Here is a 117,744-nt window from a genome sequence, read left to right as displayed (position 1 = left end):
GTGGTCGTTACTGAGTGTTAACAGGGTCAGTGCAAAAGGTCCCGTGGTGTTTAAATGCAAAACTATTAAAAAAAAAAAAAAAATGCAACCAAAACCCACAGACCAGAACAGGATGTACCCAATCTGCACAACACAGACAACCTTTGATCTCAACCAAAGTTGATTTATATCTTTGTTTTGCTTTATTTTGTTTTGAGGATCCAAAGACAGATTAGACATATCTTAGTCTATCCCTTTTTTTCTCACAATGAATATAATTGATTTTTTTTTGTATCATAACTGGAACTTTAATTCTACATTAAATCCTTCTCTGTTGTGACATGAAATTCAAAACACATCCTAAAATCTTTTCACTTCTGTAGATGACTCAAAAAGATACTCTCTGTGTGTGTATGTGTGTTTTCATTCTTGTATTTGCTACATAATGAGGACCAGCAAACATATTTTAACAACAGAGAGGACATGTTTGGAAAGTGAGGACCTTTTGGCCTATCCTCGCTTCTTCAAATGCTTGTTTGTGGGTTAAGATTTGATTTTAATGTTTTAGTTAAAAAAAGTTTAGGTTTAGGTTAGGGTTGAGATTACAGGCACTTGTTGTTATGGTTGTTATGGTTCAGGTTGGGGTAAGGGGTTACGTAATGCATTATGTGAATGAGGGTCCTCATAAAGGTAGTACAAGAATGTGTGTTGTGTGTGTGTGTATGGGTTGAGGTGACAGTGTGAAAGAAATAATGTTATAACATAATGTTATTCTATCCTCACCATGAGTGTAGGTGTTAAGCTATGATGTAAGTTTAACACAGTATATATACACAGTCAATAAAGGTTGATAAACCATGAATCTTTACTGAAAGCAATTGTGAATCTGTTACAATATACAAATGTAATGATGGTAATCACAATATAAGAAAACAAAGATATCGTTAAATAAAGTAGAACAGAAACAAAGAACCTATTTTTAAATTACAAAAGTATAGACTTTCTAACTATTGAATTAGGATAGTTGTCCCTCATACCTGGAAGACACAAAGTACCACTAGTTAAAGAAAAAAATAGAGTGCCCCATTAATAACTCCTAAAACCTGGAAATCGGCAAACCCAAAAGTTAGAATTTCAGCACCTCTGTCTCAAAGTCAGTTGTTCTTTGTTTTTGTTTTTAAATGGGTTTTTGGTTAGATTCCTGAAATAAGGTCTGTGGTTAACACAAGCTTAAGAGACTTTCATGTTTTGTTCTATGACATAAAACATGTCAGTAAATAATCCACATGTGATTTCTGAAGCTTTTGTATGTCTTAAAAAGGACGTTTTATAACAAGAAGCTAAATACAGAATGTCATCGGGCCGTGCAGCACTGCATCGAACGCAGCTTTACAGCCTCACTGTGGTGACAAAGGTAATTCATGTGACTTGTAATGCAGTTCATTCATAGCCTAACGTTAACTTTTTACTTACTTAGGTGATTGTATTCTGGTTTCAAAAATCCTAAAAGTGGTGTTCATGCATTGAGATTATCTTGCAGAACGAAACGTAAGTATCATAAAAATTTGTTTTTCACAAAATTTATTTAATTCTTAATCTCAGTGGGACCAGTGGGATTAAATAAAGGTTAAATAAATGAATAAAATATATAATGAATTATAATAAATAAATAATTTCTGTTATAATCCAAAATGCAATGGAAAAGTCCCATAGGCTTTTACATGAGGCAACCAGGATGAAAAACATCATCTCTGGGGCACTTTATTAAGCTCCCACAAAATAAACAGAGTCCACAGGGGTAAAAAGAGTAAAATAAATTCATCCGAACAGCTACTTAGAATGCTGTATAAACAACATATTACCTTCATACAACTAGCCTTGGCTAGCAACAAGTTGATCATAAACTAAATTCTACAAAATAAAAAATCAACAATCACAAAACAGCTGATAGATTTCCAACACAAGTATTTGTTCAGAAGCCTAGATAAAATTTAAAAAAAAAACTGAAAAAAAATGCTTGTCAATATTTAACCCGTTCACAGATTTGATAAAATGTAACATTGTCAGTTAAACTGTAATGGAACTCTGCAAGTATCGGTTGCTACTAGCAACCAATGTAAATAAATCTGCTATAGAACTTTGCCAGTAGTGGTTGCTACTAGCTACTAACAGAACACCCATCTGAAACCAACTGCTGTAGGGTCGCGGGGTGGAGCCAATCCCAGCTGTCATTGGGCGGAAGGCGGGGTACACCCTGGACAGTTCGCCAGACCATCGCAGGGCCAACTCACCGAACCCGGAGAGAACCCACGCAGACACGGGGAGAACATGCAAACAGGCAACAGTGCTAACCACAAACATGTAACATGTAACATTGTCAGTTAAACTGTAATGGAACTTTGCAAGTATCGGTTGCTACTAGCAACCAATGTCAATAAATCTGCTATAGAACTTTGCCAGTAGTGGTTGCTACTAGCAACAGAACACCCATCTGAAACCAACTGCTGTTGGCCGAACAAACATTAATCTATTCTCGTTTTATTGATTTCTATCCTGATACAACAAACAAATCTGGGGCAACAGTTCTTTTTTTCAATTTATAACTGTGGTGGAAAATGTGCATCAGTCAACAGTTTTCTATTTGTGTGACAAACTGGAGGAAAGTGTACACAACATGCAACAGGAAACAGTTCTGAAATTAGCTTGAATGCAGCCTTCTAGTGTCAATTCAATACACTTTTTAAAGTGTAGAACTATTTACATTATGTGTGATCATACTGGTGTCATAATACAACAGAGTATGAGCTGAGTGAAACAAATACAAATTGTATTACATTTCCAAATCTTACGTCACTCTAAAAGTGTGACCTGTGTCACATTGTATGTGCGTGTGTGGTTGCCTCATGCTTTCACATATGATTTTGTGTCATGTATGGTTTACATGGAGAAGAACTGTCTTTTCATTTCTCACGTGGGAACTTGAAGGCGACCCACAAATACCAACATGACGGTGACTGTTGAGAGAAGTTCCTCTTTTAACCTACAGACCTTCCAACACTTCCTAACCATCTTTTTCCCTTAAACTCCTATTTTCACAGTGAGAATGAGGTTCATCAGAGAGGATATTATTACACTTGTCAGGTAAGAACTGTTATTTACTGTTTATTTTAATTACTTGAGATAGAACCTTAATAGAATGGCCCAATGATTTCCTAAAGGACATTACAAATTGAAATTATCCATCAATAGATATATCAGTCTACCTGTCTATGTGTCTGTCTGTCTATTTATATAGTGTATAGACAGATAGATGAAGTTTTTAGGATCTACATGATTAACAATAGCATGTTCAAGTGTTCATGTAAATTACTCATAATTTCACAGTGTTATTGTTGTTTACAGTGATCAGGCGCATGTGGAAAATTGTCTCAATCCAAAGTAATCTCTCTGAGATTTTTATTTAGTGGAGTTAAATAAATTCATTCACACTTTTGGAAATAAGTTTGTTTGCTTTCTTGTCAAGTGACATGAGAAAAATGTCCATTGTTTATTTGGTTTAACATGGAAGCTGCTGCACAGAAGAGTTGGAAAGATTGATTAATTGTTGTTTGTAAGGAAATAGAACACCTGACTACTCTGAAATCTACAAATACATTTGTGGACAGATTAAACAAGCATACCATTTATAAATTACAAAAAATTTAGAGATGTTATATTTTGAACTTTGGAGAGACCAGTGCTGTTTCCACCTGTCTTCAGTCTGTATGCTATATAAGACAGTCACCTCCTTGATCTCATGTAGCTTCATACTTAAAGTAATGTGTCATATTTGGGGAATTTAGGTCATTTGATATTTCTTTTTTTTTTTTTGAAAAAGAATTAAATGAGAAGATCAATACGGCTCTCATACGTGTCTGTTCACCATGAAGCTGAAGCCAGCAGCCAGTTAGCCCTGCCTGCAAATTTCTTCTCGTCTCATGGACTTTAAGGTTTAAAAAAACTAAGAAAGTCACAACTGACCTTGAGTGCAGTTCAAGGTGTCTCGTTAACAGTTGTACAGACGTCTCTTTTATAATGTTGGCCTGCGGGGAGATTTGTTTTTGGGCTGCAGTGGATTTTTTCACTGCAGTGCTGGAGTGGCGACTGGGAAAAATTGAATGCCGGGCTGAGCACCTTTCCTGGAGATGAATTTGTGTTCTGAGCATTAAAAATGGTGCTTGTTCTGTTAATGTCCCATGCAGCAGTATTTCAGGGCTGCATTGATGTACCTACCCCGAGGCAGGGACTTGTTTTGCAATTGTAAAAGTTATTGAAAATTGTCCTACAGGGATGAACCCTACGGTGGAGACATGCACCAACGGGCGAGACCCTATAAAACCCCTGAGTTCCTGCACTGGAAACGGGATGTCCCCTGGAGCTTGACTCTTGGCAAGAAAGCAAATATTCCCTTGAAATGTCAAACTATTCCACAACTTTGTTCAGGTTAATGTTTTCTCTCCGCAGGGACAGATCGGGATCTTGCAGACAGGTTTTAAAATCTGTCCTGCTTTACCTCTGGGATGTTTACTCTGCACCAGCACCTGCCGGCAGAGACATCCTCACTCAGCTGTCTCTCTGCTTCATACTCGCCATCGTGACTGGCAGCCTGCTTCATCACTGGCTGTCAAAGACTCTCAGATATAACCATGAAGGGTCCGTTCAGACCGCCTGCATCTACAGTGTGGCCATGTTCCTGGTGTCGTTCCTTTGTCATCCTCTGCGCTGCGTGCTGACCATGACTCTGCCCACCGTCTGCACCAAACAGGGTCGCAAGCTTCTCATCACGGCGTCTGTCATGATTTTAGTCTTGAACGTCATCCCGAATATTACAGTGAACGTAGGGGCGGTAACTCGCATCCTAAAGTGCACCGCTGAGGGTTTCACCAAGACTTTATTAAACTCATCTGAACCTCTGAACAAAGCTAAGAGAGACCTTGTTGAGGAAGCCGTCAAAGTGAGGAGGGAAGACTTGAGCATTGTCACCAACTTGAGGAAGTTAAATCATTTCACACATGTCGATGTGTCAGAAGTCAGAAGCAGGTTTACTAAGATGATTGGGCAGATAGAGGTCAATTTCTCACATGCAAGGAATCTGCTGAAAGAATACAAACTGCTGTCAAACCGGATCCTTGCTGCCATTTTTGTGGCATTACTCATCTTTGAATCTGCACGCTACTTGAAATCTTATCTGGCATCAGTTCAGTTTGATAACAGCCACATATCAAAAGAGCTCCGGCAAGAAGTGACTCAAAATGCTAAAAATAAACCTTATGTCACAAGCTGCAAAATAACAAGTGAAGAATGTACGTCCTGTTTCATATCACTGATTGTGGTGACGTTATATTTCACTGCAATAACTTTAATAGTAGTTTTGGATCATGTTGTTTATCATATAGTTGAGGCGATTTTGCCGTGGATTCTGGATTTTCCACCAACGTCTGCCAGCATAAGTGTTGATTATAAGGTAAGATATTTTACTGCATCTACAGTATTTCCTTTCTCATTTTTACAGTTTTCATGCTTTTTTTTATTCTCCTGATAGGTTCAGTGGTTCGTTCCTGCCTTTTGCATCATCCCAAATTCCTGCGTCACCCGGGAGCTCACAAACTTCCACAGGGATTACAAATGGACTTTCGACCCCGAGCCATCGCTCTGTGACGTGACGACCTCTGCTCCGAACCTGGGAGTCACACTCCTGCTGGGATGCCTCTGGCTGATGAGCTACTGTCTGGTTTTCCTCGAGGTTTACGCAAGGCGGCTGCGCAGGAAAATCTCTGCATCCTTTTTCAGAGAGCAGGAGGAGAGGCGGATGGAATACTTGATGAAGAAAATGCGAGTGAAGCAGAATAAAAAGGAGCAAAAACAGACTGTTTATGTTAAGGTTGTGTGAACGTTTACTGGACAATGCAATGCTTAAAGGTCAGGGGAGCCACTGGGCACCTGAAAAATTTGTATTACTTAGTAAAGTCTCAACAATCCTACACACTGTGTCTAATGACTTTGTTGATCCCCTGATTTTATTTCTCATGAAAGGATATTCAACTTGTTTCGCCCATGGGAACCACTCTTGCAAAATGACAGGAAGCCAAACAAACAATAATATTTATCAGTATATATGATAAACCAGTTGCTTGTTTGCAACCATTCAGTATTTGCTGTCCTCAATCACCTTTGCAAAAATTATCACACTGTTTTTTGGCTTATAAACAAGCTCTGTTTTAGTGATTGTTAAAGAGCTCTGTGTTATCATGATCCCAGGTTTTGCTTATAGTTTGTTTCCTGTTTTATTCTGAAGGTCACTCTCCTCATGTGCTCCAGAGTTTTCCCTGCACACCTGTCCTGTATTAGCCTTGTTTGGTCCACCCCATTGTTCCCTACCATACCCTCATTGACTTCATTGTCAGTGAATCTCTGTGTTTCCTTCCTTTGTCTGTGTCTGCCAGCTGAATCTTATGGTTGTGAGTAGTTCTCTGTGTGTAAATACACTTGTGTCTTTTCCTCTGTATTTTATTTTGTCAGTTTGTCTGCTCATCAGCTCATTCCCTAGTTTGTTTTCCCTTTCCGTGTTGGTGTCTTGTGTTCCTAGATGGATTATTTCTCTGTGTTCATTGTGCCATCCTGGTTTTCTCTCAGTTTGGTTTTGGTGCTTCTCTCTCCTGTGCTCTGAGTTATGTCTGCCTCTGCATCTTCACTTTTGTTACCTGCCTATACTGAATGTATTTTAGCAGCTGTATTAAAGCTCGCTTTTTGTTTAATCCACCTGCCTGCTTGTTGTACAGCATTTGGATCAACTTTTGTACTGAAATTATAACACTTTATGACACTTTATGACACCTTATTTTCATTTGAAGTACAAAAAAAATCTCAGCATGACTCAATTTCTTTTTATTGTAAATTAAAAACAGGACTCTATCACGGGGTACATTTGACCTATGGGCTGTAAATTGAGAATCATTACTATAGTGCCAACATGAGGTTCACATTTGTGTTTTTTTAATTTGTGTGAAATGTCTGTTCAAATAATCAATTTGCCATTAGATTTTGTAATGATTTTGGTCATATCTTTTGATTTAGTGCCACCATCAGGTCAAAATTTCCTTTTCCAGTACTTGATTTTATGGTCAAATATCTGCAAAATTATTGACATTCCCATTAGATTCAGTTGTACTTTGTGCTTAGTGCTTATCAGCTTGCTAACACACAAAACGGAGATGGTGATCGTGAACAAAATTCTGAACATGTTTATCTGTTTGCTCATGTTTTCCTGCGAGCACCACTGAGCCAAAGTGCAGCCTCACAGAGCTGCTGGCTCTTGTTTCTTTCATGTCTGTTGCACATCATTCACTGCTCTTTTCTTATATATGTCTGTTTTTGCAAAACTGAAGATAGAGCATCCTGTGTAACAACACCTTTTCCTGTGCAGATGTATCACCACCCAACAGTGTCTTCTTGAAGGCGCTCACTTTCAGTCCTGGTGTGGTTTTCAAAGATGTAGCATCACGTCTGCTAAATTTGCATCCTTCTTGTTTTTTGTTTGCAAACCATTTTTTTCCCACACTAATTTCACAAAGCTCATTTTTTACTGTGTACTTTCTGTACATTGTGTGCAGTGTTTATTTCCCTCTCGTGTGGTTCAGTGTAAACCTGTGTGTAATTTTCCCCCTCAGCCCCACTAGATGCCACTACGGTGCTTTGGACGGAGCAGAATTCAGTATCTCCTGTCAGGAAATTATCAACAAAAGTCTGTTCAATTTTTCATTTATTTTATTGGCCTAGATGACTTTAATAAATTAAATAAATCTGTTTCATTTACATATCCAATAATTCACCAGTCTATTTTAGTCAGTGTGCCCTTACAAAAAAAAAAAAATCACTTCCTCTCTGAAAAAACCCTTTGCATCTTATCAGCTCATGCTTAGTAAAACTCCCATGAGCCTTTGGGAGTTTATTTTAAGACACCATCCCAGCATAATAATAGATTACCTCTTTATCATCTATTTTTAATTCTGACTTTTTGTCCACTTCATGGTTGACTCAGATTCCAGCAGCCTAAAGATGATACACAGAAGATATGAATTATTCATGAAGTTTCTGTTATCATGAATCCTCACATCAGTGTGTTGCTTATAATATGTGTTACAGCTCAGCGCTTACTGTTGTTGGAAATGCAGTCAACTGGAAAATGCTTTATTATTAAAATGTAAATAAAATGTACCTCTTAACATCTAATATGCCCATTTTTAACTCTTTTAGTGGCTTTATGATGGAACAAAAACGACTTCTCTGACCTAATGTAATAGTATCACACTGTATACTAATTCTGTATCAATGTAAAACAAAAAGAGCAAATAATTAGTAAAAAATCTCATAATAATTACTTGAAAAAAGTTGAAATAAAAACAAATAAAAAACAATAACAAATGACCCGAAAAAGTGATTTAAAAAAGTAAGCAATTTCGACTTCTGGACATTTTCCCCTATTTAAAAATTTTAAAAAATCCTCACAATTTGGGTACATTTCTTGCCAAGCTGGTCATTGCCTTTGGGTTTAAATGGAATAAATAGTGTGTGAATGGTGTCTGAACTCGTCACAAGAAAACAGATGTCGATCCAGGTTTCAAAGGGTCAAAACAAATTAAAAAACATTTAAAGATGTATGTCCCTTCTCTAAGACATTACATACATTAACCTCAAATTCTTTGGAAACTTCTGGATCTCTGCTGAGACTATAAATAAACATCTGAGGTTCTGAACAAATTGTGGATGCACAGCATGAAGATGAGCTGCTAATCATTATATTTGTTCAGATACAGTATAGGTAGGACTTCTTAGCATGGAGCAGATCAATCAAACAATTACCTGGACAGAAGCTGCGCTGCTGGATTTCTTCTTCTTCTACTACTTTGAAGCTGTTATCTATTCATTAGAGGAAGCCTGCAGGACTGGGCGCTCTGAAACTATTCGAAATGAGGAAAATGTATGCATCTGTCATGCATTAGCATTCACACTGTCAGTCCTGTCCACAGGAAAAGGTTTAAAGAGCTTTCCGAGCTCTGAGTGGTTTGTAAGAATCTATTTAAATCCATCATAGCTTTGAGAAAAGATTCTGTGGACGATCGGTTTTGATGTTACTTAATGTTTTCAGCTACTGGGAGCTGGTTTTAATGGTATCAGCATCCCACCATACAATCAGAGTGCCGGAGGCTGTGAAAGCTTTTCCAAATGTGCCTCAAAGGAACAGCATGAATCTTAAATCCTATGATGTTCCTATTAGTGCCTCAAGAGACATTTTGAATTCCTGAATTTTTGCAAAACCAGAGAATCTGAAGCTCAGGATGAAGTGTTAACTAAATTATGTCTTCTAGAGGCAAAAAAGGGGTCTACTTCGTAATTAGTGCCATTTCAATTAAATGGCCGAACACTTCAGGGATGATGTGTTGAATTGCAGGCTACCACCTCTGTTCTCTTGATAATTACAGGGTTTTTGGTCATGGCCTCAGTGGCTGACATGACGTTCTGAGCTCGGATGGGGAGGTGGAATAGATTTCTAAGTTGGTGGCTGTACGAGGCAGCGTGTTGCAGTGTGGATGTAATGGTGTGTGATGTGAAAGAGAGGGAGGGGTGCACTGGGAACATAGGGAGGGAGAGCAAGAGAGAGGGAGAGACATATGTGGACAACTGGCTCTGGAGGAAGAATAGCATTCATTCGTGCACCTGAGTGCTGCAGCCGTGCCAGAGTGAGAGCCGCCTTTTGCAAATGATGGTAAGCTTCCCATTTTCTTCTCTAAAAAATATTTGTTTCATGTTTATTTACTCTCCCACACTTATGCTCTTTCATCAAATCAGCTGTGAATGTTAAAGCAAATTATTTCTTCGTCATGGGGTTGTAAAGTGGGAGGATTATGATTATTTATTTATTTTATTATTTTACTGTAGGGAGACTTGTCTGGAAGAGCAGGGGATGGTCTTTTATTTATTATTACTTTTAAAGGATCAGTAAAGCCAAATCATGGTTTAAGTGTGCACAATGACTTATTGACGCACTTTATTATTTGCAGAGGAAAACAGGCGCTTAACTTTCCCCTCAGATTCACTTCAAATCAATTTAAAGCTCATTGTCATAAATCACAATTTTCCTCAGAGGGTTTTAAAACATATGACACCCTCTGCCCTTAAATCCTCACAGTGGATAAGGAACCCCCCCAAAAAATCCCTTAAGGAAGAAAAAAATGAAGAAATCTCAGGAGGAGCAACTGAGGGGGTTAAGTAACTGAACTAATATGTCAGTTGTGAAAAACAGAATACACACGGTCAGCAGCCCCCTTTACTTTCACCTGCATCATAACAAAAAGTTAAATATAACGTTGACCTATATTAACATTCAAGTTTAACCTTTCATTTTGTATCTCTTTATTCCAGAGAGTGGCTGAAATGTTCATAATTTTGTTGTTTGCCATGAAGTTGGAAATTGCTGATTCTGCTTTTAATGTGAGCATTTCTGGCTATTGTGTTATTTTATTAATATATATAAAACCTGCAATGACTGGTTTGAAGAATAAGTGATTTTTTTGCCACTTGAGGGCAGTAGAAACAGGTTATGAAGGCAACATTGATATATTAATATTTCGGAGTTGATGTAAAGCCTCCAGGGAATGTGCTGGACTTAGGGTTAGAAGACACTGGAAGTACAATGTCTGCATCCCACGTGTTTGCTATGTGGCCCAAAAAGACTTTTCACAACAGACATTGTGAAAGAGACAACTGTAAATCAGTAGATGCATTTATTTGAGCACCAAAACCCAAGCAAAATATCTAATTTCACTGTTAAATTTGGTCAGATTACATTTTCTTTTTTTTTCTTTGGGCTTAATTAGAGACAGGATGGTCTCAGTGTGAGAGGGGGAGAAAGAAAGAGGGGATGACATGCAGCAAAGGACCAAGGTTGGAATTTAATCCACGGCAGCTGCAACAAGGACATAGCCTTTGTACATGGGGCGCCCGCTCCACCAGGTTGAGATAGTGGGTGCCCCAGATAACATTTTCAAGTCTGAAAGAGCTGCGATATTAAATAATTTTACCATCATTCAAATTAGTTGCACATCTCACAAAGGTCTACAGTGCACTTGTTTTATGGGCCTAAGGAAGCAAAAGATCTGGGTAATTTAACAGCCGGGAAGTTGAACTGTTTCGGCTTCATGTGCCACTGAGTAACTTTCATAGGAATGAATGAGGCCCCGCCTCCAACGTTGTATCCAGTTCTTTCTATAGATCCATCCATATGTTAGCAAATATTTGCATGTTTACACATCCAGCAGTTACGCAGCAACATTATCATTCATTCGAAGTCGTGCTTATGTCCGCCTATTTAATGTAAGTCCAATATTTACATTACCTACGTTTCATCACATTCATTTAACTGAAGCTTTTATCCAAAACGATATGACAGATGCATTCAACCATATGGATACAACCCCAAACTTACAAAGATTATGCATCAACTTCAGCCATTACGATTCATTGCTATAAGTACAAGTACAACGATCAAAGATAGAGAAATTGATTTTTTTGGTTGTTTGGTATTTTATGGTTGAAGGTGCAGTCTGATCAGTTGATCAGTCTGATGAGTTTTCAGTCTGCAGTGGAAATTGTGCAGAGTTTCTGCTGTCCTGATGCCTATGGGCAGCTTTTGGAGCTCTGTTTTTGGTCCCCACCAGCTCCTGAGGGAAAAATCTGGCTCTTAATCTGCTAAATGCTCCATTATGTCCACCAGCTAGTCTCTCACTGTGTCTGCATGCTGTTTGGTAATGAGCAGGTAGTGCTTAGTTGGGCTTCAGGAGGATTTTTTTTTTGGCTGAAAACAGCTGCTTGATGAGCTAAAACTAATGCAGTGAGTGAGCAGTGAAGGCCAACCAAAATAGTGATGTTGCAGCTGTTCACAAACTCACTAAAAGCTCCATAAAGCCGAGGGGAGCTCCAAACTCAGGTGGTTCTTTTCTGTAGATTCATTACTACAAGCAACCTCTTCATATTCTTTTCACATTTTCATTTGATAAATTGTTACCGTAAAAATCCAGACAGAGAGATGAAGTGATGCAAGAGATGAGCTTGCTTTTTCAAAAAGTGAAATATAACATTTAAATCCCCATAGGTACAGATTTATGTGGGGACATGCCACCCTTAATATTTAAAGTATGTGCCTTTCCTAATAAAAACCTTAAAGTAGCAAAGGACTTTTATTTTGCCAAAACTTAAGTCATGTCCACCATAGACTGATGCAGAAGAAGCAAAAATTGATGCATGAAAAATTACTGAAATGCAGGAAATTAAGTGATCATTGCTCAAAATCAGATGTCAGGTGTTCTGCATATGTTGGAGTGGTCTTTTTGAGTTTTTCTCTAGAATTAGATTTTTAAACAATATTTTAAATATATCATCTTGCTTACAGTATTGCAATATATCCAGACATATTGAATAGTAACCTGTCTTGTGGTATGTATTGTATCTCCAGAGTCTCGCCAAAAGCAAAGAAGTGTAAACTCGACAGCAAAGTCTTTGACTGATAGATGAAACAGTTGTGTTTGTCTCATTTGTATAGGATTTTTTTTTTTAAATAAATCACATGTTGTGAGAAACAGCTGGCCCTGAGGTATTTTCACATTATCAAATCACCACTCAAAAAAGTTTCAACACCCCTGCCTTAAAATGTTGAAATGAAACCTACTTCCTCCCCAGTGCAATCATTTTCATACAGACTTTACCTGTCGTTTTTCTCTGTTTCTGTCTACAGAATTCTTGAATTGTGTCTCTGGAGATCAACTGAATTGTGGCTGCAGGACGTGAACACAATGGAGAACAACACAACCGTCTTTCAGGACACCACTCAAGTTTTAAATCGGACAGAAATACCTCTGAACCCTGTCGAAGAGCAGATCATAACAATATGTTTGACATTACTCATCTGTGTGGTCGGGATCGCTGGGAACATCATGGTAGTGCTAGTTGTGCTGCGCACCAAACACATGGTGACCCCGACTAACTGCTACCTCGTCAGTCTGGCCATTGCAGACCTCATTGTGCTCCTGGCTGCGGGGCTGCCAAACATCTCTGATGTTGTAGCCTTCTGGATTTACGGATACACCGGATGCTTGTGCATAACTTATCTTCAGTATCTGGGCATCAACGTGTCGTCCTGCTCCATCACAGCCTTCACCATCGAACGATACATCGCGATTTGTCACTCCATAAAGGCACAGTTCATATGCACCGTCTCCCGGGCCAAGAGGATCATAGCTGCCGTCTGGATCTTCACCTCACTTTACTGCATCATGTGGTTCTTCTTAGTGGACACGGATGAGACCGTCTACACCAATGGAGTGGTCGTCACTTGTGGCTATCGCGTCTCCAGGAGCTTCTATATGCCGATATATTTCCTGGACTTCACTCTGTTCTACGTGATCCCTCTCATTGTGGCTACGGTGCTGTACGGGCTCATCGCCAGGATTTTGTTCATGAGCCCGCTGCCCTCGCATCTGAACGACAGAGCCGGAGGAGGGTCGGTCCACCAAGGTCACTCCAACAGCGCTAACAAGGCCAACAAGGGGGCCGTCTCTGCAAGGAAACAGGTACTGAAAGACTGGCACATAGTTTATTATCCACCTTTATTAGAAAACATTAAAAACTTATGAATTATTTCAATCAAGAATCTCTCTTATAGTCAGACATCACTGCACAGGTGATAAATGTGAGAAAAAAAGTAGTCCACAATTTTCCAAATAGTTCACTTAAATTATTATTTTTCCATCATGATCAAAATTAAAATAATCCAATAACTTTTGCACAGTTTGTACCAATGTTCATGGTTCTCAGAAGATGAATGCTGCAGGCTTTAGTGATCCACTGACTTCTCCTCTAGCGCCACCATGAGGATGACATTTGCAGTTTTTAGTGAAATGTCTCGACAATCAAATTTGGTTGAAACATTCATGACCAGGGTAAACTGGTGATTCTCTGGCTTTTAATCCTTCACCACCATTGACCAAATACACGCAAAAATGATGATATTCCCTGACAGCCTCAGCCGTATTTTCTGTTTAATGCTAATAAGCGAGCGAACACTATACCACCTAAACTTTAAGATGCCGGTGTGTTTCATCAGAAATGCTGGTTAGATGGACAAAAAGCTCTGAGAGCCTGTGTTTCTTCAATTATCAAGGACAGTCAATTCAGCATTAATACACACTTCACACAGTGATTGGCCAGATGCATGGAAGTGAAATGGGGTTTCGATTTCTCTCTCAAGCTCCTCTTGTCGTTTTTACACATAATTTATGTCATTATGTACAAACGAGTGCAACACGATAAATGCCAGAAAAAACTGACAGAAACTGTGCTCTGCTTTCACCTTTTTCAAGGGCTGCCTTTTCATCCCACTTCTGCTGTGGCATGACCTGCACTGTCATTAATAGCATGTTAGTACACTGACATTGGCTTTCGCACAGCTGTGGGTGGGCTACAGGCTGACAGAGCTGACAGAGCTGATATCATGGGACTCCCTCACTTGGGTTGTCTTGTCACTTTTTGGATAAGATAGCAAAACCATCATCTGAAAAGTTGTTTATTTGCCTAATTTTTGCCTTAACCTCAAGATTAAACCTGCATTGATGATTTTGTGTGTGTGTGTGTGTGTGTGTGATTGATTTGTGAAGATGCACTTAGATTTTTGCTCTTTGTATTGATGGCTCTGTTGTTACCACTAGACTTCCCTGCAGGTTTTTAAATGAATAAATGTTACCTGACTGCTGATAAACTCATTTTGATCAAACCAAAACAATTCAGGATTTTTGGTTTGCATTCTCACAAAGGTGCACAAAAATTATGATATAAAGCATGAACCTGCACTCAGAATACTGGAAAACTGTTGTGTCCTGCAGAATCAAGCTTATCTAGGTGAAATTTACAGGGAGTCCTTCCACTAACAGAAGTAAACTGTTGCTTTTTCGACATCCAACATGATGTCAGACAATGTGCCAGTTAAGATAAGTATTCATGGGTACCCAAGACGTCACTTCTGAACTGCCCAGCGTCGTATTTTTTAACAAGCAGCAGACTTACTCTGGCCATCATGACTGCAAACACAGTGCATCAAAATGAATTAATTTACCACAATTATTTGTTAAAAATTAGTTATTGTTTTCTGTTTTTGTTTGTTTATTCTGCCGATCTAGTTGCTTTTGGATGCAATGAAATTGTAGTTCAGGGTTTCTCCGATGACTGTTCTGGGCATATTGTATAAACTTACATTTTACTTTCGATTTGTGCTTTTTTTTTAACTTGTGGTTGTAGTGTTCAGTTGTGACTGGTCATAAAACTGGCAGCACTAAGGCACTGTGACATCGCATGGACCCCATGAATAACTGTAGCCTAAAGTCACATAATCACGTCTCTCTTGTTGCGTATTTCATTGCTCCTCTGCCTCTGCATCAACAGATAACAAAGATGTTGGCTGTGGTGGTCGTCCTCTTCGCCCTGCTCTGGATGCCTTACCGAACACTGGTGGTGGTTAACTCCTTCATCGACCCTCCTTACACCAACACCTGGTTCCTGCTCTTCTGCCGCATGTGCATCTACACCAACAGTGCAATCAACCCCATCATTTACAACCTCATGTCTCAAAAGTTTCGTGTCGCGTTCAAGAAGCTCTGCAAGTGCAGCTGTCGACAAAAGGAGAAAGCAGCAGAATACAATGTGCCGATGTATTACAGCGTCATGAAGGATTCGTCCCATGAGAGCAACGAGCTGGCCACAGAGCAGGATGAAGTGGGCGGCCAAACCAAGAGGCTCAATGAAACAGATGATGACGCGAGCACCTTCAGCATTTCTTAATAAAGGCTAATGTTTGCGTCATCATAATTAGAAAATTATCTGTGAAAATCTTTAATTTGGATGTTTAAGATTGCTATTATTTCCTCCTGTTAGAGAAAAGTATTTACGGCCTCTGAGATCTGTAGATATTCTTCTCGTTTGTAGTGACTGTTTGTAATTGTGGTGTAGTGGTTGTGGTACTTTTGTATCAGTATTAGTAACTGTGTTGTACATAGAGTATGTGAGACCAGGTTTTAGTGTACTTAACACTACTTAGTGGGACATAATGTGCATCATCATGTGTATGTGGACATTTTTAAAAAATTATGATGCATATTTTGTATTCATGTCCAGATTTCATGTTGACTAGTTTTGTCCAACTGGTACTTGTTATGTGCAACACTGACAAAATATAACAAAACAAATGATTAGCATAATGTGTCTCTAGATAAGTGCACTTGTGGTTTTTATAGTTTCACTCTCAGGCTGGAGTGTACTCAGCTGTATCACGCTCCTCGACAGCACTGATGAACACCGTCCAATATTTTTCCTTTTTTTTCAAATATTTATTTGTACAATAACCAGTTTCAACGAGACAATATTAGCAGTCCAGACAACAATAAAGAGAGAGTTTTAACTGTGCTGGGAGTTTCTGACTGGCAATTCAGTGCATCACATCACGTACATGCAACTAACGACTTTTTTTGTTTTTTATTTAAAATGTTTCATTGGTGCACATGACACATGAGTGAAGCAAAACTTTTTTTCCAATGAATACTCAAAATATTAATTGGAATACTATTAGTAATGATTTTTTTAGCTAAGCACTGCAAAACTGTTGGTTGGATTGTCGTGACATTTAGGACTGATTCATGGTTTACAGATGATGAATCCAAATGATTTTGGTGATCTTGATGACCTGACGTGTCCTCTAGTGACACCATGAGGTTGAGATTTGTGAAAAATGTCTGTAAAACTTGCATATTGACTGGATTGCTATTAAATTTGGTCCAGACATTCATGCTCCCATCTAGATGAACTGGAGTCATTTTCTCATTTCTTTTTATGTAATGCTTAATTTGTCCAATACTTTGGTTTAGCATTTGACCAAATACCAGCAAAACTAACGACTTGCCTAAGCTCTACTTTGTGTTTATTGCTAATTAGCAATAGGGCCCTGACACACTGAAGTAAGGTGGTGAAATTATGTGGTGAACATGGTAAACCTTTATAACAAACCTGTGTGTACAGACTATCAACTATGTCTCTCTTTTTATAAGTACCCTATTTTTCATTATTTGGTCTTTTATTGGCTTTATTGGACAGCTGACGGTAGAGAGATGACAGCTGAAAATGAGGGAATGACAGACAAGGCTCCAAAAGGCTGCACATAAACTGAGAGCGTTGTGGTTCATAGTTCACACTGATGACTGTATATAAAGATGGAAGACACGTCTCCACTTCCTCCCACTGTAGAAAAATAAAGCCAAAAGGCTATGTCCTTGCTGCAGCAGCTGCAGGTTCCCCGACCCTTTACTGCATTTCATCCCTTCTCTCACCTTCTTTTACGCTTGTACTGTCCTCTCAAATAAAGGCAAAAAAGAGAAAAAACAAAAACAAAAGCAACAGAAGCCAAAATATCCTGTGCTATCTTGCACTTCATTCATTTGTCGTCATTTGGAGCCAGAGTCTGCACAGTATCGATCTCCAGCACATTCATCTGTCTAACCTATTGTGAGTAGTTCCATTGATCACAAGCAAACCAATGGGCAAACAGTGCTCTTAAGCATGACATCAAACCCCCTCTTTATGCATCAAATAACTAATTATAATCAAACTTTTGAAATAAGATAAGTCTTAATTGATCCCACTCTGGGAAAAATTTCATACATTACAGCAGCTCAAGAGTCAGAAGCAGGGCTTTACTGGTGAAAAACCATCCTTGACCTTAAAGATAGGGTGCACCACATTATGTAGTTTCTAATGTTAACTTAAAGGGGAGCATACAGTATGTTTGAATTTAGCATTTATGAAATTAACTTATTTGTCTAAATAAATCAGAGAATAGAATAAGGTAATCTAAGGTAATAAAACTTCACAAAAATGAATCTCATTTTACAATAAAGTTATATAATATATATATATATATGTATACAGTATATGTGCCTTAGACAATGAACAGCATGGTAAAAAGTATCTAAAAGCCAAAAAATGTAATTGATGTGTACTTTGAGTTTTTTGTTTTGGCCATTTCCCATTCGCTAACATGGAGGGGCGGGGTTTTCAGACTTATTACACTGCAGCCAGCCACCAGGGGGCGATGGAGATGTTTAGGCTTCACTTAAGGGAAGCTGTCACATCGTTCATCTTTATTATGCAATCTATGGTTGGCAGTTTGACCTCTTAAATCAATAAAGTTTGGTGACGTGAAATTCTTAGAATAGCTCCACCTAATTTCCCCAGAGGACTAATTAGCCAGAGTAAGTGAAAACACCTGTGTGTGTGTGTGTGTGTGTGTGTGTGTGTGTGTGTGTGTGCAGGGCCTTTAATATTGAATGTTTTAAATCTCAGTTTCTCTTCATGTTTCTCTTCACATTAACTAACTTCTTCTTTTGTTCCTTGACACTAGGAGGGTTTTTACATTAACTCTCAAACTGGGCAAATTGAAATGAAACACGTCAATTTCCGAAAAAAAACATTTATTGCAGAAAAAAAGGTTTTATGCTTCCATAAGGTAGCATTTAAGGTGATTAGAAAAAGACATATTTTGCAAAACTTCATTGGAAACACTTCGCTTTTATAGGTCACATGAATTTATCGCTATGAACTTGTCAGTAGGAACCAGCTCCCTCGGGCACGATGCAGCAGGCACTACAAGAGCTGTTATTGCATCGCATAACTCTTCAAAAGTTGAGCAGCTTGTCAGTTTTGAATCCACAATTCCTCTGTGAAATTGTGGACTATCACCTCCGAGAAATCCCTTGTGCATGGTCGCTTCCGCGTATGAGGGGCTTGCCTTTCCATAATTGCTCACATAATGTGCCTCCATTGCCTTTGATTGGAAATAATGCCAGCTAGTGTGGTGGCTGCAATAGAAATAAACCTGCTAATGTTTTGCATATCCATCATTATGCTTCTTGACATGTTACGTGAAAGGAGAAGTCGCATAACATCACTCAATGGAAACTCAGTCATCTCGCAATTATGTTTTACTGACATTTCGAAAATATCACTTAAGTTTTGCACAAATCTGTAGTGGAAACCCACCTATTGTCACTAGATTTACTCACCATAAAAAAACAAAAAACACAACAAAAAACCCCAAAAAAAACCACAACAACAATCTCAGTCCCAGTCCACCGAGATTATTTATGACACGGGGGAAACTCTACCTTGTAGGGAAAGTTTGTATCATTAGATTTCTAGTTTGCCAAACTGGGAGTCAGGAGGATATAACCATGAGAGCTATGATGGAAAACAAATCAGTTCCAATCCGAAACATCAGCCAAGTTTGAGCATGAAACTAAACTGTTGTCTTTTTGACATTTTAACAAATCTGACAGCAAGTGCATCATGGGAAAAAAATATTGTGATGTTAATCGTTGCCAACAAGTTAGCTGTCTGATTGCCGTCTTATTGCCTCATCGTCACTGCACGTCTCTGTGTCTCAACACACCCATCTCTCCAGACCCCTGTAAAAATCCCTCTCACCATCTGTTCAGTATATTTATCTATTCTGTATATTGTTTGACATTTTGTAAACAGGCTTTGTAGTGGATTCCTTTTACAACCCTAATAAATGCATAAATTCTCTTTATTCATGAGAGTTTTGTGTTGGATTCAAATAAATGCTGCTGACAGCATTCGTCCAGTGCGTCCTTTAGAAAACTGAGTTATAATACAGATTTACATAAACTGAATTGGAACTGTACTTCTAGCATGTTTGCATTCAGCATCAGTACAAACCATGAATATAGGACAACAAATGGATAATTTCAAGGACACACTTACAGTATGATTCTCTTTTTTTGGTTTGCATTAATAAGTCTATATTTTACTCTTTGTTTGAGCATATAATGTCTTTTTTTTTAAATTTATTTATTGGGCTTTTTTAACAAATAAAGTAAAATGATACATTTCAACTCCAACAAACATCTACACACATGCATGCACACATATGTACAGTATCTTAAGCAGTAGGATATAATAAGATAGTGAGAAAAAGAGGGAGAGAAAAGTCCAAGTATAAATTCATATATAGGATACACTGAGTCACAATAATATAACGTAATCTTTAATTTCCACTGTCTCTACTCGACCACTAGTATATTATTTGTTGATGTCCATTGGTTTTCACATGCCAAGGGCATTTTTAAAAAGATATTACATTGAAAAATTCGATAGTTCAGCATATAACATCTTTGTTGTCTCTTTTTGCAGCTCTAAACAGTGAAGACCATAAAATAAAATGTGAAAGAACGATTTTTATAAAACAGCTGAATCCAGCTTCACTAAGTGACATAACTGTCAATAATCACCTGTCAGTGTTGTCTTGTGCAGGAAACATGCTCTCTCTCACATCCAGATTATCGTCCAAAATGTCATATGGAGTTTTTATGATGAAAGAGATGTAACAAAGGTCTGCAGGAGAAAATCAGTGAAGGCAGAAATACACTCTCACACAGAGAGAGACCTGCAGCAAACAATGTTGCTGATGGCTTCAGCAGCTGATGATATTTTTTATTTTCAGCTCTTAGATGTGACAACATGGATCAATAATGTATTGTTTTTGAGGGAGGGGGTCTTGTTTTGCTTTGCTCTGCTGTATGTCAGATGTCAGAGGAATACACGTTGCTTCAACTTGTGCATGCTGAGAATTATTCTGCACTCATTCATATGCCAGTCCAGTCTTGTGTGCAAAATTTAATATCTTTTCAAAAGACTTTTGTTGGAAAATTAAAGACTTTCCTCCTCCCTAAAACCAACACCATAACTTATTATAACAACAGACTGTATAAAATAATGGACCTAATTACTGTGAGTTGTGGACTCCCATTTTTAAGCCTTGACCTGGCATGTTGGATGTTATAATCTTGGTTTTTTTAGCCAAAAGTGACTGGATTTGGGCAAGAGGTTGGAGCTGTGGAGGTGCGAGGGGTTAATCTGACTTATAGGGTGCGTTTGAAAATTCTCAATCCAGGAGCTTGAGCTCACTCTGGCAAACACTGGACTGTTTGTGAATTCAGAGCACTGCTGGAATGAATCATTCAGTTATTCAGAGCACCACAAGAGACTTTCACATTTTGTTCTAGGACATAAAATACGTCAGTGCATTTAAGCTTCAAAAATCTCAAAAATGGAATTAATTTATGAAGCTCATTTAGGTAAACAAAACGTGTATCATATCAAATATCAAGTATCATAAACATTGGTTTGCCACAGAGCAAATTTCTGTCCAATGGAAAACTCCCATAGGTTTTTTGACGAGGGAACTAGGGTCAAAAATATTATCCCTGGGGCACTCTGTTAGGTCCCTGCAGTATAAACAGAGTCCATAAAAAGAGTGACATACAGTTATCCAGGTCACTCTTACCTACCTAAAAGAGATTTTAAATCTCAATGAGTCTTTTACCTGGTAAAATAAAGGATATATATTAATGAGTACGACATTATTTTAGGTCCAGACAGCTAGCCTTGATTTTCCAATGGAAAAATCCCATAGGCTTTTTGACGAGGAAACCAGGATGACGTTAATGCTGCGTTCCATTTAAAGTCAGACGTTGAGATATTCTAACCTCCTACTAGAACAAGTAAAATGAAACACCACTCAAAGTCGAAGTTCCTACTTGTGAACTCGGGGCAAATCCATGTACTAACTTCAGCGGTCTGACGTCATACAGCAATGGCAGCATCCATGGAGGCCATGGAGGCACACAGGGCGAAATTGCAAATTGAAATAAATCAACTAAAAGGCAGCTAGTAGTATATTTGCATGTATTTAATTAAACTAATTCACCTACTATTATGTAGTAAAACCTGTTCTGCATGTAAATTGATGTCAAAATATTAGTATTTAGTATTATAATATTAGTAGTTATTAGTATACATTTAAAATATTAGTATTAAATATTAATGTACTATTTAAATACCACCAGTTCATCACTGTCGCTTAGAGGTCCTTAGTCGGAAATCTCATTTGGGAAATTTTGACCTCCGACTTTGCATGGACTGCAGCATAACTTCTTTCTTATTATATTCTTTCTTTTTATGTTTTTAATGTTCAAAATAAAGTATATAAAGTAAGACAACTTTGAAAACAAACAAACAAACAAAAAACACAGATTGTGCCTTAATTTCGGGCTTTTTATTTTGATTGGTTAATGAAGGCATCAGTCAAAACACCTGCGCTGATTGGCTGGAAAAGTAGGTCAGAGGGCGGGGACAAAACAGTGCGCTGCAGAGACGCGAAGGAGCCGAGAGAAGACACGAAAGTCGGTAAAAAAAAAAAAAGAAGACACGGAGCTGAAGAAACACCCAGAAACACCAGATAGTCTGGTGAAAGTTTGAGTAAACTGACGGAGACTAGCTGTGGACTAAACCGCGCGTTTGTTGCTTATTTTCAGCTGATAACGTCGGAGTTGCGTGCCGGTGTTAAGCTAAAGCTAGTTAAGCTAAAGTTTGTTTACTTCCGGAGGAGGAATCACCGCCGATGCTGCTTTCTGGTTTCATCTTTGACTGTTTCTGACGGACTGACACCAAACTGTGAGTTGAACTTTCTGTGTTTTTCTTGCTAAGATGAAAATGAAGATCTTATCTGCCGCACCAGATCAACTTCAGACCTGCAACTTTTGTGTGTTAATGTGTGTGGCACCACAGTGGCGTCTGGACTCTGTTTAAGGGACGTTTAGGTGCATTTTACATGCTTTTCATCATGCATTTTTGATCATTTTGGCTGTGTGCATGCATATGGCATTCATTTGGCAAGATTTTGTGTTTTTTTCTTTGATCTTCGAATTTTCAGCTCAGCTTCAACAATAAGTCTAAAATACAGTGTGTAAACAAAACAGTTATATTCATACTATTGTGTAAAAGGTCAAAAAGGGACAATTTAAACCCATTCAAACTGCAATTTTTGATCCCACAGTCATCAAAGGATAAAACATACATTATATTATTTCTGGGTGTCAATCGGGCCTTTTGCCTTGGAATTTGTACTTTTTGCTGTTTTCCACCTGATAACATTTATTTATTCATTTTATGTTACCTTAAAAAAAACTTTTGCATTTAGTATATTGAAAATAATAAAAAATAAAATATTTTTTGTTAGGAGTAGGGTGTTATAAGTTTCACCCAAAATAGGTAAACGTTAGCTACCTTGAAAAACCAAACCCACTCCATCATTTTAGTCTAAAACCATATACAGCATTTTAGGCATCGTAAAGAGTTTTTTGGTGCTGCATAAGTCATTCAATCTATACTTCTGATAACCCACAATTTGTTGTTTTCCAGCATATTTTTTGGCATTACAGGTCTCTAGTGTGCGTACAGAACCTGGATCATCAGCGCAATTTTATACCTGGCAGTTGAAACGTTTTGACTTGACTGAGCAACTCTCATAGGAATTAACGAGGCTCTGTGTTCAATGCTGTATCCAGTTCTATTAATGCATCCATGCATATTTTGGCTTCATATTTGTACAGTGGAGATAAGAGGAGATGCAACATACATCTTTATATACAGTCTATGGATGGTCCCTTTTTGACATTTACTCATTTTTATTGTGTGGTATTACTACTTTTACCTCAAAAATCTCACTATTTCTACACTGAACAGTAGGTTATTACATCCCTGTCAGTGAGAAAAATGTCCCTACAACTTTACAACTTTTCTATGTTTTGATACTTATTTTAGTTTTCATCTTTGGTTACATCTTCATCTGTAATATCTCATAACACCTGTGAACACAGTCTGAGGCAGAACAGTACCTGGAGATCATTAAGATATCTGTGTTTTAGAAAAGAGCTAAATACTGCTGATTGTGTATCACAGAAGAATTTCAGACAGCAGCAACGCTACACAGTTTTATTTAAAGATCATGAATAAATCATATGATGAGTAACAGCAAGTATAATATATTTTAATCCTGTTTTCATAATAGAGAACAAAACAAAAAGAGATGTTCTGAGAATGAATTATTTATCCACTGCAGCTGTGAAGAGCTCTTGTGTTTTTACACAAATAATCAAAGGGCAGCCACAGTGTTGAGAGTTGTTTCGGGAAGCTCATTATGATGCTTGAAGAGACTGTTTATTATTTCTTGGTCATTAATCATCACATTTTTGAATGACTATGTCTCATTTAAAAGCTCCTCCAGCGAAAATACATAATGCAGAAACACAAAGCAATGAGGCAGGAGATGAGTTTAAGTACATCTCATATTATTCCAGTACTCTTTAAGCAAAAGTTAACATATCTGTTGAATATGCTTTATATATGCAACGCATCTTTTTCTTTTACTGAATATTTTCTTTGTCTGATATGTACAAAAAGGGGGATTCAACCGTGAACAAAACTTCACTACCTTAAATTATTAGGTGACTGATCAGGAGGGATTTGCAACATGACTGTATAAAATAATAGACGTAGTGACCATGACATCACCCACTGGTTTGCAGACTCCCATTCCAGACCTTTGTTTTCGCATTTTGGGAGTTGCCATCTAAATTGACCATATGTTGACGAGAGGTTGAAGCTGTTTTCCTTGATGGAAAACGGCACAAGGTCAAGGGAAGAAGTGAAGGAGAATTCATGTGAAAGGACAACTGCGGCGCTAAATGCACCTGACTGCTCTCACAATGGGCTACATAATGATGTTATTGACGCAGGTCACTTTAAATTTTGCTGCCACAAGAAATTGTGAAATGGCATTATGCCTTTTCCTTTTGTAAAGGACTGCACGGAGTATCCTGTTCAAAATGAGACATGAAAGGAAGCATTGAAGCTCCTTTTCTTAGCAATTAGAGAACTCAGCCAGCTCCCGTAATGCCACGTGGATTTCACCTTGAATTTACCTAAACAAAAATAACTATTCGACTGCAACCCAAGCATGATTATATCAAGATTATATTCTGGGCTTTTTATGTCTTTATTTGATAGGACAGATGTAGCTTGGAAGGGGGAAGAGAGGGGGAATGACATGCAGCAAAGGGCCGGGGTTGGAATTAAACCTGCGGCCGCTGCAGCAGCGACGCAGCCTTTGTACATGGAGCGCCCGCTGTACCAAGTGAGCTAATCGGCGCCCCATGTGCATCATTTTTAATTTCCCTTGGAAAACATTTTCCATTGTGTTGTGAGCTTTTTTCAACACTTTCCTCTATGTGCCGCGTTTTTCAAAACCTTTCGAATTTGTCGTGAAATTAGTGGAGACGTTCCTTCATTTGCTTGTGTTGTGTTTATTTGTGTTTTTTTTGTGCATTTAGAATGTAGAATTATGTTTTGCCAACAATCCCACGATACAATGCTTCATGTCTTATAGCCCAGATATAAAATCACCATTATGCATCCAAGAAGGATGACAAAAAATTGTGATGATTGTGAATGAAGTGTACAGAAACATAACTTACAATAGTAAACTTAAGGCTTAGTGACTGAGTGACCCTTTTCCCGCCATCAGAAGCTCTAACCATTATTATTGCAGGTTGAATTGTGAGGTGTTGCCCATCAGCACTAAACTACAATTTAGTACGAACGATAGCATTTTAAAAAAGGCTTTATTTTCAAAATCTTTTTGTCAGTATGAACACAACTGCAGATAAGTGTGACACATTCAGTGTGTCTGTGTGAGTTTCTTCACAAACGAGTGTTGAGATAACAAATCCTCCATTTATTACTCTGAATGTATTGATGGTAAGCATCATAAAAACCCTCAACAGGCTGTATTTATGACTCATGAGCTAATACTCTCCATCAAACTGCTGGTCCAGAATTAAATCCTAAAGAGAGTCTTTTCATCTCTATATCACAAACACTATAACTGTCAGGATAGAGGGATATTTAGATTTGTGATATAAAATAAGTAAAATGAGTAAAATTGAATTGAATTGAAGTTATGAAAATACACACTAAAACAGTATATCACTTGTATTTCCTGATGTATTGAGCTTTTTCTGCCCTGCTGAACCTTTTCTATAGAATCAAGGGGTTATTAGCATCAGAGACCTCCTTCAGTGTGGAGGTTGAGGAGAGGTTGCTATGAGACGGCTGAGCTTTCGTCCTGTGCTATAGATTAAAGCGATGGTTGAGAAGATGTGTGCAGCCACACATGAACATGAAAGTATGTCCAGGAGTTTAATGCATAGCTTCTTAGAGACTGCTCAGTGACATTTACAGAATATTTGAGCCATTTAATGTAACAGATGGTTTACCGTAAGAGATTAGATGTGCTCTTTTATTGTATTCTGGGCAAAAAGCTCCTCAGAATGAATTTCTTAAGTTCATAGAAATCATGATACATGTCATCACTGCAATAATAGTTTTAACTGGAGCATCAAAACTACTTCTGTCAAAACATGTTGCAACAGATTTATAGTAAACCTCAGAACAGATTTTAAAAAGTCAGTTAAAAAACAGGATAAAAATCAGTGGAGCAGAACCTAAGATATATTTTTTGATTTCCTACTATTTTGTCTTCCTTGTCAAAATCTAATGCCTACATTACCCACAATGCAACTCTAACTGCCGACAGTTTAGTTGGAGATTCGGGGGTGTAAGGGCCTGACAAACCAAGCTGAAGGTCGTCCTTTGGTCATTGCTGGGTCATTGGTTAGCGTTGGTTACCCTGGTGTTTGCAGTGTGTCCTGCATCGTTGGCAGTAATTGGCTCTTGTTGGCCATCGTCCGTTTTATTTTGGCTGATTCAGGATGTCGAATTAGCATCTGAGCTGCGAAGTATCGGTGAATTAAATCACTCTAATTGGCAGTTCAGCTCAACGCACGAGAAGAGGAACCAAAGTAACAAAAGTCAAGGAGGAGTGGGATCAAAACAGACTTGTTTTACTATGTAAAATCATGTTTTAGCCATTGAACTCTTTAGCAGAAATGGTTCGTAATTGTTAATGTTGCTGTTCACTGGTGCATGATGAATATAATTTTTTTCTTTCAACATGAGGTTGTGTTGTTAATGTGCTAATTGGCTAACTAGTGTCTGGAATCAGTCCTGTTTGTCCATTTTTAATGATGAATACAGACTGCTGCAGCCTGCTTTTATGGAGGGTTATTTCCTCTGTCACGGGTGCAGAACATATGTGCTAGTTGGCTGTTGGCTGTATTCTTTGCAGTGTGTTTATGTGCAACTTTTTGGATGAGACACAGGCGATGTGAGGCAACGCAACAGGCAACCTTTGTCGCCACTGGTTCGTTGATGTTGGTTCGGTGTGTCCGGGCCTTAAGGCCATTAGCGGCTCACACAGCCTCAAGCTAAAAGCCTAAAACAGTGTTATGGAGCAAGCTACAGAGGTCCAAACTCTGTCCAACTATCTGTTGAGCCAATTTATTGGACTTAACGCGGCTCCCTCTAGTGCCGTAAAAGGCTCTACAACTGTTTTGAAAATCAAATATTAAAGTACTTCTTCCACTGCTGCTGTGAACCAAATCATTGTCACCACTTCATATATAAAATGCAACATGTCTTAATCAAGAATAGTGTAATCCAGATATTTAATATTTTCAAAAAATGCTGTATTAATCCATAAATGTAGATGTGGCATCCTGATTAAACACACATGAATGAAAGCTTCAGTAGACATGCAAAGCTTTCATCACAGCAAACATTTTGATATCGATTAGTGGCTATCTGTGTACTTTGAACTTTCCTGAGGCCTCGCTGCTTTGTTTGGTTTCCAGTCAATATTATTGTCTGAATGTACATTAAGAGTCATTAAAAAAAATCAAGTGTGCAGAAAACCCAAACTGTTTGAGTTATAAAATAAACCAGTGTAAGAACTTTATTGATTAAGACGTGCTGAAATGGTCAGAAAAATGAGGTGTATGCTCTGCATATGTTTCCTCAAATCTTTCTTATTACATGTGTTTTATATATATGAGTGTCCTACATGTTCCTGATGCACAATGTGAGGCAGAGGAATACGCGAGTGCTCCTTGACTAATCACTTCTGCAGCCCAGAGATTGATAATCTTGTCACAGAGTGTTCATGCATACTTCCTCTGTGTTAGACGCCCGACTCTCCATATCTCTAACCGATAATGTCACCGTTGCGTAAAAGCTGTGTGTTTAATTATGAGGTGTGGATATCTTTTAAGTTTAATCTATATGTCAAAGGAATCATGCCTTGTAATTCTTTACATTTGTATTGCGTTTTCTATTAAAAGTTTGATCATTTGGGAAAAGCTCTTATTCATTTAAAGTAAACGTGACATGGAAAAAAGGAACATTTAGAGTGCTGCATTAAATTAAGTACATTTTTCCATAAAATTTGAATTCCTTCCCCTTCTCAGGACATATAAAAGCCCAAGGCAACAGCAACACAGAACCATAATTGATTTATTTCATGCAAAGTCAAAAATGGGCCAGAAATGTTGCGTCTGGTCAGCACCCTGCAGTGCTGCTGTTGCCTGAAGAATGCAAAAGATTATTTAGTATTTTGAACAGGAAATGATGTTGTTCATTTGATGGGTTTGAGGCCTTGTCAGAATTATGTTATAAATAGGCAGATGATCTATTTCTTTTCTACAAGGCGTAACACAGCAGTGTATGTTTGTCATCTGAGCTGTTAGATGCCAGAAATCCTCTCGGAGCGGAGCAATATACCTTCCCGTTTAATGGTTCTTTGAGGCATTCAGGTGGAAAACATTTAATGTACAGACGTGAAATGGGTCGGCCGTGATCAATACTCTCTGCTCTGATATCAAAAATGTCATAAAGAAACGCACACAGGGATGTTTCATCAGTCGATCAGCTGTATGTTTTCATATTTCAGGGAGCATCAGTACTGTGGTGTAATTTTATAGCTATATCCTGGAGGGAGTATCTTTCTCTCACCACTTAAATGTTTATTATTTGTTGTCATTTCTGATAAATGCAGAGATTTTAAAAGGGAGAAGTAGCCTTTAGTTTACCTTTGCCTTCACTTTGCCAATAATTTCCTTTTATAAAAGTGAATCATTGCTTCCTCTGAAACTAATTCCAGCTCAATAGAGAAACCACACCATGAGATAACAATCATTTTGTGACAGAAATTAAAATAATTGTTTCAACTTGTGATATGAGAACATGAATCTATACAGCCATGCTGTGCTTTGGCAACCTAATTTCCAGAAAAAAATGGTGGCATTGTGAGTTTATGAAAACCACAGATAGGTGATGTGTATGTTATTATTATTTTTAAAACAATGAAACTTTCCATTTCAACAATGCTGTAGATAAAGTGTGGTTAGGTTTAGACACAAAAGCCACTTGGTTAAAGTTAGGAAAAGAACATGAAATGCAGTGATGTCTCAGTCATAAAAACTGCTTTTCATGGCGCTATACCGACAGAAAATGCAGTGACGTCTCTGTAAAAATAACATGTTTTCGTGGCACGATTTGGCCAGAAACGCAGTGTCACTTTGTGACAAAAATTAAAATAACTGGAGGTGTTAGAGGTTTTAAATATGAGTCTTCAGTTTGGCAGGCGCTTGGCAGTCAGCTCATGTAGCACATCACTTTAGAAACGTTAACACCTGATGTTTAACAGGTATGATGTTTTTCTTTTCATCATGTTAGTTTGCTTACATTCACAGATTAACACCACACAGAAACATCTAGCTGATGGGGGCTGATTTCATGAGTTTTGCAGTCATTTAGTAATGATCAAAGAACTGCACAATAATACTTTTGACTTGACAGTTGAACTAGATCGAGAGTTTGGGAACCTCTAAAGTGATTGCGAGTCATCCTGACGGGAACATAAATGTCTGCACCAAATGTCAATCTGTCCAACAGTAGTCAGGATATTTCACTCAAAATCACAAATGTCAACCTCATGTTGGCGCTAGAGTTAAGGTCAGGGGATCCCCAATGTTAGCAAGATTCATTGTCTGGGGATAATAAATATCTGTACAAAATTTCCTAGTCATCATTGGAATAGTGTTCGAGATATTTCAGTCTGGACCAAAGTGGTGGACTGACTGACCGACGGACCATTCCTAGAGCCGCTAGCGAGGCTAAAAATAAATCAAATAACTCCTCCAACATTTCTCACAAAGTGCTTTTTTCAGTTTTCTGCCTGATCTCTCAACTTTTAAAAAGCACGTCTCTCCTTTGATCTTCTGAAGCGGACAATAGAAAAACGTATTTGACTGATGAAAGAACGACAAGCCGGTACCGTCTTTATTACACGTCTCACAAAAGGAACGTAATTCTTCCAGACAGCTTCATTTCGGCGGCTCTGTCAACCTCATTGCAGCTCAGCGTCCCTGCAGTTATGACAATCTTTGCTGTCATTATTAATCTGCTCCGTCCCCCTGTGACATTTGCTGTTGTGCTTGTGCCTTAATTCAACCCGTGACTGGATCTGAGGTCTGTCATGCTCGGCTGAAAACACATGTATGTTTCTGCTGCTCATAAGCTTTTGGACTTCAGACCACAGATGAGACTTATAGATTTATGACAGTGTGGTGTCTGTGTGAATAAGAGTTTAGCTTAACAGTAACGGCCTTTAATATTACTGAACTAAACAGTAATCTTTGCAGAGCATCTCATACTTGATTGAATGTTTTAAAGGACTGTAATCAGTTGATTCAAATCATAATACCACTACACTTTACATGTCTGATATGACTGTAAAGCTCATGGTGTGACCACCAGTGGTGTAATGGTACTATGTACATTTACTCAAGCACTGCACTTCAGTAAATTGTGAGGTACTTTGCTCTAGTGCATTAATATTTCAGTTTTATGTAACTTTATACTCCCACTCCACAAAATATTGGAGAGAAAATATTCTACTTTTTACTCAACTGCATTTTTCTTATAGCTTTAGTTAATACACAGATTCAAACTGTTAATACAAATTATCAACCGACTAATAAATAACAAAGTATTGTCATAGATTAAGTTGCCTTGCAGATAAAATATATACACGTATTAGAACCAGCAGTGACCTCTGTAGTGTTAATTACAAAAGATCTGTTTTCAGTGACCTAAATCACAGTTTGTGTGTGGCTGGAAGGCCAATCACATAAAATGCACACTACATTTTTGTGTTTGTGTTATCAAGACGTCAGTCCTGTGTCTCCCTTCAGCCACATTCACTTCCAAAGCTCTGTGCATCTCCTCTGTCCGTCCACCAGATGTCCTCAGTCTTTCCCACCTGTCCCACTCACCTGACTCACTTCCACTAGCTCACCTGTTTTCCAGTGTCCCTCATCAGCCCTCCATTATGTTCGCCTTTTGTTTCGTGTCTTTCTTCCAGCCACCTGAACTCCAAAATCTGAGCCCTGAATGCCTGTAAGCTCATGTGCTGTATCGTCACTACTTTCTGTCTGGACTTTCTGCTTTTGGGTCCTTTCCTTGTTGCCTTGTGCTCACCAGCCTGATATGTGGTGCATTATCTGTACTTGCACAGCAATGTTTGTGATAAATTCTGCCTTCACCATGTTAACATGCTCACTAACATGCTCATGTCACTATTTAGTGTTTTTGCATCAGTGGTGTTAGAATCACTCAAATTCTTTGCTTTAGGAAAAGTACTAAAATCCCACTGTAAAAATACTCCTACAAGCAAAGTTGCATGCAAAACCTTACTTGAAAAAAAGTATCTTTTTCGCATTATTAGCGAAATGTGTTTGAAATATCAAAAGTAAAAGTAAAATTTTGTCATATGATATCTGATGTTTCTGGATCAATATTACTGATGCTTTAATATGTGTGTTGCATTTTACTGCTACAAATGTTTAAGGTTGTGCTCATTTTAACTTTTATATCCTGTTGGGCAGTTTAATCTACATATTGCATAATATTCCATGAGATCTCATGTTTGCAGCGTAATGTAAACTCTAAAAAGTTTTCACGGTGTCATAAAACACCCCTGTTTTCAGATTTGTGATGATGCATTTTCCAGCTGATCCAGGAGGATATTTTAAAAGTTTTTTCAGCTGAAAAAGTTGGAGAATTTTCTCATCACATGAAAGAACACAGTTTATCACAAACATTTAACATCAAATTTAGAGATACTTGGTTTTCCCTGGACAGGAAGGGTGTAAAACATTAAAAAACGAAAGCTGTCAAGACAACTGTAGTGGAGCAAAAAGTCCAAATATTTGTCTGTGTAAAGACATGTAAAATGGAAATACTTTTACCTCAAAGTACTTGTGTAAATGTACTTGTTTACATTGGTTTCATGCTAATATTTTCTAAATGGAATCAGACACAGTACAGCCGTGGCTGATGGGATTGATATTAGATTTGCACACATTTGGTCATAAATGGATGAAAAGGCAAATTTCATGACAATCCACCCGAAAACCCTGAGACTCTGAGGAATAGCTGGATTTATTATGTACAGTAATTTCCTTGTAAAGTCTGTCCAATAACGAGAGGATTAAATTAGATTCTTTAGGAAATTCCCTGAAGAAAAACACATTTTAGGGGTTAAAACTGGCGTCAGAGTAATATCTCTTTCTCCTCAAGCCAACTTTAACCTCAATTAAAAGTGCCACATGGAGTGAAATAAAGCTGTGGAGACAAAGTCGAGGCTCCAGTAGGATCACGGTTAGTTAGTGAGAGCTTGGACTCTCAGCTGGCTCGGCCTTGGACTTGGCAGCAGCCGCCTACTGTCACTGGGAGCAGATGGTCCCCCTCTCAGAGTCAGGCGTCAGCTGTTCACATGTGCACAGGTCGGACGCTGAGGCTCGCCCACAGCTCACAGAGGAAACCATACAGCCACTCTGACAGCTCGCTCGCTGTTGGCTTCAATGGAGTTTGACAACTGAAGATTATTTCTCTGTTGACGATCCCCTTTATTCTGTGAAGATATGCCTCATTCCAGGTAGGTGGAAATATTATCTCTTTATTTCATGCTTTTATTTTAGAGAGATTTATCACTGCGTTTTTTATTACATACTCTGTTAGGAAATCCATTGATATTGTTGATGATACTGTCGCCTCAGAAGTTACAGAAATGTAATTTAGTTTCAGCAGCTTTTGATCCTCCACTCTGCAGTCAGTAATTCTTATTATACTAGGAACCTGTCAGAAAGTGTAAGTGTTTTTGTGTTTCACGCTCACCTTTACGAGAGGACACAGAGTTTAGATAAACAGACAGGAGGATCGCTCACCTGCTAAAGCTCCTCTAATTCCATTTGCTGACCGTGAGATCTGCCTGAACGGCTTATAGCGTCCTTACAGTATTAAACACCGGAGCTAGACAGCCGTTACACTATGAGCCAACGCAGTGTGGAAACGTGATTCATGTCTTTAGTTATATTTACCTGTCCTTGAGTTAAAAAAGAAATATATTTCAATAAAGTATTTCATTTTATATGTGAGTGGGGGGAAGTAACAAAGTATATTTACCCAAGTAGTCACAATTTTGAGGTACTTGAACGTATTTTTGGCTACTTTAAATGTGTTTTCTACCACAGTTGAGAGGAAAAAAATTGGAAATTTTGGTTTCTATTAAGCCCCTGTACGGTTCTTCAGAAGTTCTCTACTAATTATTTCACCAGTTAACTAAATAAAAACAAGCTGCAGGACCAAAAGTGTACCTTCTAAGATCTGTGTTGTTCTTTGGAGGTTCTCTAGTGGTTTTTCAGTTAGTTTACTAGGGAAAGCATAAAAACACTATGTTAAAATACCATACAGAGTATTTCCAGAGCTTAAGACAATAAAGTAATAGCTGTAAACCTTTTTGCTCCATGTGCATGGAAATAGTCCAGGTTAGAAAAGTCAATTTAGGCCTGATGTGTTTCTCAGTTAGCATTTAATTAAGGGTAATGAGTCTTTAAAGCAAATAATTTGTGAGAAATATTAATGATGATAATTATATATTAAGTAACAATGTCATTTGGAAGCATGTTTATTCATCCATGGTATTATTAATCACCATTTAAGCATATAGCATCATATATATCATATATCATAAAGCACTATTTGACAAAGTCACTGAATAGCACCTGTACCTTTTAAAAGAGCAGTTTTGGGTACTGTGTGACATCGCTTTTGTTTAGAGAGAGATTTTGATACAAAATATAATCACCATGTAAATCAAAATAATGGTATATGTTAAAAGAAAGAATTTTCAGGAGGGAAATTCAAAAGTTACATACACACATAAAGTAATTAAAATTACTTTAAGCTGTAACTTTAAAGTGATGTATCAAAAGTTCTAGTCTAATAATGTTATATATTAATCTGAAATAGGCAAATATGCATAATGTGTACAAGTAATTTTGGTCCCCTTTAAGCATAATGTGACGCTAATACTGTATAGTACTTTTACCTAAATAAAATTCAACAAGCATGTCCCTATCTAGAGCCAGTGTTTGGTTTGTCTGTTCTGGGCTACTTTAGAAACATGGCGCACTCCCTACATAGACATATTTTCAGGCGATTATACACGAAAGACAACATACTTAATATATTATTGTCCATTTTAGCCAATATATCCCATAAATTCTACATGCTGACCTTTAAGTCAAATATCTGAGTCCGTCTTACACCACTTACTGTTTTTCTCAGCTGTTTTTGTTGTATTGTTCAGTAAACAGAGTGCCTAACTACCAGTCAGAACAATAAAACTGTATGACAATGGTCTCAAGCCATAAGGTCATTTCCTCATCTGTATCCTGTTCTCGCACAAAAGAACAAGGAAAGAGAGACATTAAACTCAGACGGGTTCCCCAGTTTCCTTCTCTGCTTCCTGAACAGGAAACTGGTACAAGGGAAAGAGCCATATCCTCTCATGTATACACTTAAATAACAACTTAAATTCAACTTAAATAAAAGTAGAATTTAGAGGGATTACTTCTCAGGATGTTCATAAAACTTAAAGATTAAGCTCTCAAGTTATCAGCCTGGAAAATAAACTGAAAAGATCTGACTTCATGTTGCCATAGAAGCTGAAAACATTGTCCTCTTTTCTCTTTTTGCAGGTGCACAACAGGAAATAGTTTAGTACAAGTGCTTCGTTCAGGAGCTTCCTCCTTTCCTGAACGCCACATGGAGAACGTTTCCCCCAGTCAATGAACAAAAACCAGCTGGACAGCAACACAACAGCAGTATTAATCCTCAAAGATGGCAGTCACTTCACTATATGTTACCGAGGAGCCGGGCTTAGCTGAGGTGGACATATGTACGCTTGAGATTAACGCCAAGTATGATGTCATCCCATCTATTGTCTGCTCCGTTTGCCTTTCATTTGGCCTCATCTACACCTTTTTTGGTATGTATCCACAACACCAGAACTAATACTAAATGTGACTGTGCACAAATTATAGCAGTAAGGACAGTTATAGTTCAATCTGTCCCTGCTGTCCACTGTTTCAATGTGTCTCTGAAAGATTCATTAGCTCACCTGACTGCTTACACCCTCAGTGGCAGGTGTCTGAAAGCTGTCAGGGTTTTAGGATGGATAAACACAAAGCTGGAGCAGACGGGGAGTCCTCTGTCTGAATATGACACGGGCAGCATTAATAAAGTGCCACCTGTTGCACTGAAGCATCTCGATTGTGTCATTGTGTTAAATCTGACAAAAGCTCATTTGAGTTCCAGTGGTGCAAGGAAGTACATTTACTCAAGTACTGTAAGTGCTATTTTGAGGTACTTCTGCTTCTTTATCCTCCTACTGGACCAGATTTCAGAGCAAAATATTCAATCAAAAATAAAATTTTGTTTTTTTATATTTCTGCAAACCACAGATATATAACATTTGCACAATATTATGTAGCGGAAATAATTAAACTGTTTCAACAACGCTATGGTTAACCTGTGGTTAGCACGGTTCCCACGGCTACTTAAAGTCTTAAAAAGGCATTGAATTCAATAATTTAAAAATAAGGCCTTCATTAGCATGAGATTGACTTAAATTAATCTTTCAAAAATCTTAAATATGCTCAGAGATGGTAAGTAAGATTTTTCATGTTTTATGTCATAATAAATATTTGGACAAAATAAAATTGTCCTTCAATTTTTGTTATTGGAAACTCGTCTTAAAATTAATTCCAAGTGGCATTAAAAAAAGTCAAAACAAGTCAATTTTATTTATAAAGCCCATTATCACAAAGCACAGTTTGCCTCAGAGGGCTTTACAGCATACGACATCCCTCTGCCCTTAGACCCTCACATCGTCTAAGGAAACCCCCCCTCAAAAAAAACCTGTACCTGTAATGAGGATAAAAAATGGTAGAAACCTCAGGAAGAGCGACCGAGGAGGGATCCCTCTTCCAGGACAGACAGACATGCAATAGATGTCATAAATAACAATTAGATTACAATAATGACAAAAAGGAAAGAGAAAGAGTGCAAAAAGAGAGATAATACTACTTTAGGTGAAAGATCTGAGTACTTCTTCCACAACTGAGTTCTGTTGTAATTTTAGAGAGTTTCCATGTAATACCAGTTTATAGAGCTTTATGTTGAGTAACAATACTGTAAGCGAGATTTGACCAAAAAAAGCACTCTGAGGGAAAAGAGTTCAACAAAGCTTTATTTCTGTCTCTGTTTCCACTGAGAAAATATGTGGACACAAATCCAACAAACACAAACTGTGAGCCTGATTAGGAGGTGTGTGACCTCTGGACCCAAAACATGTGACATTATGCAAACACACACGCTGCCTAAAGTCTGCTTTCCTGCACTACCTCTCCCAGTGTTGCATATTTTTACGACTGTAAATAATTAATAATTTGGAGGAAAAACAGCAGTTTCAGTGGTGCAGGCGGAGGCAGTCAGAGTCGTCAGAGCTCTGAGTGCTGATATAACTCACATAAAAGTCTTAATGACAGATGCTGGAGCTGGACACGAATACTGGAACAAATACGCTTATGAAATATATTTCAGCAACGTGTGACCCGTCAACATCAGCAGGGTACTCTGGCCAGCTTTCAGTTAAAAGTCAAGAAACCATTGGAAGTACTGCCGTAGTGTTATGCAACCATTCAGGGTTTTGAGCACTTACATGTGAGGCCTGTGAGGATAGTCACAGTCTATGCTACAATTTTGTAAGTGTTTTAGTATCCAAACTAAAAGCAGGCTGTTATTCTCCTCCTTTAGCTTACAATAAAAACGCATTTACAGTGTTTTAAAATTGCTTTTTTCCAATTTTCACAATTTTTAGACTTATCATTTGCTTAATTCAAAATTCCAGGCTGTATGTCAAATCCTGGCCTCAAAGTCATATAAATATCAAAACACTGTTATGATTATCACTGAATTTGAGTCATTGTGATTGGAATTAATATGGGTAGCATCAAATTTTGCTGTAAAACAGTAAAATGTGCAATATATGCAAAGATGATTATTTTTAAATGATCTAGAGTAAGAATGTCCTTTGAAAACTCTTTCTGTATTGAAAATACTGTGAAAAAAAAATTATATATATATTATAGAGTCCGGACCATAAGTAAGCATATGAAGTCGAGAAAAATCATATTCGGAGTCTAAATAATGACTGTGATTGTTCTTGACTCCTCAGGTTTACTTTTTTCAGTACTAACTGCAAAGTTTCTGAAAACTGCAGATATATGATGGTTGTACATTATTATGTTGCAGATGCATTGAAACTTTACCTTTCAGAAACACTGGGTAACGTGAGGTTAGGTTTAGGCATGAAAAGATCGTGTTTTGGTTTGAAAATACCAGATTTTGGCGGCACAATCCCAACTGGAAACACAGAGGATGTCTCAGTAAAAAACAGCCTCTTTTGGTGGCAAGTAAGAAGTAGGCTACATAACCTCAAGTTGATATAATACTTATGAAACATGCAAATGTAATGTGTCCGTGGTTTGCTGAAACGAACAATGTCAACATTTTCTTCTGATGACTGGGTTGAAACCACATAAAACTTGTGGCTATATTTTAGGTCTTAGCATATGATTGTGTTTGGCTCTTTGCAGTAAGAGTTTGAATACATGGTTGAGCATAAATAGCAGTACTTTTTCTCTCTCTCCCTTTTTTTTTTAATCAAGCCTAACTTTGTTTTTATCGCACTTTCCAGGGTACCGCTGCTTCAAGATGGTCATGTTCTTCTCTGGCTTCATGTTTGGCTCAGCAGCTGTTCTCCTGTTGTACCACAAGGAGCCCCTGTTAGAGGCCCAGCTGGGGTCAGAGACAAAGGCAGGGATCGGCCTGGGCGTGGGCGTCCTCTGCGGGCTGATGACCATGCTGGTGTCCACGATAGGACTTCTGTTCAGTGGCCTGCAGCTTGGGAGCCTGCTCTCCCTCGCCATCCTGCTGGTCATCGGACAGTTTCACAGCCTCACTCCGGTGTGGCTGCCCGTCAGTGTCGTGCTGGCCGCCGGCATCGTCACGTCTCTCTTCACACTTCAGTGGCAGAAACTGTTCACCGTCGTCTACACAGCTGTGTTTGGAGCCGCCACTGTGATGCTGTGTGTGGATTACCTGGTTGGGATGTTTATACTGCCAGATCAGGTTTATGATATTTTTTGTCAAGGCGTCCCACGTCCATTCTGCTGGTTTAACTGGGCGATCACTGGGATATGGCCAGTTCTGGGTCTGATAGGTGTGTTGGTACAATGGGGGTTTACTGCCAAAGGAGTATCACACACAGAAGGTAAGTTTAATTCAGTCTGCATTAACTGATGGATTCAATCTCATGCTGTTTTGTGTTAAAGGGACAGTTCAACCCAAATTCAAAAATATTTTTACTTTTATGGCTGTTTATCAGTCTAGATTGTTTTGGTGTGAGTTGCTGAGTGTTGGAGATTTCTGAGCTGGTTACTGAAGACAATCCACAGAGCTTGTTGTTTTATGTAGGGACTATTTTCTTTTTACTGAACTACACCTGCTAACCGCATCACCACAGGGGAAAGCGCGCATCTACTCAGGCTCATGCTCTGACAGCGCGAGATGTAAACGTTAATGGCATCCTCCTTGTCTGAGCTGAAACGTTAGTTAGCTCAGTGGTGCACTATGAGAACTGAAAAAAAGATGACTGACTGCAAACAAAAAACATAAATTAAAGTCAAATATTGTAGCATAATTTGATTGAAGTGCAAAAACAAAAATTTTACAAAAAAGGGTCAAATGGTGGTAAAGATAGATATCCAACAAAAACTGTGAAATTTAAGTACAGTATTGCAAATAATCCGAATAAAGTCAATAAATAAATACATTAACAGGTTTTGCAGAGAAACAGTTATTTTCAGATATGTGATAAATTATTATGATCAAACACTTTCAATTTAATGACGTAGCAAAAAGTTCTACAGACTGTTATTTTACAGATTTTTCCTGAATCATTATGATAAAAACCGGCCAAATACACATCTTTCCTCTCGCCTATAGTCCTGTTTAGCAGTCTAGATTGTTTTAGTGCGTATATGTGTGTGTAATGTACGCTATTCTGCACAGTGACAGGGCTGGCGGGCGAAACTGTTCACAACAAGTCCTGGAGAGTATTTTGAGTAACTGGGTCATGTTTCTGAAAATAAACATTGCTGTTTAGTGTTTTTAAATGTATTTTTTGGCCGGTATGAGCACTGCGATTTGAGTGCCATCTACTTCCATTATATTGGAAAAAGGCAGACATCTCTATGGCTGATATCTCTAAGACTCTGAAACTCAACCAACCAGAATATTCCAGACTGATAAATACAGGTAAGAGGAAAAATGTGGAATTTTGATTTTAGGGAGGGCTGTGCCTTTAAATACAAGCTCAAAACCACTGTCTTTTATAGGATGTACTCATGATTTATTTTATTTTTTCACCCCTTTCAATGCTTTCCAGCAGCACACAAAAAACAGCAGAAACATACGAAGAAGTACAGATACAGAGAGTCAAGAAGAAGACCTCAACCACCACATCGTCGACGCAGACCTCCAACACTGAAACGCTACACCGGGGACGTCCTAGCACCGGTCAGTGGCTGAGATTGTAACGAGTCATTCAGTTTTGACCTCTTCAGAGAGGCGAAGTGCAGCCATGACAATCAGCATTTTCATTTCTCTCTGATTGCTTGAGAAATGGCCTCATCATGTGAAATGACAGTAGATGGCCAGTGCAATAACCAAGTGTCCTTGTCCTGTTGCAGAGTTACCTCCAGAGCCTTAAGGAGCGCCAGATGGGAACAGGCTCCTCCACCAGCAGCGTCAGCACCATCACACACACTCTAATAGACTTTGACTTTGAGACGGGCTCCATGGTGCCTCTGACTGCTGCCTCGCCTGTCTGTACAGTCTGAGGGAGCACGGCTTCGAATATCTGCATCCCAGGACTTTGTTATCATGTACTGAAAATTGAACATTCCTTTGAGATGTTCACTTCCTTGGAAATAATTTAACCACTTTGACTGGCGGCATGAATCCACTTTAACCGGCTTTGTCAGATAATCATCAACATGCATACGGTGTGATTTTAAATGTTCTGAGATCATCCCACCCGAAACGATGATGACACAACATGCACCGTCATCAGACTCATGATCATCAGCAGTTTATCTCACAGACACTTTGTGTTTAACAGGCTGGCATAATAATCGTTTTTCCTCCAAACACTGTATGCTGTGTGTCTAGATTTAGGTTGGGTTGCAGTTTTTTTGAAATTTTACGGTTATAAACAATGAATTCATACTAACCTATGCAAATAAACTAGGATGTGCTGTACATAAAAAAATGGGCACTGTTGGACAATAAACCAATAAATCACTGATTTGACAAGAAAAAAACAGCTTAACAGCATGTTGTTTTTGGAGTATTATCTTATATTAATGTCCATTAAAACAATATTTTTAAAGAAACAAAAATCAGTCGAAATGGAATAAAAATCTGATAATTATGTGTGCGTAAACACCTTTTCATAAGCTTACAACAAGCTCTTCCTATCTCCGGAGGGAGCAGGTCCTCTTCTGCTGCTGACAGGTGTGATGTGCTGCTAACAAAATTAAGCTTGCCTAAACTTTTTCGGTGTTTCAGTGACATGATGAAGCATGAACCAGTTATAGGTCTCTGTTTCTAACTGTGGCCCTGTTTTTTTGCTTAGTTTAGTTAGCAGATGCTTTGCAAGCTTTGCGTGTGGTAAACTAACAGAAGAATTAGGCAGATACAAATACTGTTTTCCCAAAACAGTGTGTGGGTGCTTAATGCCATTCAGTCATGCAATCAGGCATTTTCATGGAAGACATTTTGACGTGTTACAGTGAGAAAAGCACAGGCGTAAATAATAAAATAAATTGTTGAATAACTGACATACTTGTGCAGGCCAAAGCCATCACTAACGTTAATAATAATAACTGTGCTTTTCCTACAGTTACAGTGAAAATGTCATGAAAAAAGCTTATATGTTACATATAATAGATGCCTGCCCATAGATAACAACATCAGTCTTACTGAATCACTCAGCACAAAGTATTTGATTTTCTTATTCCATTGCCTGTATGCCAGCAACTACTTTTTAATTTAAACAAAAATAGAAACACCAAAACATGCAAATATGTATTCTCTGTGATTTCATGCAATGTGTGTCTTCAAAGAAAAAAATAATGCTTCTCTGACTCTTCACACAATAGATTCAGGATTCAAATAAATAGGCAAGTCTGTCCGGTTTTATACCAAATCACTGTGCAGGATAAAGTTTGTGTTGAGTCGCTGGTGGCCTCTGGTGGTTCAGTCGTCACACTGCATCCAACGTGCCGCGGTGCTCAGAGGATAACCTTTCTCCACTGCTCGGTGCTGCTGGTCTACACGCCAGTACTCAGTGCCTTTAAACAAGTATATATGGCCGTTTGTCCATGTGAATGCAGCATCAGTGTTGCTGGGTGCCCCGTGGAAAAGTTGTCCAACAGGTTTGGGATATGAACTGAAATCTGTCGGGCCAGTTTCATCCCACTGCCAGTATCCAGAGCCCTGGAAAAAAAACAATGAAACAGATATTCAACAGAAAGTATATTATGATATTATGATATTCAACAAAAATTTGCACGTACTTTGAAAAAGATGAGTTTTTTATTCTTATTGAAGTACAAGGCTGAATCAATATTAGCAGGGATGCTGGTCAAACGTTTGGGGAAGCCGTGGTCAAGTTTAAAGCCTGTGTATCTCCATAATTTGTCCTCTGTAAAAGAGTAAAGAGAAAAAAAAGTATTCTTTAAACACTGCATTTTAAAATGTTAAACTCTCGCCAGCATTGTTCATCACACCCTTGTGAGAAATATTCTAAACTATGAAATGAATCCACCTTTCAGAAAATAGGACTTGGCGGTCCGCTGAGAGTGAACAGCTGCATTGAGGCTCCCTGGCAGCTCCTTCCACAGTGCAGAGATCAGGACTGGACTGTTGTAGCCAGAGCTGGACTTGGTCCACACGTACTGACCACTGAAGACATATGTCTTACGCAAAGGACCTGCAGGGACACGATTAGGGAGAAAACATTGCCGTAAGTTGATGCAGCTCATAAATTACCAATTGAATGTCAAAATACAGAGACTTATTTTTGTCCTATATTGCATGCAGTGTGACAGCAACAGAGTCTCTATACCCAACATTACTGCATCCAGAGTGGCCTTGCAAGGATCTGGGACTCCTGGTACAAACTGACTTGGTTTTCTGGATGGAGGAGTCTTCTCTGGCTTTCCTGAAAAGGTACAACGCTGCATAGATGATACTTTAAAGATCAAAAACATACCCTGAGATTCTGACATTACCGTATAAAGCCTGGATCCCTCGGATGTCATCTGGATGTAGTTTGAAGTCGGAGTGGTATCCGTTGTAAACAGGTCCCATCAGTGCGCTGTAGTGTTGTGAGTGGCCCAGGCCGAGAGCGTGGCCAATCTCGTGGGCTGCGACGATCCTCAGGTTTGAGCCGGAGTTCTTGCCCTCTGTCCACACCTCGTCGCCGTCGAAATGCACAATGCCTGACTCAGGGGCGTCAGCGTGGGCTAAAACATGACCTTGAAGAAAAAGAGGGAATTCTTCAAATCATTGTTGCAAGTGTCATACAGCAGACGTTTAAAAGGACAGTTCACCTTAAAATCAAAATACATATTTTACCTGTAGTGTTGTTAATCAGTCTAGATTGTTTTGGTGTGAGCTGCCACGTGTTGGAGATATCGGCCGTAGAGATGTCTGCTCTCTCTCCAATATAATAGAAAACTTGTTGCGCTCTGCTTGTGAGCCTCAAAGCACTGAAAACCACATTTGAAATTTAAAGCTGCACTCATTGGTTTCTCTTGGCCGTTTCTAAGCACTGTTGCAGGACTTTATCATTTCATCTTCTACATGCCAATGTCAGGCTGTATCTTAACTGGTCTGTTAACTGCCTTATTTTTATGGTTTACTTATAGCATACATTAACATACTTTTTAGTTCGTCCTTGTGGTAAATTCATTTTGTGTTCTTTTTATGTTTTATATTGTTTTAGAGTTACATGTTTTCATTTTGTATTTCTGTTCTGTTTTGTTTTGTTTGATCTTAAAAAAAGAAATTCTTAATCTCAAGAGGTTTTTCTGGCTAAAAGAAAGGTTAAATAAATAAATAAATAAATGTCTCAGCAATGCCTCTTTTCAGAAATTATGACCCGGTTATTCAAGATAATCCACAGACCTTGTTGTGAACAGTTTCATGCAGAGTTTCTACAGAACTACACCTACCAGCTGTTGAGAAGCTGGGTCAGGATTTCTGGAAAGAGACATTGCTGTTGAGTTTTTCCAAATGATTTTTTTGCACTTTGAGCACCACAAGCTGAGTGCCTTCTAGTTCCATTATAGTGGAGAGAAGACAGACATCTCTGCAGCTGATATCCACAACGGGTGAAGGAAGTAAAACAATTTTAATGATTATTTTGAGGTGAATTGTCCCTTTAACAGTTTAACATGTTTAAAAGTAACACGTTAACAAAACTTCCAGTGGTTTCTTTAAAACATCCAGGGATTGTCACATTTTAAAAAATATTTTAACCCTCGTGTTGTCCTAGGGGTCAATCTGACCCCAAATGAAATCAAAATACGTTTTTTATACTTAGGAAAGCAAGGTCTATTGGCCCTAAATTTCAAAACAAAGGGAAAAATGTGTGGTAATGGGTTGGACTGAAGTAAGACTAAAGGTGTAACACAGAATTGATTTGCAATTTATACAATATGCTTTATATAACAGTCAAAACAGGGCGGGGTCAAAATGACCCCAGAGGACAAAAGGTGAATGGCAAATGGGAGGACATTACGAGTTAAGAAATTTGTTCCCACCTCGTCCATCAAAGGGAACTGGACACGTCTTGTCTTTTCTGTGAAAGGAGATTTTGATATCTGCTTTTCCTCGTTGCAGCTCCTTGAACCTCAAAGGTGACACGTCGCTCCAGTACTTAAACGCACTCTGAATGGCCAAACGGGTTTTCCCCAGACCCAAGTCAGGGGTGTAATTATGAAGCCGGTACGTCAGCATCTTCTTTCGCCAGTAACCTGTTCAATTAGAAAATGCATTATTGACATTTATCAAGCAATACTGCAGTAACAATCCGAATCTGGATTCGTAACATTAATGCAATTACTCACCCATAATTCTATATTTAAGAGATTTGCTATCGAAAGAGTCTTCCAGTCCACACCGAGGTTTGTTCATCATCGCCAGAGTGGCTGAATCTAGTTTTCCTGATATTTGCAGGTTTGTCACTTTCTGAAAGATTCTGACATGAAAGACGAAATGTTACTGCATTTATAGTGATACAAATGAACAAACCCGGGGTGAGGGGAAGAACAGAAGAACATGTTAAGATACCAGCATACACAGTTAAAAACAGACAAAACGTAGTCACCTTAGAGCTTCAGCTATCTCCTCAGGTGGATGATTTTGGCCTTCAGTGTCCAGGGGGATGTGCAGATAACCATACTTCCTTAAATATGCCTAAAGAATGAGCACTTATTAGAAAAGTAGTGAAAAAAAGTATTTTAATCATTTACTGATACAAAAGTAATACTTCGACAATACAAAAAACTCCCAAGTCATCAGCATTTAAAAGTTTCTGTACTTAAATTGTTATATTTGTTAAGGCTAAGCTTATAGTAACTAGTTAATACAATGTTGGGTATTTAAATTCACAGCAGTATAATTTATTTTATTAACTAATTACCTGTTTTATTTGTAAAATCTGAATCTGCAAAGTAACACGGCCTACTGTATATCAGTCAGATAATTATAGTGTATGTATGCAGAAGCTGAAATCAGAGAGTTTCATCTGTTTTTTCTTAAAAAAAACTGATTAATCAGTTTTTAAATTAGCTGCCAATTAATTTAGTTGAAAACTATTACATTCATCAAGTAATCGCTGCAGCTTCAGTTATAGGCAGCTTTACACTGCAACAATATTCAGTTGTAAGACTCAAAAATCATGGACATTGTTTGAGTCCTGCTTCCAAGAAATACCTGAACAGAGTTTTTGTTTTTGCAGTTTTGAAAGATAAACTTCTCAGCAGGTCTAAGTTGCAGCATCACAACGTTTCTGCATTTTCTTACCACCGCGTCTGTAAATTCTCTTCTGCTCAGGCCGACGCATGAATCTGTTAACAGCAGAACAAGAAAAAACATTAACTCCAGCTTATATTCCATTTTCCAGTTTGGGTTTTTTCCCATCTCTGTTGGGAAATAAAAACTTTTCATCTGATAACAATCAAGTTGTGTTTCGTTGTAAGCATCGCTGGAGACTGCAGCTCCTCCATCTGCTTCAGTCCTCTGAGTGTCTGTCGTCCCTGAGTCAGAGCTGCAGCGAGTTCCTCAGTTTAGGTTTTCAGTTTTTATACCATCAAGAGTCTGTCCAGGATGGCCTCAAAGCCACATAATAAACCTTTTACAAGAATGTGATGCGTGGACGACAAAAGCCAGAACATATTTCAGACAGTAACAGCCTGTTTGCGCCTTCTTACACCATCATTTAGTCATTTGTCTTGAAGCGAATAAGAATAACTTCCGAGTAATCTTGTTTACGTCAAAGGAAGCAAATAAATTAAATAATAACTCTAAAAAAAGATTGTCTTCCCACCATGTATTAAAGGGGATGATTTATAAAGACTCGTGTCACTGTGGTGAAACTTTATTGATAATTAATTAAGCTGCAACACTTTGAAGGTAAATTATTTTCCAGACGACACGACAGATGCTCCAGCTGTATGTTTGTGAAACAATATTTCACATCAATCTTAACATTCTTTCGCTTCATGGTTACAGCTCTATGAGGAAAACAACTAACCGCACTTCCTCCACGACACAACAGCTTATTATATTGTTCACAATGTAGGAGCCCATTCAATGAAAAACAATGACGCCCCCGTGTAACCATCGCTACAAATCGTCCTCTGAATGGAGACAGAAAACGCCTCCTGAAGATGCAGCTCATTAAATGTGAGCGGACAGATGGGGACGAGACTCAGACGTGCTTAAAACAATTACAGTTACTAAATTTAACCACTGGTTCAATTTTAATGCCAGAAAACACAGAGCAATCCCTGATTTCTCATTAGAGGAAAAGCATCTTTTATCTGTAAACTGAACAGGCGCACACGGGCGCTCCCTGCCTCGGATTCTCCCTTTAAGACATAACACAAATCCTCCTTTGTCAACTTAAATTTAACAATAAATTGATTATTATTGATTTATTGAGCTTGCTGGAGCAGAGCAAAATCTTAAATTATGTCCAAGTTCCAGACTTCATTAAAAAGCACTAGTCTTATTAGTCTTATGAAAAGTTTAATATACTCTTAACTGTCGGTTTATTAAAACAAAGTTGATTTTTAAATATACTTTCAATGCAAACTGTTCTCCCACAAAGCATGAGAGGAAAGGGAAGTGGTTAAAACTAAAATAAATTCTGTCTTGTGGTGAGTCAGCTCCACCAGGATAACAAAAAATACACAAAAAACTAAGGCATACAATTTTTGGAAAACCATTTTGCTTTAATTTGTGAAGTTTAATTGGCAGCTTTTTAGTCGCAGTGACCCTGTGTGTTGATTTCTTGTATACTAATTGCAAAAATATTAATACGTAAATAATTTTAAGTGTAGCATATACTGTGTACACGTAGTTTATATGAAATCAGGACATAAAATTAGATTTAAAGGGGCACTTTTTCACGTAAATTCATTCTTCCTGTCTTTCTTTTTTCCCCCAAACTTTAATTCCCTTTAATCTAGAACCTGTTTACAAAACTCACACTGTTTCATTTTTTTTACACTAAGAAGAAAAAAAAACATTATTTTGTAAAATTTTATTTTTCATTTTATTACAAGGATACATGTCACTTTATTCTTCTTATTGTGTATTTGTTTCTACTAAAAATGGCATTTTTTAATAAAGACGTAATCACAAATGTTGAGCTTCAAAAAGCTCAGTCATATCCTAAAAGGCTCTGATGCTGTTAGCTAACATCACTCAGGAGATCATTTTTTAGGAAGTATTTTCAGCCACAGATTAAAACATATTTGGTGCTCCTCTGAGAGGGAATCAAACCAAAGTTACTGTGTTTACTATAATGAAAGAGCGTGTCACAGCAGTTTGGCTTGTTAATGTGTTTTTGATTTTTTGGAAAAGAGGAATAACATTTTAGGCTTGGACTGCAGAAAAAATACAGAGTCGGTAGTATCAATTCATTACTGGTTTTGGTCTTTTCATGGGATTTGTTTACAGTAACAAAAATATACAATGTGAGATGAACATTTTACGCAGCATGTAGTTTTAATTATTGTAATGACTGTTTTGACAGTGGCTCAACATTAGTGCTACTACAAGAGGCAATCCGATCTTTGACAAAAAAATGTTAATCCTAAAGGCAGACAAGTCAACAAACTATATTCTCTTAAACAGAAAATAATTCCTGTGCAAGTGATACCGTAATAATACCTGATGCTATGAAAGGTACAAAATGGAGACGACAGACACGCACAAAACAATTCACAATGATGTCTTTAAAAGATACTTATAAATGAATGGCCTGGTCGATTCAGGTGCACCTGCAGGAGTCACGATGTAATCTGGAGATCTGAATCTAGAAAACGCGTCTGCCGATGTGGCGCCCGCTGCGTAACATCCTGTCGTTCTCTGCTCGAAAGGCGCTGGGACTGTGTTCACTTCCAGAGGTCATGATGAATATCAAATAGGTAGAATGTGTTTAATGGAAGCTATGATCACAAAGCTGCAGAGGTCCCTCCCTGTCTCTCAGTCTGTAGTTTGTATGTTTATTCTGTCCGACTCTTCTGCGCTTTTATTGCTTCACGAGTCACGCTCCAGCTGCTCTAACTCATCCTGTAAGGCTTGAAGCCGGCCCAGCTTTTCCAACTGATCCTTTGTTGGCTCTTTTATTTCCCCTGAGTCCACTTTCTGCTGCAATTCCTCAACTTGCCGCAGCTTCTTTTTCAGGTTTTTGATCTTCTTGGACTTTTCGGCTGCTGCTGCTGAGGAATCATCAGGAGACGAGACAGAAGCCGGCGCCTCCGTCTTGTTTTGAGACTCGCCGCTCCCTGAAATGGACACGTTCTCAACGGCGTCAGTCACCGAGTCCACGTCCCCGTCCTGGTGCTGCTGCTGTTTTCGTTTCTCTTTGCGTTTCATGTTGCGTTTCGCAGACTTTGAGAGACCGGCTGTCTCACTGTCGCCGCAGCCGGGGATCTTCTGCTGCTGCTGTTTTGCCGGAGCTGCCTCAGACGGGCTCATCCCGGGCGGCAGGTCGGGTTTGCTCTTGAAAAACTTCACATACTTGTTTTCATATCTGAAAGTGCAAGAAAGAGCAACAAAAGATTAAAGACTGAAGTCAGAGGACAAAAATGACATTTTGCTCAAAGCATATGAGTCATTTCTAATTAGTACGAGCCCATCATAATCAATCAAACCATCCCAGCTTGCTCTAATCCCCTTCTCAATAACATCATGATTTATATATGCAACTATAATCAGGAATCCACAGTCCCTCCAGGAGTTTGTGAGCTGTTTTTGTCATTGTTGCGGCCTGAAATGCCTGATTTCACGGAAGCTCTCTTAAAAAATCTGATACATGTTGCAATGTTTATAGGCGGTTTCTTTACAATTACATTTTGAGGCTAAGTGAAAATTGCAAAAATAGTTGTGGTGCCGTCTCAGATTCGGAGCTTATGAGCATTAAGTGTTTACCACAGAGCTGGAATATATCTGTGATGGTAGGTTTGGGAGGGCGGGAGCTGGAGATCATCTGTAGCTGCCAGTCAAATCAGCACTGAAGGACTCTCTCTGTGAGCAGCTCTGTGTCTCTCTGCCCTGTTAACACGAGCTGACGCCCTGATTCCACCAGCAGCGTGTCCATGACACTACGTCTGCAGCGCTGTTTTGCTCCATCCTCCACGCAGCTCGATACCCCACTGGGAGCGTTTCAGAAGCAGATACTGCAGACTTGTTGAGATTGTGCTTATTTCGTCGTTTTCCTCTGATTTTGTGGTCATTTTTTTTTGTGACTCTACAGCGGCTGAGTAGGCTACATATATAAATGCTCTCCTTAACTGTCTGTTTAAATTACGTTTATTGATGTTTTTACTTTGTTGTGCTGCAGCCTGCAGTTCAGCCAGGGGCGACGTAGATCAAATTTTGTCTGCGTTTCGGTCAAAAAACCTGCTCATCTTGATAATTAAATCATTATTAAAAAATCCTATAACAGAAGGAAAGCATTTTGCATAATGTTAGGCGTGTTTGGGGACTTTTATGAATAGACTCTAAACAATAACAAAAACAATGTATATTCAGAACTTTTCCAAAACCTACTGTTAATTCCAGACCATTAACAACTAACAGTTTTTCTCATTTCAAAACTTTTCCAGGAAATTCATGACCGAGGGAACCCTGTATGAAGGAGAGAAGAATCGCACTTACACTGGTACTTCCTCCTGGGGGGTGTAGCCGTCCTTCACCCGCCTCGGCTTCCTCCATGTTCCATCAGGTCGCTGAGTGGCAGCAATGTATTTCCCTGAGGAGCAAAAGGTACGACATTTTAGAGAACCGATGTGCACGAATAAAACTACATTTTAAGCCAGCAGGCCTTTAATTCATCCCAACAGCTGTGAGCAGGCTTTAACTGTCAGCAGGACAGAAAATAACCGTGCTCATTCATTTCCATTAGAGGTTTTTAGAAACTGTATCCTGCTTGTGCATGCTTATTAACTATTGCAACAACTTTCTAATATTTAATATTATGTTCTTTTCTTGGGGGGACGGTGACTTAAACACTACACTATTGACCGTATGATATTGTTAGCAAGAAAGGAAATATTTGGTTGGTTGCATGGCCACATAAGCTAAAATACAAAAGACGTATTAATTATTCATATCAACAGAAATATTTTATATGTAGGCTTTCCAGACAACAAATTTATTAGTAATTTTACTGTGACATATTGCACAGTGAAGTGCATTTATTGCAGCACCTCTGCACAAGACTTTTACAGATTTAATAAATAACACATACACTTTGTGGGCTTTTATTGCACACACGAGAATTGAAACTATAAAATCAATGAGGTGACGGGCTGCTCTGAGTTTTTCAAACCACCAGATGTCACTGTGCATGTGGAGTTATAAGCCCCAAAGCTTCAAATCTTTTTCTGACAGAAACACAGAAAAAGCCCCAAAGCTTCAACCATCCATCACTAGTTTGACAAGTTGTTCACTGTGTGTGTGTGTGTGTGTGTGTGTCTGTGTGTGTGTGTGTGTCTGTGTGTGTCTGTGTGTGTGTGTGTGTCTGTGTGTGGTAACTTCCATCCCCACGTGAACACACAGTCTCACATTCTTAATCAATACAGTAATAAAAAACCTGCAGCACTTCTAAGCACATGGACAAAGAAATGTGTATTACAGACGGGAAATTAACCAATATAATAATATTTCAAAAGTTGGCATATCATTTTGATTATTGTAATATACTCGCATCATTTTGATTATTGTAATATACTCGCATCACTTTGATTATTGTAATATACTGGCTTCATATTGTAGGCAATATGATGACATACACTGTGAGATGATGTCATCTATTACCCTTCAGTTTATCTCTGGATATTAAACCAGTGGTTCTCAACCTGAGGGTTGAACCTCTCCGAGGGGTCAGAAAATAAATCAGAGGTTGTGAGTACTGACTAGATAAGAAAGAAAATATACAATTTTTATTTTGTGACATTCCTGATAGTTTTTCCACTTTAGTCTTCCAGGATTTCCCACACATTTATTTATCTGTGGTACACTGCCACAATTAAAACATCCACAAATAGATTTTGTAGCACTACTGAAACATAATGTGTGGTTATTCATTGCACCACACTCTCGGAGCGCAGTGTGTACTGTTGTCACAGACGAAGCAGTGGAACTCCAGGGGCACGTTCAATCTCAAAACAGTGTTTACCATTTCCTATGGTTGCCAGGTTGAACTACATGATTCCTCAAAACAGCGTGAAACGCTGTGCTATGGGCTTTGAGTTTTGTTTTCTCCTGTTTGTTGGGTGTGTCAAATGTAATACCCAATCAGCAGTGATATTAATATAAACCAAATTGTGGTAAACATTTACTTACTGTACATCCCTTTTTTTTAACTCCACACTGGCAATGTAGGTCAAACTCTTCCCATGCCAGTAAAACCCTTTTGAATTAAATTGAATAAACCCTGCAGTATTAAAAGCCAGTGCGCCTGTGTAACATGTTTAACGTACAAATAAACTTTTTACTACACTTTGTCGTGACTGAACGCAGCCCTGCTGCTGATTTAGAAGATACAGTAAAGTAAAGACAAAAGAAGACCCAAAATTACTCAGGTAATTACCTTAAATGCAACTTAATATTATACAACATATACAGTAGGAGGTATGTTTTCTTAAAAAGAACTGATGGTAAAATAAATACAAAATACAACCATTATACCCAAGCCAAACTAAGAAAAAAAAATACGTTTTTCCCCAGTGCTTAAAAAAAACATTTGACATATCTCCCCCTTTTTTGCACAACCGCCTCCCCTCTCGTAAATACCGAACAGTCCCTAAGCAGCGGATCTTAGCATGCTAATGTAGCAATTGTCCAATCGTTATGCAAAAAGATAATGTGGCTAATTAAAGACGCACATAACTTTAAAGTTACTTAGAAAACATAACATTTTTTTTCTGGCAGCATATCTATAGCTGAATAAATCACAGTATTTACACACCAGTGAAGTGCGATAGCTACATGCTAACTAGCGATAGTAGAGAGTTAGCCGTTTAAGCTAACGTTAGCTCTCAATCAAAACATCTGCATCAAACACGTCTTCGACTTTGTTATTGTTGATAATCGATACTGCAGATGAGAAACCAAAGGCTCGACTTTAGTTGCTCTGATTAATGAGGAGGGTTTAGTTTGGTTAGACAAACACATGCAGCAGCCTTACCAGACTCATCTGTCACATAGGGGGTTGCCATTTTGGTGTAACGTGTAGCTCCGCTCCCCTCAGCCTGTCGGTCGGTAACGGTGTTCACCAAACGTCCCCTCGCTCACTTGGCTCTCACACAACAGCGAAATAAAGCTCCTTCAACTCTTGTTTCCCCCGAAGTGAGAGCTGTCATGGCAGCATCAGCACACGGTTATTACGATAAACACGGAGCACGTGACAGCTAACGCTAAACATCGATGCATGAAGTGTGCGTTTGTGTAACCGGGCGGTCCGAGAAAGGAAACCGAGCGAACCTTTTTCTTTGACTTCGGAAATGACGACGTGGATCTTGGGTTGCCAGGTCTGGACGATAAACGGGTATTTATACAGTGTGTTAGAATAAAAATAATGATAAGCCTTACTGGCCAAGTATGTGGGTTGTTCTTTTTTAGTTTTAGATAGATAGATAGATAGATAGATAGATAGATAGATAGATAGATAGATGTACAATAGTGACCAGGCGATATATTGGTCTGTGTGGTTTTGGTTTATATGTCGACCAGTATGGGTGATGAACGTTTATTTTTTATGCTTAAAGTAATTTAGAAATATCAGATTTTCAAAACGTCCCTGTTTCCGTGCACTGATGTCATTTTTGACATCATCTGACAAATAATAACAATAATATCGTTGATAATAATATGTTTAACATATCTTTGTCACAAGTATTTGGCAATCATATCTGGGGAATAATTGCAATGCATATATATATATATATATATATATATATATATATATATATATATATATATATATATATATATATATATATATATATAATCTTTTGTTATTATAAGAAGATTAGAATCAACTGTAGTCACTGTAGTTATTCATTTGTTTGTTTTTACCATTATCATACTTTTCTGTGTGTCCTTGAAGTAATATTCCACCTTGGTAGTTTGTAGTTTCTCCACTTACAAAAGACAAAAGAACTACAGTTCCATTTAGACCATTTTCAGGGACATAATGTTTTTTTGGAGAGAACTTAGGACTTAAAGGGTGAGCATAAACTTTCACTTCTATCTTTTCCCAGTGTTTTATAATGTTAATGTGTGTTTATCACACTCTTAAAGCTCTGCCTTGTGATGCTGTATTATGAACCAAAATAGAGTCACCACATATTTTACATAGTTATTAAAGTTGGAGGTAAATGCAGTTTCCTTGTAAAGTGTTAAAGGCCTCTGTGATAAGGATATAAACTTGTGAATGCCTCAAAATCTCCAGCACTTTATCATATAGGTCTGATGATTATTGTCCAGGGACACGAGACACAGAAGTAGAAATCTGTAAACCCATTTTCTTTGTCCCAGATCTTAAGTCAGGGACCACAGGGACGCTGACTGCTGACCTGACAAACACGGCCACATTAATAAACACAACTAAAATAGTTGTGTGTGTCACACAGAGAGTGTCTCAAAATGTTTGTTTTATTTTAAACAACTCTGGCCGAGGTAATAATCTTAAAAGGCACATTTCACGTCTACTCACTGAATCACATTTTCTTACATTACAGAAGCAAAGCAGAAATCAATTCATCTTTAGCTACCATAAATGTATATATATATGTGTGTGTGTGTGTGTGTGTGTGTGTGTGTGTGTATATATATATATATATAAATATATATATATATTCTTTTATATCCTTTTTAGACCTCTTTTAGTGTTTGTTGTGTTTTTTTCTATCATTTTTTAATGTTGGTACAACAAGGTACTGAACTATTGGAAACCTGAATTCCCTTTGGGATAAATGAAGTTTCTCTTTCTCTCTATCTCTCTATCTATCTATCTATCTATCTATTTATCTATCTAGTTCTTCATTATTATTATAATTGGTTTTTTTAAGAAATCAAAGCAGTTTTCTCAGGTTTCAGGGCCTAAATATTAGTGATGGGTGTGTGAATGCAGCACAAGAAAAGTTACGCTGTTGACTGACTGAATGCAGGTTTTTATTTATTTATTTTAGTTACTTAGTATTTCTATAGTGGTGTTGCTATTTTTTCTAGGAGACCTGATGATTACTTTTCCCACAGCTGTTTAACTAAAACATCTGCCTTTTGGCAAAGCCTGCAAACATTTCCCTGACGTGGTCAGAGCTGCTTGTATTAAAAAGGAGGTTCTCTGCGGCCCAACCTGGCAACCCGGAGGAGTCTGGTCGATGAAAATTGCCCACAGCAGACTACTTGGCATTAAAGACGGCAGGCGGTGCAAGCTGCGGTAACCTGTTTCCAGAATCTACTGTTCAGTTTTCTCGCCAACATCAAGTACGTATTTATTAATGTTTATCTGCTAACACGCTGAGCTAACCACTAATGCAACGCTTTAATGTTAGCGTAGCTGTTTAAGTTTTGTAGCTAAAGGATGGCTAGCTTTACAACAGAGCACTGAATAATAAAAGCAGTCTGCTAGCTGCGTGCTAGCTGAGGCTGCATTCAAAGGTCCGTCCGTAAAGGAGGCGTTATGACACTTTATGTTGCATTCACTCGTTGCCAATGTTGTTTTGCGGGTTTAGCGTTAATGGCAAGTTATGTGCGATCAGCAAACGCAGAGCTCCGCAAAGCCTACCTCACTGCGTTAGGTAATGTTAGCAAGCTAGCGTTAACGTAACCTCCGGACTTCAGCCAAATATGTGAAAAAAGAAACATTTAACGGCGGGACCCTGCTGTGTGTTGCTAAAAATAAGAAATAAGTTATTAAATATGGATTAGCTAATATTTTAAACGGTCATTTTAACGTGGCCAGTTTGCTAAGTCGGCTATAACGTCAGTCGTTAAGCTATTTATTTTTCTCCTAAGATTGTAGGAAAACTGGCGATTTTTATATGTTTATACAGCTAACTTGCATGAAAACCAAAGGATAATTTGAGTAATGCAGCAAGCCAAATTACACAGACTTGAATATATATTAATCAATAAGCAACCATATGATATTGATCATTCATTCTGGCAACATGTATGTGTCATTGTATATATTGATATTGCACCTTACTGTTGTCTAGTTATATATTTAGCTTATATTTTCATTATATTGTATATTTGCAATGCATTTGCTTTTTCTGCTGTGATCGTAGTCCTTGTATGTTGCATATTGTATATCTGCTCCCAACTTTGTACTGCAATTGCTGCAAAGCAATGTCCCTCAAGATGAATTAAGTCCTTATCTTATCTTATCTTATCTTATCTTATCTTATCTTATCTTATCTTAATATAATGAATAAATGCTTTGCATATTCGTTTTTCATTCTTAATACCGAGAACCAGTTGCACATCTCCTAGAATATATTTTTGCAGAATCCTGCCTGGACCTTTTATTTTAAACATGTATATTGTAAACTGGAGCATAACCAACAATGGAGAGATATTGTTCTGTAAAAAAATACTAATAACTTATGACAAAGATTTGTCAGATGATGTCAAAAATGACATCAATGCACTAAAACGGGGAAGTTCGATAGGAATTTGATAATTCTAAATTACTTAGAGAATCTTTTTTTACATTATAGTCTGTTCAAAATAAACTTTTTATATCGTGCATATCAATTTACATGTAAAAACTGACATCTATATACATATATTTGAATTGTGGCTTGTAAAGTCTTTATATGGGAAAACCTTTCTGGCAGTGAACCAGATTCTGATATTATCTAAGATGCTTGCCAAACTGCTGGCAAGTGATGACAGTGATCTATTATTTGAAGAGCTATTACTTAATATGACCTGTTTTAGTTCAGGATATTTCATAGGTTTTCTAGCCTAGATTGAAAAAAATGCCTCATGACACCTGGTTTCTACCTGCCTGTCATGACAAGAATATATTTGGCTGTGGTGATTTAAAAAAAAAACGCCAGATTTATCTTAAACTGGATCTCTTTGTAAACTGAAGCCTTTTAAAAGTTTTTTTAAGGTTTCCACTCAAATCACCCTTATTTTAAAATTTAACCAGCTTATTTAACTCAAACAAACTTTTCAGTCACCAGTTTTATTGGAGTGCCGAGTTAGCACTTCTTCTGTTACATCACAAGTGCACCTGGATTTCTCTCTCTCGCTCTTGAAGACTCAAGCACCTTCCCTCTTGATAAACATAATGCATCCTAGTGTTGTGCATGAGTCGCCGCTGCAGTGTCACTTGTTGACTGTGCTAATGTGTAGTTTGACATCTGTAGAGGTGTGGTGGAACCAGGACTGTGTGGCACGCCAAGTCCTAATCAGCAGGGTGTGGGTTTGTATAGCTCATAAGTTTCCCTTTCCAGAGAACCAGGGTCAGAAAGGGAAACCTAAAAGTTGGGAAACAGCTGGCCAGTAAAAGTGAGTCCAGATCGCTGGAGGTCTGGTTGAAACACTTTCAAGATTAGAGGGGACATAATTAAAGCAGACACGGATATGACGTAAGTCTGCAAGAGGTACTAGTTTTGATTATTCAGCATGGTGATGACATCAGAACAAACCAAGATTGTTTTAGAGATTTCCAGATGCTCTTTTACCACCCACGCTAAGTGCAGAAACGGCTAAAATGGTCTTTTATCGTGGTGTCTTAATTTTAAAGTCCTTTGTGTAGGATTTAGGGGGATATATTGGCAGAAATCAATCAAATTTTATTTATTTAGCACCTTTTCAGACAAATCAAATGCAATTCAAAGTGCTTCACAGTTTGACTGAAGAAATAAAAAAAAAGAAAGAACAACATATGAAATAAGAAAAACTAAATCTTAAAAAACAAAAAACAAGAGAGTAAGTATAAACCATATAATAGTGATAGTAAGACACTACATAAAAAGACAGACTAAAAAGATATTTAGATATAAAATATTTCAGATACTTTGGCAGGCTGTTCCAGCAGAATTACCAAATGTTTTAGTTTGACTCAGTGGAGTCTCTCGGCTCATAAACTAAAAGCATCTCTGAGATGTAGTCTGGTGCAAGGCCGTGCAGTTCCTTGTAATCTAATAAACACATTTTAAAATCAATGTGAAAACTAACAGGCAGCCAGTGTAAGGTTTTTAAAATGGGAGTAGGATTATGATATAATGCAAGGTTTTAAAAACTTTCATTTATTTGTGACAGGTTGCTACAATTAAAACACCTTCTGCCACAAACATATTTTTGGAGCTGGATTATTTATTCGGAGAGCTATTTGAATGTATACACAGATCGGTTATTTATAGTGCACTTGGAGCAGACAGGGTGCAGCAGCACAAACTCAACTGTTCATGCTGCTGAGTCTATAAGTTTGCTTTCACTACAAAAAGCTGCTCCTCTCATCCATTGATCTAATTTGATCAGCTGTGAACAGATCGACAGAGCAAATATCCGCCCAGCGAGTAACAAACTGCTGTTGAGGAAAAACGAGAATTCATGAAAGGCTCCCCCTACAGCGCTGCGTTCACAGACCTGTGAAAAACCTCCGATTTTAGAGAGAGGACTCGGTATGATACAAAAGGACACATAGGCATTTCACCCCCCCGCCGTCAGTTCCTGCCACATGTACACTTTCACTCTGTGGAAAATACTGTGATAACTGTGTTTTCTGTAAGAGTGTTTTTCATTTTTAGTCTCCTGGTCTGTTAATTCTGGAGAGTAAGAGACCTCTGTGGATAATTTGTTTCCTGATAAATATCTCCTTAACAATGAACATCAAAGGAGTTTTAGCTTTTAGATTTAGCTGGTTGCCATCTGCAATCCTCACCAGTAGACACCACCAAAATCCCCCTAAATCTTACAACCTTTAAGAATTAATCTGCTCATGCAATAAATTGCAGGCATTATTCATTTGTACAAAGATCTTTTTTTATATGTGTATTTTGGGGTAAAACCTTTGCCTTAAACAAAACTCCTTTCTGTGTCAGTTTTGTTACTGCTTGACATCTTTCTCAGTTTCATTTGAATTTGAAATTTGAATTTGCTGCTTCGGTTACTGTAACAAAAGTCCTGAAAATCAAGAGCACATTGCAATGCAAAACTGTGTCCAAAGGCACAAAGTCAAAAACTGTTTGTGCCGTCAGTTCTGAGTTTGGCTGTTTGAAAATTCTTCTTGATCATGCCTCTAGACAAAAACATTTGTCACTGTGTCAAACTCTTGGTTTTACAGTCGTCATCGGCAGCCTTTTTAAAGGCTCCGGACTGTGAAGTTGTGGTGAATATTCTGTGAAGCCCTTACAACATTATCGCCCACCACTCCAGCAGAGATCTGAGGAAAAGGAAATACCCTTCGAAGATGCGTTTCTCTGTAGTCTTACTAACTTCCCCCCTCTAACTAGATGCAGTGTTTCTGCCAAGGACAATATTAAGTGCAGACTTTTTTCGAGAATGCTCTGCCAGACAGACAATAACTTATTGAAATCTGTTTTCCATTCATTTTTCATAGCCAGAGGAAATGGATTTCATTTGCATTCATATCCAGATGTTACAAAAAGTGAAGATTTGGTATCTGTGCATTTCTGCTCTAAACAGTATGGTTACAGTTATTTCAGTTTGTTACTTTCCTGAATTCAAGTTTGTGGCACAAAACCATTAAAAACTTTTTTCTTTCTCTTTTCTCCCCACAGATTTGGATCAGCTTGGTGGAGAACAGAGAGGAAAACCTGTATCTTTGCCTAAACGGTGGAGGCCTAATCTGAATCTCGTTCTTCCAACCCTCCTGCCAGTTGTGAGCCTTGGTCGCGTCTTCTCTAATAGGAAAAAACTCAAAGTGAAAGTGACCACTCTCTGAGTTTTTGAATACCACAAACATATTTGAAGCGTTATTCAAAGTCTTGAGGAAGCACACGGCCAAGCGTTTCCTGGACATCTCTGTGTGACAACATGGCAAAGAAAAACAGCCAGAAAGGTATGTGCTTACTTTGTTAACATTTTTAAAGAAATTAGCAAAACATAAATCTATTTTACTGCATACATTTATTGTACAATCACACACAAAAGATGTCATTGCTATTTAATCCATTGAAAAAAACTAAAGTCAATAACCAAATTACAGAAGAAATGATACAGAAATGAAATCTGAAAACAAAAAGGAAATGAGCTGGAAAAGGTGCTTATGTGTTTATATATGGTGCTTATATACAGTATATATATATATACTGTGTGTGTGTGTGTGTGTGTGTGTGTTTGTTTGTATATATATGCATTTAAAAAAGTCTATCATTTTATACAATTGTTATGCATTTTTTTGTGTTCATATTTTTGGTTAATTATACAGTTTATTAGTTGCTCTGTGTTATTACGACACAACTTTATTAATTCCACACCAGGGACATTCACGTTACAGTCGCTCAGAGTCAGAAGCAAGAAAAAAATGCAATAAAGATGATTTGAGTGCCAAAAAGTATATTATAAAAATACAAAATTAGTTAAATAATAATTAAATGATATAAAGTATATATATACAATGTGCACATTTTCCTCATACAGATACTGCTTGTCCATGATTAATAGTTTCACATGATAACTGAAATACAAACATGGTGTGTAGTAAATTTACAGTAAATATATAAAAATGTAGCCTATAAATATTATTGCACAGTAAATGGTAAGATATTGTGCAGTGAGAAAATAGAGGGCTTGTTACACAGTATAAATATGAAAAAATACAATATGTATATTATGTGAATATTAATGTGAATGTTTATCATGATTCGTTGAATATTATAGAAAATGTCTATAAAATCTGTCAGTTTAGGGGGTTGTCAGTTTACTTGAGAATAAAAGAAAAGACAAGAAAAGGGGTTACTTAGGGAACTACGGTGGGAACTACTCATCTAACAGATGGCAATACTTTTACAGTGAATCTGATAGTTATTAAGGGAAATGCTGTTTCATGAAGTTTACAGTGACATTAACCTACTTTTGCGCACGAGAAAAACAACTTTTACAAGGCATTTTCTCAAGAATGCTGTGCCAGCATTTTGTTCCCTGTTTTGTCTTTAAATGACCACAGATTAACTTTGGACCCTGACTTCTCATCAGCTGTAGGCTTCGTTTATCATTTTGAAAAAGAAATATTCTTAGAGTCCCTGTTGCGGGAAAAAAAGTGTGTATTTTTACCTTAACTCAGGCAGTTTTATTCCGTGTCTGATGACAAAAACCCTCCCTGAGGTTGTTCCTCTTGTAAAAAATGTTTTAAAAAAGTGCTTTTGGAAGCCTTTTTTGGTTATTAGTCATTAAAATCAGATGCAGATTCAAGACTGCTCAAGCACAGATGTGATGAGTTTCTTTTTATTTTCACAAGTGCTCACTGTTTGTGTTGGTAACTGAAGTGGGCGTGCTTTAAACGCCTAAATAAAACGTCCTTCTGCCTCCACAGTGCAGTGTGCAGTGATGCTGACGTCGACATTTTCTCGTTGTGTGGTGTTTTAAATACAAGTGATGTCCACAGTAGATAAATAGGTCTAAAATGTGTTAATAGGTTTCTTTGAGTTGTTCATGGAGATAAAGTGGCTGTTAAAGTTTCAGCTTTTCACGTTAGATGAAGATAAGTGAATTCACAAACGACTGGGATTTATAAACTCAGTTTACGGCTCTCTCCATGAAATCTCAGTGAAGATGTGTGATGATTGTTTTGTTTTGCAAATAATGTCCTACTGTAGTTTGTAAATAAGATTCGAGGTCTAAACAGACTGATGGAGTCTTTTTTATTTTTTTCCACCAGATACATCAGGCGTGGTATTTGACACTCGCTCAAAAATGGCCATGTCCCAGGGAGGAACAGCTGAGAGGATGAAGGAGAAGGTAAGAAGTATTCTCGCTGCACATGACTGGCACAGAGGGGCCGTAGGTTTTTTTAGAAAGGGCCGTGGTTCCTACAGTCATGGGAATCCTGTAAAAGTCATGGAATTTCACATCTCCAGGCCTGGAAAAGTTATGAAATTCGTAAAATCCTTGACAGTTTGGAAAATAAATTGCTTTTTTTTGTCTGTGTGTAATAAAATTCTTACAGTTATCAACCACAGATAACCTTCCACATAATGTAAAATATGACATTATTATATGCATCTTTTAAACATGTTTTTTCTGTAGCTGGTAATGTAACGCAGCTCTAATGTTTTGTTTATATCACATAAATTTCCCCACGTTCCACCTCTCAATGCCAGCTAGCTGTAATCGTTTTGGAATCGAATTTAATCCAATATATTTTAAAAAAGATTGACTCTCATTATTGGGATTATTGGACATTGGAAATTTGTCTGCAACAGAAACATCGATCGAAAAGTTGTTTGGTGTTAGGGCGGCATAACTAAAATGGAAGGATTCTCTTTTTGTCCTCAGATTTTCTCAAAAAATGTTCATCGATTGACTTCACCCCTTTTGGGTGTTTTTTTTAAGATTCAAGGAAGTGCAGTGCAGAGTTTGAGAAAAAAAATGTTGCGACAGTTTGATTTAGCATGTATGAATTTCCAAATTTCCATTCCTCTGCTATGTCCCACTACTACTTTTGCATTTTTTGAGCTGGAGCAATGTTTGTGCTGTACATTATAAATAGCATGAAAAATGTATTATCCATCCTTGAAACTTCATGGAAAGGTTTTTACATTTTATCCAGGAAAACATGAGAACCCTGGGAGAGTTCAATGTGAAACATAAAATCACACTTGTTTTTTAAATACCAGGAGCTTCTAATCTGCTCCCGAAGTTAAACATTTCCACTCTGTGTCTGTGGATTCACTCCTAAGCCTCGACATTCAGTGTCAGTAGTTGTGGGCTCAGCAGAGCAGCTCTGGCAACAGTAAACACAAGAGGGCAAGTTGTCACAGCATGAACAGTTAAGAGTATTGTAAAAAGAAAAATGCAATATTTTAGAGCTAGTTGTGTCTTAAAGGGAATGAATTTATCCGTTTCTGAAACAATTCATTTGGCCGTTTGACAGCTCAACACCTTAAATCCCTTGAAAAAAAATGACTTTGCAAAATGAGCAAATGATTTGGCTTGAGGTATATCATTATGTAATCTCTGGACGAGCCTTGTCCTCTTTAAAGCTGTTAATCTATAATGGAACTACTTATGGAAAATGGGGCAGCACACTGTGGTGGCGTAATATTTTCATGGAAAGTTTGGGTTTGTAATTTTTTGTGGGGTTTCAGTAATTAAAGCCCATCTTTGGTTACGTTGAACCCAAGTGGCAGTGAAGAATAAAAGAAAAAACTGCTTACAAATATTTTAGCTCTTAAAAACATTGATGTGAGTTATGAATAGCTGTCCAAAAAATAAGTTTACAGTATTTCCATTAAAATGGTTGTTTTATTTAGATCACAAACAGACACACGAATTAGAGTAAGAGTAAAGGGCTGTGTCTTTAAAGCAAACGGTATTTAAATGTTAAATGGGCAGTTCACCCCAAAATCAAAAATATATATTTTTCCTCTTACCTGTAGTGCTGTTTATCAGTCTAGATTGTTTTGGTGGTTTACCAAGTATTGGAGATATCAGCTTTCTCTTTAATGTAGTGGAACGAGTTGGCACTTGATTTGTGGTGCTCAAAGTGCCAAAAAATACATTTGAAAAACTCAACAGCGATGTCTCTTTCCAGAAATCATGACTTGGTTTACTCAAGATAATCCACAGACCTTGTTATGAACACTTTCATGTAGGAACTTTTTTTCCTACCAAATTACACATGACAGTTGTAAACAGTGCGCAATAGGAAGCATGCATCACTCACACATACACACCAAAACAATATACATCCCTAAATATTACTACAGGTAAGAGGAACATTTTAATTTTTAAAACACCTTCATACTAACTTTGCAGTAAATGTTGAATCACCTTGAATGCTTTTTAATTTTTTTTGCATATTAAAACCTGTTCCTCTAATACTTTGCTCTCTTTTGTGTTTATTTTTTGCAGATCAGTGCTGTCAGGGCAGTTGTCCCCAACAAAAGTAACAATGAGATCGTGCTGGTTTTGCAGCATTTTGAGAACTGTGTCGACAAGGCCGTTCAAGCTTTCTTAGAAGGTGAGAAGACATCACTGTCTGACTGTCTAATTACTGTAAATCTTAATAAAACTAGTAGTAATGCATATTTTAGATATTATAACATTTTTGCTAATATCATGATGCACCTTATCTGCCCAGCTCTGCAAAGCATCTTTTGATTCTACTATAATTATCCACATTTGCAGTACTACGTTTAACGCATTTAAGTCAGAACAGGCCTGCCGTCCACTTTGCTTGTGCTCAGCCTGACCTTGACATCTTTTTTACATGCTTGCCATACTTTGCATTCAGAGGCCTGAGCATCATTTGCATGCCTTGTAGTTTTGCAGGTTTAAATTTAGAACAAGGAGGTTGTACCGTGTACGTCACGCTGCTTTGTTCCTTATTTAGCGGCATCTAAACAATACCTCAGGGCATTCAGATATTGAGATGGGTACTACGAGGTTTTAAGTGAGTCATGTGTCACTGTGTACCTTCATAATTATTGTTTGCTTTACACCTCAGGTAGTGCAGTTGAGATCCTGAAGGAGTGGAATGTCACCGGCAAAAAGAAGGTGAGAACCTGAAAGCCTACACCTTGAATGTCTCTCTGTTGAGTAAGCGTAATCATGTAAGCCCTGAGGTATATGAAAAAAAAATGCTGTACTTCTTAAAATCAAATGTTCAAAGTGTTTTCTATTAATTGTAAACTGCTTCTGCAGCACCAGTTTGAACGTGTCTGTTCAGTATGAGACAATTGCTCGGCCTCAGGTTATCCAACAGCTTCATACTCAACGATTTGCTTCTTTGGATCCTGAGCAATAATCCTACTATGACGTAGTTGCGTCCCTCAGCATTGCTTGAGTATTTGCGTCATTTGGGTGCAGGAGCTCGCGCAAACTTTCTAAAGCATGGCTATTTCTGGAAACAAAAGAATTCATTCCAAAATTTGCATAGCTGATGCTTGAAATATTTGAGTTTGCTGTAATGTAACATCTCTGGTCTCTCCGGTCTCTACTTTTATATATCTGTTCATGAATGAACTGTAGTGAGTGACAAAGAGTGAGCTGTACCCAGGATGCTTTTCATGGTGTAAGAATTAATAGGGGGTTCCCTCTCAGTACTCTGCACAGTTTGTACATACCACACTGCTAATAAATGTGTCCCATAAATCTCAAGAGCTTGCACTTAACACTGCACTTCCTTGGGTCTTCAGCAATAAATAGATCGGATGAACGTTTGTTGAGAAAGTTGAAGCACAGAATGACAGACTCCTTCATATCAGGGCTTTGATCGAGCCCAAAAAAGTTATGAAACCTCTTCCATGAACTGGCATAGTATCCGTCCAAGCCCGACCTGAGCCCAAACAGCGGCAGCAGTTTGGGGCCTGAGCCGAGATTAAAAACCAGAACTTCCACTGTAAATTTAAAAAAAAAAAAAATACAAGCTTAAGTTAACTAAGGTCTTTACAGTATGGTAACAGACATGTGACACAAGGTATGTTTGTAAATACTCGCTCTGAGTGCCAGAACGCACTCTGAGTGATGTTGAGCTGCGTTTCCACCAAGCAGGTCAGTTCAGTTCAGTTCAGATAGTTACAAATTGTTTTGCATTTCAGTAGTGAAACATTGTGTATGGTATCAGACGCCGGTGCTAAAAGGTGGAGCTAGAAACACTGCAGTCTGTTGACGGGTCAGTAGAGAATCAACACAGTCACTGAGCTGTGGCTGGTTTAACCTCTGTTCATACTGCAACAATGTTTCTTACTATAGAAAACTATACCTATACATATAAGGATGTTTCACAGGCTCTAGCAGCTGTAGAGAAAGAAAAATTTAATTAATTGGGTCGACTGCAGGCAAACTTTGAGGTGGCACGTGTACTTGTAATGTTACCCAGTGCATGAGTTAAGCAAAAACCATCAGCACACTTCAAATATCAACACTGATGAAGCACACTTTTAATAATGAGCGAATCTTGAGGCTATTAAATTGTAGGATAGGAAAGGAAATAAAGTTAAAGCTGCTGGACGGAGTGACAAGTGACAATAACCATGGCCATATTTAAGAGTACTGTCTGCGGTGGAAATCCTAAACAGATCTAAGGTCTAGGTACATGTTCGTAGGTGTTATTTTTGGTTCTGAAGGCACTTTACCGAATGTTATTGGGTCGAAATGTGGCTTTGCATTCCTATGATTTGTTATTCAGAGCACCAGCATCAGAGGCTCCCGGCACTCTGTCCGAGAAGACCGAAAAGTAGATCACCAAGTGAAGTGAAAGTGAACTTGAAGGTCCAGTTTGTAGGATTTAGGGGCATCTATTAGCAGAAATGGTAAATAACATTCATAAAAATGTTTTAATAAGTTTATAATGACCTGAAAATAAGAATTCTCTAGAATTACCTGTTTTTATCTACATACAGAGCTGATCCCCTCCCACAGAGTCCGCCTTGTTTTTTCTACGGTAGCCAACAAGCCAAACTGCGGTTCTAGATAGCGCCTTTCATCTTTTCACGTTTTCAAGTCGGCTACCATAGTTCTTGTACACGCTTGGTACATAGGGGTAGTTTCAGTTCTGCAACCTCACTGCCAGATGCCACTAAATCCTCCACACTAGACTTTTAAGCATTAATGAATTCATATAGAAACAGGGAAACGAGGGCACACCCAACCTAATTCAAGCCAGGGTGAATGCTGAGAAATTACGACCTGAATCTGGTGAGCGTCAGTCGAGTCTCAGGCAGAGAATCAAAGCTCTGTTTCATTATAGTTAGATGGATTGAGGCATGTAAGTAGCGTCAAAATCCAAATGCCATTACTTTTATTTCAGCTTTAGCATGAGTCTTGTCTTTGCATTGAAAGTGTTCGGAGTCACTTCACTGATTAGGATAGAGATAATAAACAAAGAGAGTCTGAACAAAGAGGACTGACACTGATATCTCCAATTCCAGCCCAAGAAGAAAAAGAAGCCCAAGCCTCAGCCCGAGGCTTCAGCAGAGCCTGCTCCGCCTGAGGCCGCGTCGCCTGAGGAGGGCAAGGATGAGGTGAACGGCTTTCATGCCAACGGCTCAGTAATGGATGGAGAGTCACTTGATTCCCTGAGTGAACAGTTGGACTCTGCCTCCCTGGATGCAGCTGAGCTGGACTCTGAACCCGCTACATCCGAAACCACCGGTAATCACAGCTCTGATAATTGAAGGAAGGGCTGAGTCAGGGATCATTTTAACTGCATGCCAAAATTTTCCTGTTTTTTTTGTTTATTTTTTGAGTGCACAGCCTCTCTGATAACACATTTTTGACAGCTGTAGTAATATTTTGTAATTATTTGGGGTTCCCTAATATGACCACTAACAAAACATTTGTCATGTTTCCGTCTGCTGATTTGCTGCATCAGGATGTGAAGCTCTAATCTGTTGAAATTAATGCGTTTACTCTGAGGTAACATTTTTGTGAATGAAACTTATGTGCAAACAGCAAACGAGGTGGCCTTTTATCAGAGACCTGATTACTTTTCTGTGTTTTTTAGTGTGACATCCTAATGCTCTGCTGCTGACCAACTTTTGTACTAATTTGGCTCATCTCTATTTTAAGCTGTTTTTTGGGGAAAGTTAGTTTGGAAACTGCCTTACTTAACTTGTTGTAAAGTCATCTGTCTTCTTGCAGGTGCAGAAGCAGAAAGTCAAGGTAGCGCTCCAAGTCCTCCATTACAAAAGGGAGGCAGGAATCACCAGGCTCCCAGAGGCAACAAGAACCGACACAGGCCAGGATTAAATTCACATCCACCCACTTCCACCCCATCTCCACCCACCGCTGATGAGCAAGGATCGTCAGGAGTCAAGAAGATGGGTTAGAAACTTTGTACATCTTATATCCCAAATTATCTTGTCCGGCATGTCTACGAAAACACAGAAGTTAAAAATGTACTGTGAGCTAAGGCATTGGCAAACCTAGTTAGGGACAAAATATGTGGTAGCATTTAGAGTTTGGTCACTTTCTGGTTTTGCTGGTCCATTGTATGTGCTTAAACCAGTTTGATTTTATGCAAACTGGCTGAACCAGCATGTGTCATTATGACGCATAATAGAAAATTAAAAAGTGGCTTACATCAGTCACCCGTGCCAGCGTTGCAAAGAACTAAATCCAACTTGTTGAAAAACAGCATGAATGAGATTGAATTTCAGTAGAAGTAGAGAACTTCTCTAAAATAAGCAGAAATATCATCTGATTTTTTTGTTAATTTCTTTCACTCACTGTGAAAGTGCAGATTTATTAAGTTGAAACGAGGCTTATCTATTCAGTTCCTCCCTATTTCACTACAAAAACAAAAATAAGGTGGAGACTGGCTGGACTGAGATCGCCAGGTAATTCGAAGTTTTTGTTAATGACCATTGATAATTACAATCCACTAGGTGTTGGCTATATTGTATATCATTTCTAGTAAATGTCACAATATAAAACGTTTTTTCTGTATTAAAAGTAACATTGCAAATGTAGGCACATAAGGAGTATTTAGGCATCTTTTTAATGTTGATGTCTCCAGTCCGATCCTGGCAGCAGCTGATATTTATATAGACTGTTTGACATAGCAGATGTGCATATTTAAGGGATTCAGTGTGGCAGAGCTCCGATGTTACATGATGCACCACAATAGTCAGATGCTCGTTTGCTGCGAGGACACGGTGTCACTATGTTCCACTTGGAGGTGGCTTTTTAGTCAAGTTGGACACCTAAAATCGGTAATCCGGTCAGGTGTTCATCTTAATATCACTCCAGTTTTAAAATCTTTACGCTAGCCCAACTGCAGTAGCTGTTCTCCAGCATGTGCCCTAAGTGAAGTTTAATGTCCACACCTCAGCTCCCAACATTGACCGATCTGTGAAGGACCTGCAGAGATGCACCGCCTCACTGACTCGATACAGGATGGTGGTCAAGGAGGAGATGGACTCCTCGATCAAGAGGATGAAGCAAACGTTTGCTGAGCTCCAGAGCTGGTGAGTATTTTTAAATCCTTCCTCTTGTCATGGCTACAGCTGAATCTTACGATGACTCAAATATTAAAGCATGATGAAAAGTGAGATGTAACAGAACACTTGTAGGGTGGTGTCACCGCAACAACCTTTTTAAGAACTCAATGAGTGAATTTAGTTCCTGTATATGATATTTTAAGATGCTAAAAAAGTTCCTCCTTCAGTCGTTGTACTGGTTCAGGGACTTTATGGTCCAGGTTTGCAGAGCTGTGATTAAAGAAAATGCAAATAGGAAAGTAAAAAAAGGGACATCTGAGTCCAGAATTCGCGGAACTCTTTGGTCAAAAACAGCTGTTTGTGCCCCACGATATTTTTTCTTTGGGTCATGTTGCTTGTTTACTAAAGCTGTGTGGGTGTTTTTATGGATTTTGTTGTACTGTCAGTGTGTCAAAGAGCATTTTCTTACCTTTGCCCTGCCTGATGACACTTGGGCAAATTTGCATAAGAGGAAGCAAACTGTATTATATGTTGAACACAGGTAGCTTCTAACAGGTGCTCTGATGTGACAAATCAAATTTTCTAGACTAACTAGAGTGTTACAGAGTAGAGCAGAGTATACAAAACAGAAGAAATACTGTCGTCGTTTTCAGTCATTTTTGTTTCAAGCTGCTATTAACACTAATACTTAAAAACACGCACAGTACAATGGAAAGGCTCCACCCACTCAAGCTTGTTCTAATAATAGCATACAAAGCTGATAGATGCTACTATCATGCATAAGAGAAAATCCAGGTTCACTTCTTCACAGTAATAATCAATTTAGGCCATAAGTCAGCAGGATGAGATGACTTAATTGAAAATTTGGCGCGGAGGTGAAGCAATGCACTGCTGTGGAGGGGGGCGGCAGCAAAACAAAGAAAAGTCCAACTTAAAAACATTAAGTGCATTCAAGTAATTTAAAAAATATTTTCACTGCTTTATGTTGCCATCAGAGATTTGTGACGTTGAGATATTGCTCTTTTTAAAGCCAGACTCCGTTGAGAAAAGCAGCGCCATACACAGCCTTTAACATCGTTAAACACAGGAGCTGTTTGTCTACCACTGCCTCGATTGGCTAGGTTTTTTGTGTTTGTGCGACATTGGTGTTTTAAAAGTCTTAGTATGACTTCACTAAAGTCACACAATAACATAATCTGATCGAGGCAACAGTAGACCAGCAGCTTGCAGACAGACGGGGAAGTGAAGCTGTTGACAGCTTCCCTGTTGAAAAATGCTTTCTGACGGAAATTTAAAGCGGTGAAAATATTCTCAATTTAGGGTACACTTAAACTGTTGAAGATTTTCTCTTTGAGATGGTTCTTTTTTAGGTGGCTAAAACACATTTTTTTGCAAACCCGTCCATAGCGGTAGATTTGCTTAGTCATCATGTCACTCTCCAGCCTGCTTCTTCAAACTGGTGGGTGTGTCGCCTGACCTCCAATGTATGTAATAAACTGACTACCGACCCCATACAGCCCCAGTTCAATAACTCACAACTATCCCTTTTCTCCTTATCTATGATAAGTGTACATGCTGACCAACTGATGAAATGAAGGACAATTATGAAACACACCAATGCACACTAGTTAATATCTAATTTTCACTTAATGCAAGTTATTATCAGGTAATTTCCTGCTAATCTATAGGGCCTCTCCCCAGAATGAACTAGGAAATTTGGTGCTGATTAAATAAAAGTAGAAACTCTTCCAATTAAAAATATTACAAATAAATTCCAAGTGAAACTCAGGAGTTCAGTCAATACTAAGTACTCCTGCCTGCTTCTTAAAACTGGGGGCGTGCCGACTGACACGTACTGTAGGTAAAACACTGACTAATGATAAGCACATTATACAATCCCATTACAAAGATCTGACTCCAAAAATCACAACCTTAAGTAGAAAAGTCTGTGCTCTCATAGTGTGAATTCTGCAAATATATATTTTAATTTCCCGTAGAATTATTATGTGTGTGTGTAAGTCATCATTCTCTCTGAAAAGCTGAAACATGAGCCTGTGGTTTTCTGTCGATAAGCTAAATGGGATCTCCATTTAGCTCCACTCTCAGCTCCCCAACGCTACTTGCACTGGCTTGTAAAAGTTGAGCATTTTATCACTTAGACAAAGATAAAAGTCAGATCGCTCTGTAATTGCGCAACACCTTAAGCTCCCACGAGGTCCTGACAGCACTTCTGTGGCTGAGACTCATATTGCTGTCGAATGCTAATAAAGGAATCTTTGCTTTATCTGTGATCAATTGCAAGGTGCTCACTTATACCCTTATAATACTCACTTAACTCCTGCATGTCATGTTTTTAAGGATGGTGAAACACTAAAGCTCTGTTTATCTGTAACCTACAAGCAGCTGCCTGCTAAGATACACAAACTATTACTGGATTTTCTTCAGGGAAAAAAGAAAAATTAATATCAGCCTTGAGCATCTGAGTAATCGGAAATCCTTCATAGATAATATTTATTGAATGATACAAAGTTTGTCATGGGTGTTGCCTAATTCATGCTAGCAGCAGCAGCCAGCTGTCAAACATACACTTTAGTAACCTGTATAATGTCCACTGTCCGGAGGCTTCATCGCGCTGCAGGAGGCAGATCGTGACTGTTCGGAGCTCAGCGTGCTCGAAGCAGGTCAAATAATGTGTCATCCAAATGTCTAAAGTGTTTACTAAGCCCCTGAGAACAGCGCTGGGCTGTGAGGTGGTCTTTGGTGTAGTGGCCACAGTTTGTAGCAGGATCTTGTTACACACACTTTCCCAAAAATGCTTTTTTTCCTACTACCCTAACAGGAACAATAATAAAAGAAGCTGTTTGTTTTCCGTTTTTCTGAGTCAAAAACCTCGAAATTACTTTTTGTATAATCAGAATTTGATCCATATTAAGTCTTAAAACAATTTTAGGAGTCTGAAGTCTGAAAAACGTGTTGACACCCAGTGAGCAGCTCCTATTGGACTTGATGGGCTGCTATCTTAAAACACCAAGATCCAGTTCTCGTAATACATCCATGGTTAATTCCAAACTTCCACTGTTTCGGATGGGCCTCCTCTGATCGCATTTCAGTTTCATGAATCATTAAAAATTAGGATTTTGGCACACATTTTCGGACAGTCTTTCCTCAAAGGTATTTGTGGTGTGACACTTGTTTGTACACACTAAAAGGGACGGATGTAACAGTGTAAAGAGCGGAGGGGAAAAAAGAGAGCCTAAGGTAGAAGGTCAAAAGCTGCATACTGTTTCACCTGCACACACCCAGCCAAGGGCCGGTGAATGAGCAAAAGACATTTGTTTTTTGGAAAATTATCAAAACTGTCAAATGCAAACAACCACTTTACTGCACTTTGTTTTAAGTATCCTGAGGCCTTTAAGACTCCCTCCAGTCAGTGCTGCTTCCTGTTTAACTTTCTTTCTCAAACAGAGAATTGGGGTGTGGTAAATAATTGGACATCCAATCCATTATCATGGCAGCCTCATTAGCTTGGATAACAGTGATATGGTACTTAATATGATGAATTTACTGCTTATCAAACAAATGAAGCAAGAATTTTGTGTCTTCATAGCTACTAAGAAAATCAAGCAGGTATAATAACAATAATGCACTCAGTGTTTTATCACTTAATAATGGCACTCGTATGCTGATGCTGCTAATGTCACACAGTACAGAACTTTGTTTCATTTGTAAATGCTTAAATGTTGAAATGTGTTGCCCTTGCTGTTTTGCATTATCATCCAGTGATGCTGCTGTTTTTCTGAGTGTGCAGCTGCCTCTGTATTTTATCTTATTGGAATTGATTTGTAATCTGTAAAGTCAGCGTTCATTCCTTTTCATTATAGAGTAAGTAAAGACAAATGATAACTCCTCCACCTCTTCCTCTTTTTTCTTAGTTTAATGGACAGAGAAGTGACTCTACTGGGAGAAATGGACAAAGTGAAAGCAGAGGCCAGTAAGTACTGTGTATATATATATATATTTCTTTTTTTAAATACCATATCTTGCTTGTCACATATCACCGGGGAGCTGTTAGTATTCTTCACATATAATGATCACCTGACTCAAGGGCCTGGAGAATCTGACCTAAATCATTTCTGTAGGAGGTAGTGAAGAGGATGTTGTGTCCCAGTTTCTCCAAAACTGCAGTGGTGCCCTCAGGGTCCTGATATACCTAGAGCATACCACCGTGTGTGTGTATGTAACATGACAGAGCAAGACTGCATATTTGTACAAGTAGGCCATTCTCTGTTATTCTGTCCTCTCAGTGTAGAGTGCTGTGTGTTCCAGGCCTGGAAAAAGTGAATAGTGTCAGGTGTCAAGGGAGACTCAATGCTGTCTTTGTGCAAGGTGATTGGGGAATTGAGAGGAAAGCGAAGAAACTCTAGTGTTTCTTCGACATTACAAAAGCCAGGTTTCCTCAAAACTTACCTTCTGCTAATCTCCTTCCTGTGTTGGACTTGTTTAACTGCTAGTTTCCCCTTTTAAAACCTTTTGATCTCTTACAGGAAAAATCTGAACGACAAACAGATCTGAAAAACAACTGACAAATATTAAAGAGTCCAAACAAAGACAGGATGCTCTCACTATTCTTAACTACAGAGGGACGGGATATAATGATCCTTATCCTCACTGTAGTACTGAAGGTACAAGTGATGCAAAGTACTACTGCTGTAACTGGTACTGCATTTTAAGATTATTTTGATTATGGATTAATCCGCCAATTAATCAATGAATTGTTTGTTTTATAAAATGTCAGAAAGTAATGAAAAAATGCCCATCACAGCTTCCTTCAGTGGTAGAAAGAAACTAATTATATACATTTACTCAAATACAGGACTTAACTATAATTTTATGGTGCTTGTACTTTACTTAAGTATTTCTTTTTATTCTTTTGACTCCACTACATTTCTTTAAATTAAATGAAGAAAGCTTCTCCTTCACCAGTTGCAACATTAAAGTGATGTACACATCAATGCATGAAACATTATAAACAGTAATATACATTATTTTTTAAATTTATTATTCTGCATTATGATTACATTTACTTAAGCATTATACTTTGTTCTTTCACAAGTAAAATTTTACTTGTCGCAGAATACTTATGCACTGTTATATGTTACATTTACATAAGTAAAATATCTGAGTAGTTCTCCCACCGCTGACTTCCTGAAGTCCAAGATGACGGCTTCACATTGTCTGTTTTGTACAACCAGTGGTCCAAAACCCCCAAAAATATTCACCTTACGATTACATAACAAAATGAGAAGTCAGCAAATCATCACAATGTAGAAGCTGAAAAGAGAGGCTGTTCTGCATTTTTGATAGAAATGAAAAAAATTCAGATTTTCATTTTCTTTTGACTAAAGGATTAACTGTGTCAGCTCTAATCAATGAATCTGTTTTTTTTTTGTTTTTTTTAAATGCCTGTCTTCTATAAAATGCCATAAATGGGGAAAAAAATAATTAAACCTTCTTAGAGGCCTATATGTGGTCTGCAGATGTGTTGTTTTGTCCAAGAAACTGTTCAAAACCAAACAATATTTAGTGTACAATGTGAGATAAAAAGCTGGAGCCAGAGTATAATTTGTATTTTTTAGTGAAAAATGACGTGACAATTTCCTGATCTAATTCTAACATTGCCAACCCAGAGACTAACCTCCTGTCTCTGTGGTGAAGTTTGAAGACAAACTTTGCTCAAGCAGTGCGTTGCCTGTTAATTCCAGCGTGTTATTGCATCATTGTGCACTTGACACTGAAACAGGAACCTGTTTCTATTTAAATCTGCACACATTTCGATGCTAACCTTGCAGTTTCTTTTACCAACTGATGATTTCATCTGTTCTTACTGAACTTTTTCTCAGAGGGATCTTCGTCTCCTTCTGCCCCCTCAGTTGTCAGTCTGGTTGAACTATTGTGCAGCATTTTGTTCTCCGTGTACAAAACAAACCCTTCATACAAAATAACAGTTATTTGGAAAGAAGACTTTCTATGACCTAGAAGCACAAAAGACCTCTAAAAAATACAGAGAAGTCTTCTCAGACATCCGACTAGACCAAGTCAAGCTTTTGTAGCAGCTGATGCCAAACTTTTGAAAGACAGAGTTCATTGTATCTTGATTTGAAAATTGCTTTATCTTTGGCCCTTGTTTACCTTTTAGATGCTGAGTCAGTTGTACTTTGTACTTGTCATATCAAAGAAGCACAGCTGACTTCTCACGCGGAAAACGAAACTTACTGTAACTGCAGGAAATATCAGCAGTACAGAAGCAGACGGAACAAAATTAGAAAAGCATAATCATAGAAGTATAATAATCTGTAGGTCTTTTTTATAATCAATCACTTAATTTAATTTAAAAAAATTAATTTAATCACTGGCAAAAAGCGTATGGGGTTTTTACATAGAAAATAAGCTAAAACATTTATGATATTCGCACATTTTGTTCAGCAATTTAATCTACACAAATAAACACCACTTTTAGGATTTTTTTAAGCCTAAATGCAATCGCCAGAAGTAAAAGGTGACAAATTTTATGTTGTTGAACAAAATATGAAAGTGTCTTCTGCTTGTGTTACCCGCAGACATTATTTTAGGCTTCTAGCCAAAAACCCATTCAATACAACACAGTGACTTTGAGGTGCTGAGATGAAATAGATTTCCGGGTTTTAGGACTCATTACTGGGGTTCTCTTTACCGGATAATGTTTTCTTATTTTCTTGCATATGACAGTAAAGTGAAACTGTTTGTGTTTTTGGTCTTTTGATTGGACAAAAGAAGACATTTAAAGGCAGACATCAACTTGGGCTTCAGGAAAATGATGATATTTTACAATTAATTAAGAAAATAATTGGCAAATTAATCGGCAGGGAGAATAACTGTTGTGACTGGCAGACAATTAGAAAACATAAGACATGAAAAATTTTAATGACATAGATTTAGCTCTGTTTTGGACACCATGAACAGGACAGATTGAAGATCTTCTGATTGACTTCTGTAAACAGAATTCATCTTCGTTCATTTTTATTAAATATCACATTTGCTGCTTTCAGTGGTGATTTTGGACGCCCGACAGAAGAGAGCAGAGGAGCTCAGACGGCTGACGGACCAGTCGGCGTCCATGTCTGAGGAGCAGCTGACTGAACTGCGTGCAGACATAAAGGTACCTCAATAACACTGCTGCTCCAGTTTGACCTTGTCTGTCTTTTTTTCGCAGCTTGTGACTGAACACTTTTAGTGCACGGCCTCCTAAGTGTGAAATGGGTGTTAAATTTGAAGCAAATTAAAAAGCTCATTGGTTGTTGTCTTTATCAGCGTGAACCACAAGCAGAGAAAATAATTAAAACAAAACTTAGCTGCTACATTTTGGAGCATACTGGTGATGAATATAATCAGTTGTCTTTTTTTTTCTGCAGCACTTTGTGAGCGAGCGTAAATACGATGAGGACCTTGGGAAAGCTGTAAGATTTACATTTGATCTTGAACCGCTGAAGACGAGCATTTCAGGGTTTGGATCAGGTACGTTCTTCATTTTATTAATCCTGAATGATACAAAACAGCTTCCCCATATATCACAAAATACCAAAGCAAACATTTCTGCTGCTCAGTTTCAGCATTTTTGAAGGTCATGTCCACGATTACAGCCGTTTGTCAGCAGACTGGAAGCACTCTCACAGTGGCTAATAAGCTCATAATTATAACATTTCAAAACAAGGCCAGACGGTGTGCCAATTTACATGACTTAGGGAGGAAATGGACAAAGCTAAAGAGCAAACCCTAAAAATACAAAGGCACATGATTATTTTTTACTTTTTAATTTTCAAATAATTAAATCTGTTCAAATGTGTCAGTGTTGGTTTTGCTGCCAACTTTCAGTAGCTGTGACCAAAACAGGAGAACATAAGAATCAAAACTTAAAACATTTGTATTACGGGTCGACAGATTATTGGCCCTGCCTTTTTTTGGGTATGATATTTGTTGTTGTTTTTTGTTTTTTTTGCCAATAATCTGTATCGGAGTATCCAGAGTAAAGAAACATAGCGGATACACACACATGTTGCACGCTCATACACAAATCTTTAATCAAGCCAAACTTATGATGTCTAGCTGTTAGCCACCCGGTACTTCCATTGCAGCAGAAATTTCTGTCCACCTTTTCTCCTTGTCAGTTCGATTGTGGTATGTTTTACGGGACACGTTGCTGCACGTTTATCACCGTCGTCGTGTCACTTGTTCGTTGTGCTTCAGTCAGCATGATTCCTGATTGGCTATCTTTCAGTTCCACTTTCCTCCCCCCACACAACAGGATTTCTGATCGTAAAGATTGAACATGTTTGAACACGATTTCAAATCAGGGCGGCTCCGGTGATCTTCCATGCGGGGGGGGTCAAATCCCTCTTAGAACCATCAGATAATCGGGCCTTTGCTGACTTTGCCCAAACTTGGCCCAATTATCTTGTAGCGTGTACCCCGCTTAAGTATTTTGGATTTTAAAAAATCTCACCACATTTCTTAGACCAAACTTATTAGTGTAAACACAGCTTTAAAACCCAGAATCCATTCGAATTCAAAATATAAAAATATATACCCGGCTGAAAACAAAGCTTTTCTTAGTTTTTCTCAGTGCAGTTGCCCAGATTATTTAGTAACGTTGCTTTATGAGATGCGTCCTAGGTTGTATTGTTTGGGATTTACCGTGTTGTTTCTCTTACAGTTTACCATCCACGTACAGGCTATTCGAATCGGTCTCGCTGTAGCTCCACGTCCTCTTCTGTCGCCAGCCCGAGCCTGCTGGAAACCCCTCCTCCTCCCCCGCAGACCCAAAGCGCCCCCAGTGAAAGCCGCCCTCCACCAAACAAACAGGTCAGTGTGGAAAACATTCAGACCATAAAGACGTTCACTTTCATCAGCAAAGTAAGTCATTCATTGACCTGTAAACATATAACATGTATGTATATTTATCTTTAAGCCATTTGAAAACCTCATTTCCTTTTGTATTAATAGCCATTAATTTAGATACCATCAGTTAGTAAAAAAGTGAAAGATACTGGAAGAAAAATGTTGGTGCGTAAACCTTTGATAAAAAATTGCCCGTGGCTTAAAGGGAAAAAGATACAAATTCTTTTATGTGCAAATTTTTCTTGAGGGCATATTTGAATGATGATCCAGATAAATTTCAGTCTTACTGGGAGGGGATATTTGATACCCCTTTACCATTGAGACAAGTGTATAATCTAACTTGTAAGTCTGTTATAGATACTAATCACAGTACTTTCAACATACAGTTCTATACAAAATCTAACCCTCGAGAAAAATGCTTTTATTTGGGGGATGGAAGAGGGTTCAAACTGTCGCTTCTGTAAAACAGGTATCGAAAACATATTTTTTTGTCCACATTTGGTGATGTTTCGGACAACTCTAAAAAAAAAAAGTCCTTATTGTTAACAATGTGCCCTCAAACAAAAATACTTGATGAGTTAAGAAATTGATAAGAAAAAAAGAATTGAACTGAAAGAAATATAATGTTTGACTCTTACCATGACCATGTGTGGAAGACTGGTGATTGTGACTGGTTTTTTTTTTACTCGTTTTGTGGCATCTGTTTTTGACATGTTGATGGTTTGTGATGTGTTGTTAATATCTTCATATCATATCTTGTGTGCATCGTTTTAATGTTCTAAACCTGATTTAATAAGATAGAAAGAGTAAATAGATAATTCTCTGGCATTTAATGCTCCTCTCAGATTTTCCAAGGCAACAGGCGTACCTTCCAGGGACAAGGCTATCACTCGGGTCAGAGGTATAATGGTGGCTCCTACCATGACAGGAACGCTGGTCGCGCCAACCACCGCTACCAGGGCGACGGTGGCTCTTCTGGTCCCTCGCAGCACTCGCACAGCTCGAGAGGTCCCCACCATCCTTCCACGTCCTCCTACAACCAAGAGCGACCGTCTCACAACGGGCTGCCTCAAAGGCTTCCGCGGACGCACTGCCCTTGACATTGGAAATCCCGTACTTAATCAAACCCATCTCCTAATCCTCGCACTCCCCTCCCCTCCACATCCTCCCCCGTACTAACTCCTCTCAATGAAGAATAGAATACAAGTTTACATATTTCCGTCAGTTGAGCTGTAGTGCCACCTCTCTACATCAATCCATTCATCCTTCAAACTTGAAAAGCTCTCACTGTTCTGTCATCGCTCTTCCTTTTCCATCCTGTTGAAGTAACAGCTTCTATCTTTAGGCCCCCTTTGAGAGATCTCATCGCTATGCTATCGTCAGTCTATGCCATTATTTTTCGCAGTTAAGCTGTCTGTCGGAGACTGACACGATTTCCTGCAAAAATTTGTGCACTATTGAAGTTGAACTCTTAGTACTATTTCTATTTTTGCTGTGGCTTATGTCAGCTCTCTGATGTGCACCTCAGATCCTTTTTTTTTTTTTTTTCTCGTCTCCCAGAACCATTTCAATGCCTTCACTGTGGAAAAGCGTAGTGAAAGTGCAAAAGTAGTTCTAGCAGTAACAGAGGTTTTTGTTATCAGGAGAGTAGACTTACAATCAACACTACAGACTATCGTTAATCTTTACAAGAAGGTAAAAAAACATATCAACCTGTAATCCAGAGCTTTTCATATGGCTGCTACAAACCATAGGGAACATGTTAACACTAGGACGTAGATGTGTTTGAGAGTATCTGTGAACACAGAAGTTGCCCTCTTAAAGAAATAGTTTGACATTTGAGAAATAGCTCCTTCTGTTTCTTGCAGAGTTGGAAAAGAAGATTGTCTCCAAGCTTGTGTCTGTGCACTAAATATGAAGCAGCCGTGATGGAAATTGATACAATTTCATTGCTGTTAGCAATTCTGCTTATCTGTCCGATTCTTTATCGATTCCCATATTGAATTCTGATCAACTTTGTGGAAAAAACTAGGCCTATGCAGATTTTCAGCACCATGCAACGGTTACATTCATTCACTCTTTCTTCGCTCGTTTTTCTTCCCCTTTAGCACACCAAACTGACATCAAATCTGGCAACAACAAAAGCCGACCGTTGCGTCGCTTTACGTCGCTGTGTCTCAGCCAAAAAGCTCATGACAACAAAGCATATTTACCCTGCGCCAACCCATCAGGGAATATTTCTGTTAAAGAGCTCAATGGCTGAAGAAAAATCGCCTTTTATGACACGCTGGTTTCCAGCTCACTCCCACCTGACTTTAGCTCTTTGTTTACATTCCTGGATTCTCTTCTCGTGCGCCGAGCTGAAGGGCCAATTAGTGATTTCATTTACTGCCGGGCTTCAATGTCGATTCAACATGCTGAATCAGCTGAAAAACAAATACATAAATAACAAAACGACAAGATAAATGACACACTGCAGTAGGGCGGCAGTCAGTCACTCACCGACGGCAGATTGTGGGCTCGGTGCGTCAGGACCGTTAAATCGATGAAATGAGAGAATTTTTTGGACGGCCTTTTTCTTTTTTTTTTTTTTTTTAGGTTTTTTTAATTCAAGAAAAAATCTAAGCCCTCCTGCGTGGCACTGATGTCATCTAAGCATATTTACTCTCATTAACTGACGTGCTGCTCGGTTGAAAAGCAGTGGCACTTGTGCATAAAACAGTATTTACGTGGCATTCCTGGAATTTAAGCCCATGTAGTGTAGACAGACGTTTACGCACAGTGCTGTTGTTTCCAGAAACTTGAAGTGATTGTTTACAGACATTACAATCAATCAGCACTGTCGTCTTTTTTTTTGTGTGAAGTGAAGTCACGCTTTGGGCAGTTTCGTCCTCTGAGTCATGACTGCCACTTGTTTGACGTCATTGTTTTGCGATGCAGGTTTGTCAAAATACTGATGAAAATTGAAACGTTTGAAGTCATACTATTCTGATGATTCGGAAAATTTGGAGTCGGTTCTCAACTATAACCAGCTCTCAATTCCCCTTCCTAACCAGCAGCAGATCATCTTAGCACAAAAACTGGAAGTTTTTAAGACAGCTTTGATTCCTCTCCACTCCTCCCAGCATCTCCAAAGTTCATTTATTAACATTTTCTATCTTGTTTGTTTATTTCATACAAAAGCTTTATTTACCATTCAGAGCAAAGCGAGCTGTCCAGCTTGTTTCCAGTCTTTATGCTATGGTGAGCTAATCAGCTGGTGGCTGTAGTTTTATATTTACCACACAGACATGACAAAGGTGTCAATGTTCTCATGTAAGTCTCTGCAAGAAAGAGCATTTCCCAAAACGTCCATCTTTTTCCTTGAAATATTGCCTAAGGCAGTGATGTATCGCCCTCCCACTGGCCAACACTCATCATGTGTGCTGTCGCTGGCTCGCTGTCCATTATTTTATAACAAAGAGAGGGCTCATTACCTTTTGTAGAATACTGTTTAATGATATGTTGAAACTCACGACAAAGGAAACTGTCCACATGCTGTTCTATATTTAGTCCTTGACATTTATTCGGATGGATTTTCTTCTTTGTGTTGTGTTGTTGTTATATGCACACAGACGGCATATTAATGACTTGCTTGCCTTTAGTCACAGAAGGACTTCACATTTGCCTTTCTAGAGACACGGATGTCTGCATCGCGACGGCTTTCTTAATAGACGGTACTTGTAGAGCGGACGTGCGATTTATAAATACATGTATGAGAATTAGATCTTTTCTTCCCCTTTTTTTAAATTCACTCTGTCCCGTCTGTGAAAGTAAAACTGATCAAACTGATGAATGCGTTGGAAGGTTGCGTTGATTTCACAGACTTTCTTTTTGTACGGCTGCCAAGTCGACGCTTTAAGGCTGTTTGTTGTCGGGGTCATCGTAGTGTCCACAGCTTGTGAAGAAAAAGCTGGTGATTACCTCATTGCTGATGTTTTGACACGGCCTGTTTTCAAACCATTTGGGCTCTTATTTAAAGGGACAGGGACCCCTCTGTGATTCCTCGTCTCTTCTTGTTATGTACATACAGTATGTGGAGCTGCGAGGCTGTAGAGTAAGACTGGTTGTTACATAATTGCTGCATTTTCTTCATAATATGTCGTCTTCCTTTGAGCGGACTTTTGGAAAAAATGAATTTATAATACATTCTCTTTCCCCATTTTTGTTTCCTCGTGGGTTTTCTGATCATAGAGAGATTTTTCCTCTTATTTGAGATTCGTAAAAAGTCTTTTCTTCAGTTATTATATTAGTTAATATTGTGGAGAGAGAGTTAACTTGTTTGCAGTATTTGGTTAATGTGTCATTACACATCAGTTGTTTCTTTTGACTAAAATGAATAGTTTCAATTTTGGGAAATACATTTTTTTCTCTGTCTTACAGTCTGAAAACACTTTTGAAAAGGGGTAAATCTATTTTTTGTGTCACTTTAGAGCATTTTTAGGGCTCGTTGATGCCCCCTGTGGTTGCTGGGAAAAAAAACCTACACCTGTGGTTCTCATCAGCAATATTTGCAGTTGGTATTATCTGACCTCAGTGGGCAGTAATGAGATCATTATGGGTAGAAAACATACTTGGTTAAGCTCAATTTATGCTACTGAAAAGGTCTCCATTTGTATTTTTTTGGTTTTACAGGGTAGATTTTAATTAGGGATGCACAATATTGGATTTTTTTGCAGATATGCAACATGCCAATATATAACAACTAATCTGGCTGATTACAGATATTGATATATCCGCTTTTTGTCTCAACCCTAATTTTCATGATCAAGTCTCTTTTGTGGTGGAATTATTATATTATAAATACTCTCATCCTGATGGCCCACCAAATGGAGACATTAGATGCAATGCCTTTAATGTAATATTCATTCACTGTGCAAAATAAGAAAAATGCTCCAACTTAAGGCTGATGTTTTGTAAATATTCACTTTGGTAATAAAAATAAAATATCGGGTTGGCATATTGGCAGAAACAGCATGTCTGATATTAAATTTTAAAGCCATTATCTGCCGATACAGATGATGTTCCGATATAATTGTGCATCCCTAATTTCAATAATGGAGACTAACCGTTTTGGCAAATATGCGCCTCACCACCCTACCCCAGATTAAGGAACTCAGATTTAGACTGTCCTGAATGTTTGTTTGTTTTTTTAGGTTTCGGTAGGTTACGTGTAGGCATAAGAGGTGACATTAGTTGGGTTCAGGGTGAGAGTCGTAGGGTAACACCTCTTCCCGACTGAACCGTTTAAAAAGGAGCGAGCAAGCAAACATTGGATTGTTTTAATTTGTTTTTCTCATTGAAGATATCCTCACCTGTGAAGCGTATGGGACGCATTTCATGTTTGGCCCAGGTTCTATTTTTGCGAAGCTTTGTCCACCTCTATTTTTAAAGCAACAACAAGCCATGGCTCAGGCTCGACCAGGACTTGAAAGGATCCCTCAAAGTTGTTGTTGCTCGTAATTTATGCAGTTTTTTCAGCCTTCATCCACTAGAGTTCAGTGTCTTGCTGTGTGAGGAATCAGAGGCAGAGTATGGGAGAGGTGGGCACTTCCAAAATCCGTCTTGAACTAGACTAGGAAACCGCTTCGTCTCCCAGCCTTATGTTAAAACATACACCTACCAGCACTACTAAAGTTCAGTAATTATCAGGTTTTTCTCATGTGTTTACTCAGTCTAAAACCGTGTAAAAATGAAAGTCTTTTGACCGTTTACAAGAGGTTTTATTTCTTGCTTGCAATCAGTAACCCCTCAGAGTATCCTCTTTTTTGCCTCAAAGTTCTCTACATAACATTGTGTAAATTCAAAAAGAATATGACAAAATCTCACAGTTTGGGGTTTTGTAAATGCAGAAAGTTTAAATATGAAGGACAATGACGAGCTTTAAAATTCCCACAGATAACGTACTGGATGTGTGTGGGGCTTGATGCTTGAGCTCCACCTTCCTGCATGCCCTCTGCCTGGCAACTGATGAGAGCCAAGAAATAGTTCAGCACATAATTCCCATTAAACATAAAAAAATATTTTTCACAGTTTTGGTTTTGTACGTATTAAAAGATTTTTTTTAAAAAAAGTCAGTGAACTTAAGACGTGCTGGTAGACGTTTTGTGCCCTTTGGACAAAGCGAGGGGAGCTGTTTGCTGTTTCCAGTCTTTAGACTAAAATAAGTTCTTCGGGCTGTCAGTCTTCTCATCTAACTCTCGGTAAGAAAAAGGAAAAACGTATTTCCTAAAAACTATTCATTTAATTCTTTTCAGGGTGGTTATGAAGACTTTTATTGACTGACGTCTTTGGGGCTGCAGGACAGATGATGAATCAGTTTTTTTTCCGGCTCATTTCTAATGTTAGAGGCACTCTAAGTGGGTCGATTTTGTCTGCTTCGTTTTGACCACTTTTTTGTTTTACATTCCAAACTGTAGGAATATTAGTTTATCGCCAAAGAAAAAAATTCGTCCAGTTTTAAAGTTGCTGCCTTTTTTTTTTCCCTCGGCCTGTAAGAATTCCAAAGGGGATAAATCCAACGGTTCACCTTTTCTTCTACTTCACCTTCTTTTTTTCTGTTTCCTTACTGTATATACATATATGTAGCTATATGATTTTTGTGCTCACATGGGGCATTTTGTATGTGATATTCATATTAGGCATAATGGAGGTGAAAACGTCTAGTTCATTCATTCTTCCAGTAGACCTTGTGTCCTTCTTCTCAAGACAACTTTCTGAGACAACTGTAAACTCAAGTGCCTTTTCTCGTCTCCCACCAATTCATTGACATCCCCTCCACCAGAGTATGGACCAAAGACATCAACCGTCCCTGACACCCCTCTCCTCTCATTCTCCCCTCTCACTGAATTGCACACTTTTCATTTACTACGAATAAACAGTTTGCAATACTGACTATGTTCAGGTTTTTTTTGTTTGTTTGTTTTTTTTGTAGGTATACTGACAAACAAAGGTGGTTTCTATCCATCAGACTGCATGCAAACCAGGAGCTGAAACTGAGGTGACAGTGAGGTTTTACAGCGTCAGCAAATTTAACAAAGTAAGCGAACACAGGATATGAGTGATGAAAACGTCATACTGTAGTAGTTTGTCAAAAATACGATAAAAAGATTGTAGTATAGTATGTCGTTAAAAATGCCACCAAAAGGTCATAGTATGGTATGTCATCACAAATGTCAAACAAAGGTCATGGTATTGTTTTTCATCAAAAATGCCACAAGAACATCAAAGTATAATATTTATTCAAAAATGTCATAGTATATTACACTGTCAAAATGTAACAAAAACATCATAGTAAAGTACAATTCCACAAAAAGGTATTGGAAATGAAATGAAATGAAAACATCATAGTATAGTATGTCATCAAAAAATGACCCAAAACGTAATAGTATAGTATGTTGTCAAAAATTACCCAAAATGACATAAAAATGTTGAAGTATACAGTGTATTCAGACATGTGTTTTAAGTCATAGTATATTATGTCATCAAAAATGTCATAAAAACGTCATAGTATAGTATTTCGACAACAATGTTAAAAAAAGTCATAGTGTAGTATGTCCTCAAATCTGTAACTAAAACGTCATACAAAAGAACGATACAAAATGATTCGATATTCTTTATATTTGTCTTGGACTCAGTGCTGCACAGATAATGCCTCAACACTTACGTTAAAAACAATAAACACACCATTAACATTAAAAACATAACTGTTATAATAAAAACAGATGTACTATTGCACATAATCCCAGTTACACTACATGTATATTACATATTTCACACACTGAGTCATAAAAACATTTGACACACATCTAGTAATGTAAACAATATAACACTATAAAAGCAAATAATTCCTCAGGCAGCATTGTTTAAACGTTTAACAGAGATACGAACAAAAACGTTATAGTATGTTATGAAAAATGCCACAAAAACATCATAGTATTGTCTGTTGTCAAAAATGGCACAAAATGGCACAAAAACGTCATGTAAAGTAATTTTATTTAGACAGGGACAGCGTGCAATAAAACATGAACTTTATATAGAACAAGGAGCGATGCATTGAACCAGGTTTTAGCAGAGCTGCTGTTTCCTGCCTGTATTCCCTGAGCAGGTTCGAGGAATACATAAATACATAAATGACAGTTTGATTAAATAAAATACAAAACATCACTTCATAAGATGTTTACAAACATTATTATACCCGTATCCCACCCTACTGAATCAAGAACAATCAGCCCCCCTCCCACCCCTCAACGTTCACAAATACACGCACAATAAAGAATTTACATTTGCATTATACAAAACTGACCAACAAAGCAAGGCAATAGTGTGGCAAAAATGATTAAATACAACATTTCCAAAAAACTGCTTAGAACCCCATAAAAAAAATCATAAAATAGCATCCCGAGACACGGCATATGGTGTTTTGTGCCGTTTTTGCAAAATCCTTTGCGATAGCATGTCTCGGCATGCTATTTTATGAGGTTTTATGGGGTTTTCAGCAGTTTTTTGGAAATGACATATTTTGACATTTTTGCCATACTATAGCCTTGCTTTTTCGTTCATTTTTTCAACATGCTATATTATGATGTTTTTAGCCAATTTTGCAAAATCCTTTGCTATGGCATGACCCGGCATGCTATTGTATGAGGTGTTATAGGGTTTCCAGCAGTTTTCTGGAAATGACATATTTTGACATTTTGCCACAACATGCTATGTTATGCCATATTTTGCATGTGAGGTTTATAGTTTCAGTAGTTTTTTGGAAATGTTATATTTTGACATTTTTGCCATACTATAGCCTTGCTTTTTTGGTCAATTTTTCAACATGCTATATTATGATGTTTTTGGCCATTTTTGCAACATCCTTTGATATGGCGTGTTTCTGCATGCTATCTTATGAGGTTTTATGGAGTTTTCAGCAATTTTTTGGAAATGACATATTTTGACATTTTTGCCTTGAAAAAGCAAGGCTATAGTATGGCAAAAATGTCAAAATATGTCATTCCCAAAAAACTGCTGGAAACCCTATAACACCTCGTAAAATAGCATGCAGAAACATGCCATAGCAAAGGATGTTGCAAAAACACGGCCAAAACCAACATAATATAGCATGTTGGAAAAAATGACCGAAAAAGCAAGGCTATAGTAAGGCAAAAATGTCAAAATATGTCATTTCCAAAAAACTGCTGAAAACCCCATAAAACCTCATAAAAGAGCATGCAGAAACACGCCATAGCAAAGGATGTTGCAAAAATGGCCAAAAACATCATAACATAGCATCTTGAAAAAATGACAGAAGAAGCAAGGCTATAATAAGGCAAAAATGCCAAAATATGACATTTCCAAAAAACTGCTGAAAACCCCATAAAACCTCATAAAACAGCATGCAGAAACATGCCATAGCAAAGGATGTTGCAAAAACACGGCCAAAACCAACATAATATAGCATGTTGAAAAAATGACCGAAAAAGCAAGGCTATAGTATGGCAAAAATGTCAAAATATGACATTTCCAAAAAACTGCTGGAAACCCTATAATACCTCATAAAACAGCATGCAGAAACAAGCCATAGCAAAGGATATTGCAAAAACACGGCCAAAACCAACATAATATAGCATGTTGGAAAAAATGACAGAAAAAGCAAGGCTATAGTAAGGCAAAAATGTCAAAATATGACATTTCCAAATAACTGCTGGAAACCCTGTAATACCTCATAAAACAGCATGCAGAAACATGCCATAGCAAAGGATGTTGCAAAAACACGGCCAAAACCATCATAATAAAGCACGTTGGAAAAAATGACCGAAAAAGCAAGGCTATAGTATGGCAAAAATGTCAAAATATGTCATTTCCAAAAAACTGCTGGAAACCCTATAAAAACCTCATAAAAGAGCATGCAGAAACATGCCATAGCAAAGGATGTTGCGAAAACACGGCCAAAGACATCATAATATAGCATGTTGAAAAAATGACCGAAAAAGCAAGGCTATAGTATGGCAAAAATGTCAAAATATGTCATTTCCAAAAAACTGCTGGAAACCCTATAATACCTCATAAAACAGCATGCAGAAACAAGCCATAGCAAAGGATGTTGCAAAAAAAAGCCAAAAACATCATAATATTGTATGTTCAAAAAATGACCGAAAAAAGCAAGGCTATAGTAAGGCAAGAATACCAAAATATGTCATTTCCAAAAAACTGCTGAAAACCCTATAATACCTCATAAAACAGCATGTAGAAACATGCCATAGCAAAGGATGTTGCAAAAACACGGCCGAAACCAACATAATATAGCATGTTGAAAAAATGACCGATAAAGCAAGGCTATAGTAAGGCAAAAATGTCAAAATATGTCATTTCCAAAAAACTGCTGGAAACCCTATAACACCTCGTAAAATAGCCTGCTGAGTCATGCCATAGCAAAGGATGTTGCGAAAACACGGCCAAAGACATCATAATATAGCATGTTGAAAAAATGACCAAAAAAGCAAGGCTATAGTATGGCAAAAATGCCAAAATATGACATTTCCAAAAAACTGCTGGAAACCCTATAACACCTCATAAAATAGCATGCAGAAACATGCCATAGCAAAGGATGTTGCAAAAACAGCTAAAAACATCATAATATAGCATGTTGAAAAAATAACCGAAAAAGCAAGGCTATAGTATGGCAAAAATGTCAAAATATGTCATTTCCAAAAAACTGCTGAAAACCCCATAAAACATCATGAAACAGCATGCAGAAACATGCCATAGCAAAGGATGTTGCAAAAAAAGCCAAAAACATCGTAATATAACATGTTGAAAAAATGACCGAAAAAGCAAGGCTATAGTAAGGCAAAAATGTCAAAATATGTCATTTCCAAAAAACTGCTGGAAACCCTATAATACCTCATAAAACAGCATGCAGAAACAAGCCATAGCAAAGGATGTTGCAAAAAAAAGCCAAAAACATCATAATATTGTATGTTGAAAAAATGACCGAAAAAAGCAAGGCTATAGTATGGCAAAAATGTCAAAATATGACATTTCCAAATAACTGCTGAAAACCCCATAAAACCTCATAAAACAGCATGCAGAAACATGCCATAGCAAAGGATGTTGCAAAAACACGGCCAAAACCAACATAATATAGCATGTTGAAAAAATGACCGAAAAAGCAAGGCTATAGTAAGGCAAAAATGTCAAAATATGACATTTCCAAAAAACTGCTGGAAACCCTATAATACCTCATAAAAGAGCATGCAGACACATGCCATAACAAAGGATATTGCAAAAAAAGCCAAAAACATCATGACATAGCATGAGTTTCCTCCGTAGGGTGGCTGGGCTCTCCCTTAGAGATAGGGTGAGAGGCTCGGTCATCCGGGAGGAGCTCGGAGTAGAGCCGCTGCTCCTCCGCATTGAGAAGAGCCAGATGAGGTGGCTCGGGCATCTAATTAGGATGCCTCCAGGACGCCTCCCTGGTGAGGTGTTCAGGGCACGCCCCATAAAACCTCATAAAACAGCATGCAGAAACATGCCATAGCAAAGGATGTTGCAAAAACACGGCCAAAACCAACATAATATAGCATGTTGGAAAAAATGACCGAAAAAGCAAGGCTATAGTATGGCAAAAATGTCAAAATATGTCATTCCCTAAAAACTGCTGGAAACCCTATAAAACCTCGTAAAATAGCCTGCTGAGTCATGCCATAGCAAAGGATGTTGCAAACATGGCCAAAAACATCATAATATAGCATGTTGAAAAAATGACCGAAAAAGCAAGGCTATAGTAAGGCAAAAATGTCAAAATATGTCATTCCCAAAAAACTGCTGAAAACCCTATAAAACCTCGTAAAATAGTCCGCCGAGTCATGCCATAGCAAAGGATGTTGCAAAAATGGCCAAAAACATCATAATATAGCATGTTGAAAAAATGACCGAAAAAGCAAGGCTATAGTATGGCAAAAATGTCAAAATATGTCATTTCCAAAAAACTGCTGAAAACCCCATAAAACCTCATGAAACAGCATGCAGAAACATGCCATAGCAAAGGATGTTGCAAAAATGGCCAAAAACATCGTAATATAGCATGTTGAAAAAATGACCAAAAAAGCAAGGCTATGGTATGGCAAAAATGTCAAAATATGTCATTCCCAAATAACTGCTGGAAACCCTATAAAACCTCGTAAAATAGCCTGCCGAGTCATGCCATAGCAAAGGATGTTGCAAACATGGCCAAAAACATCATAATATTGCATGTTGAAAAAATGACCGAAAAAGCAAGGCTATAGTAAGGCAAAAATGTCAAAATATGTCATTTCCAAAAAACTGCTGGAAACCCTATAATACCTCATAAAACAGCATGCAGAAACATGCCATAGCAAAGGATGTTGCAAAAAAAAGCCAAAAACATCATAATATTGTATGTTGAAAAAATGACCGAAAAAAGCAAGGCTATAGTAAGGCAAAAATGCCAAAATATGTCATTTCCAAAAAACTGCTGGAAACCCCATAAAACCTCATAAAACAGCATGCAGAAACATGCCATAGCAAAGGATGTTGCAAAAATACGTCCAAAACCAACATAATATAGTATGTTGAAAAAATGACCAAAAGCAAGGCTATAGTATGGCAAAAATGTCAAAATATGTCATTCCCTAAAAACTGCTGGAAACCCTATAAAACATCGTAAAATAGCCTGCTGAGTCATGCCATAGCAAAGGATGTTGCAAACATGGCCAAAAACATCATAATATTGCATGTTGAAAAAATGACCGAAAAAGCAAGGCTATAGTAAGGCAAAAATGTCAAAATATGTCATTCCCAAAAAACTGCTGGAAACCCTATAAAACCTCGTAAAATAGTCCGCCGAGTCATGCCATAGCAAAGGATGTTGCAAAAATGGCCAAAAACATCATAATATAGCATGTTGAAAAAATGACCGAAAAAGCAAGGCTATAGTAAGGCAAAAATGCCAAAATATGACATTTCCAAAAAACTGCTGAAAACCCCATAAAACCTCATAAAAGAGCATGAAGAAACATGCCATAGCAAAGGATGTTGCAAAAACACGGCCAAAACCAACATAATATAGCATGTTGAAAAAATGACCGAAAAAGCAAGGCTATAGTATGGCAAAAATGTCAAAATATGTCATTTCCAAAAAACTGCTGGAAACCCTATAACACCTCATAAAATAGCATGCAGAAACATGCCATAGCAAAGGATGTTGCAAAAAAAAGCCAAAAACATCATAATATTGTATGTTGAAAAAATGACCGAAAAAAGCAAGGCTATAGTATGGCAAAAATGTCAAAATATGACATTTCCAAAAAACTGCTGAAAACCCCATAAAACCTCATAAAAGAGCATGCAGAAACACGCCATAGCAAAGGATGTTGCAAAAATGGCCAAAAACATCATAACATAGCATGTTGAAAAAATGACAGAAGAAGCAAGGCTATAATAAGGCAAAAATGCCAAAATATGACATTTCCAAAAAACTGCTGAAAACCCCATAAAACCTCATAAAACAGCATGCAGAAACATGCCATAGCAAAGGATGTTGCGAAAGCACGGCCAAAACCAACATAATATAGCATGTTGAAAAAATGACCGAAAAAGCAAGGCTATAGTAAGGCAAAAATGTCAAAATATGACATTTCCAAAAAACTGCTGGAAACCCTATAATACCTCATAAAAGAGCATGCAGACACATGCCATAACAAAGGATATTGCAAAAAAAGCCAAAAACATCATGACATAGCATGTTGAAAAAATGACAGAAGAAGCAAGGCTATAGTATAGCAAAAATGCCAAAATATGACATTTCCAAATAACTGCTGGAAACCCCATAAAACCTCATAAAAGAGCATGCAGAAACATGCCATAGCAAAGGATGTTGCAAAACCACGGCCAAAACCAACATAATATAGCATGTTGAAAAAATGACCTTCAGCTTTCACTGGATCGGTTCGCAGTTGAGTGTGAAGCGGCTGGAATGAAAATCAGCACCTCCAAATCCGAGACCATGGTTCTCAGCCGGAAAAGGGTGGCGTGCCCCCTCCGGATCGGGGATGAAGTCCTGCCCCAAGTGGAGGAGTTTAAGTACCTCGGGGTCTTGTTCACGAGTGAGGGAAGGATGGAACGGGAGATCGACAGGCGGATCGGTGCGACGTCTGCAGTAATGCGGACTCTGCACCGGTCTGTCTTGGTGAAGAGGGAGCTGAGCCGAAAGGCAAAGCTTTCGATTTACCAGTCGATCTTCGTTCCTACCCTCACCTATGGTCATGAGCTTTGGGTAGTGACCGAAAAAACAAGATCGTGGGTACAAGCGGCCGAAATGAGTTTCCTCCGTAGGGTGGCTGGGCTCTCCCTTAGAGATAGGGTGAGAGGCTCGGTCATCCGGGAGGAGCTCGGAGTAGAGCCGCTGCTCCTCCGCATTGAGAAGAGCCAGATGAGGTGGCTCGGGCATCTAATTAGGATGCCTCCAGGACGCCTCCCTGGTGAGGTGTTCAGGGCACGTCCCACCGGTAGGAGGCCCCGGAGAAGACCCAGGACACGCTGGAGAGACTACGTCTCTCAGCTGGCCTGGGAACGCCTCGCGGTCCCCCGGGAAGAGCTGGATGAAGTGGCCGGGGAGAGGGAAGTCTGGGTTTCGCTGCTTAGGCTGCTGCCCCCGCGACCCGACCCCGGATAAGCGGAAGAGAATGGATGGATGGATGGAAAAAATGACCAAAAAAGCAAGGCTATAGTATGGCAAAAATGTCAAAATATGACATTTCCAAAAAACTGCTGGAAACCCTATAAAAACCTCATAAAAGAGCGTGCAGAAACATGCCATAGCAAAGGATGTTGCGAAAACACGGCCAAAGACATCATAATATAGCATGTTGAAAAAATGACAGAAAAAGCAAGGCTATAGTATGGCAAAAATGTCAAAATATGACATTTCCAAAAAACTGCTGGAAACCCTATAATACCTCATAAAACAGCATGCAGAAACAAGCCATAGCAAAGGATGTTGCAAAAAAAAGCCAAAAACATCATAATATTGTATGTTCAAAAAATGACCGAAAAAAGCAAGGCTATAGTAAGGCAAGAATACCAAAATATGTCATTTCCAAAAAACTGCTGAAAACCCTATAATACCTCATAAAACAGCATGTAGAAACATGCCATAGCAAAGGATGTTGCAAAAACACGGCCGAAACCAACATAATATAGCATGTTGAAAAAATGACCGATAAAGCAAGGCTATAGTATGGCAAAAATGTCAAAATATGTCATTCCCAAAAAACTGCTGGAAACCCTATAACACCTCGTAAAATAGCCTGCCGAGTCATGCCATAGCAAAGGATGTTGCAAAAATGGCCAAAAACATCATAATATAGCATGTTGAAAAAATGACCGAAAAAGCAAGGCTATAGTAAGGCAAAAATGCCAAAATATGACATTTCCAAAAAACTGCTGGAAACCCTATAACACCTCATAAAATAGCATGCAGAAACATGCCATAGCAAAGGATGTTGCAAAAACAGCTAAAAACATCATAATATAGCATGTTGAAAAAATGACCGAAAAAGCAAGGCTATAGTATGGCAAAAATGTCAAAATATGTCATTTCCAAAAAACTGCTAAAAAACCCCATAAAACATCATGAAACAGCATGCAGAAACATGCCATAGCAAAGGATGTTGCAAAAAAAGCCAAAAACATCGTAATATAGCATGTTGAAAAAATGACCGAAAAAGCAAGGCTATAGTAAGGCAAAAATGTCAAAATATGTCATTTCCAAAAAACTGCTGGAAACCCTATAATACCTCATAAAAGAGCATGCAGAAACACGCCATAGCAAAGGATGTTGCAAAAATGGCCAAAAACATCATAATATTGTATGTTGAAAAAATGACCGAAAAAAGCAAGGCTATAGTATGGCAAAAATGTCAAAATATGACATTTCCAAAAAACTGCTGAAAACCCCATAAAACCTCATAAAACAGCATGCAGAAACATGCCATAGCAAAGGATGTTGCAAAAACACGGCCAAAACCATCATAATAAAGCACGTTGGAAAAAATGACCGAAAAAGCAAGGCTATAGTATGGCAAAAATGTCAAAATATGTCATTTCCAAAAAACTGCTGGAAACCCTATAAAAACCTCATAAAAGAGCATGCAGACACATGCCATAACAAAGGATATTGCAAAAAAAGCCAAAAACATCATGACATAGCATGTTGAAAAAATGACAGAAGAAGCAAGGCTATAGTAAGGCAAAAATGCCAAAATATGACATTTCCAAATAACTGCTGGAAACCCCATAAAACCTCATAAAAGAGCATGCAGAAACATGCCATAGCAAAGGATGTTGCAAAAACACGGCCAAAACCAACATAATATAGCATGTTGAAAAAATGACCTTCAGCTTTCACTGGATCGGTTCGCAGTTGAGTGTGAAGCGGCTGGAATGAAAATCAGCACCTCCAAATCCGAGACCATGGTTCTCAGCCGGAAAAGGGTGGCGTGCCCCCTCCGGATCGGGGATGAAGTCCTGCCCCAAGTGGAGGAGTTTAAGTACCTCGGGGTCTTGTTCACGAGTGAGGGAAGGATGGAACGGGAGATCGACAGGCGGATCAGTGCAGCGTCTGCAGTAATGCGGACTCTGCACCGGTCTGTCTTGGTGAAGAGGGAGCTGAGCGAAGGCAAAGCTTCGATTTATTAGTCGATCTTCGTTCCTACCCTCACCTATGGTCATGAGCTTTGGGTAGTGACCGAAAGAACAAGATCGCGGGTACAAGCGGCCGAAATGAGTTTCCTCCGTAGGGTGGCTGGGCTCTCCCTTAGAGATAGGGTGAGAGGCTCGGTCATCCGGGAGGAGCTCGGAGTAGAGCCGCTGCTCCTCCGCATTGAGAAGAGCCAGATGAGGTGGCTCGGGCATCTAATTAGGATGCCTCCAGGACGCCTCCCTGGTGAGGTGTTCAGGGCACGTCCCACCGGTAGGAGGCCCCGGGGAAGACCCAGGACACGTCTCTCAGCTGGCCTGGGAACGCCTCGGGGTCCCCCGGGAAGAGCTGGATGAAGTGGCCGGGGAGAGGGAAGTCTGGGTTTCGCTGCTTAGGCTGCTGCCCCCGCGACCCGACCCCGGATAAGCGGAAGAGAATGGATGGATGGATGGAAAAAATGACAGAAAAAGCAAGGCTATAGTATGGCAAAAATGTCAAAATATGACATTTCAAAAAAACTGCTGAAAACCCCATAAAACCTCATAAAACAGCATGCAGAAACATGCCATAGCAAAGGATATTGCAAAAACACGGCCAAAACCAACATAATATAGCATGTTGGAAAAAATGACAGAAAAAGCAAGGCTATAGTAAGGCAAAAATGTCAAAATATGACATTTCCAAATAACTGCTGGAAACCCTATAATACCTCATAAAACAGCATGCAGAAACATGCCATAGCAAAGGATGTTGCAAAAACATGGCCAAAACCATCATAATAAAGCACGTTGGAAAAAATGACCGAAAAAGCAAGGCTATAGTATGGCAAAAATGTCAAAATATGTCATTTCCAAAAAACTGCTGGAAACCCTATAAAAACCTCATAAAAGAGCATGCAGAAACATGCCATAGCAAAGGATGTTGCGAAAACACGGCCAAAGACATCATAATATAGCATGTTGAAAAAATGACCGAAAAAGCAAGGCTATAGTAAGGCAAAAATGTCAAAATATGACATTTCCAAAAAACTGCTGGAAACCCTATAATACCTCATAAAATAGCATGCAGAAACAAGCCATAGCAAAGGATGTTGCAAAAAAAAGCCAAAAACATCATAATATTGTACGTTCAAAAAATGACCGAAAAAAGCAAGGCTATAGTATGGCAAAAATGTCAAAATATGTCATTTCCAAAAAACTGCTGAAAACCCTATAATACCTCATAAAACAGCATGTAGAAACATGCCATAGCAAAGGATGTTGCAAAAACACGGCCGAAACCAACATAATATAGCATGTTGAAAAAATGACCTATAAAGCAAGGCTATAGTAAGGCAAAAATGTCAAAATATGTCATTCCCAAAAAACTGCTGGAAACCCTATAACACCTCGTAAAATAGCCTGCCGAGTCATGCCATAGCAAAGGATGTTGCAAAAATGGCCAAAAACATCATAATATAGCATGTTGAAAAAATGACCGAAAAAGCAAGGCTATAGTAAGGCAAAAATGCCAAAATATGACATTTCCAAAAAACTGCTGAAAACCCCATAAAACCTCATAAAAGAGCATGAAGAAACATGCCATAGCAAAGGATGTTGCAAAAACACGGCCAAAACCAACATAATATAGCATGTTGAAAAAATGACCAAAAAAGCAAGGCTATAGTATGGCAAAAATGTCAAAATATGTCATTTCCAAAAAACTGCTGGAAACCCTATAATACCTCATAAAATAGCATGCAGAAACAAGCCATAGCAAAGGATGTTGCAAAAACAGCCAAAAACATCATAATATAGCATGTTGAAAAAATGACCGAAAAAGCAAGGCTATAGTATGGCAAAAATGTCAAAATATGACATTTCCAAAAAACTGCTGGAAACCCCATAAAACATCATGAAACAGCATGCAGAAACATGCCATAGCAAAGGATGTTGCAAAAAAAAGCCAAAAACATCGTAATATAGCATGTTGAAAAAATGACCGAAAAAGCAAGGCTATAGTAAGGCAAAAATGTCAAAATATGTCATTTCCAAAAAACTGCTGGAAACCCTATAATACCTCATAAAACAGCATGCAGAAACATGCCATAGCAAAGGATGTTGCAAAAAAAAGCCAAAAACATCATAATATTGTATGTTGAAAAAATGACTGAAAAAAGCAAGGCTATAGTAAGGCAAAAATGCCAAAATATGACATTTCCAAAAAACTGCTGGAAACCCCATAAAACCTCATAAAAGAGCATGCAGAAACATGCCATAGCAAAGGATGTTGCAAAAACAGCCAAAAACATCATAATATAGCATGTTGAAAAAATGACCGAAAAAGCAAGGCTATAGTATGGCAAAAATGTCAAAATATGACATTTCCAAAAAACTGCTGAAAACCCCATAAAACCTCATAAAAGAGCATGCAGAAACATGCCATAGCAAAGGATGTTGCAAAAACACGGCCAAAACCAACATAATATAGCATGTTGAAAAAATGACCGAAAAAGCAAGGCTATAGTATGGCAAAAATGTCAAAATATGTCATTCCCTAAAAACTGCTGGAAACCCTATAAAACATCGTAAAATAGCCTGCTGAGTCATGCCATAGCAAAGGATGTTGCAAACATGGCCAAAAACATCATAATATTGCATGTTGAAAAAATGACCGAAAAAGCAAGGCTATAGTAAGGCAAAAATGTCAAAATATGTCATTCCCAAAAAACTGCTGAAAACCCTATAAAACCTCGTAAAATAGTCCGCCGAGTCATGCCATAGCAAAGGATGTTGCAAAAATGGCCAAAAACATCATAATATAGCATGTTGAAAAAATGACCGAAAAAGCAAGGCTATAGTATGGCAAAAATGTCAAAATATGTCATTTCCAAAAAACTGCTGAAAACCCCATAAAACCTCATAAAACAGCATGCAGAAACATGCCATAGCAAAGGATGTTGCAAAAATGGCCAAAAACATCGTAATATAGCATGTTGAAAAAATGACCAAAAAAGCAAGGCTATGGTATGGCAAAAATGTCAAAATATGTCATTCCCAAATAACTGCTGGAAACCCTATAAAACCTCGTAAAATAATAGCTTGAGTCATGCCATAGCAAAGGATGTTGCAAACATGGCCAAAAACATCATAATATTGCATGTTGAAAAAATGACCGAAAAAGCAAGGCTATAGTAAGGCAAAAATGTCAAAATATGTCATTTCCAAAAAACTGCTGAAAACCCCATAAAACCTCATAAAACAGCATGCAGAAACATGCCATAGCAAAGGATGTTGCAAAAATACGTCCAAAACCAACATAATATAGCATGTTGAAAAAATGACCAAAAAAGCAAGGCTATAGTATGGCAAAAATGTCAAAATATGTCATTCCCAAAAAACTGCTGGAAACCCTATAACACCTCGTAAAATAGCCTGCCGAGTCATGCCATAGCAAAGGATGTTGCAAAAATGGCCAAAAACATCATTATATAGCATGTTGAAAAAATGACCAAAAAAGCAAGGCTATAGTATGGCAAAAATGTCAAAATATGACATTTCAAAAAAACTGCTGAAAACCCCATAAAACCTCATAAAAGAGCATGCAGAAACATGCCATAGCAAAGGATGTTGCAAAAACAGCCAAAAACATCATAATATTGTATGTTGAAAAAATGACCGAAAAAAAGCAAGGCTATAGTAAGGCAAGAATACCAAAATATGTAATTTCCAAAAAACTGCTGGAAACCCTATAATACCTCATAAAACAGCATGCAGAAACATGCCATAGCAAAGGATGTTGCAAAAACACGGCCGAAACCAACATAATATAGCATGTTGAAAAAATGACCGATAAAGCAAGGCTATAGTAAGGCAAAAATGTCAAAATATGTCATTCCCAAAAAACTGCTGGAAACCCTATAAAACCTCGTAAAATAGCCCGCCGAGTCATGCCATAGCAAAGGATATTGCAAAAATGGCCAAAAACATCATAATATAGCATGTTGAAAAAATGACCGAAAAAGCAAGGCTATAGTAAGGCAAAAATGTCAAAATATGTCATTCCCAAAAAACTGCTGGAAACCCTATAAAACCTCGTAAAATAGCCCGCCAAGTCATGCCATAGCAAAGGATGTTGCAAAAATGGCCAAAAACATCATAATATAGCATGTTGAAAAAATGACCGAAAAAGCAAGGCTATAGTAAGGCAAAAATGTCAAAATATGTCATTTCCAAAAAACTGCTGGAAACCCTATAACACCTCATAAAACAGCATGCAGAAACATGCCATAGCAAAGGATGTTGCAAAAACAGCCAAAAACGTCATAATATAGCATGCTGAAAAAATGACCGAAAAAGCAAGGCTATAGTATGGCAAAAATGTCAAAATATGTCATTTCCAAAAAACTGCTGAAAACCCCATAAAACCTCATAAAACAGCATGCAGAAACATGCCATAGCAAAGGATGTTGCAAAAACAGCCAAAAACATCATAATATAGCATGTTGAAAAAATGACCAAAAAAGCAAGGCTATAGTATGGCAAAAATGTCAAAATATGTCATTCCCAAATAACTGCTGGAAACCCTATAAAACCTCGTAAAATAGCCTGCCGAGTCATGCCATAGCAAAGGATGTTGCAAAAAAAGCCAAAAACATCATAATATTGCATGTTGAAAAAATGACCGAAAAAGCAAGGCTATAGTATGGCAAAAATGTCAAAATATGTCATTTCCAAAAAACTGCTGGAAACCCTATAAAACCTCAATAAATAGCATGCAGAAACAAGCCATAGCAAAGGATGTTGCAAAAACAGCCAAAAACATCATAATATAGCATGTTGAAAAAATGACCAAAAAAGCAAGGCTATAGTATGGCAAAAATGTCAAAATATGTCATTTCCAAAAAACTGCTGAAAACCCCATAAAACCTCATAAAATAGCATGCAGGTACATGCCATAGCAAAGGATGTTGCAAAAACACGGCCAAAACCAACATAATATTGCATGTTGAAAAAATGACCGAAAAAGCAAGGCTATAGTATGGCAAAAATGTCAAAATATGACATTTCCAAAAAACTGCTGGAAACCCCATAAAACCTCATAAAAGAGCATGCAGAAACACGCCATAGCAAAGGATGTTGCAAAAATGGCCAAAAACATCTTAATATTGCATGTTGAAAAAAATGACAGAAAAAGCAAGGCTATAGTATGGCAAAAATGTCAAAATATGACATTCCCAAAAAACTGCTGAAAACCCTATAACACTTCGTAAAATAGCCTGCCGAGTCATGCCATAGCAAAGGATTTTGCAAAAATGGCCAAAAACATCATAATATTGCATGTTGAAAAAAATGACCGAAAAAGCAAGGCTATAGTAAGGCAAAAATGTCAAAATATGACATTTCCAAAAATATGCTGAAAACCCTATAAAACCTCAATAAATAGCATGCTGTACCACGCCATAGCAAAGGATTTTGCAAAAATGGCCAAAAACATCATAATATTGCATGTTGAAAAAATGACCGAAAAAGCAAGGCTATAGTAAGGCAAAAATGTCAAAATATGACATTTCCAAAAAACTGCTGAAAACCCCATAAAACCTCATTAAACAGCATGCCGAGACACGCCATAGCAAAGGATGTTGCAAAAATGGCCAAAAACATCATAATATTGTATGTTGAAAAAATGACAGAAAAAAGCAAGGCTATAGTATGGCAAAAATGTCGAAATATGACATTTCCAAAAAACTGCTGGAAACCCTATAAAACATCGTAAAATAGCCTGCTGAGTCATACCATAGCAAAGGATTTTGCAAAAATGGCCAAAAACATCATAATATTGCATGTTGAAAAAATGACCGAAAAAGCAAGGCTATAGTAAGGCAAAAATGTCAAAATATGACATTTCCAAAAAACTGCTGAAAACCCCATAAAACCTCATTAAACAGCATGCCGAGACACGCCATAGCAAAGGATGTTGCAAAAATGGCCAAAAACATCATAATATTGTATGTTGAAAAAATGACAGAAAAAAGCAAGGCTATAGTATGGCAAAAAAGTCAAAATATGACATTTCCAAAAAACTGCTGAAAACCCCATAAAACCTCATAAAATAGCATGCCGAGACACGCCATAGCAAAGGATGTTGCAAAAAAAAAACCAAAACCACCATAATATAGCATGAAATCGTGTGCTGAGACACATCATATCAAAGAATGTCTCAAAAATTGCCCAAAACATTGTAAAACAGCTGTTTTATTCCAAGGTGCTCGTTCCCCACTGTTACAACCCACAGATGTTACGTCTAGGAACAAAGAGAAGCAACACAGCGCTGTGGTGTTAAACAGGCGGGAAAGTTTATTGTTACAAGTATGAATGATTGAACTGGCCCAGCATCAAGCGAGCAGCACACATGCGAACAAACATGAACAAAGGGAGAGGGCGACGCGTGGCAGCAAATCAGTAAACCAAATAAAACCCCTTATGCCTACCAAACCCACCCCACAGCTTACTACAACTTAACCTGTTTCCCAAAACACAAATAGCACAACCACCCCTAAGGCCTTAGACAAATAATTACCTGGGTGTGGTGCGATGACAACATGAGTTAAACATGAAAAAACAATAAAAGCTAATCTAGAGCCCAGCTCCCTTGACACCAGTTAACATAAAGTACCAAGTTAACAATAAGTTTAAAAAAAAAACAACACGATTGGAGGAAGCGCTCATCGAAAGGGAGGAAGGCGGGACCACTGGCACCACCCGATTTGTTGGCAGGAAGGCGTGTAGCAGGAGGAGAAACGAGCCACAGGCAGAGAACACCCCAGAGTACAGATGGAAGGAATCCCCGATGACATGGCGAACCTCCAATGACGTCATCAGTCACGCTGCCTGAAAAATGAGACTGCCACAACCCCAATACACACAATGACCAAAACAACGCTGGCTCCCGTGACACCCACGAGGGAACTGAATTCCTTCAAGAATATGTAAACGGCTGCACCCTGGCTCATGAGCATGTTTGACATGTTCATGAATCAGCAGCAGCAGCTGTTTGAGCAATCATTGACAGGAAACCACATGCAAAGGGCTGGAATCTTCCCAGCAGCAGGAGGAGGAAGTTTCTACTCTAACATGACACACCAAGGAGGAACAGGAAGTTTCTATTTGAACACGCCACCCAAGGCCAGCCAATGAGGAGAGATGGACCATGGACAGAGTGATGATGTGCAGACCTCAAAATAAAAGAGGATCAGCATATCACTGTGTGTGCTTTTTGGGGCATTTGTACTTTTGCCTTATCTTGTTTAGACTGTGTTAGACAGTATATTTAACTCCTGTAAAGGAAAGTAAGGTAACTGTTGCTCACGATTTAAACTTTTGACATTTTTATCTTTGAATAAAGCCTGCCTTGAGCAGTTTTAACCTTTTTCCACAATACCTGCGTGTTTGCCTCTTTATCCTTCTTAGAATGTTGTGAGTGGCAAAAAAACAAAAAAATATGCAAATAAACAGGTTGCTGGACAAAATCAGTTTAGTCTGGGGTGGAATTTGACTATTCAGAGTGACTGACCAATGGGGAGACATGGATTCTTATTGAGAAGAGATTCAGCTCCTTGACAGAGCTGAAAATGGTTGAAAACCACATTAGAGTGCCGAAACGCGCCATAGCATAGAAAGTTGCAAAAACGTCCAAAAATGCCAAAAAATGACATGTCCCAAAAAGAGCTGAAAATGGTTGAAAACTGCATTAAATAGAGTGCCGAAACGTGCCATAGCATAAAAAGTTGCAAAAACGTCCAAAAACACCATAATTTGGCATATCGGAAAAATGACCAAAAGAGCAAGGCTATAGTATGGCAAAAATGTCAAAAAATGACATTTCCAAAAAACAGCTGAAAACAACTTAGAACAGCATTAAATCGCTTGCCGAGACACGCTATAGCATAGAAAGCTGCAAAAACGTCCAAAACACCATAATTTGACACATCGAAAAAAATGACCCAAAAAGCAAGGCTATAGTATGGCAAAAATGCCAAAAAATGACATGTCCCAAGAAGAGCTGAAAATGGTTGAAAACTGCATTAAATAGAGTGCCGAAACGTGCCATAGCATAGAAAGTTGCAAAAACTTCCAAAAACACCATAATTTGGCATATCGGAAAAATGACCAAAAAGCAAGGCTATAGTATGGCAAAAATGTCAAAGATTGACATGTCTGAAAAACAGCTGAAAACAACTTAGAACAGCATTAAATCGCTTGCCGAGACACGCTATAGCATAGAAAGTTGCAAAAGTGGACAAAAACACCACAATTTGACATGTCGAAAAAAAAGGGCCCAAAAAGCAAGGCTATAGTATGGCAAAAATGCCAAAAAATTACATGTCCCAAAAAGTGCTGAAAATGGTTGAAAACCGCATTAAATAGAGTGCTGAAGCGCGCCATAGCATAGAAAGTTGCAAAAATGTCCAAAACACCATAATTTGACACATTGAAAAAAATGACCCAAAAAGCAAGGCTATAGTATGGCAAAAATGTCAAAAAATGACATGTCCAAAAAAAAGCTGAAAACAACTTAGAACAGCATTAAATAGCTTGCCGAGACACGCTATTGCATAGAAAGTTGCTAAAGCGGACAAAAACACCATAATTTGACACGTCCAAAAAAAATGACCCAAAAAGCAAGGCTATAGTATGGCAAAAATGCCAAAAAATGACATGTCCCAAAAAGAGCTGAAAATGGTTGAAAACCGCATTAAATAGAGTGCTGAAGCGCGCCACAGCATAGAAAGTTGCAAAAACGTCCAAAAACACCATAATTTGGCATATCGGAAAAATGACTAAAGAGCAAGGCTATAGTATGGCAAAAATGTCAAAAAATGACATGTCCAAAAAACAGCTGAAAACAACTTAGAACAGCGTTAAATCGCTTGCCGAGACTTGTATAGCATAGAAAGTTGCTAAAGCGGACAAAAACACCATAATTTGACAAGTCCAAAAAAAAGGGCCCAAAAAGCAAGGCTATAGTATGGCAAAAATGTCAAAAAATGACATGTCCAAAAAAAAGCTGAAAACAACTTAGAACAGCATTAAATCGCTTGCCGAGACACGCTATAGCATAGAAAGTTGAAAAAGCGGACAAAAACACCATAATTTGACATGTCCAAAAAAATGACCCAAAAAGCAAGGCTATAGTATGGCAAAAATGCCAAAAAAATGACATGTCCCAAAAAGAGCTGAAAATGGTTGAAAACCGCATTAAATAGAGTGCTGAAGCGCGCCATAGCATAGAAAGTTGCAAAATGACAAAAACACCATAATTGGACACATTGAAAAAAAATGACCCAAAAAGCAAGGCTATAGTATGGCAAAAATGTCAAAAAATGACATGTCCCAAGAAGAGCTGAAAACAACTTAGAACAGCATTAAATCGCTTGCCGAGACACGCTATAGCATAGAAAGTTGAAAAAGCGGACAAAAACACCATAATTTGACATGTCCAAAAAAAAAGGACCCAAAAAGCAAGGCTATAGTATGGCAAAAATGCCAAAAAATGACATGTCCCAAAAAGAGCTGAAAATGGTTGAAAACCGCATTAAATAGAGTGCTGAAGCGCGCCATAGCGTAGAAAGTTGCAAAAACATCCAAAAACACCATAATTTGACACATTGAAAAAAATGACCCAAAAAGCAAGGCTATAGTATGGCAAAAATGTCAAAAAATGACATGTCCAAAAAAAAGCTGAAAACAACTTAGAACAGCATTAAATCGCTTGCCGAGACACGCTATAGCATAGAAAGTTGCTAAAGCGGACAAAAACACCATAATTTGACACGTCCAAAAAAAATGACCCAAAAAGCAAGGCTATAGTATGGCAAAAATGCCAAAAAATGACATGTCCCAAAAAGAGCTGAAAATGGTTGAAAACCGCATTAAATAGAGTGCTGAAGAGCAACAGCATAGAAAGTTGCAAAAACGTCCAAAAACACCATAATTTGGCATATCGGAAAAATGACTAAAAGAGCAAGGCTATAGTATGGCAAAAATGTCAAAAAATGACATGTCCAAAAAACAGCTGAAAACAACTTAGAACAGCGTTAAATCGCTTGCCGAGACTTGTATAGCATAGAAAGTTGCTAAAGTGGACAAAAACACCATAATTTGACAAGTCCAAAAAAAAGGGCCCAAAAAGCAAGGCTATAGTATGGCAAAAATGTCAAAAAATGACATGTCCAAAAAAAAGCTGAAAACAACTTAGAACAGCATTAAATCGCTTGCCGAGACACGCTATAGCATAGAAAGTTGAAAAAGCGGACAAAAACACCATAATTTGACATGTCCAAAAAAATGACCCAAAAAGCAAGGCTATAGTATGGCAAAAATGCCAAAAAAATGACATGTCCCAAAAAGAGCTGAAAATGGTTGAAAACCGCATTAAATAGAGTGCTGAAGCGCGCCATAGCATAGAAAGTTGCAAAAATGTCCAAAACACCATAATTTGACACATTGAAAAAAAATGACCCAAAAAGCAAGGCTATAGTATGGCAAAAATGTCAAAAAATGACATGTCCCAAGAAGAGCTGAAAACAACTTAGAACAGCATTAAATCGCTTGCCGAGACACGCTATAGCATAGAAAGTTGAAAAAGCGGACAAAAACACCATAATTTGACATGTCCAAAAAAAAAGGACCCAAAAAGCAAGGCTATAGTATGGCAAAAATGCCAAAAAATGACATGTCCCAAAAAGAGCTGAAAATGGTTGAAAACCGCATTAAATAGAGTGCTGAAGCGCGCCATAGCGTAGAAAGTTGCAAAAACATCCAAAAACACCATAATTTGACACATCGAAAAAAATGACCCAAAAAGCAAGGCTATAGTATGGCAAAAATGTCAAAAAATGACATGTCCAAAAAAAAGCTGAAAACAACTTAGAACAGCATTAAATCGCTTGCCGAGACACGCTATAGCATATAAAGTTGCTAAAGCGGACAAAAACACCATAATTTGACACATCGAAAAAAATGACCCAAAAAGCAAGGCTATAGTATGGCAAAAATGCCAAAAAATGACATGTCCCAAAAAGAGCTGAAAATGGTTGAAAACTGCATTAAATAGAATGCTGAAACGTGCCATAGCATAGAAAGTTGCAAAAACTTCCAAAAACACCATAATTTAGCATATCGGAAAAATGACCAAAAAGCAAGGCTATAGTATGGCAAAAATGTCAAAAATTGACATGTCCAAAAAACAGCTGAAAACAACTTAGGACAGCATTAAATAGCTTGCCGTGACATGCTATAGCATAGAAAAACACCATAATTTGACACATCGAAAAAAATGACCCAAAAAGCAAGGCTATAGTATGGCAAAAATGTCAAAAAATGACATGTCCAAAAAACAGCTGAAAACAGATTAGAACAGCATTAAATAGCTTGCCGAGAAACGCTATAGCATAGAAAGTTGCTAAAGCGGACAAAAACACCATAATTTGACACGTCCAAAAAAAAAGGACCCAAAAAGCAAGGCTATAGTATGGCAAAAATGTCAAAAAATGACATGTCCAACAAAAAGAGCTGAAAATGGTTGAAAACCGCATTAAATAGAGTGCTGAAGCGCGCCACAGCATAGAAAGTTGCAAAAACGTCCAAAAACACCATAATTTGGCATATCGGAAAAATGACTAAAAGAGCAAGGCTATAGTATGGCAAAAATGTCAAAAAATGACATGTCCAAAAAACAGCTGAAAACAACTTAGAACAGCGTTAAATCGCTTGCCGAGACTTGTATAGCATAGAAAGTTGCTAAAGCGGACAAAAACACCATAATTTGACAAGTCCAAAAAAAAGGGCCCAAAAAGCAAGGCTATAGTATGGCAAAAATGTCAAAAAATGACATGTCCAAAAAAAAGCTGAAAACAACTTAGAACAGCATTAAATCGCTTGCCGAGACACGCTATAGCATAGAAAGTTGAAAAAGCGGACAAAAACACCATAATTTGACATGTCCAAAAAAATGACCCAAAAAGCAAGGCTATAGTATGGCAAAAATGCCAAAAAATGACATGTCCCAAAAAGAGCTGAAAATGGTTGAAAACCGCATTAAATAGAGTGCTGAAGCGCGCCATAGCATAGAAAGTTGCAAAAATGTCCAAAACACCATAATTTGACACATTGAAAAAAAATGACCCAAAAAGCAAGGCTATAGTATGGCAAAAATGTCAAAAAATGACATGTCCCAAGAAGAGCTGAAAACAACTTAGAACAGCATTAAATCGCTTGCCGAGACACGCTATAGCATAGAAAGTTGAAAAAGCGGACAAAAACACCATAATTTGACATGTCCAAAAAAAAAGGACCCAAAAAGCAAGGCTATAGTATGGCAAAAATGCCAAAAAATGACATGTCCCAAAAAGAGCTGAAAATGGTTGAAAACCGCATTAAATAGAGTGCTGAAGCGCGCCATAGCGTAGAAAGTTGCAAAAACATCCAAAAACACCATAATTTGACACATCGAAAAAAATGACCCAAAAAGCAAGGCTATAGTATGGCAAAAATGTCAAAAAATGACATGTCCAAAAAACAGCTGAAAACAACTTAGAACAGCGTTAAATCGCTTGCCGAGACTTGTATAGCATAGAAAGTTGCTAAAGCGGACAAAAACACCATAATTTGACAAGTCCAAAAAAAAGGGCCCAAAAAGCAAGGCTATAGTATGGCAAAAATGTCAAAAAATGACATGTCCAAAAAAAAGCTGAAAACAACTTAGAACAGCATTAAATCGCTTGCCGAGACACGCTATAGCATAGAAAGTTGAAAAAGCGGACAAAAACACCATAATTTGACATGTCCAAAAAAATGACCCAAAAAGCAAGGCTATAGTATGGCAAAAATGCCAAAAAATGACATGTCCCAAAAAGAGCTGAAAATGGTTGAAAACCGCATTAAATAGAGTGCTGAAGCGCGCCATAGCATAGAAAGTTGCAAAAATGTCCAAAACACCATAATTTGACACATTGAAAAAAAATGACCCAAAAAGCAAGGCTATAGTATGGCAAAAATGTCAAAAAATGACATGTCCCAAGAAGAGCTGAAAACAACTTAGAACAGCATTAAATCGCTTGCCGAGACACGCTATAGCATAGAAAGTTGAAAAAGCGGACAAAAACACCATAATTTGACATGTCCAAAAAAAAAGGACCCAAAAAGCAAGGCTATAGTATGGCAAAAATGCCAAAAAATGACATGTCCCAAAAAGAGCTGAAAATGGTTGAAAACCGCATTAAATAGAGTGCTGAAGCGCGCCATAGCGTAGAAAGTTGCAAAAACATCCAAAAACACCATAATTTGACACGTCCAAAAAAAAGGACCCAAAAAGCAAGGCTATAGTATGGCAAAAATGTCAAAAAATGACATGTCCAAAAAAAAGCTGAAAACAACTTAGAACAGCATTAAATCGCTTGCCGAGACACGCTATAGCATATAAAGTTGCTAAAGCGGACAAAAACACCATAATTTGACACATCGAAAAAAATGACCCAAAAAGCAAGGCTATAGTATGGCAAAAATGCCAAAAAATGACATGTCCCAAAAAGAGCTGAAAATGGTTGAAAACTGCATTAAATAGAATGCTGAAACGTGCCATAGCATAGAAAGTTGCAAAAACTTCCAAAAACACCATAATTTAGCATATCGGAAAAATGACCAAAAAGCAAGGCGAAAATGTCAAAAATTGACATGTCCAAAAAACAGCTGAAAACAACTTAGAACAGCATTAAATAGCTTGCCGAGACATGCTATAGCATAGAAAGTTGAAAAAGCGGACAAAAACACCATAATTTGACACATCGAAAAAAATGACCCAAAAAGCAAGGCTATAGTATGGCAAAAATGTCAAAAAATGACATGTCCAAAAAACAGCTGAAAACAGATTAGAACAGCATTAAATAGCTTGCCGAGAAACGCTATAGCATAGAAAGTTGAAAAAGCGGACAAAAACACCATAATTTGACACGTCCAAAAAAAAGGACCCAAAAAGCAAGGCTATAGTATGGCAAAAATGCCAAAAAATGACATGTCCCAAAAAGAGCTGAAAATGGTTGAAAACCGCATTAAATAGAGTGCTGAAGCGCGCCATAGCATAGAAAGTTGCAAAAACATCCAAAAACACCATAATTTGACATGTCCAAAAAAAAGGGCCCAAAAAGCAAGGCTACAGTATGGCAAAAATGTCAAAAAATGACATGTCCAAAAAAAAGCTGAAAACAACTTAGAACAGCATTAAATCGCTTGCCGAGAAACGCTATAGCATATAAAGTTGCTAAAGCGGACAAAAACACCATAATTTGACACATCGAAAAAAATGACCCAAAAAGCAAGGCTATAGTATGGCAAAAATGTCAAAAAATGACATGTCCAAAAAACAGCTGAAAACAGATTAGAACAGCATTAAATAGCTTGCCGAGAAACGCTATAGCATAGAAAGTTGCTAAAGCGGACAAAAACACCATAATTTGACACGTCCAAAAAAAAAGGACCCAAAAAGCAAGGCTATAGTATGGCAAAAATGTCAAAAAATGACATGTCCAACAAAAAGCTGAAAACAACTTAGAACAGCATTAAATCGCTTGCCGAGACACGCTATAGCATATAAAGTTGCAAAAACGTCCAAAACACCGTAATTTGACACATCGAAAAAAATGACCCAAAAAGCAAGGCTATAGTATGGCAAAAATGTCAAAAATTGACATGTCCAAAAAACAACTGAAAACAACTTAGAACAGCATTAAATAGCTTGCCGAGAAAGTTGAAAAAGCGGACAAAAACACCATAATTTGACATGTCCAAAAAAAAAGGACCCAAAAAGCAAAAAAATGCCAAAAAATGGCCAAAAAGAGCTGAAAATGGTTGAAAACTGCATTAAATAGAGTGCTGAAGCGCACCATAGCATAGAAAGTTGCAAAAACATCCAAAAACACCATAATTTGGCATATCGAAAGAAATGACCCAAAAACGAAGGCTATAATATGGCAAAAATGTCAAAACATGACATGTCCCACAGACAGCTGAAAACAGATTAGAACAGCATTAAATAGCTTGCCGAGACACGCTATAGCATATAAAGTTGAAAAAGCGGACAAAAAACACCAGAATATCGCATTTTGAAAAAATGACCCGAAAAGCAAGGCTATAGTATGGCAAAAATGCCAAAAAATGACATGTCCCAAAAAGAGCTGAAAATGGTTGAAACTGCATTAAATAGAGTGCCGAAACGTGCCATAGCATAGAAAGTTGCAAAAACTTCCAAAAACACCATAATTTGGCATATCGGAAAAATGACCAAAAGAGCAAGACTATAGTATGGCAAAAATGTCAAAAAATGACATGTCCAAAAAACAGCTGAAAACAACTTAGAACGGCATTAAATAGCTTGCCGAGACACGCTATAGCATAGAAAGTTGAAAAAGCGGACAAAAACACCATAATTTGTCATGTCCAAAAAAAAAGGACCCAAAAAGCAAGGCTATAGTGTGGCAAAAATGCCAAAAAATTACATGTCCCAAGAAGAGCTGAAAATGGTTGAAAACCGCATTAGATAGAATGCTGAAGCGCGCCATAGCATAGAAAGTTGCAAAAACGTCCAAAACACCATAATTTGACATGTCCAAAAAAATGACCCAAAAAGCAAGGCTATAGTATGGCAAAAATGTCAAAAAATGACATGTCCAAAAAAAAGCTGAAAACAACTTAGAACAGCATTAAATCGCTTGCAGAGACACGCTATAGCATATAAAGTTGCTAAAGCGGACAAAAACACCATAATTTGACACATAGAAAAAAATGACCCAAAAAGCAAGGCTATAGTATGGCAAAAATGCCAAAAAATGACATGTCCCAAAAAGAGCTGAAAATGGTTGAAAACTGCATTAAATAGAATGCTGAAACGTGCCATAGCATAGAAAGTTGCAAAAACTTCCAAAAACACCATAATTTAGCATATCGGAAAAATGACCAAAAAGCAAGGCTATAGTATGGCAAAAATGTCAAAAATTGACATGTCCAAAAAACAGCTGAAAACAACTTAGAACAGCATTAAATAGCTTGCCGAGACATGCTATGGCATAGAAAGTTGAAAAAGCGGACAAAAACACCATAATTTGACACATCGAAAAAAATGACCCAAAAAGCAAGGCTATAGTATGGCAAAAATGGCAAAAAATGACATGTCCAACAAAAAGCTGAAAACAACTTAGAACAGCATTAAATCGCGGACAAAAACACCATAATTTGACAAGTCCAAAAAAAAGGACCCAAAAAGCAAGGCTATAGTATGGCAAAAATGCCAAAAAATGACATGTCCCAAGAAGAGCTGAAAATGGTTGAAAACTGCATTAAATAGAGTGCCGAAATGTGCCATAGCATAGAAAGTTGCAAAAACTTCCAAAAACACCATAATTTAGCATATCGGAAAAATGACCAAAAAGCAAGGCGAAAATGTCAAAAATTGACAAATCCAAAAAACAGCTGAAAACAACTTAGAACAGCATTAAATAGCTTGCCGAGACATGCTATAGCATAGAAAGTTGAAAAAGCGGACAAAAACACCATAATTTGACACATCGAAAAAAATGACCCAAAAAGCAAGGCTATAGTATGGCAAAAATGTCAAAAAATGACATGTCCAAAAAACAGCTGAAAACAGATTAGAACAGCATTAAATAGCTTGCCGAGAAACGCTATAGCATAGAAAGTTGCTAAAGCGGACAAAAACACCATAATTTGACAAGTCCAAAAAAAAAGGACCCAAAAAGCAAGACTATAGCATGGCAAAAATGTCAAAACATGACATGTCCCACAAAAGGCGGAAAATAGATTAGAACAGCATTAAATCACTTGCCGAGACATGCCATAGCATCGAAAGTTGCAAAAATGGACAAAAACACCAGAATATAGCATGTGGAAAAAAATGACCCGAAAAGCAAGGCTATAGTATGGCAAAAATGCCAAAAAATGACATTTCCAAAAAAAGCTGAAAACAACTTAGAACAGCATTAAATCGCTTGCCGAGACACGCTATAGCATATAAAGTTGCAAAAACGTCCAAAACACCATAATTTGACACATCGAAAAAAATGACCCAAAAAGCAAGGCTATAGTATGGCAAAAATGTCAAAACATGACATGTCCCCAAAACAGCTAAAAATAGTTGAAAACCGCACTAAATAGCATGCTGAGACGCGCCATATTATAGAAAGTTGCAAAAATGTCCAAAACACATTATTTTGACATTTTGAAAAAATGACCGAAAAAGCAAGGCGAAAATGAAAATGTCAAAATTTGAAATGTCCCAAAAACTGTTGAAAACAGCTGGAAACAGCTTAGAATAATCTGCCAAGAACCGCCATAGCATAGAAAGTTGCAAAAAAGGACCCAAAACATCATAATTTCACTTGTTGAAAAAAATGACCAAAAATGCAGGGCTTTACTATGGCGAAAATGTCAAAAAATGACATGTCCCAAAACCAGCTGGAAACAGCTTACAACAGCATTAAATTGCTTGCTGAGACACGCCATAGCATAGAAAGTTGCAAAAAAGGGCCAAAAACACCATTAATTCATTTCTTCAATTCCAAACTTTATTAAAGGCTCAGCTCAAACAGAGGTCCATATATATGAACGCATACATACATACATACATACATACATACATACAAACACACTAACCACAGTGAATCAAGCATCATCAACTGTGGCTCCAAATGACTTAAACACACAGAACTCAGCTCAGGATTGGCTGGAGGCAAAAAAATACCATTTTCAGATTTTCCCAATCTACATATATACCTATAAATCACATTTCTTATTACAGCAGAACAAGTAGGAGCACTAACACTGGCGAACATTTGGCTCGCACTAGAACCCAGAGCAGCTTTTAGCAGCAGCCTCATCCTGTCACTACAGGCCACAGTCAGTCTGCCTTTTTTTGTAGCAACGCCACAGATGGGCCGTATACAGAGCGTACCAAAGGCTTTAAACAGAGTTTTTACACATACTAAATGCACGAGTCAACATGTTACCTTGTGCGTATTACTTACAGCGCTGTCCGAGTATATCCCTATCATCTGAGCGATCACTGCTGATGTAATGGCCCAAATATTTTAGCTCATCACACACCTTAAGAGCTGTACCCGACAACAGGAGTACCAGGGAATAACAGGGAGTACTTCCTTACCTCTGATAATTATGATATTACTCTTATTTGCATTATATTTGATGTCAAAATCTATGCCATGCTGGGTAGCTGTTGTAGTCCAGCACTAAACAAAGACAAAATGACCAAATCCTCTGCATACATAAGGTGACTGATTAGAGAGCTACCTACCATACACCCAGAGTCACACCTGCTCAACTGCCTTGACAATATATCAATATACAATATATCCACATAAATATTGAATAACAATAGATATATATAGATGTATAGTAGATAATAAGATAAAATGGTCCACCCTGTCGGACACCATTACTCACATGAAACGGGGCAGATACACACTTTCCCCATTTTATTTGCATTGTCTAATGTGCATAATCAAGAGTCTTGGTTCATATCTAATCTGTTCTGCTTAGCATCAGGGTTCATATACATTTTTACCAATAAAATTCCAGGATTTGTCCATGAGGTTAAGGCAAATTTTTAAGGCCGTACACTCTCTGAAACAACCACAAACAATCCTCATTGGCTTTTTCTTTAACTCACTTCATAGTATATACTTTTATCTTATTTTTAAAATTAATTCAGAAGAGGATTAAAACTGAATATGTAAATATAACTTAGGGACTTTTTTTATTATTCTTGACGGGAGGGGGAAGGCATGCACGACTTATTTCTATTTTGGCTTAGGAGAGGGGCATACAACTTTGAATGGCTGTATTTTTTTTTTTTTTTTTTTACTTTACTTTTTACATTTTCTTGTCTCTTTTAAAAGAAAACATTTTTCTGATTTTTTTCCCCAAGGATTTTGCCTTTTTTAATAGTTAGATTTTGGTAATATTTAAGGAAAACATTTTGGAGATTTAATTTTTTAATTTAAAAAAAAATCAGCCATGGGGTTGGCGCTCAGGCTCTCATAATCATTCCTTCAATTTTAATAGGGGGGCTCGTTGCTAATCATTTTAGCAATTTCAAGAGCGCCTTTGTTTTGCTGGCCGAGAAAAAAAAAACAACATTCTGCAGCCATTACCGTGAGGATGTGCTTTTGTCGTCCATCATCTGAACATTGTAGTTTGACCACAGCAGACCCTCATCAATAACACTCGCCATCGCATCATCGCAGAGCCGTGATGACCTCATGATGTTTTCTGTGGAGAAGAAGGAAGAAGTGGAAATTAGATTATTTGAATTTTTTGACCACAGCAGAGCACTCTCTACCACTCTAAATAGAGCGTTTGCAGTCCCCTTTTGGGCAATCAAGTCAATTTTATTTTTAAAGCCCATTAAGACAAAACATGGTTTGCCTCAGAGGGCTTTACAGCATACGACATCCCTCTGCCCTAAGACCCTCACATCACCGAAGGTAAAACTCCCAAAAAGAATCCCTTTAACGGGGGAAGAAAAAGGAAGAAACCTCAGGAAGAGCAGCAGAGGATGATGAGGGATCCCTCTTCCAGGACGGACAGATGCGCAATAGATGTGGTAAGTATGTAAAAATGTCCCGGGGGAGGGACTCTCAACACTAACTGGCTGAGTCATCATGGTCTTATCAGATCCAGATCAAATGAAACAAAAGCTAGTAAAAGTCTGGAGACTCTCGCCGAGACGATAGATAGATAGATTCTTTATTGTCTGTCTCGAGTAAAAACAGAAATTCATCTTTAAAACAAATGAATTTCTGTAACCTGTGCCATTTACTGCCTTTTACTCAAGGCTGGGTCACGGGGACAACAGGCGGAGCAAAGCACTCCAGTCGTCCCTCTCCCCAGCAACACTTTCCTCCTTCACGGCCTCCCGAACACCCAAGTTTTTGCTTTGGTGACTGCCTCGGCTGCAGCCCTTCAGGCCAACCAGTGCAGTCTAGGAAAACACCTCTCTGTTGGGTTTCCACCAGCAGGTGTGTAGGTTGCTGTCTGATGCCTGACAGCTTCCAGCATCCCACTGGTGTCTACCCGCAGTACCTAAAACAAAGTATTTGTTTTGGTATGCGAAGCTGCTTGCAAAGACAGGCACCGGCGACCTTCAGACCACAGCTTTTAGCGGCTGCCTCCACAACGGAGGTACTGAACATGGACCACTTGGATACCATGTCCACATCCTCCCCCGGGATGCACAGGTTATAGCCCCTCGGGAGGAATAGATGATGCCAGGGGTCAGCACGCCCAGGGCACCCTTACGTTCATGCTGACCAGCTGCCCAGCCCTGATTTCGACCCTGCGGGCCATGGACCCACTGGGTGGTGACAGCGTTTTACTCATTCAGGGTAAGCCTGACTGGGCCCTATCAAATATAGATATAATACAGGTGTGCATTTTATGCGCAAAGGCTAATAAGTGTGAGTATTTTAGAATATTTGACCCAGAAGAAAAATTAATAATGCATTTTAACCAACGTTGCTGTTGATCACTAACATACAGTATGCCTGGCTGCAAAAAAAATGTAAAAAATAAGTAAGACAATTTTTGTGTAGTTTACTTTTAAAAAAAAACACTTTTTGTGATTTGTTTGTTTTACAAACATGCCATTTAAAGGGTTAAAAAAATATGGCAGTTATTGAGTATTTGGGTTTTTTGTTTACAATGCAAATTGATGAAATATAAACAATTTAAATTAAGTAAGAAAAACAATAAGTATGACATTTTTTTGTCCGGTAATACCCCCTAAACCTAGATTAGGCGCTTTCGGTGGTTAAGAAGGGCCTCTCTGGGCGGGATAGCGGAGGGTTATTCTATTCTATTCTGTTGTTTTCAAAAATTTGTTAAAGGCTTAGTTCAAAGAGCGGTCCATATGTCATAAAAAAAGAGAAATAAAATAAGGTTAATAGCTGTGGGATCAAAAATTGCAGTTTGAATGGTTTTCAATTGTTTGTTTGTTTCACACTTAGCGGTATTAATTTAAGCATTTTGTTTACACAGAGGATTTTAGACTTATTGTTTGGAGCTGAGCTGGAAATACCAAGATTATACAAACGTACATAATCTTCCCAAAATGCATGAACACAGCCAAAACTAGAAAGAAAAGCGCATTACATGCACCAAGCAGTCCCTAAGAGGTTGACACAATAACAAAGCAGACATGGCGGTCTGAAACACAAGCACCAACAAACAACGCCATTAAAAAAACGCACCAAATAACCAACATCTATTACATCTGTAGCAAGAAGAATAATTAATATGAAACAACTTACTGACGATGTTTTCATCCGGTGACTGTTAGCTTGAATCCAATCCAGCAAAAATGACACCAAGTCCACTGGAGCCCATCTGAAATGTCCACAATGTCCAATGTTTGAACACGAAAACTCCCAAATATTCCCAAAACTATCCATGGCGATGTCCTCTTCTTTCTGTTTTTGCGCACTTCAAAGCTCCGACTTGAACTTTTGTCGTCATGTTAGCTAACACACGGCTAACTTTAGCTAGCTTACCTGCTACATAAAACACATCCAACCGCGCTTCAAGTTCCCCAGACACCATCCGGACTAACGTCGGTGACGATAATTTGGCCTCCGTTTGATTTTTAAATGGACTTTGGACTTTTATGTTTTTGGCGTTTTTACCGAGTAGCAGCAGCGACGCAAACGGACAAACAGAGAATCAGCTCCCAACTTTGAGATTTGAAAACTTCCGTTTCCCGCATCGTTGCGTCACAAGGGGGCGGAGCCAGTTTAAAGGGGCACTCCCGCGCTGGAATCAACGACAACAGCTGGGGAAGCCCTTCACTGCGCCAATACGCCCACATACCTTTTCTTTATTTTTTTGCGATCAAGACACAAACTTTAAGATATTTAACTAAACAACAAATATGCGCATTCAGTCAGAATTTGAGTAACTCGGAGAAAATGCATTAAGTGTTTGTGCCACCTGATATGTTCAAGGACCGTCGGAAATTTAAAAACTCCACGATAATTTCTTTTTACAGTGTCTGGCTTTTATAACTAGTAAAATTTTGGCGAGTTTAAAATGCATGTTATCTCAGAAAAATACCCAAAACATATATAAAATGTTTAAAGAAAAAAATATCCAAAAGTTTTCAAGAAAAAAGATTGCCAGTTTCTTTCAATTGTCAACTATCGCCTGAAATTTGTTTCTCTTTACATAAAAATACATTTAAGCCATAAATCAGTGCATAAAACTTCCCCAGAATATAAGAAATCAGGTGTTTAATGCTTAAAATTTAAACTTCACATGTAACTGTGACAAAAGTACAGAAGCCTAGCTGTTATTTTGGACAGTAAACAAGAAATGTTTTAATTGTTGTTTAACTTTAAATGATACTGGGATTGGTAGAAAAAAACAAAAACTGATGAAAAAAGTACAGATACAAACTTCGGTTTTGATTGTTTTTTTATTGTGAGCAGCAGTCTGATTGTCATAAACACAGTTTGTTTTATAGAGCCATACTGAGACAGGATTTTTGTTCTTTGTTTTTTAGTAAAAAATTCAATTTATTAATTTTTTTTTTCAAAAATCTGAATCATTATCAGAAAATACAGCTTATTACAACTTGTCTTACATCCCAAGTTTTTACAAACATAACAAAACATAACTTTCTGTCAATTTTCCATAAATTATCTGTATCTGTTCAACCAATAAAATAATCTGTATCCAGAAATAACACTGAAAGCGGACGCGGTTTATACTGGAAGTCACATTGGGCAAATGTTGCATTTTTCTGTTCTATTAATCATAGTTATTGAATATATGTACTAAGGCTGGATACTGAGAAAAACAATTAATTCAGACAATTTTAGCCATTTGAAATCTGAGCAAAGTGGATGGATTTCTTTTATATACATGGGAAGAAGGCAATGAGCAACCCAAAATTAGTAAGAAATTAGCAAAAGGCACAAGAAAGTTCCCATTTCCCCCCAAAGATTTTTTCCCTGGCTTTGTTTGAAGTAATTTTCTAAATCTACAAATTTCTTGCAATTAGTAGAACATTTCTAACCAAGTTGCCCCTTACCTTTTTGTTCCATTATTTGAAAGAAATCAAACTAATTTGCAGGATTCAAAGGTTTGTGAAAGGCGTCTGAAAGAAGCCCAAGAAAATATATCAAAAGAAAAGGAAAAATCGGCCGAAAACCCCAATAGCCTACTATAGTATAGCGAAAAATGTCAAAATTTAACATGTCCCCAAAACAGCTGAAAACCGCATAAAATAGCGTGCCAAGACACGCCAAAACGGCCAAAAACACCAAAATATAGCATGTCGAAAAATGACCAAAAAAGTCATACTATAGTATTGCGAAAAATGTCAAAATATGATGTCCCAAAAACAGCGGAAAATCACATAACATATATCACATAAAATAGCGAGCTGATACACACCATAGCATAGGATGCTGCAAAAAAGTCCAAATACACCATAAAGTAGCACGTCGAAAAAATGACCGAAAATGCCATACTATTGTCATGTCATATTTTTTTGCCATTTTTCGCCATAGTATAGTAGGGCATTTTGGGTGTTTTTTTTCAACTTGCTTTATTATGATGTTTTTGGCCATTTTTTCAACACTCT

The 117,744-nt window shown here is 38.0% G+C and overlaps 6 protein-coding genes across 11 annotated transcripts; 4 read left to right on the top strand and 2 right to left on the bottom strand.

The window, feature by feature from the left end:
* The first annotated feature begins 2,964 nt into the window (after positions 1 to 2,964).
* On the top strand, positions 2,965 to 6,304 carry ocstamp (osteoclast stimulatory transmembrane protein). Of its 2 annotated transcripts, XM_042492614.2 has the most exons (3): positions 2,965 to 3,120; positions 4,483 to 5,482; positions 5,561 to 6,304. In XM_042492614.2, the coding sequence occupies exons 1-3, from the start codon at positions 3,083 to 3,085 to the stop codon at positions 5,906 to 5,908; spliced, it is 1,386 nt and encodes a 461-aa protein (XP_042348548.2). In that variant the 5' UTR covers positions 2,965 to 3,082; the 3' UTR covers positions 5,909 to 6,304. The 2 variants fall into 2 exon arrangements, with proteins under 2 accessions (XP_042348548.2, XP_087937989.1); XM_088081863.1 differs by lacking the exon at positions 2,965 to 3,120 and having other exon boundaries at positions 4,337 to 5,482.
* Positions 6,305 to 9,655: 3,351 nt separating this feature from the next.
* Positions 9,656 to 19,690, top strand: LOC121947318 (thyrotropin-releasing hormone receptor-like). 3 transcript variants are annotated; one of them, XM_088081865.1, is made up of 3 exons: positions 9,656 to 9,781; positions 12,806 to 13,640; positions 15,505 to 19,690. In XM_088081865.1, the coding sequence occupies exons 2-3, from the start codon at positions 12,864 to 12,866 to the stop codon at positions 15,898 to 15,900; spliced, it is 1,173 nt and encodes a 390-aa protein (XP_087937991.1). In that variant the 5' UTR covers positions 9,656 to 9,781; positions 12,806 to 12,863; the 3' UTR covers positions 15,901 to 19,690. The 3 variants fall into 3 exon arrangements, with proteins under 3 accessions (XP_087937991.1, XP_087937990.1, XP_042348249.2); XM_088081864.1 differs by lacking the exon at positions 9,656 to 9,781 and adding an exon at positions 9,798 to 10,506; XM_042492315.2 differs by lacking the exon at positions 9,656 to 9,781 and having other exon boundaries at positions 10,543 to 13,640.
* Positions 19,691 to 32,724: 13,034 nt separating this feature from the next.
* Positions 32,725 to 40,780, top strand: LOC121946862 (transmembrane protein 198-like). 2 transcript variants are annotated; one of them, XM_042491664.2, is made up of 5 exons: positions 32,725 to 32,923; positions 35,028 to 35,317; positions 38,090 to 38,665; positions 39,845 to 39,972; positions 40,146 to 40,780. In XM_042491664.2, the coding sequence occupies exons 2-5, from the start codon at positions 35,170 to 35,172 to the stop codon at positions 40,293 to 40,295; spliced, it is 1,002 nt and encodes a 333-aa protein (XP_042347598.1). In that variant the 5' UTR covers positions 32,725 to 32,923; positions 35,028 to 35,169; the 3' UTR covers positions 40,296 to 40,780. The 2 variants fall into 2 exon arrangements, with proteins under 2 accessions (XP_042347598.1, XP_042347597.1); XM_042491663.2 differs by having other exon boundaries at positions 32,727 to 32,923; positions 39,842 to 39,972.
* Positions 40,781 to 40,793: 13 nt separating this feature from the next.
* Positions 40,794 to 46,065, bottom strand: LOC121946861 (matrix metalloproteinase-19-like). 2 transcript variants are annotated; one of them, XM_042491661.2, is made up of 9 exons: positions 45,553 to 46,056; positions 44,855 to 44,943; positions 44,595 to 44,725; positions 44,289 to 44,501; positions 42,753 to 42,998; positions 42,587 to 42,682; positions 42,287 to 42,451; positions 42,036 to 42,163; positions 40,794 to 41,955 (listed from the first exon to the last, which is right to left on the bottom strand). In XM_042491661.2, the coding sequence occupies exons 1-9, from the start codon at positions 45,694 to 45,696 to the stop codon at positions 41,716 to 41,718; spliced, it is 1,452 nt and encodes a 483-aa protein (XP_042347595.1). In that variant the 5' UTR covers positions 45,697 to 46,056; the 3' UTR covers positions 40,794 to 41,715. The 2 variants fall into 2 exon arrangements, with proteins under 2 accessions (XP_042347595.1, XP_042347596.1); XM_042491662.2 differs by lacking the exon at positions 42,587 to 42,682 and having other exon boundaries at positions 45,553 to 46,065.
* Positions 46,066 to 47,281: 1,216 nt separating this feature from the next.
* On the bottom strand, positions 47,282 to 52,754 carry pym1 (PYM homolog 1, exon junction complex associated factor). Its single transcript, XM_042491665.2, has 3 exons — positions 52,454 to 52,754; positions 49,921 to 50,014; positions 47,282 to 48,793 (listed from the first exon to the last, which is right to left on the bottom strand). The coding sequence occupies exons 1-3, from the start codon at positions 52,482 to 52,484 to the stop codon at positions 48,298 to 48,300; spliced, it is 621 nt and encodes a 206-aa protein (XP_042347599.1). The 5' UTR covers positions 52,485 to 52,754; the 3' UTR covers positions 47,282 to 48,297.
* A 1,887-nt stretch (positions 52,755 to 54,641) lies between these two features.
* Positions 54,642 to 84,224, top strand: spats2 (spermatogenesis associated serine rich 2). The gene is made up of 13 exons (XM_042491634.2): positions 54,642 to 54,756; positions 59,034 to 59,314; positions 61,133 to 61,212; positions 63,328 to 63,436; positions 63,923 to 63,972; positions 66,348 to 66,570; positions 67,060 to 67,242; positions 68,252 to 68,387; positions 72,293 to 72,351; positions 75,446 to 75,555; positions 75,809 to 75,911; positions 77,107 to 77,255; positions 78,137 to 84,224. The coding sequence occupies exons 2-13, from the start codon at positions 59,290 to 59,292 to the stop codon at positions 78,389 to 78,391; spliced, it is 1,482 nt and encodes a 493-aa protein (XP_042347568.1). The 5' UTR covers positions 54,642 to 54,756; positions 59,034 to 59,289; the 3' UTR covers positions 78,392 to 84,224.
* Positions 84,225 to 117,744: the final 33,520 nt, after the last annotated feature.

This window comes from Plectropomus leopardus, chromosome 9 (assembly GCF_026936395.1).
Source record: "Plectropomus leopardus strain MGB_pleo_1.0 chromosome 9, ASM2693639v1, whole genome shotgun sequence".
NCBI lineage: Eukaryota > Metazoa > Chordata > Actinopteri > Perciformes > Serranidae > Plectropomus > Plectropomus leopardus.
The sequence above is the reverse complement of the archived record's forward strand: the minus strand, read 5'-3'. Positions and strand labels throughout refer to the sequence as shown.

Bases quoted from the DNA above. Each gene is read 5' to 3' on its own strand.
- LOC121946862 (XM_042491663.2), top strand. From the start codon at position 35,170: ATGGCAGTCACTTCACTATATGTTACCGAGGAGCCGGGCTTAGCTGAG. The intron at 38,666-39,841 runs GTAAGTTTAATT...AATGCTTTCCAG, and splicing joins AGGAGTATCACACACAGAAG to CAGCACACAAAAAACAGCAG. The intron at 39,973-40,145 runs GTCAGTGGCTGA...GTCCTGTTGCAG, and splicing joins CCGGGGACGTCCTAGCACCG to AGTTACCTCCAGAGCCTTAA.
- pym1 (XM_042491665.2), bottom strand. From the start codon at position 52,484: ATGGCAACCCCCTATGTGACAGATGAGTCTG. The intron at 50,015-52,453 runs GTAAGGCTGCTG...TTTGCTCCTCAG, and splicing joins CTATGTGACAGATGAGTCTG to GGAAATACATTGCTGCCACT. The intron at 48,794-49,920 runs GTAAGTGCGATT...TTGCACTTTCAG, and splicing joins CCCCAGGAGGAAGTACCAGT to ATATGAAAACAAGTATGTGA.
- ocstamp (XM_088081863.1), top strand. From the start codon at position 4,433: ATGTCAAACTATTCCACAACTTTGTTCAGGTTAATGTTTTCTCTCCGC. The intron at 5,483-5,560 runs GTAAGATATTTT...TTCTCCTGATAG, and splicing joins GCATAAGTGTTGATTATAAG to GTTCAGTGGTTCGTTCCTGC.
- LOC121947318 (XM_042492315.2), top strand. From the start codon at position 12,729: ATGAAACCTACTTCCTCCCCAGTGCAATCATTTTCATACAGACTTTAC. The intron at 13,641-15,504 runs GTACTGAAAGAC...CTGCATCAACAG, and splicing joins CCGTCTCTGCAAGGAAACAG to ATAACAAAGATGTTGGCTGT.
- LOC121946861 (XM_042491661.2), bottom strand. From the start codon at position 45,696: ATGAAAAGTTTTTATTTCCCAACAGAGATGGGAAAAAACCCAAACTGG. The intron at 44,944-45,552 runs GTAAGAAAATGC...CTCATTCTTTAG, and splicing joins GAGAATTTACAGACGCGGTG to GCATATTTAAGGAAGTATGG. The intron at 41,956-42,035 runs GTACGTGCAAAT...TTTTTTTTCCAG, and splicing joins AAAAACTCATCTTTTTCAAA to GGCTCTGGATACTGGCAGTG.
- spats2 (XM_042491634.2), top strand. From the start codon at position 59,290: ATGGCAAAGAAAAACAGCCAGAAAG. The intron at 68,388-72,292 runs GTGAGTATTTTT...CTTTTTTCTTAG, and splicing joins TTTGCTGAGCTCCAGAGCTG to TTTAATGGACAGAGAAGTGA. The intron at 75,556-75,808 runs GTACCTCAATAA...TTTTTTCTGCAG, and splicing joins AACTGCGTGCAGACATAAAG to CACTTTGTGAGCGAGCGTAA.